At 39.2% G+C, this 144,179-nt stretch overlaps 5 protein-coding genes, 1 long non-coding RNA gene and 2 pseudogenes across 6 annotated transcripts; all 8 read left to right on the forward strand.

Annotated features, from left to right (window-relative positions):
• The first annotated feature begins 26,497 nt into the window (after positions 1-26,497).
• On the forward strand, positions 26,498-42,012 carry LOC130739881 (uncharacterized). The gene is made up of 2 exons (XM_057592341.1): positions 26,498-27,171; positions 38,817-42,012. Exons 1-2 carry the CDS (start codon positions 26,498-26,500, stop codon positions 42,010-42,012), a joined length of 3,870 nt encoding a protein of 1,289 aa, XP_057448324.1.
• Positions 42,013-54,470: 12,458 nt separating this feature from the next.
• Positions 54,471-58,878, forward strand: LOC130732495 (sugar transport protein 5-like). The gene is made up of 4 exons (XM_057584534.1): positions 54,471-54,706; positions 55,058-55,377; positions 57,356-57,985; positions 58,270-58,878. Exons 1-4 carry the CDS (start codon positions 54,574-54,576, stop codon positions 58,708-58,710), a joined length of 1,524 nt encoding a protein of 507 aa, XP_057440517.1. The 5' UTR covers positions 54,471-54,573; the 3' UTR covers positions 58,711-58,878.
• Positions 58,879-84,291: 25,413 nt separating this feature from the next.
• Positions 84,292-87,301, forward strand: LOC130732524 (uncharacterized). Its single transcript, XR_009017061.1, has 3 exons — positions 84,292-85,635; positions 85,757-85,933; positions 87,122-87,301. It is a non-coding gene; the product is annotated as an uncharacterized LOC130732524 (long non-coding RNA).
• A 16,566-nt stretch (positions 87,302-103,867) lies between these two features.
• Positions 103,868-109,006, forward strand: LOC130732543 (uncharacterized). Its single transcript, XM_057584571.1, has 4 exons — positions 103,868-104,060; positions 107,155-107,330; positions 107,897-108,388; positions 108,459-109,006. Exons 1-4 carry the CDS (start codon positions 103,928-103,930, stop codon positions 108,708-108,710), a joined length of 1,053 nt encoding a protein of 350 aa, XP_057440554.1. The 5' UTR covers positions 103,868-103,927; the 3' UTR covers positions 108,711-109,006.
• A 13,614-nt stretch (positions 109,007-122,620) lies between these two features.
• LOC130732554 (uncharacterized) lies at positions 122,621-127,001 on the forward strand (annotated as a pseudogene).
• Positions 127,002-127,853: 852 nt separating this feature from the next.
• LOC130732565 (uncharacterized) lies at positions 127,854-128,927 on the forward strand. The gene is made up of 3 exons (XM_057584586.1): positions 127,854-127,983; positions 128,067-128,567; positions 128,648-128,927. Exons 2-3 carry the CDS (start codon positions 128,211-128,213, stop codon positions 128,888-128,890), a joined length of 600 nt encoding a protein of 199 aa, XP_057440569.1. The 5' UTR covers positions 127,854-127,983; positions 128,067-128,210; the 3' UTR covers positions 128,891-128,927.
• A 1,074-nt stretch (positions 128,928-130,001) lies between these two features.
• LOC130739886 (ras-related protein RABA2a-like) lies at positions 130,002-132,391 on the forward strand. Its single transcript, XM_057592353.1, has 3 exons — positions 130,002-130,180; positions 130,380-130,860; positions 132,270-132,391. The coding sequence occupies exons 1-3, from the start codon at positions 130,025-130,027 to the stop codon at positions 132,389-132,391; spliced, it is 759 nt and encodes a 252-aa protein (XP_057448336.1). The 5' UTR covers positions 130,002-130,024.
• A 3,600-nt stretch (positions 132,392-135,991) lies between these two features.
• Positions 135,992-139,845, forward strand: LOC130739893 (uncharacterized; annotated as a pseudogene).
• The last annotated feature ends 4,334 nt before the right edge of the window (positions 139,846-144,179 follow it).

The following is a 144,179-nucleotide window of genomic DNA, read 5'->3' on the forward strand; positions in this document are numbered from 1 at the left end:
GCTTAAGTAAAACGTTGTAAAAAAAGTGCAAGAATACAAAAGTAATTATCTAAGAAAGAAACTTCATTGATTCGAGTAAAAAGTACAAAGCATCGAGTACAAAAGACGAAATCAAATTTGAAAACATGGCTGGTTCAAACAATCACGTACTCAATGGCAAACTCTAGTGACTCGTTGAGTCTCTTTGATTCAGACATGAGAGTGTTTTGAGTGTTTATGAGTGTGGAAATTGCGAACCCCTTCTGAAGGTATGAAAAATGATAGAAGGGGGGGGGGGGGGTTGAATAGCGTTTTTAACTAAAAACTTTTTCCCTCTTGAGATTTAGATAAATCCCTCGAATAAACAACACAAGGTGCAAAGATAAAAGATGAAGAGAAGCACATAAGTATTTTATACTAGTTCACTTGATAATCGCTCAAGCTAATCCAGTCCACCCGTTAAGGTGATTTCTTCCTTCTTAGAATGAAGGCAATCAACTATTCAATGTTTGTCACAACTGCACTAGCAACCTGCTTAGTGACTAACAATACAATGAACTAGCAAACACTAAGATTCACTCTCTTAGTCTTCTCAAGGAGCTGACCAACCTTGGTCCCTTAAGGAAATCAAACTAACTGTTTTAGGGTTTTGGGTTTACAATGAGTGCTTCTGAGAAAGCTAAGGTAAACACGGTAAGAACTATTGAAGAAAGATTGCTAAGAGAATATTGAATGGTTGCTTAAGCTTGTACATAGTTTCTTAGCCGCTTCTTCAATCTTCAGCCTCTATTTATACATCAAGGATTAGGGTTGTATTCGCTGTTTGAAATGCTACCGTTGGAGGGCAAATCCGGAACGTCCAAATTCTGCTGTGGCTGAACATCTTAGGTAAGGTCGTCAGGATAGTACAATTGCTTTTGTACTTGGACAGCAACGTGAACCTTATCCTAGTTGACTTCTGATCAGACGATGCTTCATGTTGGAACTTGTGAACTTGGCGATCAGAGTCAGAGGGAAGCTTGGATCCTCTTACCTTCGTATCTTCTGCTTTTGGACATCAGAGTTGGAAGTAATTGGTCTTCAGAGCCAGCTTACTCTTGGACTTCAGAATCTTCACTTCTTAGCTTCTGGACCTTCAGAGCCTCTGGACCTTCAGAGCTTCTGGTCTTCAGAACTTGAAGTGATTTGAATCCACATCAGAGCTAATCATCTTCAGAACTTCTAAAGCATATACTACTGTTCAATCAGAACATAGTGAGTGCGAAAGCGTTGCGTTGTGTAACACCCCGATTTTCAGGTGTCACTTTAGTAACTCAAAAATAAAATGAAGCGGAAAAGCAGGTATTTTTTTTTTCATTTTGTTTAAATAAAAGACTTGTCGAAATAAAGACTCAACCCAATCACGATTAACAATGATTAATATACAATATAAGCACAGCCCTCGCCGTAACTAAAAACATCGTCACGAGTGTCCTCGAGTGACGGAAAGTAACACCAAGTAACTAAAAGTGTTGCCCAACGGCAAACAAGTGCGACTCATAGGCAGAGTCATAAGTTTTATGAATACATTCCTCCGAGAAAGTAAAGTCAGCCCAAAACGGCCTCCAAAAGACTTCCTACATCCAACCAACTCTCTGTGATTTCCATAAAGAAAACCACACAAAAGCTAACGGTCAGGAAACTACCCTGTCCCAAAATAAGATATGAAAATCAGAGCTATGACACTAACACCCAACCTTAGTAGGCTCTAAACACCCATACCCAATACTTCCATCATCGTCCCTCATCTGGTCATGCATTCGGTCCGGGTCCACGTCGAAGGCTCAGTAGAGATCATTTCGCTCCGGGTCCTCCCCGAACGGCGAACCATCACGAATCAGCCGTTGGACGTCTTGCAGCAGGCCGACCGCCCAAACACAAACATGCAACCAAAGCCAAGACGCTAGGGTCAACTTACAGTATACAATAGATATACAACCAACATTCGAAGAATAAGGGGGTATATATATATATATATGTTGTATATACACGTATGACTTATGTATTGCCTACCCTAAGGTATATACATAGCATGTTATCAAAGCTCAAATAAACAATTCGATATCTGCTATCTCAACAGTTCAATAAACAATGGCTCAATAATTCAATAAGGGTCCATGTATGCATGCAATGTCAATTCAATAGGTGATCCCAACAATTAGGCATGTCAAGTCGATCCAACCCATCGGGTTGAACATACGGACTCGCACACGCAACTCCCACAATTAGGCATGTCAAGTTGATCCAACCCATCGGGTTGAACATACGGACTCACACACGCAACAAATGACAACGCCAAGTCGGTTCACTCAATAGAGTCGAACATACAGACGTTGTGCGCGTCCAATGACTATCGCCGAATCGATCCAATCCATCGATTGAACATACGGATCCGCGCGTGTCGAAAAGGTATCGCTGAATCGATCCAATCTATCGGATTGAACATACGGATTCACGCGAGTTAGAAGGTTACCGCTGAATCGATCCAATCCCTCGGATTGAACATACGGATTCACGCGAGTTAAAATGGCAATCGCTGAATCGATCCAATCCCTCGGATTGAACATACGGACTCACGCGTGCCTGAGTGACTACCGCCGAATCGATCCAATCCATTGATTGAATATACGGACTCGCGCGTGTCAAACAATTATTGCCGAATCGGTCCACCCATCGGGTTCGGACATACGGATTCGCGCCACAAAGTCGAAGATACACTCTCAGTGTTCTTCGTGAAGGCCCAGTCTTTCGACCGTCCTAACCCCGAGTATATGCATGATGCAATACGGTTAGCTAAACATCGAGTCACCCTCGCTCGTACGTGTTTAACTACAAATCTCAACTTAAAAGTACCCGAAGGTCAAAGTCGTCCTTGCGACTAGGCTGTGATAAGCCGGAGTACATATTGCACTCAGTGCCATTTCCCTGGTCACGATGGTTCATCCTCGTGGCGACCATCAAATCATCTAAGGTTCAAGGCTTTTCGACTATTTCCCGTTTTTCACAATCATTTCCAACTCTTAAGTATCCCTAAAGGTTTTGTTAATTAATCAAAGCATTTCAAGTTGAGTTAATCAAGTTATGAGGTTTATTATCAAAATCCAAGTTCCATATTCTAACTATTCAAAGTTCCCCAAATCTCCCAAATATAATCCCCGGGAAAAGTCTAAGTTTTTCAAAAGAAGGGCTAGGTCTCAGACCTCCGTCAGAGCCCGCCTAGGGTTATTCTTTCAACCCGAAAAATCAACAAAGTCAACTCAAATTTCCTACGCTCCGCAATCGCGTCAACACGCACAATTCAACATCAATTCAACAATATCATGCTCCAATAAGCGATGAAACAATAATACGGTGCGGGAATCATAAGACAGAAACCAGTAAACGGTCGAAGCCTCTCAGAAAACGGAGACACACGTCTCATATAAGTTTTACTCGGCCGAAGCCTCCAGAAAATAATTCACAGTTTCAAGCGATAAACAATATCCAAGCAATATTCAATATCACGCAATATTCAAGTCGAATTTATCGACGCCTACAGTATAATAGCTAGTAAGTAAGTTGCCCTAACCTCGAGTTGTTCCAATCTCGCGGTGTAGGTCTCCCTCACAAGCTTGTTCAGTCAACCCCAAAGTTTCCACAGTTGAACCTTTGAGCGAAAACCACAGAATTCAATCTCAAACAGTCAGAATTCAGCAAACAATAATTACTAAGGTTACACGGAGCATAATAAACTCCGAAGTACGATAATCTAACGCGATCGGGCAAGTTTTCGAAAAAGAGAATTTTCTTCCTCCCTCTAGGGTGCTCACGGCCACACACATTAATTGTGTGCGCCGACTTTTCTTCGATCAAACTTGGTTCCTGGGCTATCATTAGTCGTAACTAAGGCGAATCTAAACTCGGAAAAATTATCGGATCGGAAACTGTCGCAGGGGTATTTTGGTCAATATTTTTAGCTCAGAATTTCAAAATTGGACAATCGAAAAACAAATTGGATGGGGACGTCACCAACGACGTTTATGACGACTAATCCTACCTCGATACCTTCAAGTAGCAACTGTTGAATCAACGATCAAGCAAGAAATGGCAAAAATCTCTTCTCCTTCTCCTCTTGTGAAGCTCGCGGGTTCAAGGGAAGAAAATGGGTAAGTTTTGTGATTTTTCTCATTTTTCTTGCTATATATAGAGGATGGAAAAACGCGGGAAAATGAAAGTTTCGCGATTCCGATTTTTCTGGCTTCAATCTCCGTGAATTCTAGGATAGGTTTTGGTGAATTCCAAAACTCAACAGAGGTTTCCTTGTATTTTAGGTGACTAATGCAAAGTCGGTGTAAAACTATTTTACCCGATAAGTTACTTTTTGCAGTGGATGTCGGAATAGAAAACTTCCTTCTGAAGAAAGATTGAAAACATCAAGAGAAATGGGTGTACGCGTGTGGAATCTTCATTTGAAGCTTCGAATAGAAAAAGTCTTCCTCGACCGTTCGTTCTAGGTTTCTTGAACTATCAGGGTTTTAGTTTCGGCAACCTTCCGATGATTGGAATCGGACATTCGTACATCCTAGAGTTTCGTCTTGAAATACTTGTTATAGATGGATTAAGAGAAGTTCTAACATTTCTCTGAAGATTTTTGGAATTAGTTTCCATCGTGTCTTTAAGTGTAAATTAGCTATTTACTAGGGTTTTTGTCCTAGGTTCAAGCGTATATCGATCGTGCTATAACTTTTATCGACTTTGATACAATCCTTAGACTTTTCCTGAACTTTCTCCTTCATAAATTTATTTCATTTAGTAAACTCTAGTTCAGGTTTTCCTTCACGATACATCAAGCCTAATCGCGAATAAGAATTTTATTCACTTGACATAACTTAAAAACTTGGGTCTTACACGTTGGTTACTCTTTGGCTAAATGCTTCTGATAGTTGTGAGTATTGACCAGAGTCAGAGCCTGTCAGAGCCTCTGGACCTTCAGAGCTTCTGGTCTTCAAAACTTGAAGTGATTTGAATCCACATCAGAGCATCTTCAGAACTTCTAAAGCATATACTACTGTTCAATCAGAACATAGTGAGTGCGAAAGCGTTGCGTTGGTTACTCTTTGGCTAAATGCTTCTGATAGTTGTGAGTATTGACTAAAGTCATAGCCTGTCATTTAAACACTCAGAAAACAATGTTAGAGTACCATAATTGTTCATACACAATAGTTATCATGTAATCATCAAAACATAGAGTTGTACTACGTGACCAAATCTTGGTCTTATAATCTCCCCCTTTTTGATGATGACAAAACCAAGTATTTTGATGAACAATTCTTAAACAATAAACTGAATACACTCAGAGTTTAGGGTATCAGAGATAAACTTATCCTGAGATGTATGGTTTATTTTGCTCGTCCTGAATCCGAGTCCCAGCTTGATTCTGAGCTTAGCTCCCCCTGAATCTAAGACTTAATTAAACATTAGTAATATCTAGATTCTAAGCTAAAGTGAAATTGGTCATATTGATATATCAGCCAGATTCACATATATATGGAATTATCAGAGCGCATGAATAATCAGAGTCAAAACAAGGAAAAAGTATTAGAGTCATCTAACATGAGCATACTATCACTTCAGAGGAAGTGAAAATGTATTCCTTGCTAGTGCCTCACTGAAAATTCTCCAAAAGAAAAAAATAGTACGCTAACATAGCTTACACATCAAAAACTAGGTTGTACTCGCCCTTTTTGTCATAAGCAAAAAGAATGGGGTGTGAAAAACTAAGCGTGAAGTACAAGGTACTCCCCCTCAGAGAAGGACTAAGTTAAAAAAAAGTTGGGAGAAAAAGATAAATAGTTAATAAGATTAATTAAGAAAATAGTTAATTAATGCAGATGCAGAAAATTGAAGGAAGTTAATAACACCGGCCAGAGAGTTTAAGGTGTTCATAAGTTTCCAATGTAAACACCTCGAGAAACTGCATTAGCATTAACTTCTGGAGACTGAACTTGGTGTATATATAGCAGTTTAAGCCATAACAGTCTTCACAAAAAACATCTTCATCTTGTAACAGATACGACAATGGCTTCCGTTGAAAATTGCATCAATGAGCTTAGGAGGAAAACATTTGAAGAAGATTTGTTCTTCAATGTCAGGCACCTAAAGGAACCAAGCGTATACCAACTGACAAATCAGTTTCTAGGAATGGGTCTGAGTCCAGAAATGGACGCTATTCTCAGAGGATTCCTTGGGTTTGTGGAGGAACTTCTAGGCCTTTTCCAGCGGGAACTGCACAACTATGCTGAGATCCGTGCAGTGGAGACGGCACTGGAACCCATGGCAGAGGGTCCTGAGAAGCAGGAAGTTTGCCAGAGCTTGGTCCAACTGGAATTCCAACAGCATTGTCTGGAACTTGAGAAGGCGAAGAAGCGTAGACAATGTAGAATTTTGAGGAAAAATCCTCCATTTTAGATGTAATACTATAAGTTATTTAATAAATGAGAAGTTTTTATCAAATATTTTGTGATAATTTATTAATGCATATGCTAAATAGAATAAGAATTTAAGCATAGAAACAGAAAATCATCAAGTTTACTGGATTAAGAGCACGGTTAAAATAAGGAAAATTAATATTGTAATAAAAAGAAATTGGAGGGCGAAGAGAGTTTCTAAAACTAAGGTTTAGGTAGCCTGCTGAGGATTTCAGCACACATCTTTGTAAGATCTTAAATCAGTGTGGAGTGAGAATCAAGTCGCATCTCAATAGAGTCAAGTCTGGCCTGATTCGGAGCAGACGACACAGCTTGGTCAGAGGACGGTCTATCAGAGCCTGGTGTGGTATGAGGAGTTTGAGCAGAGGTTGAGGAATTATCAGTAACAGGAACAACCATAATCGCTTGAGCCTTTAGAGCAGCAGCCTCAGCTTCTAACTTAGCAGCCTATTCCAGAGCCTGTAAGCGAGCAGACTCACGTAGAGCAGCTTCGATTCTGGCAGCTTCTTCTCGCTTTTGCTTCCTTATGGCTTCTTCCATTTCATTCCAGAGCTTTTCCCTTAGACGCATCTCATGCAGAGCCTCTCTCCTTCTGTTTCTGGCTTCTAGCCTCTATCTGGCAGCATCAACTCTTTCTTCTCGTTCTGCAGTATAAAATTCCAACATCGTATCAATCTTGTCATGCAGCCAGTTGCATAGACATCCCCAATCCTCAGCAACTATATGTGGTTTCTCACTATGATAAGTGCGACCATATATGTTGCGTACTCGAGTTGCTGTTTGATCACTAAACACATTGATGCATTCCAGCAGTGTGTTTGGTTCAGCATAGGTGTAGGGAATGATAGGGAGGTTGACTTCAGGTGGAGGAGGAAGATTGCTGATTGTAGCTTCAGAGGTAGCTTGGGTTTCACTTGCTACTTGAGGAGAGGCAACTTCCAGAGCCATGAGATCAGAGGTGCCAGCTTCAGGGTCTGGAGTTGGATTAGAGGTGCCAGCTTCAGTGTTGGGGAACTCAAAGTCTTCAGAGTTGACCAATAAGTAATTGGAGAGGGACACCTTAGAATATTTTCTTCCCTTTGGAGGAGGGAAGGCCAAGTTCAGAGGGACCACATCCAGAGGTGCAGGAACAAGAGGTTATGGTCTTGGTCCTGGATACCGGTTTGGACTTGGAGCACTTAGGATATTTTCAGGAAGCTCTGAGATCCTATCCCTAGCCGCTTGAAAGAATTTGCGCTGTGATTCAGAGTTGTTGGATGGGGAAGAGTCAGCAGTATTGGTGACAAAAGGTATGGATGGAGTGCGAGATGGAGTTTCTTTTTCAGAATGGTCAGAAGGTTGTGGTTCAGAGTCTTATTTTTCAAGTGCTTGCTGGTCAGAGGCTTGTTGGGGTTCAGAGGCTTGTGAGGGATATGGAAGTAGAATGGTGGAAGTCTGTTCAGAGGGTTGAGGAGTTTGGATTCGTTGCCAAAGATGTTCATCTTCAATGGAGGGTTGAATTAATGAAGTCTTTGGTGGGTGTGAACAGGTAGTGCTGATTGTGGTGGTTGGTTGGATAACAGAGGTTTGTTGGGGAGGAGGAGAAGGTAGAGCTCGGGTAGCAGTGAGGTTAGATACAACCAAAAGAGCATCAGATTCATCATCATCAGTAAGAACTACAAACTTACTTGAGTTCCTTACAGAGGATCTTGTGACTCTAGTGACTCTTGGTGCTTGAGGGGTTTCCTGCTGGATAACACTGGTGGCTATTCTGACCTTCTTCTTCTTCTTTTGAGGTGGTTGCTCATCATCATCACCACCCTCAGAGTCATCCTTTGCCACCGCAATATCCTCTTTCATCCTCTTTGTCTTCTTCTTCTTAGGGGATTCATAGTCAGGAGCTTCTGGAAGAGCTCTGAAGAACTCATCTACATCAATCTCACACCCGAGACTCTTTAGATCCTCAAGATAGTACATGATAGCCTCTGGATCATCAGCCTTAGACAAGAGAGGATAATCATTGAGAGAGATTCTTCTTCCCTTGATTTCTTATGGTGTGATGACAGAGTCAACCTTGATCTTCTTTTCTATCAGGCACATCCTCTTCATCGTTGTAGAAGTGAAGGCATCGCCGGTCAGAGTGGTGAGGTCTTCAGTGCATCCTGCAGCAATCAAGTCCTTGACCAGGTTGCTCTCAACAAACATATCAGATAGTAACCTTCCAAAAGGAATGTACTTGATCGTGTTCTTGGTCACAACTGCAGTTGTTCTTGATCTTCTTATGCAGTCCTTCAGATAGCTGAATAAGAAGTAAGGAAGACATATCTTCTGCTCAGTCTTGATGAAGTAGAGCATCACCTTCTGATTGAAGTTGATGTAATCAGGAGAGCTTCCAATGGGTCTGGGATTGAAGCAGTTTAGCATAATCTTGTGCCAGATCCTCAAATCAGGATGAAGCTTTATAGTCTTGTAATCAGACTTTCCAGGTTTCCAATTTGCATACAGCACTGAGTTGATCGTGTCTTTAACTGCCTGCAACTTGGAATCATTTGCTTGAAATCTGTAACCCGTGATGGTGTCTGGACCCAGAAGCAGAGCAATTGATCTCTCGGTGATGATGATCTTCTTCCCCAACACATAGGAAACCACTTGAAGATCGTCACAATCAGCATGTTTCCAGAATTCCTTTACCAACTTGTCATAGAAGGGTCCAGTAAGCCTGTTGAAGTATCCTTCCCAGCCTTGAAGTTTAACTGCTGGACAAAGATCTAACCCAGTTTCTGCAATATTCTTGAAATTGACTCGCAACTCGCAGAGAACCTGAAGATCTTCTGGAGAGAAGTTGCAAGTAACTGCACAGCCTCTCTGAGCAATCTAAACGGCTTTCTCCGACTCTTGAGTCTCAGCCTGAGTTGATTCAGTTGACCGCGATCGAAGAATTGGACCTGATTGACCAGTTGTCAGGCCCACAAACAACTTAGGAAACACTCTGCCATCTGCAGAATCAGCTTTCTCTGATCTTTCCATGGCGGAGGAGGGTTTGATTAGAAGGACGATGAACAGGAGAGAGAAGAGAGGGTTTTTGTAAGGCCCTAAACTCATTTTATACTATTCAAGTGAGAGATTGAATAAAAATGAAGGTTTTGACAAGGTTTGAGTTTTGACAGATTCTGGCTGTCACCTTGTGCGAATTATTAGAGGTCGTAACGACCTCATTTGGGAAAACTTTCTTCATTAGAGCTGTAGCCCTTTAAGTTAAGAAAATTCTCCAAGTGGTTTCAGGTCATTCCGATATCGGTAGCCCGAGATATCAAAGTTTTAGTGACGATGGTTTTGGTTGTACAGTGCCAGCGGATTAATTGGTTAATTTTCCTTTTAAATCCGGTTTTAATCCGGTTTTTAATAAAAAGTGATTGAGTTTTCTTTTGATTCAGACCTGTTTAAGTGGGTAATCAGTTGGGTTTAGGGTTTGCTTGTTTTGGGCTTGAAAAGAAGAAAAATCAAAACCCTAGCCCATCTAGAGTGTAGCCGCAAGTGATAAGGGGTGAGGGGGGGAAAAGAAACCCTTAGTCTTCCTCCTCCTGCAGAATTAGAAGTGCTGCACTCACGTAAGAAAAACAGAAGAGAAGAAAAGAAAAGAAAGAAGAGAGAAAGAAGGGAGAGGCCGAGAGAGAGAATCGAGTAAGAGAGGGAGAAGAAGAGAGGGAGCAGCTGAGAGAGAGCGAAAGGAGAGGAGAGGAGACTTGAAGAGAAGGCAGCAGCAGCCCTAGTGATTAACCTAGAGGAGCCGCCACCTCCTTGCACCCTAGCATCGCCGGCCGCCGCACTCACGAAGAAGGGAAGCCGCGCGAGAGAGAGAGAGAGAGAGAGATCGAGGGAACGAGAGGGAGAGATCGAGCGGAGAAGAAAGAAAGGGATTGGACAGCAGCTGTTGGGTTCTTTTTATAGCAAAGAATTCTTCTTTCATCAAGGTTTTAGCAAGGTAAGGGCTTGTTCTTAGGAAAAGGGTAGAGTTAGGGCTTTATCATGAGTGTTTGTGATGTTGTGATTCTTGGCATACTTTTATGAGATCTAGCTTGTTGAGTGTTTGTTGGTTCTGGAAACTAAAGCATGTTATGAGACACATGTTAACTGGATTTTTGTTGTTGGAATATAGCCTTAAACCTTGTGCTTAATTGGTTTATAAATTAATTTAGAGGCGGAAGTTTCCCTGCCAGTTTTCTGTGCTGGTCAGCGGACTTCAGGGCCTATTGTCACCCGTTACTGGATCTCCGATAAAAACGTGTTTAACTAGAGAGTTGTAGATATTTAAAATAGCTTTCCAGAAAGGTATCATACGTGATTTTTGGTTGGAAGATGCGTTCTGTAAACCAGTTTCAATGAATGTTGTCCCTGCTGTCAAAAGCTAAGTTGCGAAAATGTTTGAAGTTTTTGTTTAGGAATATGTGATGAGGAGATGCTATGAATTTCTAGGATTTGGATCCTCTCCAGCAGGATCTCTCTCCATCTCTCACCAGCAAGCATCTCAGCCGTTAGATATATCCAAAGTTTCAGATTAATGAAGTTGAAAAGCATAAAACACACCGCATAGACACGTTTTCCTTCCCAACCTCTATTGCGTCGCGAAGACGGCCCCGCACTCGAGATCGTCGCCCCCATCTGGTCTCACGGCGTCGCACCACTCCCCATCTCATCTCACTCTGTCGTCTTCTTCCTGCCCAAACTCAGAATCGTCGTGCCCCATCTCGTCTCGCCATGCCTCACTCGCGCTCAGTACCTTCTTCCACTCTCTCCTTGTTCCTCATTTTGCCTCTGTTTCCATCTTTGTCTCTTAGAGCTGGATCTTTCTGTGGGGAATTATGGAATTGAATCATGATCTATAGATTGCGTTCTCAATTATGGAGATAAGGAGTTCATCAGAATAATTATGCCCCTGTTTCATTTTATCATCTTTAAGTGAGTGGTAATTTATGGAGACAACCAGAATCAAATAAAAACAAAAGAAAAGGGAATAAAAGCATGGGGAAAACATGCAATGTGAAAGAGGAGAAGAATTAGCCACTTATAAGTGTGTTTAGACTTCATGCATTTCAATGGAGGAGAAGGTGGTTGATGGGCAGCGTTGTGCATAGTCTCCTCACTTGTGAAGAAAGATGGAAATGAGGAATGGAGTTGAGACTGGAGGAGAGAAATTGGATTACATGTGACCACTTCTTAGACGTCCTTATGGCAGTGGTCGAAAACCAAGTGCGGCGTGGCGAGGCGACGAGAGTGCGGTTGGGAAGGAAAAGTTGTGTACTGATGCGGTGCATTTCAGCTTTATTAATCTGGACCGTTGGATATATCTAACGGCTAAGATGCTTGCTGGAGAGAGCTGGAGAGAGATCCTGCTGGAGAGGATCCAGATCCTTGACCGAATTTCTATGAGGAAAAGTGATGATCTTGAAGGTTTTCTCTTGATGTTTTGTGAATATAATTGTTGCTGGAAATTTGTGCAGTGGATGCATGCTTATTAATACACATTTGATATACTTGCCGTGGATCTATAATTTTATGTGAAATTCATATGACTACTTGCTAGATTGGCTTACTTTTCATTTGTTTCCAACATGACGTTTGATGATTGATCAGATCTGGAAATTTTGGGTAACTAAATTGATGTTGGAGGGCTGATCTAAGGCTAGTGCACTTGAAAAGGAAGAAGGAAATGTTTTTGAAAACCCTAGAGCCATGTACATGGTTCGGCCGAACCTAAAGGGTTCAGGCCATTCCTCTTCTTCATTTTCATGCACCGGTTGTTAGACATCTCGTTTGGTTAACTTGCCATGTTTATGTGTTTGAGGAGCATGCGAGTATGGTTAGGGATATTTATGTGTTATGAATATTGCCCGACTAAGAACCATAGGTCGCTCATCTAGCCGTAATTCCCATTGGTGTTGTGAATATCTATTGTCGTTATTATTATTATTTGTCGTTAAAGTTGATAAGACTCTAGGACTGACTTTAGAGCCTTAAAAACAAAGAGAATGAGACTTAACTTGCTTGCAAGTAAATGTGATTAATCGGACATAGGTCTAGTGAAGACTATGGGCCATGAGAAGGATGGTGTCGTTAGAGACAAACAGTAGCTTGCACGCGAGGGAGATTTTGTGGATCGGTGGATCCTCGTGATTTGGTTGACTGCGGTCACCGTGAGAATTGTGAATTGTGGATCATTGCGTATCCATGTGATTGTACATCTGCGGATGTATGTGATTGGCCAAGGAGTTTTGGTGGGTTGTGTGATGTGAGGAAACGTTAGTCTAACTGAGAAGTAGGTTACTAACTCAATTAGTGCTATTAATACAAGAGAATTTATGACAGGTGGTTATGTTCATATGAGAAAGTTTATATGAGATGTGATTATGTTTATGCGTGATTTGTTGTGGAACCTGACCCTTGCACGACTTGTTTATGTGTTTATTTGGGGGGGGGGGTAGATGGTCGTGAAGATAACGGCGACGACTCAAGAATTTTGTAAAATTGAATTTTGTCACTAATTGAAGATTAATTAATTAAACGACGAAAATTTACGACGTTTTTGTTACTGTGTGACACTCGAGAAATCGGGGCGTTACAGTTTTGAAAGAAAACTTAGAGCTTTTGAATTGAGAGAGAGAAATGAAGAAAGTATAGTGGAGAACGTGTGTGTATAAGTGGATTTAAAGGTAACCGTTGGCGGTTGTACAACCAAAAGTAAAAACAACGGCTAGAAATTAATGATATAAAGATAAATAGTAAATGCACATAACACACGGTGGAGAATAAGCAGATCAAAATCATTACAATAGATTATTCCAAGAGGCACAAGGAACGAGGCATCAGAATACACTGACACACAATTGCTGTCTTGTCTCAGAGTGGGTACCAATGGATACACAGCATCTGACAAGGTTACCTTCTGAACTAGACGTCTTCTGATAAGAAGCATCATAGTCAGAGGTTCTGATCCATCTTCATACTAGACAAAAGTCCATATTCAGATTTTTCAGTATAAAAATAAATCTATCCTCTGCTAAGGGCTTTGTAAAGATATCTGCCCATTGATGGTCAGTATCAACAAACTTCAGAAGAAGTACGCCCTTCTGAACATAATCTCTAATAAAATGATACTTTACCTCAATGTGTTTTGCCCTTGAATGTAAGATTGGATTCTTACTGAGTGAGATAGCAGCAGTATTGTCATAGTAAATTGGACAAATAGCAGATCCATTTCAAATTCAGCTTGCATCATCTCAGAAAATTCCTTGCAAATAGATGGATTAGCAGATCCAAATATAATATCATCAACATAAATTTGCACAATTAAGATATCATCTTTGTAAGTTTTGCAGAAGAGAGTTGTATCTACTTTACCCCTTACAAACTCATTTTCTAGAAGAAATGAGCTTAATCTCTCATACCATGCTCTAGGAGCTTGCTTTATACCATAGAGAGATTTCTTCAATTTGAAGACATGGTCAGGGTTTTTCTCATCTTCAAAACCAGGAGGTTGGTGCACATACACTTCTTCAGAGATGTATCCATTCAAGAAGGCACTCTTGACATCCATTTGATGAAGAACTATGTTGTGATTCACAGAGAATGAGATCAACAATCTGATAGCTTCTAATCTTGCTACTGGAGCAAACGTTTCAGTATAATCTATCCCTTCTTGCTGACTGTAGCCTTGAGCAACTAGCCTTACTTTGTTTCTGACTACTTCACCTTTCTTATTAAGTTTGTTTCTGTAGACCCATTTGGTTCCAATAATGTGAGCACCTTTGGGTTTCTGGACGAGATTCCAGACATCATTCATGGAGAATTAATTCAACTCTTCTTCCATGGCCAGAATCCAATCTTTGTCTTGAAAAGCCTCATCAACTGACTTTGGTTCAATTAAAGACACTAATCCCTTCAGACTTAGTAGAGTTTCTTCAGAGGGTCTGAATGCTGATCTGGTTCTGACTGGTTCATCTTTGTTTCCCAGAATCAGTTCTTTAGGGTGAGAGGCAATTATTCTGCTCTTCTTCTGAAGTAGCGGATCAGAGGGACCAGCTTCTTCTGGAGAATCTGCCTTTGACTCAACTTGTTATGGAGCTTTGCCTTTATAAGAAACAGTTATGCTCATATCTGCAAACTTATCAGCTAGCTTTGACTGGTCAGAGTCAAGCTTATCATCAAATCTAACATGTATAGATTCCTCAATAGTTTTAGCTTCAGTATTATAAAATCTAAAACCTTTAGAGCGATCAGAATAGCCAAGTAATAGACATTTAGAAGACTTAGAATCAAATTTATGCAATCTATCCTTAGTATTCAAAACATAGCAGACACAACCAAAAGGATGAAAATAAGAAATGTTGGGCTTTATATTCTTCCACAATTCATAAGGAGTCTTATTTAGAATTGGTCTGATAAAGATCCTGCTCTGAATGTAACATGCTGTGTTTACTGCCTCTGCCCAGAAGTGCTTTTCCATGTCAGTTTCTTGGAGCATGGTTCTAGCCATCTCTTGGAGAGTTCTATTTTTCGTCTCAACAACACCATTCTGTTGAGGAGTCCTAGGACAAGAGAAATCATGTGATATCCCGTAGGTATCAAACAGACTCTCAAACTTGTCATTTTCAAACTCTCCACCATGATCACTTTTGACACGCACAATCATGCAACCCTTCTCGTTTTGCACTTGGGCAATGAAGGTAGAGAACACAGAATGAGACTCATCCTTGCGGCTTAAGAATTTTACCCATGTCCAGCGGCTGAAGTCGTCAACAATGACCATCCCATATCTCTTGCCACCTATAGACTTAGTTGTCACTAGTCCAAATAGGTCGATATGCAGAAGTTCCAACAGCCTGGTGGTGGAAACAACATTCTTTGCCTTGAAAGGGACTTTTGTAAATTTACCTTTCTGACATGCTTCACAAAGAGCGTCTGAAGAGAACTTCAGAGTGGGTAAGCCCCTGACAAGGTAAAGCTTACTCAGCTGAGAAATGTTTCTCATACTGGCATGCCCTAACCGTCTATACCATACCAATTGCTCTTCATTAACAAAAAGAAGGCACTTTACTTTCTCAGATTCCAACTCAGATAATCTGATCTTATAAGTGTTGTTCCGCCTCTTGCTGTTAAACAGAGTAGAGCCATCGATCTGACTTACAGCCCTGCAAGACTTTTGATTGAAAATAACATCATAACCCTTGTCAGCTAATTGACTTATTGACAATAAGTTATGTGTTAGACCATCTACTAAGAGAACATTATCAATGCATGGACTATTATCAATACCAATAGTACCAGAACCAACAATTTTACCCTTCTCATTGCCTCCAAAACCAACTTCGCCTCCAGGCTTAAGTTTCAGGTCTTGGAACATACGCATTTCTCCTGTCATGTGTCGCGAGCATCCACTGTCCAGATACCATGTTTGGTGTTTCAGTGGAGCGATCAAGGATATCTGCAACATAGATGATCTTTTCCTTAGGTACCCATTTTCTGGGTCCTTTCTTGTTAGTTACTCCAGAGGTTCTGACGACCTTGGGTTTCTCAACATGCTAATGCAAACGAATCTGAGCATGATATTTAGACATAGATAAAGTTCCCTTTTTGAGAGGGGGGTTAGCAATTTTATCAGGCAATGGTTCAGGCAGTATAGTACCAGAGGGTACAAAATGTTCATATAAGGATTTTGCCTTAGGCATAGGAGGCTCATTTCTACTGGGTTTAAAATAGTCAATGTCATACATTCCATTTCTGCTTACGCCATAGATCATTGAAGCCATTAAGCTTCTATCTACGCTCTTAGCTAGGAGTCTTTGAAAAGACTTTTCATATTTTGATTCATTTTTAACATCAGAGGCATCACAAGCAACAACTTCTTCTAATTTAGCAATTTGATTTTTGAGCACAGAGTTAGAATTAACTAAAGCATGATTACTCACATTTAATTCAGAAATCCTTTTCTCATGTTCAACAGAAGTTTCAGAGGCAGTAGAGAAATTCTTTTTCAACTTTTTATGCTTTGTGAAAAGAGAGTTATATTTATCCATAATATCAGACAAGACAGTTTTAAGTTCAGAAGTTGAGAAAGAAGCAAATACCTCATGTTCATCGTTAGAGTCTGGCTCTTCCTCTGATGCAGATTTAGCATTAGGTGCATCCTTGGACTCTGCATCTTTGTTCTTGACAATTGTCATGAGTCCTTCAACGATCTCACCATCAGAGTCTACTTCTTCTGACTCTGAGTCATCAAAAGTCACCATGAGGCCTTTCTTTGCTTTGAAATGCTTCTTTGGCTTTTTGTCATTTTTCAGCTTTGGACAATCACTCTTGTAGTGTCCTGATTCTTTGCATTCAAAGCAAGTGACTTCTTTTGATGAGAACTTCTTCTGACCAGATGAAGATTCATGCTTTCCATTGTCCTTTGATGAGCCTTTGTATTTGCTCTGTCTGTGCTTCCAGATGCGGTTGAGCTTTCTGGAGATCAGGGTTAGCTCATCTTCATCAGAATCACCAGAGGTTCCTTCAGACTCTTCAGCTGCTTGGAGAGCTTTTGCCTTTTCAGATTTGGATTTCAAGGCTATGGACTTCTTCCTGTGAGTCTGATGCTCTCCACGATCTAACTCATGACTCTTCAGCATACTTATGAGTTCTTCCAAACTCAACTGGTCAAGATCTCTTGAGAACTTCAAGGAAGTTATCAAGGGTGGTAGTTTTCAGGAAGACCTCTAACAATCCTCTTGACATGATCAGCAGTGGTATAGCTTTTGTTGAGAGGTCTTATTCCAACAATAATCAACTGGAATCTGGAAAACATATCTTCAATGGATTCTCCAAGTTCCATCTGGAAAGCTTCGTACTTCCTGATCAAAGACAATGCCTTTGTCTCTTTCATTTCTTTGTTTCTTTCATGAGTCATCTTTAAGGAATCAAAGATAGACTTAGCATACTCACGATCTGCTATCTTTTGATATTCTTCAAAAGAAATAGCATTGAGAAGAATAGTTCTAACTTTGTGATGTTCAGAGAATTTCTTCTTCTCCTCAGCCGTCATATTTTCTCTTGAAAGCTTTTTGCCATCAGCATCAACTGGACGCGTATAGCCATCCACGATAATATCCCAAAGATCAGCATCGAAGCCAAGAAAGAAGCTTTCGATTCTATCTTTCCAGTACTCGAACTTGTGTCCATCAAAGATAGGAGGTTTTGCACTGTAAACATCCTTTTGCGCATCACTGGTGGTAGCCATCACAGTTTTTCACACCAGCCCGGATGACTGAACATTGTTAGGTGTGGTAATCTGAACTTGCGCTCTGATACCAATTGAAGGTATGAAAAACGATAGAAAGGGGGGGTTTGAATAGCGTTTTTAACTAAAAACCTTTTCCTTCTTGAGATTTAGATAAATCTCTCGAATAAACAACACAAGGTGCAAAGATAAGAGATGAAGAGAAGCACACAAGTATTTTATCCTGGTTCACTTGATAATCGCTCAAGCTAATCCAGTCCACCCGTTAAGGTGATTTCTTCCTTCTTAGAAGGAAGGCAATCCACTATTCAATGTTTGTTACAACTGCACTAACAATACAATGAACTAGGAAACACTAAGATTCACTCTCTTAGTCTTCTCAAGGAGCTGACCAACCTTGGTCCCTTAAGGAAATCAAACTAACTGTTTGAGGGTTTTGGGTTTACAATGAGTGCTTCTGAGAAAGCTAAGTTAAACACAGTAAGAACTATTGAAGAAAGATTGTTAAGAGAATATTGAATGGTTGCTTAAGCTTGTACAAAGTTTCTTAGCCGCTTCTTCAATCTTCAGCCTCTATTTATACTCCAAGGATTAGGGTTGTATTCGCTATTTGAAATGCTACCGTTGGAGGTCAAATCCGGAACGTCCAAATTCTGCTGTGGCTGAACATCTTAGGTAAGGTCGTCAGGATAGTACAATTGCTTTTGTACTTGGACAGCGACGTGAGCCTTTAGTTGACTTATGATCAGACGACGCTTCATGTTGGAACTTGTGAAGCTTGGTGATCAGAGTTAGAGGGAAGCTTGGATCCTCTAACCTTCGTATCTTCTTCTTCTTCTGGACATCAGAGTTGGAAGTACTTGGTCTTCAGAGCCAGCTTACTCTTGGACTTTAGAATCTTCACTTCTTAGCTTCTGGACCTTCAGAGCTTCTGGACCTTCAGAGCCTCTGGACCTTCAGAGCTTCTGGTCTTCAGAACTTGAAGTGATCTGAATCCACATCAGAGCTTATCATCTTCAGAACTTCTGAAGCATATACTACTGTTCAATCAGAACATAGTGAGTGCGAAAGCGTTGCGTTGGTTACTCTTTGGCTAAATGCTTCTGATAGTTGTGAGTATTGATCAGAGTCATAGCCTGTCATTTAAACACTCAGAAAACAATGTTAGAGTACCATAATTGTTCATACACAATAGTTATCATATAATCATCAAAACATAGAGTTGTACTACGTGACCAAATCTTGGTCTTACACCTTCTTTCATGTCCGATCTTCTATATATAGGCTATTTCCTTCAATAACTTGCCTTATAGAAGCCACCCACGATCTAGATTGAAATTCCCGCTCACTTTGCGAATGCCCACGTCCTCCATGATCCGACGTTCTTGGTCAGTGGTGCTGGTGATAACCGCTGGTTGAGTTTTCTCTTCTAGATGATCCTGTCGTAATAAGCTTCTTGAAGTGGTTGACATGTGCTTGTCGACAACTTTAGCATTTTACACTTAGTCATTTTCCTGGCTTTCTTTGGGCTATTGATGTAGCTATTTCTCGAAGCTCACCTCTCTTTTGGCTTTTCGTCCTTAATGAAATCCCAAGCCAACACCACCCCAGCAATTCAACACTCAAAATAATCCAAAGAATAAATTAAACAATAGACTTCAAAACAACATGCATAATTTTTATGGTTTCTAATGAATAGAAGTTTAATAATTAATAGTGACTAAAACTCAATATGTTAAAATGAGGACCAGTCTTAATTTCTATATCCATGAGAAAGGTGTTTTCATGTGTAACGCCCCGATTTCTCGAGGGTTACTTTAGTAACCTTTATCCAAACTAAATATGTTGACTAAACTTTCGGAGTCCAAAAATGCGAGTAGCTTTTTTTTTTTTCTAAAACTTGCTCTAGCGAATGCACAATAATTATCCAATAATATATAACTTTATATCCCAAAGTATAAGTACAGTTGAGTCTTAAAAAGAGATATCAAAAGACTTATGCCCGACACGCTCACTATGATCTCTACGCTGGATAGACCACCAAACAACACACATCGGGACCTACCCTCCCTCCGAACCCAATAGAATACAAATTCATATGATCATCCTACAAGCTTCAACCAACGACGGTAAGCTTTCTACCCAAAGGGCTCAAGCCCTACACAAAACTCTACTTCTCCTCCGAGCGAGTCTCCTCAATGGTCGAACAATCAATCTCTGATAAGATCTGCGACAGATTTCTGGCATCAACAGACATCTAGTTAATCCCACGAACGACTAACATCGCACTTCACCAAACTGATACATAAGCATGGCTCATAATCTCATTATCATTGATCATCGTCATTGGCAGCATCACTATGGCCCCTCCAAAGCATGGTACTTGATCACGTCGTCGTCCATCACCTGGCAGTCGCCGGCCGCCCAAACACAAGCAATACATACAATGGCGTGCGAGGGTCAACTTCCAGAATATAGGTATATATATAATAGTAGGTCACACCATATACACATAATCACATACTTGTACATTTCACGCTTACTCACGCAGATCTATCGATCACGCGGCTTACGTAAAATATGAGGGTTGTCCATGACAAACCTCTCCCACACACCTAACAATTAAATCACATTTAGCTTATCTCAAGCATATCAAAACTCATAGCACATATCACCTCATCATCAAGCTCAATCGACAACCCTAAGGTTAGTCTATATGCTCGTGCAAATGCAATGCCACATAGGCACATCAAATGATCCGAATATAAACGCTTTTTCCATGAGGTAGGCTGGACAACACTTAGTCGGTTTGATACCCACTCCAGTATCGACCTCTGACTAGTGAATGCCACTTAGTTGATATCCACTCCAGTATCAACATAGTTGATACCCACTCCAGTATCAACATCTGAAGGTACGACCACTCCATCGTCCTCAGAAGACAGGCATGACCACTCCACCATCCTGACAAAATGTATGCATGCATGATATGAATCAAGGTTTGCCAAACAAACGGTTTCACTCCACTCCAAGTGACCGAACTTTACACTACGACAGGTCACTCCACTCCAAGTAACCGTGTCGTCGAGTCTCGTCTTTCTTTCCTCAAAAAATCATTAAATAAAGTCCCCAATTGAAATTCTCTTTTCTAAAAAGGATCGAAGTCCCCTTTGAAATACTCTTTTCTAAAAAGGATTGATTGAAGTCCCTTTGAAAGTATCCTTCTCATTCTTTAAAAGTTTTGCAATGCAAATAAACTCTCTTTTAATTTATAAAATATGTGTACCCCTTGATTATTTATTTTAGATGAAATTTTATAAGTAAATCATGAATAGGTTAGTTCCTTTTCGAAAACTTTGGTAAATTAAATAAAAGATCCCACCCTGTATAAATATTTTTGAAAAAACCTCTTGACCAAAAACCACAGTAGATCTAAAGCATAGTTAGAGTCTCCTCTAACCGACACTCGGAAAAACCCTCCGGTTACACAAGCGATAGGTCGTTAATAGATAATCAAATATCATAATCAAAGTACAAACATCATTACAACAAGTCATTTTATCAAATAGCAAGCATCCAGGTGCTCACACAACAATCATATAGCATATATTCAATGGTATAAATAGCCTAAGAGAATAGTCCTCACAACAAGCATATAGCATATATTCAATATATAAATAGCCGAAGCGAAGTGCCATCACCTTAGCCACTTTCTTTCTTAAGTTGTAACTCCGATCCGATCACGTCATCATTCCTCGTATCGGCTCGCTTTCCTTCCATTCTTTAGCTCTGACACGAACGCTCTCTCGCACTTCGTATCCTTAGAAAATTAATTGCTCTAAAAAAATGCTAAGCTTTAAGATCCTAACTTCCGCTCCAAAACACAAAAGAATTTTCTCACTCTCAAGACAAACACTCAAAAATTTGTTTCACTAAAACTCCAGCACTTTGTTGCCGTGAAAGAAAAAGAAAAGTGACTTTGCATAGAGTGAGTAATGGAAATGAAGGGAGAGGAAGAAATGATACTCTTACTGAAAACAACTCGATGCACTCCCTACCTTTTATAGGCTCAAAAAATGCATAGCATAATATGAATTCATGGAGAAGAAATCAGAATTAATGGATAAACATGAGGGGGACAGAATGCGTGAGCTGTGTGCATCATCACATATAGGTGAAGGTGTCAAATGGTGGTATGTTATAGGCTTGTGTTGTCAAATTTTGTTTGAGTAAATGGCTGGCGCGTGGCAACTGTACGTCGACGTAATTTCTGGCAAGAACACTAACACAGGTGTTGCAACGAAAATAATAACTCTTAGAGGAAGTAAAAGTGTTAGTTCTAATTTTAATAGTGTAGGATTTAACTCATAGAGCTATAGAAAGAATATAAGGGAGATGAATCATTATCCTAAAAATTATTAGGGACTCAATGATATAATTTAAGATCACTTTGAGTAAAGTTTAAGTTATCAAGAAACTAAGTGTTAACTAGATATTATTATAAAGTTACACATATATATATATATATATATATATATATATATATATATATATATATATATCTATCTCAATTAGCCAAACACGTAAACTTTTTTTTTTCTTTACTTTGCAACTATCCTTTTATTTTTTTGGAAGAAAATAATAATAATATTAAAAATATAATCATTTATATAAACACAAGGTACAAAGAACACATCAACTCAAGCTTAGTAGTGCATATCGCCCTTAAGTCGATAAATAACTAGCTAATTAAATGTTTAATCTACCCGGGTCTTACATCATGACTTTTATTCTATTTCAATCTATCTTCGATCTTTGGCTTTAAAAAAAGTTAGAAGAACAAAAAGGATATTTAATCACTTTCAAAAAAAAAGATATTTAATCTAAAAATTAATATTTGTCTTATTTAATAACTAGAGCAATCTTAACTTAATCCTGTGTCTTTCAAAAAACAAAAAAAAACTTAATCCTGTGTAGAACAAGTCATGACCTGCCTGCTGATGATTACCTTAATTATATATTTCGACCTTTTAGGCTGACCCGTCAACAATATCTATAACTTAGATACTTTAATTTAATATAATGCCATTGTTTTTTGGTTCTAATATACTGCCATTGTTAATTATAAGCATGCACCCGTAAAATATTAAAATTTGTTTTGCATTTACAAAATAATCTCTCTTGACTGAAAGTTACGGTCAGTGTACGTAGAATATAATCTATTACTTTTTGGTATTTACTTCATATTTCTTTTTGTTGTGGCGGCTTTGCAAGTTGTTCTAGTTCCCACATCGAAACAAATGGTACTGCTAAAAAAGTCAAAAGAGTTAGAACTTATTAAATTATGGCCGGATTTCTCTTAAATTTCATGAAGATCTACGTTAAGGCTCAGTTTTAGCTTTTTGATTCATGTTAAGCTGATAAATGCATTCGTGAAGTCACACCTGTGTTACCACTACTAAAAACACGGAATTTTTGACAGACAAATTCTGTCACAAAGTGTTAAATTTCGTCACAAAATTGTGTTATTTTAGTAGTGTGCCTATAAGGCTATAACGTCAAAACATGTTCACTTATAAGGGAAACTTAACCTCTCAATTCAAATTAATCTCACTAGGAGCACAGTACGGGAAAGGGGGAGAACTGAACCCACTTCAAATGTAGTGTGAATTCAAATCCGAAATCTCAGGGTCAACTGCTTACAGTAGGACTAATTTTGTTTTTGTTATTTTTCTAACAATAATAATTTTATTTCATAGTCAATAATTAATATTATCATCATTAGGAGATTATGTACCATAAAAAATCATTAGGAGATTATGTTTTAACCAAATGGACAGAGACAACGTAAGAAGCGTATTCTGAATACAGAGAGAAGATTCTTCGTTCTTGTGAATCAATGATCGATGGAGTCAATTCCAAATTGGACGATAATAATAAAAAGAGAATAAATTTAAAATTTATTGATGCTACAATTTGGGACGATCTATGTGGATATGCTCCTAAGGTCGCTAGATAGATGGATGGTGGCTGATATCTATAATTAAATTGCTATCATGCTCAAGTCAACAAGTTAGGAAATGAGAACGAGCAACAAAGGCTGCTGCGGAGCTTGAGAAATGTGATGAATATTATAGGACTCTATTTAGATTTAGTTAGTTTTTGAGAATTATTATGATATTATATTATGGTATTAGCTCACATTGTCCATTAATCATAAGATCGGGAATTCGATTATTGCCCATGAAAATGGAGTACATTTCCTGATCAACTGTTTGCCGCTTAGTGTAAGTATCTACGGCAAGATGATTAGTAACTGTTATCGACGATGATACTCTTATTTCGAAAAAAAAACTTATGTTCATTAAAAAAAAACTTAGGCTTCATCTAAGCTTCTTTCATTAGCTACTTTTTGTTGTCTTGATTCTAATCCTAATTAAGTGACTAAATTATGTCAGTGTGATTTGCAATTCTTGAAGTCATTTTTTAAGCAAGCTTGATATATTAATTAAGAAGAAGAAGCTGAAAGTATTGCTATTACATCCATCAAGCTGCATAAAAGGGAGAAGCCCCGAGAGGCCGTCCTCAATCCAAATAGAAGGTGTGGTAGGGAAGGGGAGCTAGAGGAAAGGGCGATGAAAGGGGGAATGATGCAGGTTGTGTGGTGCTAGAAGTGGAGGTTGGTGGTAGCTAGGATTGATAGGGGAAGAAGAGGAAAAGGATGACAAAGAAGGGGAATAGGGAAAAAAATTGATTGAATAGAATTTTGAGGGACTAAAATTAAAAGTGATGCGTATAAATTACAAGTGAACACTTTCCGATATCTGAATAGGATTGCTACTTTGTTGATAAGGTGAAAAATATGTTAAATATTTTTTATGACGTTATAACTCAAACAAAATTTTTCATTTGAAAAAACGAGAATATTTTCTTTCAGAAATCATTTGAGATTTGGGTGTATACGTCAGAGAGAAAAACATATTTAATCCAAATAATAAATACATTATATATCAACATAAGTTGTTAGAATATAAATATATTAAAAAAAAAAGAGGCATGAGCGCTGCAAGTTCTGGAGGCGTGGCTTTCCGACAGCCACCGGTTGGTGGGGTTCCGGTATCCTTCCGTGACAAGCTTCTAGGTGGGAAGATGGCGGCTCCAGCAAAAGAGACGGTGAACTTGATAGACCAAGGGAAGATGAGGATTGAACTGGTGGATGGAAATCGTATGCTTCCACAGGTGATCACGGACGCTGAGGTTATCAAGGAAATGTGCTCACCTTGGCAGGAGGCTCTGGTGGTGTCGTTGCTGGGTAAGAGGCTTGGGTACAAGACTATGAAGGCTCGGTTGTCATCAACATGGAGGTTATCTGGCGATTTTGACCTTTTGGATGTGGATAATGGGTTTTATATGGTGAAATTTGATATTGCTGCGGATCGGGCCAAGGTGATGGAGGGGGGACCTTGGATGGTTTTCGACCATTACCTGGCGGTGGCTACCTGGAATAAGGACTTCCTCTCGCCACATGCAAAGGTCTCAAAGACACTGGCATGGATTAGGATTCCTGGACTTAATGTCGTGTTTTACGACGAGAGCTACTTGTTAGGGGTGGCATCGGCGATAGGAAAACCAGTTAGAGTGGACACAAACACTCTCAGAGCCGAACGGGGGAAGTTTGCCCGGATTTGCATTGAGCTAGATCTCACGCTGCCTGTGATTGGTAAAATTTGTATTGAAGGGCATTGGCACAAGATTGAGTATGAGGGGCTCCATATTATATGTTCCAATTGTGGTTGTTATGGACATTGGAAGAAGGAGTGCTCAACGGCTCCTCTGGTTTTCATGCCGGCCCAGGTGGCGGCGCCGTCACAACCTCAGGGGAACTTGCCGCAAACCCTACCTGCTCCAGGGTCAGGTACGTTGTCTGAGGAAAGAGAGGGAGGAATTGCTATGATTCCGGAAACTGACATAATCATGACGGCGGAAGTTGAGGGGAATATTCCAAGCTGCTTAATGGTGGATGACGCAATAAGTGTGCAAAAATCAGCACTCCCCAATGATGGGGGGGACGGAATTCTGGGAGAATGGATGGTAGTTACAAGGAAAAAACAGATCCCAAAGAATCAGGAGTGGCCAATTAATATGAAAGATGGGAAAGACAGAAAGAAAGAGAAACAAAACCAGAAGGTGCGGGCCCCATTTCTGAATACTAGACAAAGTGGCTTTGATAGTTCACAAGCTAGCAAGGGGCGAGAACACGTGCAACAAAAAGGAGACCATGTGGGGCCGGCTCATGTTAAGGTGGCCGTGCAACAATTGGAGGAAAAGTTTAATGATAAAGTGTGGATCAAAAAGAGAAAGGAGGGACCCACGTTGGAAAATAAAAGTAATTCTAAAGCCCTAGACTTGAAATTTGTGGGGCCTACTAGTGCTTTTCATGTGGGAACCAATGGGAATTCTGCGGACGATGGGAAAAACGTTGGTGCCAAGGTCCGTGAGTATTTGAAGACTACTGGATCTAACGTTCACATGACAGGGGAGTCTTCATCCTTCTTGGCTAGTGCTCCTCAGGTAGTCATCTTCCAGGCTGGGGTTCAGGGTATGGAGGAGAGTACAAGGCCTCCTGACTTGCACCGTCCAGAGGATCAAGCTATAGGAGACTCAAAGATGGCTCTAGACAGGGAGCAGGGTATCGTGACTGACTTGAGTGTGGCTTCAAGTTAGGATTCAGCTGTGGGATACCTCTCTCTTGAATTAGTTTTTAATGACTGTACAAACTGATTTTTCTGTTTTGAGTTGGAATGTTCGCGGTGCGGCGAATGCGGTAACTAAGCGTCACATGAGAGAGATGGTGATGAAGCATAAACCAGAGATTTGTTTTATTCTTGAGACCCATGTCCAGTTTAGTAGGCTGGAAAATTTTTGGTTAAAGCAAGGTTACAGTGTTGTGGGAGTGGAGGAAGCCCAGGGGCAAGCAGGAGGAATTTGGGCTCTTGCTCGTAATGATGTTAGAGGGAATGTTTCAGTGGTTGCGTCCCATCGTCAGATTATTACTCTTAACATTACCTCTGGTCCACTCCTTTGGAAGTGCTCTGGTGTGTATGCCAGCCCAATTCCAGGTAATAGGCGCTTTATGTGGGATCATATGCGAGCCTTGGCTGGGAGTTTCTCAGAACCTTGGGTTATCCTGGGAGATTTTAATGATATAGCTCTTTCCACTGAGCAACGAGGGGGATTGTTCTCTCCCTCGCGTGCCCGCACTTTTGTGGATAATATGAATAGCTGTGGTTTGCTGGATCTTGGTTCCACAGGGTTGCAGTTCACCTGGTTTAGAAATAGTGTTGGAAGACCCCCTGTTCAGAAGAGACTCGATCGAGCTCTTGCATCCCTCTCTTGGCGCACGAGTTTCCCGGAAGGTGGGGTCGAGGTCCTATCCAGGTTGCATTCTGATCAGAGCCCTTTACTTCTGCGGTGTGGCAAAAAAGTGGAGAACCGTGGCCAGAGACCTTTTCGTTTTGAAGCGGCTTGGACCATGTGTAAGACCCGGATTTTCGGAACAAGTTAATTTCCGACTCACGCGTGGAATCAGTGTAAGTGTGACAGGAGTTTGATATTTGAGAAAGATTAATGAAGAAGAAAGTTCAGGAATTGCTCGAGGAATGTGGCGTTGTTTCTTTCGGAGCTAGTGCGAGTCGTCTGCACACCTGCCTTATGGCGAGCATGTCCAGAATAGGCTAATTTCGCTTTTAAAGCAATGTTTAGGCGATATTTCGAATTCTTGGAAAATTTAAAGATTCTCTTTATTTTTCCTTCGACCAGCATTTCATTTCGGAACTCTGGACTGTACGCACGATAGTATTTACTTTTCGGATGTCCGCCGACGCTAATTTCTTTGCTTCGAAACCTTAGTTTTGAGCGAAGGATGAAGACTTTTTCTATTCGGGACTTCTAACGAAGATTCCGTCCGCGTTGCCAGACTTGTTTCGACATTTCCAATCTTTCTTCTGTTGGAAGTTTTGTCGTCTGAGCATCACAGCAAAACATAGTTTTTCGGGACAGACTAACTTACACCGCTTTTGGCGTTTTGGATATCGTTTTTCCTAAATCTTAGATATTTGTTTTGAGTTCTGGAATTCTGACGCCAGAATCTCTCTTAGAATTCCACGGTGATCGTGCTGCAAAAATCGGAATCGCGAAATTTTCATTTTCCAGCGATTTCGCCTGCCTATAAATAGCTCAAAAAGCAAAAATTCCTTCATTTTCTTCCTATTGTGGCTGAATTTCGTGGAGAGCAAGGGGGGAGGAGATTTTCGCGAAAACTTGACCAATCTTCGCGCAGTTCGTCCCTACTTCTAGGTATCGAGGTAACTAACACGATTCCTACCTCTGATTGTTGTTTCTGTTGCGTATCTAAAGTCGTTTCTGTGCTCACAGTTTTGAGCTTTTTCTAAAATGGTTCGATTTCTTCGATTTCTTGGTTGGGTTATGTTCCTTACGTTCCCCTGAGTCTAAAACCTCTGTCAGTAAACGCTGATTGTGATCCAGTTGTCCAGGATCTGAAAAACTGTTTCAAAACCCTTTTTGTCTCACATTTCGAAACTTTATTGTCGAAAAGACTTAATCTGACTTCGTGCCTTTAGGATTTGTTGTCACGGATGTCATGAGGATCATTGCTGTCAAATTTGTTTTCAGAACTGATAACTTTGAAGTTTTGAGCCTTTATTTTGGACCAAAATGCCCCTGGATAGATGTATTTCGGCCCGATTGTCCGAAAATTGTTCCGACAGTTTCTTTGCCTTAGTTTTACCCTAAAACTACCTTGTGAATTGATTTGATCGAAGAAAAAGAGCCGAAGCCCTTTTCTCCTTATGGCCGTGGGCTATTTCCTAAGGGGGGGGAGTTTTTCGTTTTCGAAAACTTGTCCTTTCGTACCCGATTGTCGTATTCTGAAGCTTTAATGCTTTGTCTATCGTTTATGTATTGTTTTGCGATCGAACTAATCGATTTTGTTTGGTTTCTGCTTTGTTTTCCTCCGAGGTTCAGTTGAAGGAACTTTGGAATACTCAGAGCAATTGTTTGAGGAGAACTTTGTTTGCGAAGCTGGAACAGCTCGAGGTTAGGGCAACTTGCTATATTTAGCTATGATTGCATGATAGGCGTCGATAAATTCGACTTATGCTTTATCTGATGTTGTTTATGATGATGATTTATTGTTATGATTGTTTTCATAACTTATGATATTGATGATGTGTTGAATTGAGCGTTTTGACGCAACTTCGGAGTGGAGGTTCATTGACCTGGTGATCTTTGACATTTCGGGTTGGATGAACAACCCTAGGCAAGTCCGAATGTGGGGTTTGAGACTTAGCCATTTGTTGGGATTCGTTGGAATTCCTAGACTTTCCCCGGGAAATGTATTTTGGGTGGTTGATTTTTGGAAACTTAGAATGATAGAGCTTTCGAAAAATAAAGACTTGGGAAACTTAGACTTTGAGAAATAAACTCATAATTTGACTAATTTGAATTGAAATCATTTTTATTAACGTTTAAGCATAGGAGAACTGAAGGGGAAAAATATTTACGAAAGGCGGGGAAAAGTCGACCTTTGTTGTGGGTTTGGAGAGTTATCGGAATTGGGAAAGCCACTAAGGTGAGCTATGGTGATGATTGAAAGTCACCGAGTACGTTAGTACTCTTGGGTAGTGTTGTGGAGCCGTGTTGTATTGACCGACACCTAGTGATCTTGTTGTTTGGGCTGTGTTGTATTGACCGACACTAGACCCTCGTGTAATCTTGTTGGTAGAGTTGTGTTGTATTGACCGACACTAACTCTTGGGTTGTTTTGAGTTTGTGTCGGAGCAGTTTTTGACCATCGAGATTTGATGAGTCAGATGACTCAAGAAGTCATCAAGGGTGATCGCACTCCTTTCATAATTAATTGTCTTTTGTCGCCGAATCGACATATACCTTCAGGTACAGTATATCTATATACCTTCGGGTACAGTATATACCTTCGGGTACAGTATATCTATATACCTTCGGGTACAGTATATACCTTCGGGTACAGTATATCTATATACCTTCGGGTACAGTATATCTATATACCTTCGGGTACAGTATATACCTTCGGGTACAGTATATCTATATACCTTCGGGTACAGTATATACCTTCGGGTACAGTATATCTATATACCTTCGGGTACAGTATATCTATATACCTTCGGGTACAGTATATACCTTCGGGTAAAGTATATCTATATACCTTCGGGTACAGTATATATCTTCGGGTACAGTATATCTATATACCTTCGGGTACAGTATATCTATATACCTTCGGGTACAGTATATACCTTCGGGTACAGTATATCTATATACCTTCGGGTACAGTATATCTATATACCTTCGGGTACAGTATATACCTTCGGGTACAATATATCTATATACCTTCGGGTACAGTATATACCTTCGGGTACAGTATATCTATATACCTTCGGGTACAGTATATACCTTCGGGTACAGTATATCTATATACCTTCGGGTATAGTATATCTATATACCTTCGGGTACAGTATATACCTTCGGGTACAGCATGCCTTCGGGTAACTCGGGCATTCGTTGGAGGGAAAAGTCGACCCGCAGGGTTAGGACTGATCCGACTATGTCAAGGTTGTAAGTGACACCCGAGGGTTATGGTCGGCACAATGCTAGTGCTAGGACCGACTCGATCGTGCCCAGCCTATTTCTTCCGGAACCTTCTTAATTGACGTTGCATTGACATATCATGCACTCTAACTATATCTGTTGAGATATTGATGATTTGATGTTGATAAACATCGTTATGTGTTTTGATGATTGAATTGTATTAGGGAGTTGATACAATACATAACTTATATGTATATATACAACATATATATATACCCCCTTTATCGCATGTTGATTGTATATCTATTGTATTCTGTAAGTTGACCCTAGCACCTTGGCTTTGTTTGTATGTTTGTGTTTGGGCGGTTGGCCTGCTGCCAGGCGTCTGTCAGCCGGTTCGTGATGATTCGTTGTGCGGGAAAGACCCGGAGCGAAATGTCTATTACTGAAGCTTTCGACGAGGACCCGGACTTCATGGCTGATCGAGGGAGAGTCGATAATAGTAGTGTGGGATATGATTGGTTAGAGTCTTTTGAGTTGGTTGTCACTGTCATAGCTCTGATTCGTCTTACTTTTGGGACCGGGTAGGTTCCTGATATATGGCTTTTTGTGTGGTTCTCTTGCTGAGGATCACAGAGAGTCTGTCGGACTATAGGGGTCTTGGGTTGAGGCCATTTTGAGGCCGACTTTCTCTTGGATAGTGGTATATTTGATGCTTTTGCGTACAGTTCTGGTTTGTATATATTCGCCTACGGGCACGCTACCTTGGAGTCACTGCGTGTGCGCGTGACGGGATAGTGCAGCAGAGGCTGTACCTTTGTATATGTTGTTTATCGGTTAGTTTAGTTGTTGGGCTTTGTCTTTATTTCTTTATTGCTTTTATTAAAAGGAAACAATCAAAAAAAAAATTACCTGTTTTCCGCGTAAAGTTTATTTTTGGTTATTAAAGTGACACCTGGAAATCGGGGTGTTACATTGTGGTATCAGAGCTTAGTCGAGTCTTTTGGGAGTCTTTGGGGAATAGGTCTTCTGTGCTAGGTTGTGTGACTCTGCAAAGAGTGAAAATTGATTGTCTGCAGAGCGATTTTCGCTCTAATTGCTTGCGTTACTACTCAATCGGATTGAGTGGTTTGTCTAGTGCTACCGTATGGTTAGTACTAATCGGACGTTCGATGGGATATAGGATGGTGGATCTTAACCGGATGGCGGAGGCTACACGTGAGCATCATCAACGACTGATGGCGACAGCAATGTATCAACAAAGAGGAATGAACCGAACTGGAGCTGGGGGACGAATGAGGTTAGGTTCCCAAGGCTACAACGGAAGGAAGAGCTACCATAAGTGGGGACCATATCAGCGTTCCGAGGGAAGAAATCTTATCTCAAGAGAGTACAAACCGACGACTGCTGATACTGGGGGGAAGCCAGTTGGTGACAAAGGAGTGACATGTTTTCGTTGCAGAAAGTTTGGGCATTTTGCTAACAAATGCTCAGTGATTGGACGGAGATGCTTCAACTGTAACCGAGAGGGGCATCTAGCTGTGAACTGCAAGACCAAAGAAAGTCTATGCTTCAATTGCAACCAACCGGGACATTTCTCCCAAGATTGCAAGGCACTCAGGGGCGAATCATCAGGGAATGTTGGGAAAGGAAAACAACTTGCTCCAGAGGAAAGGATTCATGCCAAGGAGGGCAAGAGCTGAGGAGTTGAACGAGGAAGAACGTGGGAACGATGTAGGACCTTATTCGAGGTTGCTCGTGATTTAACTATAGAAGTTACACGAGGTTGGGAATAGCACACTAAGTCTAGAAAGTAGTCTTCCACCGATGCGTTTATGAGGAAGCTAGTAGTTGAAGAACGAATCTTAGGGAGATTCCGTATGGGTAGTATACGTGTTATGTTGAGGGTGTGTAGTTCCGTAGCGGGATCCTTAAAGGATTTAGTATCAGGATATTTGTGACTACTGGAGGATAGGAGCTCATTGACTGTTCCAGTGGGTTTTTCTAAATTTCCACCTTCGATGTATTAGGCCTGATCAACCTAATATTGAGGGGGTGATATTCGGAATCACAGCTGGTTATGGACTTTGATAGAAGGATGTGTAAGATGAATTTGAATTGATTGAGGATTAGTCGGATTTGGGAGGAAAGTTCGTGTTAAGCACTTGATTGTGAAAGATTAAGATTTAAATCTTTGGAATTCGATGAGTGTCGTATAGACATTGATTGGTTAGTTCGTGTGATTACTCCAAGTAGAGGTAGACTAAGTCAAGAGGTTTAATGCCGGAAAAGTATTAAGTAGTTTCTCGGAAGTTATGAAGTCATAGGTTATGTGATTACTGAGTGGAATTGTTAGAGACTAAATAAGTTGAATGTAATCAGGTTTTAGATGATAGCTTGATGGTAGCGAGATTGAGAAGAATTAACTCTGAACTAGATTGTTATAGTCGAGTTCGAGGAATAAGTTTTGCTAAGCGTTGGATTAATATGTGGAGACATTATAGTCTTAAGAGATGAATTTTCGCTTGAAAAGTGTTGAATTAATGATTAAGTTGGAGAAAGAAAGTTTTAGCATAAGTTGAATACTTGAGGTTGTTGATATGGATTCCAAAGAAATATGCTAAGATTACTAAATGAGATTTACTAAGTTGGATTGAAATCTTAGGGTTAAGATTGAATCTTGAGAGTCGAGAATAGCGTACGAATAGGAGATCTTATGGTTGTAGGTGTGACAATAGGAGTTGAATCTTAGAAGATTGAAGACCTGAAGGTGAGCTTCGGGTTAAGACCATTGAGGTATAATATAAGAGAGATCTTGAAGTAAAGGAATTCTGGGTTGTGTGGAGTGTTAAGGTTGGTGATCGATTGATGTTGATTATGAGGTTGCGGACATAATGACCATGTGACAAGATTTGAATGATGTTAGCATAATAAGTTGTGAATGTGAAAGCATGACGCCACTGGTCAGGTCGTTTGGGTAAGTGAAGGAGTTATAGTTTTTAAGAAACGGATATTCATTTAAGAAGTATTGAAGGATTAAAGGTCACTAGAGGACCAAACTTGGTGAAGGTTTAGGTTTTAAATCTATGAATGTCTGTCTAAGGTGTGTAAGACTCGAAGGTTGTCAGAATTTGATTGAGAGATTAAGAAGTTGATTGACGAGATGGTGATTGAGTCACAAAAAGGAAGGTGTTAGTATTAAGATGAATACCTGAGGTTGTTATATTTTGACGAGTTTCGTAGAGTATAAGAGTCAATGGGACTTTGTTATGGATTTTGATGATGCATATTACGGGTAACAAGTGAATTTTACTAAAGTTGAATGAGAATCCTAGGGCTAAGGTTGACCTAGTGAGCTGAGATTCATGTACACATAAGAGATTTAGTGGTGTTAGCGGCTACGATAACAGTTAAATCTCAGAATGTTGAAGGATCGGATGATAAAATGGCTAGTTAAGTCCCTTGAGGTATAGTTATGATTTAATCTTCTAGAGGATAAGTCTCGATTTGTGCGAAGTGTTAGGGATTTCAGTAAGTGTAAATAGGTTTGAGTGAGGGAAGTTTTGAGGAAGAAGACGATAATAATGGATTGTTAGGTATTAAGAGGAGGATTATCTTATAAGTTGTTGATAAATTGATGTTGAAGGGGATAAGATTAGTGAAGGACAAAAATAAGGACATAAGTCGAGCTTTAATTCGAATAGTGACTAAGTAGAAGTGTGATTTCTTGGTGTGTGTAAAGATAGTTACGAAGTTAGAGGTGTTTTAATGGACTAGCGGTTTCCAAGGGGGAGGATTCGTCTAGGAGTTATCGAACGAACAAGTGGAGTTTTGGACTGTAGATGAAGATCACGAGGACAAGTTGAGTATCTACTTTGAGATGACAGAGAGGCACCGAGTTTAAGAAGGATTTCGGATGACCGACAGTAAAAAAAAAACAAGTGGCTAAGATTGAGCGACTACACGGAGTGCCAACCGGTATCATTTCAAGCAGAGATCCGACGCAAGTGATCGAGCCAGACGACATGAAGTTGAATGATGGTTTGTCTTTTGAGACACCGATAGTTAGCAGTGGGGATAGAAGAGTGAAACAGTTAAGGGGAAAACAGCTTGCTTAAGTAAAGGTTATGAGGAACAATGACACGGGCAATGCTACATGGGAATTGGAAGACCAAATCAAGGAACTGTATTTCGTAATTTTCTCAGAACTCTGAGTTTCGAGGACGAAACTTTCTTTTTGGAGGGGAGTATTGTAAGACCCGGATTTTCGGAACAAGTTAATTTCCGACTCACGCGTGGAATCAGTGTAAGTGTGACAGGAGTTTGATATTTGAGAAAGATTAATGAAGAAGAAAGTTCAGGAATTGCTCGAGGAATGTGGCGTTGTTTCTTTCGGAGCTAGTGCGAGTCGTCTGCACACCTGCCTTATGGCGAGCATGTCCAGAATAGGCTAATTTCGCTTTTAAAGCAATGTTTAGGCGATATTTCGAATTCTTGGAAAATTTAAAGATTCTCTTTATTTTTCCTTCGACCAGCATTTCATTTCGGAACTCTGGACTGTACGCACGATAGTATTTACTTTTCGGATGTCCGCCGACGCTAATTTCTTTGCTTCGAAACCTTAGTTTTGAGCGAAGGATGAAGACTTTTTCTATTCGGGACTTCTAACGAAGATTCCGTCCGCGTTGCCAGACTAGTTTCGACATTTCCAATCTTTCTTCTGTTGGAAGTTTTGTCGTCTGAGCATCACAGCAAAACGTAGTTTTTCGGGACAGACTAACTTACACCGCTTTTGGCGTTTTGGATATCGTTTTTCCTAAATCTTAGATATTTGTTTTGAGTTCTGGAATTCTGACGCCAGAATCTCTCTTAGAATTCCACGGTGATCGTGCTGCAAAAATCGGAATCGCGAAATTTTCATTTTCCAGCGATTTCGCCTGCCTATAAATAGCTCAAAAAGCAAAAATTCATTCATTTTCTTCCTATTGTGGCTGAATTTCGTGGAGAGCAAGGGGGGAGGAGATTTTCGCGAAAACTTGACCAATCTTCGCGCAGTTCGTCCCTACTTCTAGGTATCGAGGTAACTAACATGATTCCTACCTCTGATTGTTGTTTCTGTTGCGTTTCTAAAGTCGTTTCTGTGCTCACAGTTTTGAGCTTTTTCTAAAATGGTTCGATTTCTTCGATTTCTTGGTTGGGTTATGTTCCTTACGTTCCCCTGAGTCTAAAACCTCTGTCAGTAAACGCTGATTGTGATCCAGTTGTCCAGGATCTGAAAAACTGTTTCAAAACCCTTTTTGTCTCACATTTCGAAACTTTATTGTCGAAAAGACTTAATCTGACTTCGTGCCTTTAGGATTTGTTGTCACGGATGTCATGAGGATCATTGCTGTCAAATTTGTTTTCAGAACTGATAACTTTGAAGTTTTGAGCCTTTATTTTGGACCAAAATGCCCCTGGATAGATGTATTTCGGCCCGATTGTCCGAAAATTGTTCCGACAGTTTCTTTGCCTTAGTTTTACCCTAAAACTACCTTGTGAATTGATTTGATCGAAGAAAAAGAGCCGAAGCCCTTTTCTCCTTATGGCCGTGGGCTATTTCCTAAGGGGGGGGAGTTTTTCGTTTTCGAAAACTTGTCCTTTCGTACCCGATTGTCGTATTCTGAAGCTTTAATGCTTTGTCTATCGTTTATGTATTGTTTTGCGATCGAACTAATCGATTTTGTTTGGTTTCTGCTTTGTTTTCCTCCGAGGTTCAGTTGAAGGAACTTTGGAATACTCAGAGCAATTGTTTGAGGAGAACTTTGTTTGCGAAGCTGGAACAGCTCGAGGTTAGGGCAACTTGCTATATTTAGCTATGATTGCATGATAGGCGTCGATAAATTCGACTTATGCTTTATCTGATGTTGTTTATGATGATGATTTATTGTTATGATTGTTTTCATAACTTATGATATTGATGATGTGTTGAATTGAGCGTTTTGACGCAACTTCGGAGTGGAGGTTCATTGACCTGGTGATCTTTGACATTTCGGGTTGGATGAACAACCCTAGGCAAGTCCGAATGTGGGGTTTGAGACTTAGCCATTTGTTGGGATTCGTTGGAATTCCTAGACTTTCCCCGGGAAATGTATTTTGGGTGGTTGATTTTTGGAAACTTAGAATGATAGAGCTTTCGAAAAATAAAGACTTGGGAAACTTAGACTTTGAGAAATAAACTCATAATTTGACTAATTTGAATTGAAATCATTTTTATTAACGTTTAAGCATAGGAGAACTGAAGGGGAAAAATATTTACGAAAGGCGGGGAAAAGTCGACCTTTGTTGTGGGTTTGGAGAGTTATCGGAATTGGGAAAGCCACTAAGGTGAGCTATGGTGATGATTGAAAGTCACCGAGTACGTTAGTACTCTTGGGTAGTGTTGTGGAGCCGTGTTGTATTGACCGACACCTAGTGATCTTGTTGTTTGGGCTGTGTTGTATTGACCGACACTAGACCCTCGTGTAATCTTGTTGGTAGAGTTGTGTTGTATTGACCGACACTAACTCTTGGGTTGTTTTGAGTTTGTGTCGGAGCAGTTTTTGACCATCGAGATTTGATGAGTCAGATGACTCAAGAAGTCATCAAGGGTGATCGCACTCCTTTCATAATTAATTGTCTTTTGTCGCCGAATCGACATATACCTTCAGGTACAGTATATCTATATACCTTCGGGTACAGTATATACCTTCGGGTACAGTATATCTATATACCTTCGGGTACAGTATATACCTTCGGGTACAGTATATCTATATACCTTCGGGTACAGTATATCTATATACCTTCGGGTACAGTATATACCTTCGGGTACAGTATATCTATATACCTTCGGGTACAGTATATACCTTCGGGTACAGTATATCTATATACCTTCGGGTACAGTATATACCTTCGGGTACAGTATATCTATATACCTTCGGGTACAGTATATATCTTCGGGTACAGTATATCTATATACCTTCGGGTACAGTATATCTATATACCTTCGGGTACAGTATATACCTTCGGGTACAGTATATCTATATACCTTCGGGTACAGTATATCTATATACCTTCGGGTACAGTATATACCTTCGGGTACAGTATATCTATATACCTTCGGGTACAGTATATACCTTCGGGTACAGTATATCTATATACCTTCGGGTACAGTATATACCTTCGGGTACAGTATATCTATATACCTTCGGGTATAGTATATCTATATACCTTCGGGTACAGTATATACCTTCGGGTACAGCATGCCTTCGGGTAACTCGGGCATTCGTTGGAGGGAAAAGTCGACCCGTAGGGTTAGGACTGATCCGACTATGTCAAGGTTGTAAGTGACACCCGAGGGTTATGGTCGGCACAATGCTAGTGCTAGGACCGACTCGATCGTGCCCAGCCTATTTCTTCCGGAACCTTCTTAATTGACGTTGCATTGACATATCATGCACTCTAACTATATCTGTTGAGATATTGATGATTTGATGTTGATAAACATCGTTATGTGTTTTGATGATTGAATTGTATTAGGGAGTTGATACAATACATAACTTATATGTATATATACAACATATATATATACCCCCTTTATCGCATGTTGATTGTATATCTATTGTATTCTGTAAGTTGACCCTAGCACCTTGGCTTTGTTTGTATGTTTGTGTTTGGGCGGTTGGCCTGCTGCCAGGCGTCTGTCAGCCGGTTCGTGATGATTCGTTGTGCGGGAAAGACCCGGAGCGAAATGTCTATTACTGAAGCTTTCGACGAGGACCCGGACTTCATGGCTGATCGAGGGAGAGTCGATAATAGTAGTGTGGGATATGGGTGGTTAGAGTCTTTTGAGTTGGTTGTCACTGTCATAGCTCTGATTCGTCTTACTTTTGGGACCGGGTAGGTTCCCGATATATGGCTTTTTGTGTGGTTCTCTTGCTGAGGATCACAGAGAGTCTGTCGGACTATAGGGGTCTTGGGTTGAGGCCATTTTGAGGCCGACTTTCTCTTGGATAGTGGTATATTTGATGCTTTTGCGTACAGTTCTGGTTTGTATATATTCGCCTACGGGCACGCTACCTTGGAGTCACTGCGTGTGCGCGTGACGGGATAGTGCAGCAGAGGCTGTACCTTTGTATATGTTGTTTATCGGTTAGTTTAGTTGTTGGGCTTTGTCTTTATTTCTTTATTGCTTTTATTAAAAGGAAACAATCAAAAAAAAAATTACCTGTTTTCCGCGTAAAGTTTATTTTTGGTTATTAAAGTGACACCTGGAAATCGGGGTGTTACACCATGCATCCTCTCTACAAGTCTGTTGTCCATGATGCGTGGAACAAGGGCAGCCCGAACATACAGGAAGCTTTGTATGAGGTTAGAAGGGATTCCCTAGAATTTAATAGAAAAACTTTTGGGAACATTTTTAGGAGGAAAAGGCATATGGAAAACTGTATCGCCTCTATCCAGCAACGTCTTGAGCATGTAGATTCTGTGGCTCTCCACCTTCAGCATGAGAAGCTAAGGAAGGAGCTTAGTGATATCTTAGCGCAGGAAGAGATGCTTTGGTTCCAGAAATCCAGGGAGAAATGGGTAAAATTTGGTGACAGGAATACCAAATTTTTTCATGCTCAAACCGTCATTAGAAGGAAGCGGAATCGCATTACGAGGTTGGTGATGGCAGATGGGAATAGGTGTGAGGATGATGATACTCTCAAGGCAGGTGCTGTTGCATTTTTTAAAAATCTTTTTGCAGAAACCGTGGAGATTGATACCACTTGTCTGCCCACGCCTAATCTTCCGGTCCTCTCAGAGGGGCACTTCCCTTCTCTTATTTGTGAGGTAACTAGAGATGAGGTGTTGTCTGCTCTCCAACAGATGGGATCTTATAAAGCGCCAGGTCCAGATGGTTTTCCTGCCGCTTTTTACAAGAAGTATTGGGATGTTGTTGGGGAGGATGTATTTTTATACATTAAAAATGTTTTTGAAACTCAACAGGTGGATAGAGCTTTGGGGGAGACCATGGTAGTGCTGATCCCGAAGGTGGATTGTCCTATCTCTTATAAGGACTTCAGGCCTATCAGCTTGTGCAATGTCCTTTACAAATTAATTACCAAAATCCTTGTTAATCGCATAAGACCTGTATTGAGTGATATTGTGAGCCCCATGCAGAGTAGTTTCATTCCTAGGAGATGTACGAGTGATAATGCTATTGCTCTTCAAGAAATTGTCTATCACCAGAGAAAGGTGAGAAAGAAAGGAGGTAACTTGGTTTTCAAGCTTGATCTTGAGAAGGCCTATGATCGGGTTGATTGGCGTTTCTCGAGGGAAACATTGGTGGCCTTTGGGTTCCCTCTCTCTGTTGTTACTCTAATTATGAACTGTGTGACGGCATCCCACCTTTCGATTTTGTGGAATGGGGAAAGGATTTCCCCATTTGCAGCTAAGAGAGGGCTTAGGCAGGGTGATCCGCTGTCTCCCTATTTGTTTGTCCTGTGCATGGAGCGGTTGAGCTCGGCTATCTCCACAGCAGTGCTAGAGGGTAGATGGGACCCCGTTTGTACGGTGCGTAATGGTCCAGGGTTGTCCCACCTCTTCTTTGCCGACGACGTCCTCTTGTTTGTCAAAGCTAGGAATAATCAGGTGCGTTTGTTAAAAGAGCTTTTGGATTCTTTCTGTACAGCTTCGGGTCTAAAGGTGAGTGAGGCTAAGTCCAAAATTCTGGGTTGCAATGGGCTTACGAATCAGAAGAAAGCTAGGATTGCTGGGATTGCAGGCTTCCAATTCACGGCAGATATTGGTAAATACCTGGGGTTCCCTATTTTCCAACGTCGTGTGACTGCTAGGGATTTTGATTATATCTTCGATAGGATTAATTCCAGGTTGGCTGACTGGAAGTGCAAGCTGCTTAATAGGGCAGGGCGATTTACTCTTGCTCAATCTGTTATTTCCGCCATGCCGGCGTACTGCATGAGTCAGGTGTGGCTGCCGCAGGGTGTGTGTGATAGATTGGATTCGGTGATCAAGAATTTTATTTGGAAAGACAGGCATGGGCGTGGGCTGCACTTAGTTAGTTGGGACCGGGTTGCCAGACCGAAACGTATGGGAGGTTTGGGCTTGAGGAAGGCTAGAGATCATAATGTTGCATTATTGGGGAAGCATGTTTGGCAGATGGTCTCTCTTCAGGAGAAGCCGTGGGTGACTATTCTTCAAGCTAATTATTTTCCGAATGGTTCTTTTCTTGCTGCTCAGGACAGTGTTGGCTCTCCGGTTTGGAAAGCGTTTCTTAAGGCGCGGAATGTGTTGCTTCATGGGTTCGAGTTCAAGGTTGGGAATGGGGCGTCGTCGTTTTGGTATGAGCCTTGGTGTACAACGCTTCCTCTGTGCCAGGAAGTCCCATACGTCGATATTCATGATTCCGAGCTCCGTGTGCGAGATGTTTGGGAGAATGGGGCCTGGCGTTTGGAGCGGTTGTGGACCATGATCCCGGAGTCGATTGCTGATTGTATCAAGAATTTAACAGTGCGCCTTAATTCTCATGTTGGGGATGGGGTTCGTTGGAAGAGCCATATTTCAGGGATCTACTCTACTGCATCGGGGTACTACTGGATTATGCAACAGACTAGGGAAGAAGACGCTGGGATGGCTCTTGTTGAGGATTCTTGGAACTGGATTTGGCGGCTGAAAGCTCCTTTCAAGTGCATCATGTTTGTTTGGTTGGCTTCCCAGGAGGCTCTTCCAACTAATGATTGCAGGCACAGGAGAGGAATGGCTTTAAGTGTGGAGTGTGTGATTTGTAATGCCAGTGTGGAGTCCTCTCTCCATTGTCTTCGAGATTGCATTCAGGCGAAGGGAATTTGGAATGCCATGGGTTTTGACACTCAGGGTGCCATGTTTGGGAGTGGTGATGTGAAAGGGTGGCTCCGGCAGTTGTTGAAGGAGGATAATCCCGTTGTCATGGCGACTTTGTGGTGGGTTTGGAGGGCTCGGAATGTTAGGTGCTTTGAAGGGACGGTAATTCCGTCGCAGGTCTTGGGGACTAACGTGGCTGCTATGGTACACGACATTAAGCGTGCCTTTGATGCTCCTACGGATTCAACCAGGTCGTCGACGAGGATGGTTCAATGGACAGTAGAATTGCCAAATTGTGTGGTTTTGAACGTGGATGGCAGCGTTCGTGGGACTCCACAGCGTGGTGGTTTTGGAGGTTGCCTTCGCTGTAGTGACGGTATGTGGATTGGGGGTTTCTATGGGTTTTTTAATGACAGCTGCATTCTGCAGTTAGAGCTTCTTGGGTTATTCCATGGTCTTTCTCTAGCTTGGAATGGGGGATATCGTCGAGTGGAGTGTCAATCGGACTCCCAACTGGCTGTGAAGCTTATCAACTCGGTGCCTCCTTCGGGTCATCTCTATGCATCATTGGTATGGGATATTAAAGACCTCTTGAGTAGAGATTGGGTTGTCAACTTTCGGCATACGCTGCGAGAGGGTAATGCTTGTGCGGATCTATTGGCTAAGCATGGGGCGGAGCAAGATCAGGATCTAGTTCTGTGTGAGTTCCCGCTGGCGGGTTTAGGTGCTCTTTTACAAGCTGATGCGTGGGGTGTCTCCTATGTGAGACCGTAGTTTTTTCTTTCTTTTAGACAATGTACCAAAAAAAGAATATAAATATATTTTTCAGTAAATTATTAAACTTACTCCCCTTTTATATATTTATCTCATTGATTATAATCCCTAAACTAATGAATTATTGAATTTGGTCTTCAAGTTATTTTTATGGCATTTCACGGCAGTCGGCACTAATATATTTTATGGCAGTTTTTGTACATTAATGATTTTTTTTTGAAACAAACATTAGTGATTTTTAAACAAAAACACATTTAACCCCTTATGTATTATCGTTAACCCTGCTCGTAGCTCTTGCTAATGTGGAAGTCTGTAAGGTGAGTGACTAAGTAAACACAAATTTTCATTTCGTTAGCTGCTACCTGATAGGAACCAGCTGGTGTTGACCGACAATTTTGATCCATTCGTAGATCAAGATGGATTGTAGATATTATTTAAGCTTACATCAGACAATAGAAAGATTTTTCAAACAAAGTATATCCAATACAAGGTTTTTAGTTCTTATTTCTGAGTTAAGAATTAATTTTTTCTCTCTCATTCATTAAATACTAATTTAATTTAAGTAGTGAAATTAATATTTAAATTTAAATCAAAATTATATTGAAATAAAAAATAATAATATAATGGTATTGTGGGACTAAATAAATAGTGCTAAAAACTACTACTAAGAACACATGGTTGAAGTAAAATCAGCAAAGAGTAGCTTAAGCACATGTGACAGTATGAGTACACATGAATAGTGCTAAGAAACTACTCCCTCCGTTCCTATTTCACTGTCCACTTTGAATTTTTTTTTTCCTATTTAACTGTCCACTTAGCATTTCAAGAAAGCATTAAATGATGTTTTTACAACAAATGCCCTTATCAGTACAATAAATGAGGAGAGATAACGCATATTTTAAATGGTAAAATAGAAAAATAATCCTCACTTTTTTCTAAAAATCAACAAAATTAATCACACCTTTAATATGTGTGTCTGCACTCAAAATGAACAGTTAAATAGGAACAGAGGAAGTAAGAACTAGAACTTAACATTAGAGATGCTCTAAGGTTAATGTCCCAAAACATTTAATTCTGCTATTGTGATTAAATAGAACACATTTTTAAGTCAACTAATGGGTTCATTTCCTTTGGTTTCAGCACAAACTAGTGCATTGTATTTAATGCAATTATATTTGTTGAGAGTCGAACTCAAAACATTTATTTTCTCCAAAAATTGTTATTTAGGGTTGTAGCCTAAAGAGTTACTCGCCCGTTCTAAAATTATTTTTATTTTAGTTTCTTATGATTTATTTCAAAACCATTGTTGTTTTATAATTCCAAAGCATTTTATCTTATTTTCTTATATTCATACCCTCATTTAATATTATATCTCTCAACTATCATCTCGTATTTTCACTTATTACAATTCTCACCCAATAGTTTACTAATATTATCATTCTCTCTCTTTAATATAACTCAAACATTAAATAAGAGTGTTTTAGATAAATTATATTATCAATTAATGAACTCTTAAACTATGTGCATAACCTTGGATAGAAAATAATGTAGTTGATAGAGAAGAGTTGTGGTTGATTAATATGAAAGGTGATAAGTGAGTGATAAATTATTAAATGAGGGTATAAATAAAAAAAATTCGAAATCAGTTTCTGATTTGGACTACCTTTACCGCCGAGTACCGCCGACATACGACTGGACTTTCTGAGAAAACCGTCGAGCTTTTGGAGCAATGTATAGCGCCCCACCGAGTTCCTAGCCACGAAAGGATGAAGGACATCTCTTCTTTTCTTCTCTGGCGATAGCTCTGCCGCCAACCATCGTGAACCGCCAACTTCTCGAGTGACCATTCGCCGACAAGTTTATAGAACATGGATTTTGTGAGCTTTCAATCTTTGATTGCGTTTTTAGCCTTGGACAAATAATATTTTAAAGGAAAATAACTAACATGTTTCGCTTGTTGTTGTGAGCATTGAAGTTTAAAAGATGTTAGCGAAGAGGTTTTCCTTGTTTTTACAAATGTTTTCATTCTTAAAAGAGAGACAAAATGCTAGTTTTATGTATCCTTTTATTGCTGTATCTGTCTGGTCGAGGAAGAGTAGTTAATGACGTTAGTTAACTCTTTTTTGTGACATGAATAAGCCTATGAACTTATGTGTTTTCGGTGAACATAAGGGCAGTTTTTAAACTTTGTTTCTTTTAATATATGATTGGACACTTATCGAATTGGAGCTATGCTTTAGCTCGGGTTGATTAAGTCGTGTCGAAAGACTTGAGGTTGAAAAAAATCTTGATATTAGAGAAGTTTATAAGTTTTTTTAAAAAATACTTGAATGTAGAAGATTAAGATTTGAATCCTCGGAAGTTCGATGACTTTTTATAGTTAAGAGATGAATCAGGGACTAGCTTGAAGGTTGAATCTGGGAGGTGAAAATCTGAATGTCTTTCCTTGAGTTGAAGCCTTGGTGTAGAATCTTGGTTTGGGTGACTTAAGAGAAACTAGGAGTTGACGTTTATTGTTCAAAGTGTTTTCTTTGATCGTCCATGATAATAATACATGAGTATGAAAGTCGATATTTACATAATGCTATATAGAGTTGTGAAGTCCTTTATTGGTTGGTTCACACGGTAACTCCAAGTAGAGATAAACCAAGTCGAGATATTCAACGTTAGAGAATGTTATGTATTCTTCTCAACGTGTGGAACCATGGATCGATGTGTTTGCGTGCTATTTATACAATGGAACTAGACTTGATGGGTTACTATGTAGTTAGACTCTAGATAAATAAGTGATGATCAAACTATAGTTTTATCGATCTCGCGATAAGAGTTAGTGAATTTGATCTATGAGATGCAAGATTGTGAAATTAGAATTGTGTAGTTGTATTACTTGATAAAAGGATGCACAAGTGTTGAAGTATGCCATGAAAGTTTCTCTTATGATTGACGATAGGCGTGTAAGAATGGAATATAAGAATGAATGATTGGGTCGAGGATTAGCTTGTAAGAGTCGTATACAAGACTTCATGTTGTTGTAAGTGATTTGATGAGTAAGCGATGAAGATAAAGAGAACCGTGAAAGACATCTTAGAGAAGCTTGGTTTGTTACCTTTCAAGCATGGAATAAAGAGATGATTGTGTAAAAGAAAAGTAAAAACGTTGTTTTGAGATTATGTGTGAATTTCTTTAGTAAATTTTTTTGTGTGCGTGCTATTATGAAAATCCCTCAATGAGTTGTTTGTTTGCAATTTTTCAAACAGTTTTCAATTTTTAAAAACTGAAAATCTGTTTGATACGACCTGTTTTCAAAAACAGTTTTTAAAAACACTTCTAATTTTCAGTTTTTAAACTTTATCTTCACTTCAACCTCAACCCACCATGGAGACTGCATCTCAATCTCTGCAACTAGCTCAACGTCCTCAAACTCCCAACCAAGAAGAAAGAAGTGATCAAAATCCTCCTCATATCTTACTAGCAACTCTCGAAGAATCATTAAGTGTTGACAGGACCGATCCACTTGTAAAGTCCGAGCTCACCACTCCAACTACTGCTCCAAAGAACGTCTTCACTGCCACATCCTCAAGAAGCTCTACTGGCATAACACTAGCAGCCCACAATGGCAGGAAGAGACATCTGCAAACGGTCAACGTTCTTGCAACGTCTGGATGTCAGTGTTAAGAATTCAAACTTTGGCTATGTAATTCACTCCTGAACGATGGCATCTAAACTTGACTCAAGATACACTCTTGTTCTGTACTAGTAGCTTACTAGATCTAAAGGAATATTCTAGCAAGCCCTAACAGAGCACAAATAAGGAATGATGATGAAATAAATGTGTACTATTCATTAATGAGTCAAAAGCTGCTGAGTACAATCATGGACCCCCCTTTTATAGTGGGTGAATCTGTAACCCTAAGGAAACTAGGGAATTGCGCCTTATGTATTCAAGGCCCAATTCCCAAAACTTAAAAGTAAATAAGCCCAAGTACTCCAGTTCCTAGATGGGCAGCTCTCCTCGCCTGGCTTGGACCGTCCTTTGTAGGCGGTCGTGCCCTGGGTAGATAGCCAACCCGTGCTTGTTCTGGAACCTTTATCTCTGGCATTCGCGGTGTCTGAGGTGGGTCCTATGCTGAGGAGACGCTTTCCCAGCCCAACTCTGGTTGCCCTTTACATACCTCCAACACTTCCACCTGACTACTCTCAGTGGAAGCGAACTGCTTGGTGATGCTATGTGAGAGCTGCTCCCAACTATCATCTTCAACAACCTTGGGCATTCCTACGTCCTTGGGCACACTGGACGTTTTTTCGGTTTCCTACAGGTTTCCCTTGCCTAGATGTGAATCAGATGGAAACTATTCTTCCTAAGCATCCACTGCCAATCCAAGTGAGTCCGGAGACATTGCCTGAAGAGTTCTAAATGATGTTGCCTTCTGACCAGTCTGAAAGAAAAGTTGTAGCATCTGCTGAAGCAACTTCTTCTGGAGTGATAATTGAAGAAGTAACAGGGTATCTTCCATTGCAGAAACGCTGGAACTTATTTTCAAGAAACTTGGTTGAAGCCAACTCTCTCTCTCTCTCTCTCTCTCCCCTAAATTATCAGTAGTTTATTATGACTGCACTATTTTAAGCCATTTAATCTTTATCTGAACATCTTGTGGATTTGCCGTGTTTTGGCACCTATGCTCTTAAATGCTTCACTATTTTCCCTGTCATGATTTATCTTTTACTGCATCTTATCACTTGTGCTTTGCTTTTTGACAATGAAAAATGGGGAGAGTAAGAGAAAAGTGAGAAACGTTTTGAAAATGTTGAGTATTTTCCCTTATTATTAGCTCTATTTTGTCTAAGGTACTTGTGGTATTTTGGTATGTTTCATGTTGTGACAAACAACATTGTTTTTGTCTGATGTGCAACCGAATGTTCTAGGCATCCGGTAGAACGTTGTTATTCGGGTTGCTGCGTGTTCTTTGCGTATCTACGTGGAGCATTGATTGTGAAGATATGACTGTGATTCTACGCGTTTTATAAACTGAACATATCTTCTGTGATATGGAGAATTAATCTATTTGGAAAAATAGGATTAATTTGTGTGGACCAAGTAATTGGGATGAATTAGTCCTAGTGTGGTTATTTTTTAAGAAGATCTTTTTGAAGATTTGCTTTTGTTTTACTACATGGACTTATTGAAGCTTAGCCCATAGAAGACACCGTCTGAAGAGCGTCTATTTAAGTTGATTAAGAAACCCTAGCTGACATACGTGGAATATTAGTCGTGCTGCTTGTGCTATTAGGGTTTTTGTTGTGAGTCCATTGTGTGAGTTTTGTAATCAACTCGTGTGCTTCCATTGATTATAACAACACTGAGTTGTTGTGTTTCGTTGAGTGTTAATCTCCACATCCTTATTGTACTTTGTGATTCAATCACTGGGGCAGTGATTGTTGAGAGAAAGTGAGAGAGGCTCTCATACTTAGATGGAGTACTAAGTAGAAATACGCTGGGTAGCGTTTAGGCTGTAAGACTTTGAACAAGGAGTGTTCTAGTAAGACCGGGTGTTCCTAAACTACTAATAGTGGATTTCCTTTCTTGGGTGAAAACCCTCCAGACGTAGGTGACGTTGCACCGAACTAGGTTACCAATTCATTGTGTTATTTTACTTTGTTTTTTTTTAATTTCTTAAGCAGCACATTTAACATTGTGATTTGTTGTATGCATGTTCTACACAATGTCATGAACATTGTGTAACACATCCGTCCAAGGCGAACAAGAATTTCAGAAAAGTTAAAAGAAAAGTGGAAGAGTAGAAGTTTTTTCAAAAAACATTTATACGGAAGAAAATATTTTATGTAAAATGCCTTGAAATTCAAAAGAAAAGTTTTCAAAGGGCATATGAAAGGGAGAATAAAGGTTCATGAAATTTCTTAACCTCTCTTTTGAAAAAGACATTCTCTATGTGCAAACGATAGGGTGTGCATATTGGTAGAAAACTCAGGGGGAGTAGTCTACATCTTTTAAAAAATAATTATATCTTGTTTTCTCTTTAAAATTTTCATCATAATAAAGGGGGAGATTGTTAAGTTTAAACGCTAGTTATATCGTTTATCATATTTTGAATAATAAAAATTTCAAAAGATATAAGTGTAACGGTTAAAATTTCATGTGAATTATAGTGCAGGAAATATCACTTATGTTCCACACCTTCAATTGTCTGATGATAAATGCTGCAAAACAGTCTGCACAAGAGAAGAAAGGTCAAAGCTGCAAGATATAGTCTTCACAAGAGAACCACAACCAAATCTACTAGTCCGTCTGCCCAAGAGAAGAATACACTTACTGAATACATTCATCGTCTATGTCAAGCTGAAAGTGTTGTCCAGAGATTGTGCACCATCCATTCAAATTGGAAAATATCTCTGACATTCTTGAGGGAAAGTCAAGTGCTAAAGGATCACGTGATACTCTACAAAGCACACTGACCATGGAAACAAGTACAATGTTGTCACAATCGAGTTTCCTCTTTCTCTCTCTAAAGGAATGGAACAAAGCTTATCGTCTATTCCTACCTCGTCATATCCTAGTCAGGAAACACATTTACAAGATAGTTCAATCTCTGAGAAGAAGCTGTATATGATTGATCAACTCACATCGTGTGAATATTCTGATCAATAAAAAGAAAGCAGAAAGATCGTTTGAAGGAAGAAGACAATCATAAAAAGAAAACTGGAGTGTCTAAAGAATGTGCATTACCTTCAAATTCGAAGAGATCTCAGAATATCTTGGTGAAGAAGTCTTAAAGCAAGATCACATGATCTAACAAGGAACAACGCACAAAATAAAAGGACTCTAGTGTCACTATCAAATTACTACATCTTCACACCAACGGTGAGAAGCACAGACCTATGCTACCCACTTGCTAACAAACTACATCTTTTCGGCAAATGGTCCTCATCAAAAAATGCCATGCATTTCATTCACTGGACACATGTACACAAAAGCACCGTTTGATCCAAGGGCTTGTATCTATGTGAAGTAGAACCTCCAACAACTATTATCTAACTCACAGAATAACCCTGAAGTATAAAGAGCAAGATCTGAAGACATTGCGAGGAGGCTTTGAAGCTCACACAGAAAAGGCTTATCAACATTGTCTGCTTCAAGAAGAGAGAACTTATTCTTAAGAGGCAAATTGCTTACCTCAACCTGTCTAGAATCAAAACATAAAGTAGATCCTTACACTTTGTTTGGTGGCATAGAGATAGGGAAGAGATTGATAGAAGAGAGAGAAAGAGATAGGAGAGATGTGGAGTGACAATGAGTGTTTGGTTGTAAACTAATGTAGGTGAGAGAGAGATAGAGGGTGGGAAACCCCACTTTTTAACCTCTTCATGTTTTGCGAAGAAATTCAGCGTGTTGTTTTTTTTTTTTGATTTCGTGTGGTTAGTGGTGGTTCTAAACCAGCACTATTTTTTTTCCTTTTCTTGGAAGTTCGTGGCGGTTTAGAACCGCCACTATCTCCATTGTTGACTTTTTTGTTTAATAAATAATTTTTTAATCAAAAGTTAATTGGTTTCAATCTCTTCCACCTCATTAATTCCCATCTCTCTCTCCTTTATCTCTACCATACCAAACAACCTTTCAATCTACTCTATTTCTCACCTATTTCTCTCTACTCAACTTCTATCTTCTCTACTCTCTCTTCCCTATCTCTCACTTCTCTACCAAACAGAGTGTTAGAGTCAAAACTTATACCACATACTTTAGTTAAGTGTTGAGAAATTTTCTACTATCACTCTTGTAAGAAGAGATTCTTGTAGAAGAAAACTATCTTGGAAAAGATTGGTTAGGAGAAGTCCTTAAAATTCTTGTGGGAGAAGTCTCTGAGAATACTTTTGGGAGAAGTCCCTGAGAATATAGGGTTAAGATAAGTCTTGAGAATACTTGTAAAGGAGAAGTCTTGAGAATACTTAGGTTGGGACTGAGAATACGTAAAGGAGAAGTCCTTGATACCTTTTTAGTGAAATCTTGGTACAACCAAGGACTGGATGTAGCCCCATCGTTTAGGGGTGAACCATCGTTTAGGGGTGAACCACGATAAAAAGCCTGTGTGTCTTCTATTCATTACTATGCTTGACTATCCGCTGCACCAAATGATTTAAAAAAACTAGTTGAATCTGTTAATCTTTTGGTAAATAAAAATTTTCAATGACACAATTCAAACCCCTCTTTCTTATGCTATTCCTTTACATCTCATAAGTGTTCTTTATGTGCACTTTGTTTATTTTAGCAAAATAAGGATGTTTGGTTTTAATAGTGATTGACTAAGTGAAGAGCTCCTTGGAGCGTTGGATATTGTTGTTGTTTTTGTTGTTGTTTTTGTTCTTATTGTGATGAAATGTATTCATTGTGGAGATTGATGATATCATAATAATGGTTTGTAGCCATTAAGGAGATTCAGTTTTCACTTGTGTTTGCGTGGTTAATCGAGTCAGTTACGTGTACAACTCTTAGAGAATGCTTGAAGTTGTAGCTCTGGATTATGAGTTAGTAAGTTATCTCAGCTAGTGACTACATTAAGCGTACTTGTCAAGGGTATGAAGAACGGGAGCGCTTTGCGTCAGAGCTACAAGTGGAAGGAATCGAGCAGAAATGCACCTGAGGGGAGGGCAACTTTCTGTTTTTTATCTATATGATAAACAATTGAGTTGTTTGTGATTGATTTCTATTGAAGCATGTTGTTGAGATATTGATTGCTATTGAAGTATGTTGATTGAGATATCGACTGCTATTGAAGCATGTTGTTGAGATGTTTACTGATATTGATGCATGACTGAATGAATAGTATGCATGTGCAAGTGCCACCATAATTGTTTAATTGTGCTTGAGAATTATTATTCTACGGACTGTAAACACGGAGTGTTTATTGATGTTAGTGAGTAGGTTCCGATGAGAGGTCAGAACTACTGCTGCTGTTGTAGGATTGAGATCATCCTTAAGAAGATTGTCCTTAGGGGAAAAAAGAATCTTTAGAAAATGATATGTTTTGGAAAAGTAGGAAAATACTTCAAAGTTCTGAGAAAGAAACATCATAATGAAACTAATTCAAGTGCTAACACCTTTAAAACAAAAGATAAAAACTTTGAGAAGGAGAAACATAGGACCTTGGAAAGTGTTTTTAAAACGGGAAAAATCGATGATCCAGGTGTTGAGAAGATAAAGAGAAATTAAGTTTTGGTCATCAAGAGGATGAACCGTTCTGGTGCGAGAAGTCACTAGGGTGCGTAAGGCACAACACCGTTGTTTGGAAATATTGCAGAGAATTGAGTTTTGGTCATCAAGAGGATGGACCTTTGTGGCATACGAAGTCACTAGGGTGTGGGAGGCACTCCTTACTTTTTAAAGCATCTTGCCGGAAAGCCGACGTTTACCTATGGGTATTGTAAAGACAGTGATTGGTAGCTAGAGGCGCGTATCCTTGTGAGGAGGTTACATTGTTTGGCTAACTATGTTGCACCTATGCATGCATTCTTTTGACATATGTGACTCAGTATGGTCAGCATGAGAGAGTTGGATCGACTTGACGATGTAGTCATTGACACACTCATAATCATTCATCTAGATTTGATATTTTGATGTGCTGGTTATATGAACTGTGGAATGATAACATGTATTGACTGAGTATTGTGATATGATATTATACATTACATTTCCAGTGCCTAACAATGATGTCTATTGTTGCCTTTGTTGTATGCATTGTTGTATTACTATGTACTATTGTCGGGAAGTTGACCCCTCTCACGCCATTGTATTTGGGCGACCGACAACCGCCAGATGATGACAGGTGACAATATGAGAAAATGCTACACTACTGGAAGAATGTCATTGTGCTGACTAATGAGGAAAGTTCCTCAAGAGAAGAGGAGAGCAATTGTGAGAGTCCAACGAAGGACTAGTGGAAGACTCGTAAGAGTAGAGTCGGGTGTAAGTCAAGAGCCTTTTGGGTAGAGAGCACACCGTTGTTGGTGGAAGTGTAAATGATTATTTTATGAGTCTATACTTAAGAGTCAGAGTAGGTTATGGTGCATTGCTTTCCTGCATTTTTTCTCTGTGGGAAACATAGTAAGAATATCGGTTTATTGGAATCACTGCATATTGAATTCATTTGTCGAATCTAATTATACTTTACTTTGTTGTATATGTTATGTTCATCCCTTTTAAATCCAAGCACTTGTCTTGGTTGAGGTTGGATGTATATTTGTTTATGGTTGGGAGTATGCATGACATGTTTTGGAAATGCTTTGAAAAGAAAAAAATATATATATCTGCATTTGCTAAGTACTTATGAAAAAGCTATTGCATATTTAATTCGTGAAAGGTTATTATTGTGACCCGCGAAAGTTGGGACGTTACAACCACCACCATAACCTTCCAAATCGCCACCACCACAATCACCACTTTCGCAATCGTCACCAACATGCATCACCTACACCACCACCACGAATGTTGCCACCTCTAGAGCAATCATTGTCATCGAAACCATCATTGTCACAACCACCACAACCACAACCACTGCCTACCACTCAACGCTCCTAAAATCATCCTCGCCGCCGCCATCACCACCACATCCACCACCGCCGTCGCCGCAATCACAACGACCACTGTCATTACAAGTAATATCCACCAACACCTCCTACATCACCACTATAACCAACGCCACTGTCACCAAGTAATGTTCATAAAATATGTCTCCGAACAATGGTAATATATTATTGTGAATTTAAAAGTTAACAACAACTTTTTATAACTTAAATATATAAATTAAAAATCACACCAAACACAATCTAAATACATAAACAAAATAGTGAAAACAATTACTTCCTCTTTTGTAACCAATAAAAAAATCACTTCCTCTTTCATATTATTATCATCAATTTTTCTTCTTATTGCAGTTTTCTTCAGTCACTGACGAACACACTGTCGTGATGTGTGCCAAAGTATTCTGCTTTGAATGCAGTACAATGTGATGAACACCAGGATCGATCTCACAAGGACTTGATAAATTATTAATTGATATTAGAGTAAAACAAAAAAACCTAAAAGGGGGGTTGATTGATTGGATTGAAAAGTAACAAAGCAAAACTTAAAAGATATTTAATCAGATAAAAGAAAGTGTTAGTCATCGGATTATAACATTCAAGTGCAACAAACCTTCATTGGTTACAAAAGATTAATTCTTCCTTATTGTTTCCCTAATTCGTGAGAGTTTATTAACTAAGTGAAAATCTATTCACAGTTTCCTAAACTAAGCGATTAAGAAACAGTTACGAACTAACATGAACTAAGCGAACATACATCAACTCTTATTTCTAAAACTACGAAATTAAGCAAACCCTAGATCAGAAATAGAGATGAAAAGAATTAATAAAGAAAGAATTTGCATTAAGAACAGAACCTCAAGTTTGCAAACACAAGAATATTAAAAATCCTAAGACTAACTATGGAGTTTAGCAACTCATACTAGAAAAGATGGAGAGAGATATTTGGAGAAGGTGGAGGAGGTGATGGTGAGGTGGTGAGGTCTAACAAAAGCCTAAACTCACTTATTTATACTAATAAATAAACTTGTTCATAAAGTAACAATCTTTGTTATCTAAATCTTTTCTAAATCTTCACAAAATCGGGCCCACATAAAGGAGTAAGCAGCTGAACAATCAGGCATTCGCGGGTCCCACAAGAAATCTGAATCTTCAATTGAGGTTATCATGAGAGTTGTAGATCTTTAAGTCAGCTTCACGGGCCTTCAATCGGATCCTAATTCGGAGTTCTGTAGCCCAAGATATGATCATTTTAGTGCAGACTGTTCCAGACTCACGGGATTAGCGGCAGCAACTTTGTAAGGCTATTTTGACCAAGTTAGAGGCTGATTCTAGAATTGTGCTGAACATGAAAGTTGTAGGGCTTCGAGTTATCTTTCCAATGACATATTATTCGCCCTATTTCGATATTGTTAGCTCCATATTCAATCTGTTCTAGGAAAACAGTCATAGAAACTAAAAGTATAGAATTAAGCTCTTTTCCATGAATAATCCAAATAAGCACTAATGGTCAAAATATGGCTAAGTCATAACAATTAAGCATAAAAATGTATATAATGAAGCTTAGAAAGACACACGTAAAGTGTATCAATTATGCGCTTATCAGTCACATATCTTTTACTTTGTCTATTTCATTCCTCGTCACTTTCATTTGGATTTTGGTGGAATCAGTATAAACTGTGAATCATCTTTTTCTATAAATTTAATTAAAGTTGCCGTGGATATATGATTAACAAGGTATGGGATGATGATTTTTTTATAGAACAGAAAAATTCAATCGGCACCTTTTTTTAAAGAAAAAAAATTCCATATTGGACTATTTGCAAAAGACAACGTCCATGCATCCCTTGATCTATAAATTAGCCCCTACGTTCTTACTTACGAGCATCCAAGCACAGAGTTAAACTAGCAAACCTGCTGCTAATAATTAAGAACCATAGTTAGTTTGGAGCAGATCCAAAGACAGGGTTCGAAATGGCAGGTGGTGGATTCGTTGCGGATGCACCAACCACTAGCTTCGATAGCAAGATCACACTCGCAATTTTAATCACTTGCATCGTTGCTGCATCTGGTGGACTTATTTTTGGATATGATGTTGGAATTTCAGGTCATTCTTTTTAAAGATTATGTTTGTCTTACACTAAAAATACGTGCATCATATCATTAAATAGTGCAAACATTTTGAAACACATTTTTTCTCTCTTTTTCTTTGTTCTAGTCACATCACACCATATGTTATGTCTATCACTTATTTTTCATCATTTTCTAGCTTTTTAGTAGGTCTACACCCACTACACCGACAGAATGTCCGGGTGTACACCAATCTTTACTGTTTTAATGTTCTTCTAATTGCTTTCCTCCATTCGATTTTCTTCTTGTTTTAAAAACAAACCTTGGACTACAATAACTGAATCTGACGGCTAACATGTGTTTCAATGAAAATGTTAATGAACTTCAGGAGGTGTAACAACGATGTTGCCGTTTCTTGAAAAATTCTTCCCGGACATACTGAGAAAGGCTGCTGGTAGCGATGTAAACATGTACTGTGTGTATGATAGCCAAGTGCTGACACTATTCACATCTTCTCTGTACCTGGCTGGGTTAGTCACATCTCTTTTAGCGAGTCGTGTCACGGCATGGATCGGACGAAAAAACACCATCATCTTGGGTGGTGCCACCTTCCTTTGTGGTGGTGCACTTAATGGGGCTTCTCAAAATCTTGCTATGCTCATGATTGGGCGTGTCCTCCTCGGATTTGGGGCCGGCTTCACTAATCAAGTGAGTCAACATCTAAATTATTGTTAAGTAAATACTCCCTCCCTCACTTCTAATTTTTTACTCACAATTATTTAATTCTCTAGGATTAAAAAAAGTAATTACTAGTAATAAATTTGTAAGAAAAAGAAATCATTGACTTTCCTAGATTACTCATGAATTTCTCTTTCTAAGATTTTTTTAATTATAATAATCCAATAAAATATAGATATAAGAGATTTCATTATTCATTATAGAAAAATTAGTAATAACATTCGTAACTTTTGACATTGTCAACAGTAATAGTTGTCAATCCTTTAGTCAATTTGTTATTGACAATTAAAGATACTCAAGATAGATTGGCTTAGAAACTAAATTGTTAAATGCTTGCTTGAATGTTAGCTGCCAAATAGCTAGAATTTGCTAATCTCACCGCTAATTCGCAACCCGTGTTTATCGCCCCACCAGAACAAGTGGTATATACTAGATAAGCGCACATATAATCTTAAAGTTCCATAATCCTTATAGTCTTAGGCATCATTATATATGTAACATATTTAATGATGTAACTGGGAAATGTTTCATTTAAAACTCAATTATGATTATTTGAAAATTAGACAAGACAATTTTCTAAATAACATGAAATTTTTTTAGAAAAGAAAATAACATGAAGTTTTTACTATGACGTTTAATTAATAAATAAATTTATATATGAATAATAAATATTAAAAATAATTTATTAAGTAAATTAAAGCCCAAACTCTGACCTTTACATAATTGATAATATCAATTGGCACTGTGATGTAAGGCGATTTTATAGTAAACTATTATTGACTATATCCTAGTCCACTATAAAAAATCATATCATAGTCCACTAGGCAAAATCATCATCTATATATAATTAATTCGGGCAATTTTGAAACTGTCTGCTATATAACCATCAATATCATACACCCAATCATCAAAAATTAAAATACTAAAGGAGCTTCTATCACTCATTTTCATTATGGCACATATCTAAATTTAATTTATCAAAAAATCAAGAAAGTCAAAATAATTGGAATAACTATGAACTCAACCAAGTGTGTCCTAATGGATTTTTCCTAATAAAGTTTTAACGATGCTCATTCTTAAGTGTGACCTTTGGTTTTGCTATATCTTGACTTTCATGAGAGAGATGTTCTCATGTTACTCTCTTTCACTCAATAAAATCTTTTATGATCGAAAAAAAAAAAAACAATGAACTCAACCAAGTGTATTAAAAACCGGACCAACCAGACTGCTTTAACAAAAAAATTGAGTAAAAAAAATTGGTCTAATTGGCACTATGAACTATAGTTTTGCATCAGACTTGCCAAACTAAAACAACTCGGTTGAAAAACCCCACGAGACTAGGAGCTAGTGAAAAGAAAGCAAGACCACGATGCATACTTTTATCGTGATAGACAAATGTTAGTTGTTAATTGTTAGTAAATTAGTTTTTTCACTAGGTTTAAACCTTGACCATTTACGCTTCATCCCTTAGCTCCCCAAGAGTGCTATTTTTTTGCGTATAGGGCACACAATTATATATATATTAGGGTTAAACAACATATTGGTCCCTGTCTTTTTGTCACCGTCTGACCTAATTTCAGACGACGACACAAAGACAGGGACTAATATGATGCTTAACCCTATATATAATTATCTTATGATTATATTTTAATGAAATTCTTTTGATTTATTTGTAGTTATTGAAAATAGTACACTTAATATTATTGTTCCAATCATATTATAATATATATTATATTATATTTCAGTAATTCACACCAAAAGTATTATATTATGCTCATTTGTCCATTTAATATTTTTATCTTTAATACACTTTTCAAACATCATCTATATATTTCTAAAAACTTTATTTTTTTTTCTTATCTTAGTTGGTTATCCCAAACTTTGTAGTGTGTGAAATAAATTAACCTTGTATGATTAGTTGCCTGATGTCTTGGTACATTTGAAACAGGCAGCACCATTGTACCTTTCTGAAATCGCTCCAGCAAAATGGCGAGGCGCATTCAACACAGGCTTCCAATTCTTCCTGGGAGTAGGCGTAGTTGTGGCAGCCTGCATAAACTACGGCACCGCCAAGCACACGTGGGGCTGGCGCGTCTCTCTCGGCCTCGCAGTTGTCCCTGCCGCCATTATGGCGGGCGGCGCCTTCCTCATAACTGACACGCCCAGCAGCTTGGTCGAGCACGGCAAGGTCGACCAAGCCCGATACGCCTTGCGCAAAGTACGGGGTTCCACCGTGGACATCGAACCAGAATTGGAAGAACTTATTCGATGGAACGAGGTTGCGAAATCTATGAAGGAGGAACCGTTTAAGGTCATCTTTGAGAGGCAATATCGGCCTCACTTGGTGTTAGGAATTTTGATCCCGTTGTTTAACCAGCTTGCAGGGATCAACATTGTGGCATTCTACGCGCCTAACCTCTTCCAATCTGTGGGTTTGGGGCACAATGCTGCTTTGATGTCCTCCATTATACTTGGACTTGTCAACCTTGCTTCTATCCTTGTCTCCACTGGTGTTGTTGACCGCTTTGGTCGAAGGTTCTTGTTCATCACCGGAGGCATTGTTATGTTTGTGTGCCAAGTAAGTTAATTTGCTGTTAATTATTTTTCTTAGTCAATGTTATTGTTTTCCTTAATTGTATTTTTGGTCCCTTATAATTTAAATTGTGAATGATTTTGGCCCACCAATTTTTTGAATTGAGGAACCATTCAACTTCAAGAGTACTATTATGCATATATCTTTAGAAACTGTCATTTTTAAATGTTAGGAAAATGACATTATATGTGTTTAATTAATTTACTTCAATATATCATTCAAGTATATGTTAATGTGAAGTAACTTTCTTAATTGATGTTACTGTGAAGGTTGGAGTTGCTGTAGTTCTAGCAGTGGTGACTGGTGTTAAGGGTACAAAGGACATATCAAAGGGCAACGCAATTCTGGTATTGGTTCTATTGTCCATATACACAGCAGGTTTTGGTTGGTCATGGGGTCCTCTCAGTTGGCTAATTCCAAGTGAGATTTTCCCATTGAAGATCAGAACCACTGGACAGAGCATAGCTGTTGGTATTAACTTCATCACACTGTTTGCACTCTCGCAAACATTCTTGGCCATGCTATGCCACTTTAAATTCGGTGCGTTCTTGTTCTACGCGGGTTGGATTTTGATAATGACCATCTTCATTATATTTTTCTTACCTGAGACCAAAGGAGTTCCATTGGAGTCCATGTACACTATATGGGGAAAACACTGGTTTTGGCGTCGGTTTGTTAAAGGGGAAGCTAACCAAGAGAATCATCCATGAAGTGGATCTCACTTTAGCTAGGTGCTAGTGTTGTTTGTGAGCAAAAATGATGAAAATTGTTGGCTTTTTCTTTCCTATAGCTTCTAGATTTGTTTTTGTTTATATGTATAAATATATGTATATTGTTTTGTGGCATATCGAAAATAAAAAATAATTTGAATAAAAAAATATGTCATGTTGGGGTAAAAAATATTCTTCGATCGAAAAATTATTGGAGAATTTAGGGTATTGATTAGCCCAATATTTCTCTGTCGTAAAAGCTACTTTTAAGGTAAAGCTTAATATAAGAGTTTTAAGAAAAAAAGTAAGAGTTGCTTTACGGTTTTTATTTTTCACATCTCAAAAGCGACTTTTAATTTAAAAACTATTTGTCAGTTTATGAATTCATGAAAATCGCTGGTTGCGGTGACACGCTGGTGGAGGTGTCAAGTAGTAGTGGTAATGCAGATCAATATTATATATGGCAGCAGTGGTGGTGGCAATGATAGCGACGGTGGTGGTGGCGGAAATGGAGGTGGTGGATTGTGGTAGTGGTAGTGGTGGAGATGATACGGTGGAAGTGGGTGTTACCTAGTGGCGACGTGGTCGTGGAAACAACAGTGGCGATAAAGGTTAGAGTGGCGGTGGTGGAAGGTATTGGTGGAAGTGGGGTGATGGTGGAGGGCGAAGGCGGTGGTGGTGGAGGGCGATGGTAACAGTGATGGCAGATGTGGTGGTGGTGGAGGGTGGTGGTGACAATGGCGATGATGATAATGGTGGGTGGTCGTAATGGAGGTGCTCGTTTAAGGAGGAGGCTGTCATGGTGGGTGAGGTAGCGGTGCTGAAGGTAATCAATGGTGGCGTTTAATGGTTGTGTGGTGGTGGCGGAGGTGGCAGTGGTGGTGCTGGAGCTGGTGGTCGTTGTGGTGGTGGGTGTGACCTTGTGGCAACGGTGGTCATGGAGGTGGTAGCGCTAGTGGTGATGGTCAGTGGACACAGTGATGGTAGAGGTGGTGGTAGCGGCATGCAGTGATAGTGGTGATTGTGGAGGTGGTGGTGGAGGTGGCAATAGAGGCGACTGTGGCACGGAGACCGTGGTGGAGGGATGTGTTTGTAGTGGTCGTGGTGGTGTGTGGTGGGGTGGCGATAGAGGGTGGTGCTGACATTGGAATGTGGTTGTGGAAGTGGAAAGTGGAAATGGTGGTAGCAATGATGGCAGTATAGGTGATTAGAGGCAAGTAAATAAGAGCACAATACACTAGCCTCCATAAGAAAAAAAGTTACATTTTCTAAAATAACTCATCTTGATTCATTTTTTCTAAAAACTGTCTTATTATATTTTACTTCAATAAAACTAAGTTTCTGATTTTACAAAGAACTTTTCATATATTGTGTTTGGCCTAACTACTTCTTTTAAGGATAAGAGAATGAGGAAAAAGTTGGGTACTTGTCGGCACCTAGAAATCCGTAACGGCTAGTAAGGTAGGCGAAGCATCTCGCCAGCCATCGTAGCCAACCAACCGATAGGGCAACCATCCCAAGCAAGGCAAACAACCAAGCGTTCATAATAAAATGGATAAGGAATGAACGTGGACAAGATCTGAGTAAATTAGAATGGATCTCAGTGCATAATAAATATATTTATCAAGGTTCTAGAAGGCTCGCACATGCTTGAAAGAAGGAGCGATTCATCCCTTCAAAATATGGAGGCATTTACTGCTTAAGAACCACCTGATGCAAAGGAATTCGGCTCGAGTCAAAACTCCCATCTGATCAGAAGAAGCAACGGCCAACACCCACGATTGTAAATACTTGTAAAAACTGGGAAACATGGGTACTGGCAAGGGTTATTAACTGTTGTAAGCTAGTCGAAATTTCCTCTATAAATAGAGGAAGAGTCATTTGTTAAAAAACAAACAATCAATCAAAACTACAAATTTCCCACAATTATCTTTTCCTTTTTACTTTAATGCCTTTACTTTTCAACTTTTAAGCTTTCGTTACAGTGTTTGAGCCATTTATCATTTTATCCCTTTATTTATACAGTTTTTTCCATTTACATTTAGTTGTTTTGGCTTTTATCTATCCATTTTTCGCCTTACCTTATTTTAGTAACCTTTGTCACCGAAACAAACTTCTCAATAGCAGTAAATAAGAGCTTTATGGAATGTCTTAGGGACCTGTATTGTGGAATAAAGTATCCCTTCCTCGAGCAGTTGCTTGATTAGAGAATCGTGAAATTCTGGCAACCGTAGGACAGATGTTCTACCAGATGTCTAAGACATCTTGTACAACATAACATAGATAACAGTGTTCAAATAAGCAAGTTAATGAACAGAACTAACAAAATCAACAAAAGCGATTGGTAACCAAGCTCGGTGCAATATCTGAAGGTATGAAAAACGGTAGAAAGGGGGGGTTTGAATAACGTTTTCAGTATAAAACTTCCACCTTAAAGATTTTGACAAATCTTTCGAGAACTTAAGTGCCAAAGATAAGAGATAGAAAAGCACACAAGGATTTTATCCTGGTTCACTTGATAAATCACTCAAGCTACTCCAGTCCACCCGTTAAGGTGATTTCTTCCTTCTTAGAATGAAGGCAATCCACTAATCAGGTAAGAGTTACAACTGCACTTGAAACCTACAAGTGACTAACAATTACACTGACTTAGCTCACACTAAGATTCACTCTCTTAGTCTTCTCTAGGATCCGATCAACCTTGATCTCCTAAAGGAACTAAACAAACTGTTTATCAAAGAATTGTTTACAAGAGATTTGCTTCTAAAAAGCTAATAGTAAACTCAATGAATTTCAGATGAAAGAAAACTTAGAAGAATTTAATATTGTCTTGCGTATGTGAATGCTTCTAGCCGTTTCTTTCAGTCTTCAGCCTCTTTATATACTCCAAGGATTAGGGTTGAGCGATGCATGGGAAATGCTACCGTTGGAGGGCAGTTCTGGAAAATCCAGCTTCTGTTGTGGCTGAGAACGTTAGGTAGGTCGTCAGGAAGGTACAATAGCTTTTGTACTTGGATAGCGACGCGACCTTTAAACCTAGGAGACTTCTGATCAGGAGAATGCTTCATATTGGAACTTGTGAAGCCGGTTGATCAGAGTCAGAGGGAAAGCACAGATCCTCTGACCATTGTATCTTCTGATTCTGAACTCAGAGGGAAGAACATGGCCTTCAGAGTTTCTTGCTTCTGGACTTCAGAGTTTCCACTATTCAGCTTCTGGATCTTCAGAGTCTTCTACACCATCAGAACATCTGAGCCTTCAGTGTTTCTTGGTTATCAGACTTTCTGGATCTTCAGAACTTCTAGTGACTGAGTCCACATCAGAGTTTGTATAACTTCAGAACTTCTGAAGCTTTTCCACTGTTCATACTGAACATGGTGAATGCGAAAGCGTTGCTTGGGTCACTCTTTATACACAGTGCTTCTGATTTGTGTGAGATTGAGTTAAGGTCAGAGCCTGTAAATAGCACACTCAGAAAAACACGTTAGAGTACCACAATTGTTCATATCAAAAGGTTAACTTGTAATCATCAAAACATAGAGTTGTACTACTAGATCAAAACTTGATCTTACAATCTCCCCCTTTTTGATGATGACAAAACTAAGATTTTTGATGAACAATTCTTAAACATTAAACTGAATTCACTCAGAGTTTAGAGATATAGAATAAGACTTATCCTGATGTGAATAGTTTATCTTGCTCATTCTGAATTCAAGTCACTGCTTGATTCTGAGCTTAGCTCCCCCTGAATCTAATACTTGATGAAAACGTTAGTAAAGTCTAGATTCTGAGCTAAATGATATAAGAGTTCAGAGTGAAAAACTTATGACATAGATGAAAATCGAATAATCAGAGCGCATAAGTAATCAGAGTCATGGACAAGGTATCAGAGTCTTGGGTATCAGAGTCAACTTATAATCACTTCAGAAGAAGTGAAATGTATTCCTTGTATTTGCCCAGTGACACATCTATGGTCATGAAGGTGGAACTCTTAAAATCTCCAAAGGAAAAATAAATCACACTAACACATCTTACACATCAAAAACTGGGTTTACTCCCCCTTTTTGTCATAAGCAAAAAGCTTGGGGTGTGAAAAACTTAGCTTGAAGTACAAGGTACTCCCCCTTAGAGAAGGTCTAAGTTTAAAGAAAATGAAAATTATGCAAGAATCAGAGTTAGGCGAAATAAATAGAAGAGTTAATGCAAGAGAAGAACGTTTACCACCGGTCAAGTGAGTAAAGAGAAGGGTCAGTTACCAAGAACTTAACCTCGAGAAACAGTAGGAGCATTAACTTTCAGAGAGAAAGTGAAGCCTATATAAAGCGTTGGAGAGAAAGGTAAGCTTCACACCTCGAACAATTATCAGTAAAGAAAATGGCATCATACATCGTAGCACTAGAAGAGCTGAGGAAGAAGGCCTTTGAGGAGGACTTGTTCCTGAACATCAGGCATCCAGAGGGTTCAACGACCATCGCGGAGCTGACACGGACACTGCTGGAAGAGGACCTGCGTCCAGAGGTGAAGAGAGACCTGAGGGAATTTCTTGCCTTCGTGGAGGAGGTGCAAGAACTCAGCCGGCTTGAACTCAAGCTGCTGGAAGAAAAAGAAAGTTTGGAAGAGAAGCTCAAGACTGCAGAAGAGATTCTGGAGAGGGATGAGCTAAAGGACAGGCTCAGCAACATCCAGCATGTACTGGAGCGTCTGGAGAAGGATAGGTCAGAGCAGCGCCAGGAGTGCAGAAGAATGAGGAGGGATCCTCCATTCTAGATTTTAGGGAAAGAATGTATGATGTAAACATGAAAGAAATGATGAATAAACAGATTTTTGCAAACATATGTGACACAAATATATATATATATATGCATATATAATCACAAACGAACAAAGAGAATAAATAGGTAAAAAGAAACAGAGTTTAACAAGAATAAAACAAAGTTAAAGAAAAAGAAAAACGAAGAGATCCTAAAACTAAGGTTTATCCGTTCGACGCAGAAGTTCCATCATCATGTGCTTCATCTCAATCAGCATGGATTCATGAATGTCAAGACGCTGTTCCATGATGTCGAGTCTGGATGAGCTGGACTGAGCAGAACTGGAAGGAACATTCTGAGCAGCTTGAGAATCTGGAATGGAAGCAGAAGCATCAGGAGTAAACACTACTGGTGCAAGTGCTTGGCATCTAAGAGCTTCAGCCTCAGCTTCAAGTCGCTCTGCCTCTAGTCTGGCTTGTTCAGCTTGAGCTGCTGCTTGACGTGCAGCTTCTTCTGCTTGAGCTTTCTTTCTCTTGGCTTCTTCAATAGCTTCAAGAAGCTTATTTCTCTGTTCTTGTTCATGAAGAGCCACCCTTCGAGCAAACCTTTGCTTTGCAGCCTCAATGCTCTGACTTCCCTCTGCATGCAGGAGCTGCATCATAATTGGAACTTGAGCCACTAACCAAGTGCCCAGATTGTTCCACTCATCAGCCACACGTTCAGCATTCTCACTGAGGTCAGTCTGACCGTGCACATTGCGTAGCCTCAAAGAGGCTTCATGATAGAAAATATTGATGCACTCAGAGAGAGATGTGGGTTGGAGGGGAGTATAAGGAATGATGGAGAGGTTGGTTTCAGGAGAGGCTAGGTGGTTGCTGCTATGGGCTTCAGAGGCACCTTGTGGAGAACCAATGTTAAACATTTGAGCATTGGGTTCAGAGGTTCCAAGGTGAGGGTCTGAAGTTTCAACCAGAGGATGGGGTGATCTAACCGAGGATTGGTTAGACACTGATTGTTCGGGTTCAGGTTCTGGTTGAATAGGCTCTTGTTGGTCAGGGGCAGGGTGAGCTTGTTGAGCCAAAGGGTCTGCCTCTTGTAAAGGATTGGCCAAGATAGGTTCATCTGGGTCAACTAGACGTTCAGGTCTAGGGCCAGGATATCTCCTAGGGCTTGGACAAGTGAGATAATATTCCTCTAAGGTAGACACCTTTTCTTTTCTAACCTCCATGAATTTTCTAATGGATTCAGAGTTATTGGAGGGAGAAGAATCAGCAACATTGGTTGGGAAGGATACGGGTGTATAGGCTGTCGAAGAGTCTGTATCCGTGGTTCTGGCAGCAGGACGTGCTGATGCTCTGGGAACAGAGTGATCAGACGTTCTGGGTTGTGGTTCTGTTTGGTTGGGCTCTGGTTGTTCATGGATGATGGGTTCAGAAGATAATGGGTCGTACGGGATGGTAATGAGAGAGGTTGGTTCTTCTGACCTAGTGGGTTGGTTCTGAAGCAAATTCCAGAGAGGTGCTTCAGTAGGGGAAGGTTGAAAGAAGGAAGATCTTGGGGAATGTGGTGGAGTGGTGGTTTGTGCGGCTGGTTGGGATTCAGGGATAGGAGTGAGGGGATTTGAGGAGTGTTTGAGCATAGCAGAAATAGGGAGTGCATCAAATAAATTCAAATCATCATCAGAAGCAAGTGCAGGCTTACTTGAATGTGCTGATGATCTAGTCACCCTAGCAGGAGGTTCAGTCCTTCTGACCACTTCAGCAGCTGGTTCCACCCGAGTAGGCTTCACCACAATTCTGACCTGCTTCTTCTTCTTCTTAGGAGGACCATCCCCATTATCACTATCATCACCATCATCAGGCTTTCTCTTCTTCTTTGTGACCAGAGGAACATCTGATTCCTCAGAAGATTCGTCGAGGAGCATCTTCCTCTGAGCTTTCTTCTTGGGAGGAGAAGGAAACTCTGGAGCTGGCGGCATTCTGCTGACGAAATCATCAAGATCAATTTCGAATCCTTGAGCCCTGAGGTCTTCAACATAGCACCTGATGGCGTCAGGATTGTCTGCCTGTGTCCACAGAGGGTAGTCAGTCAGAGGCATCCTTCTACTTCTGATCTCAGAAGATGTGTCTTCATGAGCAGGAGCAATCTTCTTCTGGACCAAACCCATCTTCTTCAGAGAGTTTGCAGTGAAGACATCACTGACAATGGTGCTCAGATCCTCTACACATCCAGCATTGACCAGATCTTGCACCAAGTTGCTTTCAATGAGAAAGTCTGAGAGCAGTCTCCCAAAGGGGATATATTTGATTGCTGACTTGATGGAGGCAGTGGTGCGAGACTTCCGGATGCATTCCTTCAAGTAGGAGAACAGGAAGTAGGGAAGGCAGATCTTCTTCTGGTCTTGGATGAAGAACAACATCACCTTCTGGTTGAAGTTGATGTAGTCTGGAGAACTGCCCTTTGGTCTCTGGTTTATGCAGTGTAGCAAAATTTTGTGCCAGATCCTGAGCTTGGGATGAAGGTCCATCACCTTGTAACTCGTCTTGCCCGGTTTGTAAGTGGTGTACAGGGCCTGGTTGATTGTATCCTTGGTGCTGGGTTTCAGCTTCGATTCCGTGAGTTGGAACCGATACCCATAAGCAGTGTCTGCACCCAGCAAGTTCACGAAGGACTTCTCCGTGATGATGATCTTTCTTCCGAGAATGTAAGATACCACCTGAGTATCATCGCAGTCGGCGTGCTTCTAGAATTCCTTGACCAATCTATCATACACCGGTCCTCGAAGTCTGTTGAAGTAATTTCCCCAACCTTGAGCTTGGACTTCAGGACGAAGATCATACCCATTTGTAGCCAAGTTGTCGAGGTTGAATCTCCATTCTGCCAGGACTTGGAGTTCCTCAGGAGCATATACACAGTGAACGGCACAGCCCCGTTCTGCAATTGGAACACTCTGGTCTTGAGCTTGACCTTGATCTGGTGTCGGATTCTCAGGGCCCCTTTGACCCGTTGCTAGACCAACTACCATGTGAGGGAACTGAGGTGCATCTGCAGTAGATCTTCTGGTTTGTCTCACCATTTTTGAAGCGGTTGAAGGTTTGAGGTAGAAGATGAAGGTTGGAAGATGAAGAGAGATCGAGAGAGAAATCGAGAAAAACGGTTTTTGAAAAGCAGAGAGAGCGAGAGTAAAAACCGGAAGTGAAAGAGATCGTGTGTGTATAGTGGGTTTTAACAAATAACCGTTGTTGATTCAAAAAGCACTTTAAGATCAACGGTTGAAAATTAAAGATAGATAGTAACAGTAAAATACACAAATCACACACAGGAGAGAAGCATATCTACACGCAATCATAACAGACTGTCACACGGGCACAAGGAACTATGCATCAGAAATACTGACACACGTGTTGTTGTCTCAGCTTCAGAGTCAGTACCAGTGGGTACACACACTCTGATTGAGTTACCTTCTGGACTAGACATCTTCTGATCAAGAAGTATCATAGTCAGAGGTTCTAATCCATCTTCACTCTGGACAAAAGTCCATGTTCAGATTTTTCAGAATAAAATTAAATCTATCCTCTGCTAAGGGCTTTGTAAAGATATCTGCCCATTGATGGTCAGTATCAACAAACTTCAGAAGAAGTACGCCCTTCTGTACATAATCTCTAATAAAGTGATACTTTACCTCAATGTGCTTTGCCCTTGAATGCAGGATAGGATTCTTACTCAATGAGATTGCAGCAGTGTTATCACAATAGATTGGGATATTGCTCTCAAGGATCTGATAATCCTCCAGCTGATGTTTCATCTAGAGCATCTGAGTGCTGCATATTGCTGCTGAGACATATTCTGCCTCTGCAGTTGATAGTGCAATGGTTGATTGCCTCTTGCTTGCCCATGAGACTAGATTGCTTCCCAGAAATTGACAATTTCCGGAAGTACTTTTTCTCTCTGTTCTATCTCCAGCATAATCAGCATCACAGTAACCTGAAAGCTTATACTCTGATGTTTTCTTATACATCAAGCCAAGGTTAGTGGTGCCTTTCAGATACCTTAGGATCCTCTTAACAGTAGTTAAGTGGGTTTCCCTTGGATCTGATTGGAATCGAGCACATAAATGAACACTAAATAGTATGTCTGGCCTAGATGCAGTTAAGTATAGAAGTGAACCTATCATGCCACGATAGAGCTTCTGACATACTTTACCACTTTTATCTTCTTTCTCCAGAATGCATGTAGGATGCATTGGAGTCTTGGCCACTGTAGATTCCAGCATATTGAACTTCTTCAGAAGTTCTTTAGTGTACTTGCTCTGATGGATATATGTTCCTTCTGGTGTTTGATCAACTTGTATTCCCAGAAAGTACTTTAATTCTCCCATCATACTCATCTCAAATTCAGCCTGCATCATCTCAGAAAATTCTTTGCATAGACACTGATTAGCAGAACCAAATATAATATCATCAACATAAATTTGCACAATTAAGATATCATCTTTATAAGTCTTGCAAAAAAGAGTTGTATCTACTTTACCCCTTACAAACTCATTCTCCAGAAGGAATGAGCTAAGTCTCTCATACCATGCTCTGGGAGCTTGCTTCAGACCGTAGAGTGATTTCTTCAATTTGAACACATGGTCTGGTTTCTTCTCATCTTCAAAACCTGGGGGTTGATGAACATAGACTTCCTCTGAGATATAACCATTTAGGAAGGCACTCTTTACGTCCATCTGATGTAGAACTATGTTGTGATTTACTGAGAAAGAGATCAACAGTCTGATTGCCTCCAGTCTTGCTACTGGAGCAAATGTTTCAGTGTAGTCTATTCCTTCCTGCTGGCTGTAGCCTTGAGCAACTAGCCTTGCCTTGTTTCTGACTACATCTCCTTTCTCATTCAGCTTGTTTCTGAATACCCATTTCGTTCCAATAACATGGACACTCTCAGGCTTCTTCACTAAGCTCCAAACATCGTTCTTGGAGAATTGATTCAATTCTTCTTCCATGGCCAGAATCCAATCCTTGTCCTGAAGAGCTTCATCTATGGACTTGGGTTCAATTAAGGACACCAATCCTTTCAGACTGAGCAAGGTCTCTTCAGAAGGTCTGAAGGCAGATCTGGTTCTGACTGGTTCGTCTTTGTTGCCCAGAATCAATTCTTTAGGGTGAGCTGCAGTGATTCTGCTCTTCTTCAGAGTTTGTGAGTTAGAGGGACCAGCTTCTTCCTCTGGTTCATCGTCCTCTGGCTCATCTTCCTCTGGAGCTTTGCCTTTGTCAGAAACATTAATGCTTAAATCTGCAAACTTTTCAACTAGCTTTGACTGGTCAGAGTCAAGCTTATCATCAAATCTAACATGAATAGATTCTTCAATAGTCTTAGCATCAGTATTATAAAATCTAAAACCTTTAGATCTCTCAGAGTAACCGAGTAATAGACACTTAGAAGACTTAGCATCAAATTTATGCAATCTATCCTTAGTATTGAGAACATAACAAACACAGCCAAAAGGATGAAAATAAGAAATGTTGGGTTTTATGTTCTTCCACAATTCATAAGGAGTCTTATTCAGAATTGGTCTCACAGAGATTCTGTTCTGAATGTAACATGCTGTATTTACTGCCTCTGCCCAAAAGTGCTTAGCCATGCCAGTTTCTTGGAGCATGGTTCTAGCCATCTCCTGAAGAGTTATGTTCTTCCTCTCAACAACACCATTTTGTTGAGGAGTTCTGGGACAAGAGAAATCATGTGCAATTCCATAGGAATCAAACAGACTCTCAAACTTGTCATTCTCAAACTCTCCACCATGGTCACTTCTGACACGCACAATCCTACAAGCCTTCTCGTTTTGCACTTGAGCAATGAAGGTAGAGAACACAGCATGAGACTCATCCTTGCGGGTTAGAAACTTTACCCATGTCCAGCGGCTATAGTCATCAACGATAACCATCCCATATCTCTTGCCACCTATAGACTCAGTTTTCACTGGTGCAAAAAGGTCGATATGCAGAAGTTCTAACGGCCTTGAGGTTGAGACAACATTCTTTGCCTTGAAAGGGACTTTTGTGAATTTGCCTTTCTGACATGCTTCACAAAGAGCGTCTGAAGCGAACTTCAGATTGGGTAAGCCCCTGACAAGGTTTAGCTTGCTCAGCTGAGAAATCTTTCTCATACTGGCATGCCCTAACCGTCTATGCCATACCCACTGCTCTTCATTAACAGACAGAAGGCACTTCACATTCTGAGCCTCCAACTCAGATAATCTGATCTTATAGATGTTGTTCTTCCTCTTGCTGTTAAACAGAACAGAGCCATCGATCTGACTTACAGCCCGGCAGGACTTTTGATTGAATATAACATCATAACCCTTGTCAGCTAATTGACTTATAGACAATAAGTTATGTGTTAAGCCGTCTACCAATAACACATTATCAATGCATGGACTACTATCTACACAAATAGTACCAGTACCAACAATTTTACCCTTTTCATTTCCTCCAAAGCCAACTTCGCCTCCAGGCTTAAGTTTCAGCTCTCGGAACATACGCCTTTCTCCCGTCATGTGACGCGAGCATCCACTGTCCAGATACCATGATTGGTGTTTCAGTGGAGCTATCAAGGATATCTGCAACATAGATAATCTTGTCCTTAGGTACCCACTTTCTGGGTCCTCTCTTGTTAGTTACCCCAGAGGTTCTGATCACCTTGGGTGTCTCAACATGATATTTTAAAGGAATATTTGCATGATATTTAGTCATAGAGAAGGATCCCTTTTTAAGAGAATGTTTAGCAACTTTAGCAGGTACAGGATCAGGCAATATGGTACCAGAGGGAACAAAGCATTCATACAAGGATTTAGCTTTAGACACAGAGGGCTCATTTCTAATTGGTTTAGAATAGCCAATGCCATGCATTCCATTTCTGCTTACGCCATAGATCATTGAAGCCATTAAGCTTCTATCCACGCTTTTAGCTAGGAATCTTTGAAAATACTTTTCATACTTAGATTCATTTCTACAATCAGAGGCATCACAGGCAACAATTTCTTCTAACTTAGCAATCTGGTTCTTAAGCACAGAGTTAGAATTTATCAAGGCATGATTATCATTTTTCAAATCAGAAATAATTTTCTCATGTTCAGAAGGAGTCTTGGAAACAGCAGATAAGTTCTTTTTAAGCTTCTTATGCTTAGACAATAAGGAGTTATACTTATCCATAATATCAGACAGTGCATGTTTCAGTTCAGAGGTAGAGAAAGAAGCGAATACCTCATTTTCATCGTCTGAGTTAGGATCTCCTTCTGATTCTGAGTCAGAGTCAACAGCTTCCTTTGACTCTGCTCCTTTGTCTTTGACAATAGCCATGAGTCCTTGGACTTCACCATCAGAGTCAACATCCTCTGACTCTGATTCATCAAATGTCACCATCAGACTCTTCTTCGTCTTGAAGTGCTTCTTTGGCTTCTTGTCCTTCTTCAACTTTGGACAGTCACTTTTGTAGTGCCCTGATTCTTTGCACTCGAAGCATGTGACTTCCTTAATTGAGGACTTCTCCTGGCCTGAGGATTCAGACTTTCCTTTTGCCTTTCCAGAGCCTTTGTACTTGCTCTGCCTGTGCTTCCAGATTCGGTTGAGTCTCTTGGAGATCAGAGTCAGCTCATCTTCATCAGAATCTTCTGATGCGTCTTCAGATTCCTCTTCTTCAGCTTGAAGAGCTTTTGACTTCTCAACCTTAGCCTTTTCAGATTTGGATTTCAAGGCTATGGACTTTTTCCTCAGATCTTGCATCTCTGAGCGCTTCAGCTCATGGCATTTCAAAATGCTGATGAGTTCTTCTAAACTCATATTCTCAACGTCTCTCGTGAGCTCTATTGAAGTCACCAAAGGCATCCAACTTTCAGGAAGACACCTGATGACCCTTATGACATGATCTTTTGTTGTGTAGCTCTTGTTGAGAGGTCGTATGCCAGCTACAAGCAACTGAAATCTGGAGAACATTTCTTCAATGGACTCATTTGGCTCCATGATGAAGGATTCATACTTTTGGATCAAAGACAATGCCTTTGATTCTTTGACTTTCTTGTTTCCTTCATGAGACATCTTCAGACATTCGAAAATGCCTTTGGCAAACTCACGATCTGTAATCTTCTGGTACTCTTCATAGGAAATAGCACTTAGAAGAATTGCTCTTGCTTTGTGATGTTGTGAGTACAGCTTCTTTTGATCTGCAGTCATCTCTGACCTTGGGATCTTCTTGCCATCTGCATCAACTGGACGCTCGTAGCCATCCACAATAATATCCCAGAGATCTGCATCGAAACCCAGAAAGAAACTTTCCAGTCTATCTTTCCAATATTCGAACCTTTGACCGTCGAACATAGGAGGCTTTGCATTGTAACCATCTCTTTGAGTTTCACTGGTGGTGGCAGCCATTGTTTTTCACACCGGCCCGGATCACTGAACACTGTTAGGTGTGGTAATCAGAACTTGCGCTCTGATACCAATTGAAGGTATGAAAAACGGTAGAAAGGGGGGGTTTGAATAACGTTTTCAGTATAAAACTTCCACCTTAAAGATTTTGACAAATCTTTCGAGAACTTAAGTGCCAAAGATAAGAGATAGAAAAGCACACAAGGATTTTATCCTGGTTCACTTGATAAATCACTCAAGCTACTCCAGTCCACCCGTTAAGGTGATTTCTTCCTTCTTAGAATGAAGGCAATCCACTAATCAGGTAAGAGTTACAACTGCACTTGAAACCTACAAGTGACTAACAATTACACTGACTTAGCTCACACTAAGATTCACTCTCTTAGTCTTCTCTAGGATCCGATCAACCTTGATCTCCTAAAGGAACTAAACAAACTGTTTATCAAAGAATTGTTTACAAGAGATTTGCTTCTAAAAAGCTAATAGTAAACTCAATGAATTTCAGATGAAAGAAAACTTAGAAGAATTTAAGATTGTCTTGCGTATGTGAATGCTTCTAGCCGTTTCTTTCAGTCTTCAGCCTCTTTATATACTCCAAGGATTAGGGTTGAGCGATGCATGGGAAATGCTACCGTTGGAGGGCAGTTCTGGAAAATCCAGCTTCTGTTGTGGCTGAGAACGTTAGGTAGGTCGTCAGGAAGGTACAGTAGCTTTTGTACTTGGATAGCGACGCGACCTTTAAACCTAGGAGACTTCTGATCAGGGGAATGCTTCATATTGGAACTTGTGAAGCCGGTTGATCAGAGTCAGAGGGAAAGCACAAATCCTCTGACCATTGTATCTTCTGATTCTGAACTCAGAGGGAAGAACATGGCCTTCAGAGTTTCTTGCTTCTGGACTTCAGAGTTTCCACTATTCAGCTTCTGGATCTTCAGAGTCTTCTACACCATCAGAACATCTGAGCCTTCAGTGTTTCTTGGTTATCAGACTTTCTGGATCTTCAGAACTTCTAGTGACTGAGTCCACATCAGAGTTTGTATAACTTCAGAACTTCTGAAGCTTTTCCACTGTTCATACTGAACATGGTGAATGCGAAAGCGTTGCTTGGGTCACTCTTTATACACAGTGCTTCTGATTTGTGTGAGATTGAGTTAAGGTCAGAGCCTGTAAATAGCACACTCAGAAAAACACGTTAGAGTACCACAATTGTTCATATCAAAAGGTTAACTTGTAATCATCAAAACATAGAGTTGTACTACTAGATCAAAACTTGATCTTACAATATCACCTACGTCTAGAGGATTTTCACCTGAGAAAGAAAATCCACTATTATGGAGAAACAAGTACACAAAAGGTCTTAACTAAACAACCCTTGTTCACTGTCTTTTCTACCTAACTCTACCCGTGGTTTATTACTTCGACCTCTGCCTAAGTATGAGAGCCCTTCTCACTTCCTCACACACAATCACTGCCACAATGATTGATCTCTTACACAAGAGTAAAGACAGATCTCAAGATCACACAACTAAATCAACTCTCAGCTTAACACATAGGCATAAAGCTACTAAGAGAACAAAATAATATGAACTCAGAATAAACCCTAATCACACACACGAAGCACACCTAGCAACTATGTCTTGGGTCTTCATAAGTAGCAGTCTTTCAGGCCTTGTCTTCGATGGGCTTGAAAGAGTCCACAAAACAGGAATTATTCCTCAGACAAATATGCACTATATCTACTTAAAACACGTTTTAAGTTGTAGAAAAAAACTTCCACAAATAACTTCAAATCAAATCCTCTGAACACGATTTGATTACACTTGATATATTTCTTGACGGCGCACAAAAGCTTCCATACAAACCCTAACTTAATCACCACGTAATCAATCCAAAGCTTCACAATTAAATCACCCAAGCACACATTACGTTTCCCAGGGACAAATGTCACAGCAAGATGTTACAACATCTTGTCCCACATCTTGGCACACATAATACATTAGCTAAAATGTAGACAACCATAACAAAGGAACAACAAATCATTACATTGTTTTTCTGATAGGACTCACACAGCTACATTGTCCCTTATTTGTAAACCAACAAATTAGCACGCTTAGTGGAACTTTCCTCTCTATTGCAAAGTTTCCATCGCCTTCACACAACCAAAATTGGCGTATGAAATTAAGGTATAAATGCAAAATGAATCCTAAAAACAGTCGCAAAGCAAGTAACAGTCATACCCACCCACAGGTACCGCTTCAACCACTGCATCGCCAATACATGTTGGACCAACTACGGAATCGAAAAGCTATGTCGCTTTCACGACACTTGTGGTTACAATCCCCCATACATCGAGGCCACATATATGGGGGATTGCAACTATAATATTGCCTAGGTTTCCAAAAACATGGCTGAAATTGTGAAACCCATGGTGCATAATGAGATACACTTTTCTAGAGAGGAGTCACAATGGAGAAGGCTATAATCACCCCTCACGTTGTCCAAAACATGACCCCACTTGGGGGGAAAGCCGTTTAGGGTTTTCCAACAACGACTCCCCTTTAGCATAGTCAGGTTTCTATCGCTAGACGTAGAGAGGGTTGCAAACTTGGAAGTCCCCAAGAGCCGAACTTGTCCCCGCAACACACGTTGCTGACTGGGGGAAATTCATTGATCCAGCCCCCACAAACTACAACTAAGGCCATCTGGGCCAACGCCCATCCGTGCCACTCTTTGAGACTTCCAAAAGGAAACTGTTGTTCCTTTGTCTTGGATTGTCTAAATTTTAGCTAAGTGTTTCTGTGGCAAGATGTGGGACACAATGTTGTAACATCATGGATGACACAAATGTCCTTGTGGGCCTGCTGTGTGAGATTAAGTGTTGTATCTCTGAAGCATTGGATTGATCAATGTTTTAACATGCTAGGGTTTGTTATAAGGCTTCTGCGCGCTGCTTAATGTTTTTATTAAGTGTGATCAAATCAACTCCATCAGATTTGATCTAATGGTTGTTTGTGGAGGGTTTATCTTTTGGTCAAATCTTAATAATAAGAGATTTGTTGCTGGTTTAAAAAGATAGACTTCCTGTTTGTGTTATGAACTCTTTGTTGCTCAAGCCCATTGGAGACAAGGCCTGAGGAACTACTATATGTAAAGACCAAAACCTAACTGATAGGTTACCAGTTTCAGCAGAGAAGATATTAGGGTTTTCTTGTGAGTTCATATTGTGTTCTTGTGTAACTCTCTTAGCAGCTTTCATTGAATCTTGTTAGGCTGAGAGTAGTTTGTGTGATTGTTTGATCGTGTGATCTGTCTTTACCCTGTTTGTAAGGGATCAATCACTGGGGCAGTGGTTGTGTGAGAAAGTGAGAGGTGCTCTCATACTTAGGGGGAGGACTAAGTAATAAGACATTATAGAAATAGGGAAAAAGGCTATGGATAGGGGCTATTCATCTAAGTCCTTGTGTACTTGATTATCTGATATAGTGGATTATCTTTCTCGGGCTGAAGCCCTCCAGACGTAGGTGATTTTGCACCGAACTCGGTTAACAATCCTGTGTGTTTTGTTGCTGTTATTTTTACATTCTGTCAAAGTTGTTTTCTGATTGTAATATGTTATACAAGATGTCTTAGACATCGTGTAAAACATATGTCCTTACGTGTGCCAGAATTTCAAAAACGAGATGGATACCCGAGAAGAATATGTCTTCAACCTATCCCGGGCATAGGAACTCTTTGATTCTCTCTTGAAGGACCAGCAGGTCAAACTGCCGAATGGAAATCCCTTCGGCTGAAGTGCTTAAAAGAAAGAAATATTGCAAGTGGCATAATTCCTATAAGCCACTCGACCACAATCTGTGTGGTTTTTAGGAATGTGGTTTAAAGCGCCACCAGCGACGGAGGACTAAAGTTGGTTGACAAGCCACAAGCATATTTGAAGATTTATACAGGTCATTTCCCGACTGCAGCTGCCAATATTGTAGTTTTTTAGGGAAAGTCTTCCACAACTAAGAAGTGGGAAAGGAAATATTAAATTCAAACCTACGGTTCTCTAGTTCCTAGATGAATGATGAAGCTTGAGGCATGGGTCTAAAGGGAGAAGTAGGATCTTAATGAAAAACATAAGGATCAATCCTCTGAACCTAAGGTGTTTTCCCGTTCTCATAAGAGGCATAAATAGAAGACTCGAGCTATGGAAAAGATAAAACAAGCCTATACTAATGCTCAACTCTGGCCAAATTGGTGAGGTAAAGGAAGAAACTTCTCGTAGAGAAACATGGGGAAGCACCAAGAAAAATCACTATAGCTCAACAGGGACTTAGTAAACCAGAGCTCCCAGAGCTTAGTGTTGGGCCGGTCATATCTAGGGTATGGAGAAGGTCGGGCCTTAGCCTTGATTTCCCAATATTTGATGAGCAACTGGAAGCCCTACTTATGGATAATGGTCTTTTAGACGTCGCAGTTGCCAGCGTAATCCCTTGGGAGTGTAAGACACTGCAAGGGTTTGTTTCAGTCCTTAAACGACACATAATTGTCGATGAATCCGAATGAGCATCATTGGTTTCGACTACTGAGGTGGCCATCCCCTTTGAAAATCCTACAAGGGAGATGGATAAACACCTTAAGCCATTGATCATCGCTGCTCACATTAATGGCAAACCCATTGACGAACGCATTGTCGTGGGTGCGTGTCAAAGTAATCCTTCAACAAAATAAATTAATGTAGTACAAGGTAAAATCACCAGGATCGTTCTCACCAGGACTCAAATGAGTATTAATAGAATTTAGAGGTAAAAGCAATTAAAAGGGGGTTTGGTTGTTGGTTTGTAAAATAGTAATAAGAGAGCAAGAAGAAGAAAGCGTCAATCCTAAGGGAATAACCATTCAAACTGCACCAGACAATCATTGATCATAATATATTTTAGATATTAATTACTTAACGATTTCTTGGGTTGAACTTCAACTCACAATCGTGAGTTGATATTCCAGATTCTCTACTAGACAATCGTCTAGAATTCGATTGATTCAAGTTAAAAAGTGGCGATCGCCCCTTTAAAGTACAAAAACAATCTCCGGTCACAGAATCCCCAAAACTAACACCAATCGGTATTAGAGGTTAGATTTCTTAAACAAACTGTAATTACAATGGCCTCTTACACAAGGTTTCTCTCTATTGAATAAACGTTTGAAACAGAACATCAACACACAAGGTTCAACCAATCGGCCAATACTTGTAGAAAATATTCAGATCATTGAGAGAAGAAAACTAAACCAAATTCAAAGCAAGAAATAATACTTATTAAGAAAAGGATCTCAAGTCTGCATACATGAAGGAGAGGAGAAGAAGGGCACAAGTGTTCAGATATCCTATTTATACAAGTGAAAACCGAGTTTCCAAGGTCAAAAGTGATTCCTAGGTGTTCACAACTTCTGACCCAATAGGGAGTGATTCTTCTGAAACTTCAGGCTCTGTTTGGCCCTTAAGTTGGCCGAATTCTGGATTAACACAAACATGAGAGTTGTATCCCATTAAGTCAGCTTTGTGGCCTCTCTGTGTTTTCTCAATTCGGAGTTCTGTAGCCTAAGTTATGCTAACGTTAGTCCAGAATGCTCCAGACTCACAGTTTCAGAGACAGAAGCTTTGAACGGCCATTATGACTACGTTGGAGTACGATCTGGGTCTTTGGCCGAACATGAAAGTTGTAGGACTTCGAGTTAGCTTTCCAACGCTATATCATAAACTTCATTTGGATCTCCGTAACTCCAGATATGCCTGTTATAGGGAAAAGAGTTCAAAATAGCTAAAATGAAAACATTAGACCCTTTTGCAATATAAACAAAAATAAGTGTGATCATGGAGAACTAGGCTAAAATATCATAATAATGCATAAGATTACTCTATGAAGCTCAGAATATCATAAATACAATGCATCAAATATGCCTTCATCACCCATGTCAAGGGTCTTTGTAGACCCATGAGCTGTACTCAATGTTATACCACTTTGCTCATTGAGAAAGCTTGGAAAATCCACCAAGGGTCTACTTAAAACCAACATGAAGATGTCTGATTTCACCAGAGGATCGAAAAAAGGCAGTTGAGGTCTTGATTGCTGACACTATGGTAAGGCCCAATGCCAGCCGATCTGCTTTCTTCGTAGTGGTAGGAAAATCTCACTATAATATGTTGTTGGGGAGAGATTGGATACCCCCAAGCTAGTGCTTACCATCTACATGACACCAAGTATTAATATTCTAGGTGGGTGACAGGATTGAAGTAGAATCCTTTTCCTCCATAATGCATAGCCGAAGCAGTTATGTGATAAGTGCCAAGTTTACCTGATTTTCTGTATTGATTTGGGTACTTATCTGTTCTAAATGTGTAAATTATCTTTCAATTATCCCTCAATAGGTTAATTTAGTAAGTAGATAGTTTTTATATAGATACTATGTAAGATATGTTAGTTTTATCATTTAAACTATTTAGTTTTTGTTGTAGGAGAAAAGTCAAGGAAATCCATACAGTTGAGGATCCAAAGGGCTAAATTCATTGAAGTTCGCTTAAGCCAAATGTTGGCTTGCTTAAGCGAAATGTTGGCTCGCTTAAGCCATATTACATGGCAGTAGCAGTAGCAAATATCTTGAAGTTCGCTTAAGTAAAATGTTGGTTCGCTTAAGCCAAATTACATGGCAGTGACATATGGTTCTTGAAGACAATCCGGCTTAAGCGAGAAACGGTCTCGCTTATGCTAAAGACCTTAACTGAACGTGAAGAAACCTGCTCGCTTAAGTGACACCTTTATCAGCTTAAGCGAAACTGCTGCCCTATTTTTTGAAAGGCTCAACCAGATCAGAATTGGGGGGTTTTTAACATATTTTGGACCTTTGAGAGAGGAAACTGCAGTGAGAAGGAAGAGAGGAACTTTTGGAGCTTTGATTCACCATCCATCAAGCTGGAGACACACTAAGGACAACACGGCTCGACCATATGAGATTTTTGTAAAAAGGTCTGTTTAATTTGATTTCTTCTCTCAAATAACTTTTATACCTTCTATACACTCCATAATCACGGTCCATGCGCTTAGATTTTCGCCGTGGCACCGTAGATCTAAAATCTAAGCTAAATACCCATTTTTACTCCACCGTTGCTTTTTGATGTCAAAAGTCTCGATCTAGCTTAGCACCCTTAGGATAACTTGCTAGTATATGCATTGTTTATAACTCTACCAATTCGTTTTTGGAAAATTTCAACTTTGAGTTTTTGAGCTGTTAAAGTGGACCAAAAAGCCCATATTCTAGTTTTGGGTCCTGTAATTGATCCGAGTGTTTTTATACCCTAGATATCACCGAAGAATACCTAGGAATTAAATTAGATCGAAGAAAAAATTCGGGAAGCCCTGTTTTGGGGAGTGGCCGAGACTTGTTGGAGTTAGTATGGGGAAAAAAATAAAATATAGGCAAGTTTGGCCTTTTGGTTATTGTAGCCTTTTAAGTCATCAAAATTTTGGCTCTGGTTTCGTGTCATTCCGAGTTTTGTAGCTCGAGTTATGCACATTTTAGTGAGGAAAGGTCCTGCTGCCCATGTGTGTGTGATCTTCAGTCCTTGTATGATTTGTTCTGAACTCTTTACTTGGACTTTGGACTTGAAATTTCACTGGGGTTTAAGAGGCTTGTTTTTTATCATGCAATAAAAATGTTAGAATCTTCTCGGTTGGTTTCATGTGTGTAAAGATTCGCTCAAGAGGCTACACAGTTTGAAGTTCGTTGAACAAAGTGTTTTTGTACAAAACTCGAATAGAGTCAAAGCTCACCCATTTTTGGGTAAATATTCCATTCGGGCAATGTAGTTGTATTTCGAAAGCTTAGGGAGCTTTTCCAATTGCGATTAGTGTTGTTCCTTTGTTTGATTGTCTGCATTTTAGCTAAGTATGTTTGTGTTCCAAGATGTCGGACAAGTTGTTGCAACATCGTGCTATGACATGTGTCCCTGAGAACGTTCTGTAACTTGGCTGATTTGTTGTGAAGCTTCAAGTTAATTACTTGGCAATCAAGTTAGGTTTTTATTGGGAGCTATTTGGAGCTATTTAAGGAAGTTGGAGCTTCAAGTCAAAGAATATTCTTGTGTTATCAAACCCGGTTCAAGGGGGTTTGATTTGGAGCTATTTATGGAAGTTGGACTCTGCTTCTTTATTGATTACCCGAAGATCATGTGCAGATTCATTACCTGGTTGTTTCTAATAACAACTTCCTGATTTTGTGTGTGGACCGTGTGATCTTTCAAGCCCAATAAAGACAAGGCCTGGAAGACTATTTATGAAGACCCAAGACCAAGGTTCTAGGTACTGAACGTATTATTGTATTAGGGTTTCATCGAGTTCATACTGTTCTTGTTCTCTTAGCAGCTTTATCCAATTGTTTTGAGCTAAGAGTTGAGTGTTTTACTGTGTGATCTTGAGATCTGTCTTTGTAACCGTATTTGAGTTCAATCACTGTGGCAGTGATTGTGTGAGAGAGTGAGAGGGAGTTCTCATACTTAGGGGGAGACCTAAGTAATATTCCACGGGTAGAGTTAGGTAGAAAAGGTAGTTGAACTGGGGCAGTTCGTGTGAAACCTTGTGTACAATTTCTCTATAATAGTGGATTATCTCTCTTGGGTGAAAACCCTCCAGACGTAGGTGATTTTGAACAGAACTGGGTTAACAATCTCTTGTGTGATTTTATCTTTTATGTCGTTTTTCTTGCTGTCATATTTGCTGTGTTTTGAGTAATGTTGTACGAGATGTCTTAGACATCTGGTATAACATTCGTCCTATAGTTGCCAAAATTTCAATTAGTTTCTAAGTTGAGTTGTTGCTTAATATGTAAGTAAGTGCTTTTGCTTAAGGTTCAGAACTAGCAGAATCCGAGAACTTATTTTGGATCGAGCTGTGGATTCAAACTTGGAAAGGAAGAATTACCCAAGGTAATGGCAACTCTCCTAACTACTAGCTATTATGTTAAGGTGTCGAAGAATCGACGTTGTTAATGATTTGGATATATTGAGGCTTAGACCATTTACTGAACTGTTGAGGCTTCGACCGTTTAATGTTGTTTCAGTCTTATTGCTTTCTAGTGGATAGGATAGGGTTATGTTTTACAGCACATATAAGTTGTTTATCATTTTGTAGTGATAGGATAGAGTTATGTTTTACAACATTGTATTACGTTTATCGCTAGTGTGAGTATGTTGATATCGGTGCATGGATAATAAATGTGTTATTGCTTGGGCATCTTAAGGATGTGGCGTTGTGGCGGGAAGGCCACTTGTGTAATGGGAAGGTCACTTTAGTGCGGGAAGGCACTCTTTACTGGTAAAGCAAGTTTTGGCTAAAGGACTGGAATTTACCTTAGGCAAACGATAGAGACAATGAACCATAGCTAGACACGTATCCAGGTAGGGACGATTCGTGGTTTGCTAGCTTTTGCATGTGTGCATATCTTGACGTTGAGACAGTCGAAAGGTCGGGCTTCGTATCTGTTGAGGGAATGAACCTCAATCCCGTCAACTATTGTCTGTTGGACCTTAGTCGTTTATTGATGGATCAGTTAGGAAATAATTCCAAATTGTGTTGGTTTAATTGGTTGACCTTCGGGTCTTGCAGGTATGTTAGTGGCACGCAGTGCTACCCTTGATGTTGGAAGATGCTTATGTGTAGGCGACAAGCTTACAGACTTAGGATATGACCTATGGTCACCAGTTATGCTTACGTATTGTGTTGATAAATACTTACATACTGTAGATATATATATATATATATATATATATATATATATTGAGTTATGCTATGATATATTACATTATCCAAGGAAGTTGACCCTTGCTTGCCTTGTTTCTTTTATTTGTGTTTGGGCGATCGACAAACTGCTAGAGCATAACAGGTGGTGCTGCGAGTAGCTGCTGGTAGCTAAGAAAAGGTGGTTGAGCTGTTCGACGAGGAGACTCTCTCGGATTGGGTAGTTCAACCGAAGACTAGTAATAGCGGTGGTTAGATTTGAGGCTAGAGCCTTGGGTAGAAAGCTTACCGTCATTGATTAAAGCTTGCAGGGTTAATTGTATAACTTTATTGTTGGTTTTGGGTAGATTTCGATGCTTTGCTTTTCTACGATTCCCGGTGCAGAAGTCGTAGGGAGTATATTGGACTTAGGGAATTATTGTATATGTCTTATGTCATAAACATATGTCGTCACCTTCGGGTGCTTGCCTTATTTAGGCTAGATGTATGGGTTTGGGCTTTGTATGCATAACAGGTTTTGGAAATGTTTTTGGTAAAGAAAAGGAAAAAATATATATATATCCGCATTTGTAGGCTGCTATTTGTGACCCCTGAAGTTGGGGTGTTACATTGTGATATCAGAGCTTTGGTTGAGAAACCAGAGCTTGTTGGGGAATAGGTCTTCTGTGTTAGGTTGTTTGAACTCTGTAGTTAATCGGCTTGGTGTTGATTGATTGACTAAGTGTTACTTTATAGATTGTTTGATTGTTTGTCTTGCTTATTGACTGAAATAGAATGGTTTTTACTTCTGTTTCTTGCTTTGACTTGGTGGTTGCTACCTCCACCAAGACCTTAATTGTAATTTTTGTTTACCGGCATTGCCATGTTGTGTTTCATTCAGAGATTTCTATGTTGTTATTGTGAAAGGAGTATGCACGAGACATACTCACTTGATGATTGCTTATGTCTTTTAACTATAGCAGTTATACAGGGTTTAGGGAAGTTGCTAAGCCCAGAATTTTGGTTTGTACAGTATGCTAGAAAGGAAAGATAGAAGCTAAGAATGAATCCTAGTGGAATATTTTATGAGTTCTACGAGTTAGATGTTAAGGTTGTGTAAAATCTAAGGTGGAATTGTTAGAGATTGAATAGACTAGAGATAAGATCTCAGTTTATATGTGGCTACTTGATGATAGTAAGTTGAGAAGAATAGACTTTGATTTGATTGACGTTAGTCAAGCTTAGGAGATAAGTTCATGTTTAGTATTTGATTCATTGGTGAAGAAGTAGTAGTGCTAGGAAATGGATTTTTCACTCGAAAGGTGTTGAAGAGTGAAAGAACAATAGAGGTTTATATTTAGTGAACGCTTAGACTTTAAGCCTATGAATCCTTGTTTTAAGTGTCTAAGACTTGCAATATGTTAGATTTTGATCGAGAAACTAAGAATTGAATTGATTTGAAAGTGATCAAGTTATAGAAAGATAGTTTTAGTATTAAGTTTAATACTTGAGGTATAGTATATGAATTGATTTGGAAGGAACTAGTCTCGAGTTGTGTAGAGTGTTAAGACTTGATATAAGTTGTGATTTGATTTGATTTGTGACTAAGTGAAAGGTTGAAATTATGGTTTGAATGATGATAGTTTTGGGAAGGAGATTATGTTGATGGGTTGTTAGATTCTAAGATGACGATTTGCTTATGAGCTGTTGGTCGATGGATGTTGGATGTGAGATTGTTGGCAGAAGAAGCTATGTGACGAGATTTGAATGGTATTAGCATGATATTTTATGGTTGTGAATATTATGGTAGAGCTATTAGTGTGAGAGCATGACGATACTTGTTGGGTCCTTCATGTAGCGTTTGAGTTAGGTTTTGGATCATGGTACTTAGTACACTAGCATGAACATGTTATCTAGGTCTATTCGAGGATGATTGATAGATATCTAGGTGTTGCTTTTGTCTTGTATGTCACCTTTAACGTTTCCCAGATTTGGGATGCGTTTTGACACTACTTGTGAGTTGGAAGGAAATGTGAGGGAATGGTATTCCCGAGCTTTCTCTAACACCAAGTTTCGAGGACGAAACTTTCTATTTGGGGGGAGTATTATAAAACCCCAAATTAAATAATTAGCTTATTTATTTAATTTCGCTATATTAATTAGTTGAGTGTTTATCTTCTATTATTTTTAAGTTATTTTCCTGACTTGAATTTAATTACGAATCAAGGAAATTATTTAAATGATAATTAATTTCGAAATATTTTATTTTATAGAGTTTATTTGAAAATAGAAGTAATAATATAGTTTTCTTATTCTTTATAAGTCATAGAACTCTTTGTTTAATTTGATAAGTTTTATTCAACGCTTCGTGAGCTATCTAACGTTTTTCATTTTCCCTCAAATGTTAACAAATTATTAGTGTCACTTTCCTTATAATTTATTTTAGCTTAGATACATAAAATGACGACGTCATTTTTGCCCTAACTGTCTCACAATTATTCTTTCGCTCAGTTTTTATTGATTTCTTGGTTTATGGATCATTTTAATTTGTTTAAAGTGATTCTAATTTATATTTTATCATTTCATAAAGTTCCTCATAATTTTTGGTACAATAATATATCATCTCTCTATTTTTCTTCTAACTCTAGAAGCTAAATCCTTCTGTGTTTAAATCAATTCGTACCCAATTTTTAAAATATCTTCTCTTTCTCACCATCCAAATGGTGACATGTGTCCCTCCAACCCCTATCCACCAATCCTTATCTCTCCCTCTCTCATTCTTCACGTTCACTCTCCCTCACTCTTTTCTTCTTTTTTTTGTTTCTCAACTTGCTGCAGCTCATCGTCACCATTTCTTCTTCATTCACGTGCATCCACCGCCCATGTTTCTCACCACACCGCCACCTTCCTCTTCTTCTCATAATTTTTGGTACAATAATATATCATCTCTCTATTTTTCTCCTAACTCTAGAAGCTAAATCCTTCTGTGTTTAAATCAATTCGTACCCAATTTTTAAAATATCTTCTCTTTCTCACAATCCAAATGGTGACATGTGTCCCTCCAACCCCTATCCGCCAATCCTTATCTCTCCCTCTCTCATTCTTCACGTTCACTCTCCCTCACTATTTTCTTCTTTTTTTTTTGTTTCTCAACTTGCTGCAGCTCATCCTCACCATTTCTTCTTCATTCACGTGCATCCACCGCCCATGTTTCTCACCCCACCGCCACCTTCCTCTTCTACTCTCCTTCCGTGGACAAGCATCACCTCCATGGCCACCTCTCTTGGGTCAACCGTTCCTCTTTCTCCCTCTGTCCAGCGAACAAGCCACCACCGCCCCACTCTTCTCCTTAAGCAAAACGCACCAACCATGGACAGCCACCACCTCCTCTTCGAGCTTCTCCTTTTCCATGGACGACCAACACCAAGAGCGTCACAAGCACCTCGACAAGCTTCTTTCCATGGCTGGAACCACCAGCCACCAACAAGAAGAGACGACGCGAAGATACGAGGAAGAGACAACGTGAAAATAGAGGAGTACGACGTTGATGATGTCGCCGTCGTCGCCTTTCATTTAGGGTGTCATCGTGCCTGCGTTCACAGCGAGGTTAGTACCATTGGAACCCTTGCGACGTCAACAACAAAACCCATGTTCCGAATCGACGTTCTGTTGCCGCCGCCGCTTTCAAAGGTGTTTTCCGGTCAACTCTGGCGACCATTGGAAAAAGAGAGTACACCACGACGATCCTTGCCGCGAGGAGAGCAGTATCCCTCAATCAATTTCAGTTTTTGGTAACTTTTGTTGGCGAGCTCTGCCGACCTACAATTGGACTTTCTGGGCAAACTTTCGACTTTTTAGAGAAACGGATAGCGCCATTGAGTTCCTGGCCGCGAAAGATGAAATACCAATACCCCTTTTGTGTCTCCGGCGACAGTTCCTCAGTCAACCACGTGGACCACGACTTTATCCGGCGACCCTTCGCCGACAAGCTTTCATCACTTGAGTCTTGTAAGCCTTTAATCCTTGTTTATGTTTTAGCATCGGGAAGGCAATATTTTAAAAGAGTAACGAATTTCTTATTATTGAATTGTTAGTGGATGGTTAATCGAGTGAATTGTTTGAAGTGCAGCTTTAGTCCTTGAGTAAGCGAGTTAACTTAGTTAGTGATTGCGTTAAGTGTACTTGTGAAGGGTATGAAGAACGTAAGCACCTTGCGTTCAAGCTACACAATGGAGGAAGCAAGCTAACACGGGAAATAAAGATGTGATTGGATCGAAGTTGCAGCTTAGAAACAAAAGCGCTTAAGGTAAGGGTAACTCAGTATAAAAGTGTCATTGATTCTTGCATGCTTTAATTGAACTGCTTGCGTTTGAGATGAAGGTATTTAGTTTGATTGTCATTGGATTGAAATATTAGCATGATTCTCTATGTTGTATGCTTGCTGGATGTTTGAGGAATATTGTTGGTTTAATTTATTACTCCGTTGTGTATATAACTTGAACTACTCAATAACTTGCTGATGTGAATTATATGAGAATATATTTGTTGTTAATATTGATTTGATGAATTCTTAAGCATATTTGATTTGACTTATGCTTGTTGAAATTGGAATAACATGTGGTAATCCTGACTTGATTACTTGATTTGAAATTGTTGACGTGTTGACTAAGCTGGCATGTAGGGCTGAAACTTAAGTGGCCGTTCAGTGGTTTTCGTTCCATATGATTGCCCCGTATTTCGAGGCGTTATAAAGTGGCAGTTCAATGATTTTCGTTCCATGTGACTGTCCCGTCTTTCGAGACTCCAAAGTGGCAGTTCAGTGGTTTTCATTCCACATGATAGTCCCGTATTTCGAGACGCCAAAGTGGCAGTTCAGTGGTTTTTGTTCCACATTAGTGTCCCGTCTTTCGAGGCGTTATAAAGTGGCAGATTAATGGTTTTCGTTCCATGTGATTGACCCATCTTTCGAGACGCCAAAGTGCCGGTTTAGTGATTTTCGTTCCACGTGACTATCCCGTCTTTCGAGACGCCAAAGTGGCAGTTCAGTGGTTTTTGTTCCACGTGACTGTCTCGTCTTTCGAGACGCCAAAGTGGCAGTTCATTGGTAGTAATTCCACGGGACTGTCGCGTCCTTTGAGACGCCAAAGTGGTAGATCTCTGGTTTTCGTTCCACATGACTGTCCCGTCCTTCGAGAGGCCAAACTGGAAGTTCTGTGGTTTTTGTTCCACGTGACAGTCCTGTCTTTATCTGATTTAATTCTATGTTGTTGATTCTGTTGATATCTGATTTAATTCTATGTTGTTGATTTTGTTGATATATGATTTGATTCTTTGTTATTGGATGTATTGTCATCTATTTTGAATTAAGTTATTAGCTTATTCAACAAGTCGTGTTTCTAAATTGAATGATATACTTTTCCTTTATGTGAAGTAATTGTATGGGGTTAACCCTTTATGTTTTGCTACTTGTTGTTTGGGCGCTTGACGCTATTAGGCGATGAAGAACCTTCGATGTAGATTATCCTGTACAAGTCAGAGATGAGGACTTGAAGAACAACGGAAGACTCGAAGGGTAGAGTTGGGTGTATGGCTATAGCCTTGGGATAGAGACCTTACCATTATTGGTTAAAGCTTGTATAAAGATTTTGTGAATTTATATTTGAGGTTTCGGGTACGTTTCGTTACATTGCTTTCCTGCGGTTCCCCGATTTGGAAATCATAGGGAGTATATCAGATTTATGGTATCATTGCATGATAGATTCTTTGTTGAATATGACTTCTATTTGTTAGGTTTTGAATGTTGTATTCTTTCGTCCTTACCTTCAGGTGCTTGCATTGTTTAAGGCTGGACTTAAATCTATCTGTAGTTGGGAGTATGCATGACATGTTTTGGAAATACTTTGAAAAGGAAAAAAATATACTCCCTTTTATGAATACTTTTGGAAATCATTGCATATTTACTTTAGCAGGTTACTATGGTGACCCCTGAAAGTCGGGGTGTTACAATCACTTTCGTCTTAGTTCCTCTTGAAAGCATAGCATCCATGACTATGGATAGCTAAACATTTCTTTGTTGGGATTGGCACACTTAAATGTATCCATCTTAGTTCTCTTTCATATGAATCTATTTTATCTCTTGATTTCAATAATATGATCTTGATTTTAATGCTTGTTTTAGCTTGATCAAATAGAACATGATTTGAGATTTGGTATGTGAGTGAAAGCTACATATTTAAATTAGATTTAGGTTGTATCATCTAATTTACCTGATTGCTAGACATAGGGTTAGGTTTATTAGTCGATTAACATCCGCGCTCATTACGTTTTGCTTCGTTAGTTATGCGAGACATTGATAATTAGAGAAGTGATATCTCCTCATGTAAGAAATTAATGAGATAGATAAAAACTAATGTGATGAAATCAAGAATAGAATAGGTTGTATGTGTTGAATTATATGATATATAAGAGTTGATGTGTGAACCTGAATACCAACAGTTTTCTCAATCTGTTTTAAACCCGTTTTTATTACTGTTTTATGTCCACAACATTTATCAAAACGATCAACCAAAACCCTTGTTAAACTCATTGCTTAAGTTATTTAGCTGGAAAACGACATTGTATTTCCAATTCCTTGTGGATACGATATAACCCTTTGTTGTACTACAATTGAATCTTGAAAGGGATTCAAGAGTATGTGTGGTAAAAACCTTTCAACAAAATGGCGATGTTGCTGGGGAATTGCTTCAATACAAAAGCATTGCTTTAGTTTCTTATCTTGAGAAATTGTTAATATAGTAGATAGTTTTTTTTTCTCTTATCTTTAATTATCTTGCTTACTGACTTTGTTGGCTAGGTTGTATTTTCACTTTGTGTATGCGAGGTAAAACTTCAGTTGATCAACTATTGTTCGATCCCGAGATCGAAGCTACAGCTAGAAGGAACAATAGCAAGACAAAGAGGAGAAAACAATTAGCTAGGAAAAGAAAGGAAGAAGAAGCATCATATTCTTTAATCTCTTCAAGCAATCAAGAACAAAACATCATGGCAGCTGCTGAAGTTCGTGACAATGTAGATGATAATGCAGGTTTTGTGAACTTCACACCGAGGAACATGACAAGAATCGAAAGACCTGCAGGGAATAAGAGGCCACCTGAGATGAAGTCCGGATTTGTGCAGCTGATGTATGCCAATCCATTTGCTGGGTTGGACCATGAGAATCCGTACACGCATTTGACAAAGTTTTATGAACTTTGTGGCACTACTGGTCTTACACAAGCTGAGGAGGAAGCTATGTTCCTGAGGCTCCTTCCATTGACTCTTATTGGACAAACCAAAGACTGGTTCTTGGATCAGCCGCAAACTATCTTATCTGATTGGAATGAACTTGAAAGGAAATTCATGGCAAGTTACTTCTCTGAATCAAAATACATGGATTGTAAAACTGCTATTTCTACTTTTTCCCAGTTTACAGGTGGAATGATTGAGCTAGGGACAAATGATGTTGTTTTGGTTCAAAACAAGCAGCTTTAGCAATAACTAGATGAAGTGAAACAAAAGCTCACAGATCTTCCAAAGAAACTAAAGGAGATGCATGATTCCTCTACTAGAAAACAGGTATACATATGTGATGTTTGTGCAGGTGATCATCATACTAGTAGCTGTGATTAGAATCAGGAAGAAGTGAACTATGTGGTAAATCAGCAGAGGCAAGGTCCGTTGTAAGACCCTAACCTTACTTAAGTATTACTTAAGCGATTTATTGAATAAAAGTGAAGTTTCTAGTGAAGTTTGATTTTATTGCTAATCTACCTGTGACCTTATGTGAATTTTTGTGAGGTATTAACGACCTTATCTGGAAACGCTTCCTTCATGATAGTTGTAGCTCTCTGAGTTAGCTAAATTCTCTCATTGGTTTCAGGTCATTACGACCTTTGTAGCCCGAGATATGTATGTTTTAGTGGAAAAAGGTCTTGTTGTACAGTACCTACGGATTTTACACAAAAATCAGAAATTGCATTTTTGTGTTAAGCCTGTTAATTTCTGATTATTTGAGGGGTCATGAGCCTTAGGGTTGTGAGAATTATGTGTTGCCTGGAGGCCAAGCATGGGGTGGCCGAATTTCCCAAGTAGGAGATATAGAGAAGATATTGTTTGATTGGATGCATCTATTTTGGAGGAAAATCAGTTTTCTTTTATTGTAGATTGAGATTTAAATAAGGAAGGGAGGTTATATTCCTTATTATTTATTTATATTCAGTTTTCTTTTAAATTAAAAGGCTGAATACTATTTGATTTTCAAATAATTAAAGAGATAGGGATAGAAAATTGAAGCAAAACCCTAGTGGGCTTGGGTGTGCCGCCGGGTTTGGGTGTTAAGGGGGGAGGGTGAGTTGTTTCAAAACTGAAAAATACAACCCCTTTTCCTCAGCATACTTCAAGTAAAAACAGAAAGAAAAAGAGAGAAAGAAGAGAAGAACAAAATCACGTGAGAGGGGGAGAGGAAGAAGAAGAAGCCGCCGCCCTTGCACCCCTGTAGCCGCCGCCTACCACCACTTGCGAGAGAGAGAGGGACGTGCGATTGGTAGAGGGAGAGGAGAGACTTGGACAGCAAGAAGCAACCTTCTTTATACTTCATCTTACACTCTTTTTCATCACCAAACTAGGAAGTTGTACGATCTGAAATTAACTTTCTAGACATGTGTAGAACGAAAATTTTGGTTGAGAAATGAGTTCTGGAGATCGTTTTTAGTGATCGCTGTATATGCTGTTTTTTTTTCAGAAAACGAATGTGACACTCGATTTCAGAAAACTTGTGCCCATCTGTTATTTAGTTGGTTGTTCTTCTGAATTTTGAATATCTAGCTTACTGGTACTGTTTTGATGTGATTTGTTACTGGTTGGAATGTTTCTGAGAAGGTCGCTCATCCAGCTGTAATTCCTTCGACTGTTGATTATATATCTTGTCGTTTATGTTTTATCCGACGTTGAACTGTTAAGACTCTAGGTTGACTTTAGAGCCTTTAACAAAGAGAATGAGATTAATCGCTTGCCAGTGAAGTGAGAATTAATGGAACATAGGTCTAGGTGAGACTATGTACCATGAGAACGATGGTGTCGTTAGAGACAAACAGTAACTTGCACGTGATTTGGTTGACTGCGGTCACCGAGAGATTTTTGTGGATTATTGCGGCTCCACGTGATAAGGTTGACTGCGGTCTCCTTGAGATTTTGTGGATCATTGCGCCTCCACGTGATTAATACATATGCGGATGTATGAGGATGCGTTAGTTTAACTGACTAACTGTTATAAAAATTAATCCCATAAGCGAATGATTAATGTGTATTATGATATGTTTGTGATTATGTTGTTTTTGCGACCTGACCCTTGCGCTACTTGTTTATTTGTTATTTGTGAGGGGGGGGGGTAGATGGTCGTGAAGATAACGGCAACGACCCATTCTTGGGAGCTGATACTCCGTGACGAGCCACGACCGGATGACGACTACACTCCTGATGAAGAGGAAGAAGATAAAGAGGAAAAGGCCAAGGAATAGGTTTGGGTTAAGAGACATCCATTTTCTCTTTGGGTTGAGAGTATCGAGTTCGGGAAGCATTGAACAATTATTTTGCTTTCATTTGGATAAATAAAATTGATGTAATTTACTTTGGTTTTAGATGTATATTTCATACTTATTTTATTTAATTCAAAAGTTTTGGGATGATGTTTACTTCCGCGAGTTGCGAAAAGGTTAAGCTTCAAGAGTTTTCATAGTTAATGGACCTTTGTCATTAATCAAAGATTAAGAATTGAATCGACGAAAATACTTTACGAAAATTTGATTAATTGGTTACTGTGTGACACTCGAGAAATCGGGGCGTTACATTGTGGTATCAAAGCTCCGGTTGAGAAACCAGAGCACTAAGGGTTTTGGGCTTACGAGTTTCCGATTGAATCGACGAAAATTCTTTACGAAAATTGGATTAATTGGTTACTGTGTGACACTCGAGAAATCGGGGCGTTACATTGTGGTATCAGAGCTCTGGTTGAGAAACCAGAGCACTAAAGGTTTTGGGCTTACGAGTTTCCGAACTCGTTGGTGTTTTTTTTTTTTGATAAAGGTGTTTTCAAAGTTTCCGCGGTGAGATTGGGTAGACTTGTTAGCTAAGATGTTTGCTTGGCTGTGGGAATGTCTGTGATTAGTATCATTGTCGTGATACTTGAGATTAAGTGTTTGACTCTATGTCAAGATATTTTGAGGAAGTTGATCTTGGATGAGGGTCATAAGAGTAGATTGAGTATTCATCCGGGAATGATGAAGATGTATCAAGACTTAAAACTTCATTTCTGGTGGCCTGGGATGAAGAAACGAGTAGTTGAGTATGTATCAACGTGTTTGACGTGTCAAAAGGCGAAGGTAGAAGCTAAGGATGAATCTTTGTGGAATGACATATGAATTCCAGAGATGAGATGTCAAGGGTACATAATTTTTGAGGTTGAAGTATTAGAAATTGAATCGATTGGATAAGACCTCAATTTATGTGACTACTGGATGATAGGGACTCATTGACCTTTCCAGTGGTTTTTTATAAATTTCCATTTTCGACATATTAATCCTAATCGACTTAATATTGAGGGGGGTGATATTCATAATTATAGCTGGTGATGGACCATGATAGAAAGGTTGATAGGAATTGATAGATGTTGGTCAAATCTGAGAGATGAGTTTCGTTAGGTATTTGATCCCTTTGTGAAGAAGTCGTAGTGCTAAGAAATGAATATTCATCTAAAAAGTGTTGAAGAGTTGGAGGACATTACTGGTGCGAACACGGTGAAGGTTTAGATTTTAAGTCCATAAATTCTTGTCCTAATTGTGTAGGACTTAAAGTTTGTTAGAATTGGATTGAGAGAATAAGAAGTTGATTGGTGTGATTGTGATCAAGTTAGAGAGAGAAAGTTTTAGCATAAGTTGAATACATGAGAGTGTTGATATGGATTTCAGAGAAATGTGCTAGGATTACTAAGTGAGATTTAGTAAGCTGGATTAAAACCTTAGGGGTTAAGATTGTCCTTGAGAGTTGAGAGACAGGTATGAATAAGAGATTTAATGGTTTTAGTTGTGACGATAGCAGTTGAACCTTTGAAGATTAAAATCTAGGGAGCGAAAGTTGGGCTAAGTCCCTTGAGGCACAGTATATGGTTTGATCTTGAAGGGAATGAATTCTGAGTTATGCAGAGATTTCAGACTTAAAAATAAGCTATAATTTGACTTGTGGATAAGTGAAAGATTGATTTAAGGTTTGAATGAGGATAGTTCCGAAACAAGAGATGACGTATGGATTGTTAGGTATTAATATGATGATTAACTTATAAACGGTTGATCAATTGGACTTGGATTTGGCGCCTAGTGCCCTAGTACGAGCGTGATATCTAGGTCTATCTGAAGATGATTGCTAGATATCTAAGGGTTGTCGCATACCAAAGATTGGGGTTGGAATCGACGCTCCAAGTGGGACACGCCTGACCACATCGAGACTTTGTGTCAGATTTGGTAAAATAAATAATATTTGGTATTATTTCATTTTGTGAATGGTTTGTGATTTATGTGTGTGATGTGATTTGGTGTGCTAAAGGCTCATTATTGAGTCATAAAGGCGAGGGAGAACACTGACCGAGTCAATGTCTTCCTTGCGTTTTTGTGGTGTTTTGTGTGATTGTGTTACACTCTCGATTATCCTCACTTAGCAAAGATGGTGGATGGAACCATCGGCTAAGAAAGGATGGCGGATGGAGCTAGTGAACAGATTGCGTCGATCGAGATGGTGGATGGCACCATCACGGTTGATGAGACGGTGGATGGAACCATCAGTGAATCAGGAATGGTGGATGGAACCATTGGTCAGACCGAGATGGTGGATGGAACCATCAGGAAAGACGGGATTGGTGGATGGAACCAACGATCGTATATGGTGGATGGAACCATAGATCGGACAAACCAAATGGTGGATGGAACCGTCGAATGGACTAGGTGGTGAATGGAACTACTGAACGAGTGAATTGGTGGATGGAACCTTTGAGCTCGGTGTCCGGAAAGTTTGTTTTCCCGTGTCTGAGCTGTTGATGTTGCATCTGGATCACATGGACGGGACGCCGACCAGCGTGTATGAGCATAACACCTATTGACTTCAAACTTTTTGTTGTTTTGTGTGACTGCACTGAGGCAGTTTGGGTCGTGTTCTAACGGAAGAGTTTCGTAGGGTTCTACGACGAATGTCTAGGTTATAGACAGTGAAATGAGAGTGACTCGAACATCCTTACCAGTTATTTTTCTAGTTGCCATCTATTAAATATTGAGCCTGATCAACTTGATATTGGAAAATGGTGATCGGAATGATAGTTGGTGTTGGACTATGACAGGAACGTTCAGGAGAGACAATTTCCCTTTGTGAAAATGATGTGATGTGGAACCAGACCACTAGAGATGTCACGTGAAGACCAGAAAGATGAGACTAAGGACAATAATCTATGCGTCGAGACGACTGAGAAATTTGTGGAGAGTATCAGAGTGCGCAATGGAAGCGTGGTGTGTCTTCCTATAGTAGTTTCGAGGACGAAACTATTTTAAGGAGGGTGGTATTGTAAGACCCTAACCTTACTTCAGTATTACTTAAGTGATTTATTGAATAAAAGTGAAGTTTCTAGTGAAGTTTGATTTTATTGCTAATCTACCTGTGACCTTATGTGAATTTTTGAGAGGTCTTAACGACCTTATCTGGAAAAGCTTCCTTCAAGAGAGTTGTAGCTCTCTGAGTTAGCTAAATTCTCTCGTTGGTTTCAAGTCATTACAACCTTTGTAGCCCGAGATATGTATGTTTTAGTGGCAAAAGGTCCTGCTGTACAGTACCTACGGATTTTACACAAAAATCAGAAATTGTATTTTTGTGTTAAACCTGTTAATTTCTGATTATTTGTGGGGTCATGAGCCTTAGGGTTGTGAGAATCATGTGTTGCTTGGAGGCCAAGCATGGGGTGGCCATATTTCCCAAGTAAGTGATATGGAGAAGATATTGTTTGATTGGATGCATCTATTTTTGGAGGAAAATCAGTTTTCTTTTAATGTATATTGAGATTTAAATAAGGAAGGGAGGTTATATTCCTTATTATTTATTTATATTCAGTTTTCTTTTAAATTAAAAGGCTGAATACTATTTGATTTTCAAATAATTAAAGAGATAGGGATAGAAAATTGAAGCAAAACCCTAGTGGGCTTGGGTGTGCCGCCGGGTTTGGGTGTTAAGGGGGGAGGGAGAGTTGTTTCAAAACTGAAAAATAGAAACCCTTTTCCTCAGCATACTTCACGTAAAAACAGAAATAGAAAGAGAGAAAGAAGAGAAGAACAAAATCACGTGAGAAGAAAGAGAGGAAGAAGAAGAAGCCGCCACCCTTGCACCCTTGTAGCCGCCGCCTACCACCACTTGCGAGAGAGAGAGAGGGACGTGCGATTGGTAGAGGGAGAGGAGAGACTTGGACAGCAAGAAGCAACCTTCTTTATACTTCTTCTTCCACTCTTTTTCATCACCAAACTAGCAAGGTAAGGGTTGGTCTAGGTTGGGTAGTTGCCTAGGGTAATTGTCTTGATTTTTCATGAAAAGAAACATGATCTTGATGGTGTTGGCATGAGCTTTGTGTGCATGATGCTTGCTGGAGTTTTTGTAAGGCCCAAGTTTTTAAACTTATGCCAACTAAATAGAATCCTATTCACGATTAGGGTTGATGTATCGTGAAGGGAAACCTGAACTAGAGTTTACCAAATTAAATAAATATATGAAGGAGAAAGTTCAGGAAAAGTCTGAGGATCGTACCGAAGTCGATAAAAGTTATAGCACGATCGTTATACGCTTAAACCTAGGTCAGAAACCCTAGTATATAGCTAGTTTTCACTTTTAGGCACGATGGAAGTTAATTCCAAAAATCTTCAGAGAAATGTTAGAACTTCTCTTTTTCCATATATCACAATCGTTTCGAGGCGAAACTCTAGGATCTACGAACGTCCGATTCCAATCATCGGAGGTTTGCCGAAACTGAAACTCTGGTATTTCAAAACCCTAGAATCACCCGACAATGAAGACTTTTTTCTATTCGGAACATCAAATGAAGATTCCACACGCGTACACCCATTTCTCTTGATGATTTCAATCTTTCTTCAGAAGGAAGTTTTCTATTCCGACAATCGATGCAAAAAGCAACTTATCGGGTAAAATAGTTTTACACTGACTTTGCATTACTTACCAAAAATACAAGGAGACCTCATTTTAGTTTTGGAATTCTTTCGCCAAAACCTATCTTAGAATTCACGGAGAATGACGCCGGAAAAATCAGATTCGCGAAACTTTCATTTTACCGCGTTTTGCCAACCTCTATATATAGCCAAGAAATGAGAAAAAATCACAAAACTCACCCAAAAACCCATTCAAGGCCGCGAGTTTGCATAGGAGAGGAGGAGGAGAGATTTTCTTCATTCCTTGCTTGATCGTCGATCAATCAGTTGCTACTTCAAGGTTTCGAGGTATAGTCGCTAATCCTTACCTCTGATCGCTTTTTCCATAGCTTTTCTATAGACTTTTCTGAGCTGATAGTTTTGAGGTTTTTGCAAAACTATCCTGAATATTTCATTTTTGATTCTAAACATCTTCCTTACATGCCCAAGATCACTTCTGCCAGATTAGATTTTCCGTTATGTCGCCGGATTTCCGCCGGAATCAATTTATGCCTTAAATACCCATTTTTGGAGTAAAGCTTCAACCTTTAGGCTGAAAACTATCGCCTTAGCTTAGTGCTAGTAGGATTAGTTGTCATAAACGTCGTTGGTGACGTCCCTGTCAAATTTGCTTTTTGGGATTTCAGTTTTGAAATTCTAAGTTAAAAATCATGACCAAAATACCCCTGCGACAGTTTTTGATCCGATAATTTTTCCGAGTTCAGAATACCCTTAGTTACGGCTAATGATAGCATAGGAACCAAGTTTGATCGAAGAAAAATCGAATCCTACAATTACCAAAAGTGGCCGAACCTATAGGGGGGGAGGAGGAAAATTTCCTTTTCCGAAAACTTGTCCTTTCGCGCTAGATTATCGTACCTCGGAGTATGTATTACTTCGGGTAACCTTAGTGAGCATTGATAGCTTAGTTTCCGATAGATTCTGATAGTATTCTGTGGTTTTACTTTAAAGGTGCTTTTGAGGATTTCCCTGAGGAACAACACTTTGATTGTGAGGAAGCGTTAGAAGATCACTCTGGAGAACCTACAGGTGAGGGCATCTCACTGAATCTCTAGTTAATGCTTAGGGTCGATGCTTTCGACATTGTTTACTGTTTATGCACTTGTTTGTGTTTGATTGGAAAAATGTTTTTTGGGGCTTCGGCTGACAATGTAGATGATTCATCTACTGAATGTTTTTGAGATTGACTTACATGCTATGTGCTATGTGGGTAATCTAGGATGTGTGGTGCATGCTTTATATGCTAAGTGCCATGTGTTTATTCTGAGATGTGTTGATATATGACATGTTGTTGACTGTGATGAGTCAATTATGCTTCTGCAATGAAATCTGAGATTCTGAATAGTGAGAATAGCGGGCAGGTCATGCCGATTTTTATTTTGAGAGTTTTGAGAAAGCTTGATAGGACGAATGAGATTCGGACCTTGTTATGGTGTTTCATGGATCGAGACATTCTCTGGTATCATTTGGGGATTAGGTGATCCCGAGAACTTATAAGATTTTGCGATAAGACTAAAAGGATATTATTTTGAAAAGAAAACTCATAAGACATTAAACAACCTCTAAATCTTCAATTAATGATAATAAACTCGGAAGGAAGCTTCGGATGCAAATCTTAGTTTTTGGAAAACGAGAAGTGTCGTCGGATCCAATCGTTGAGGAAGTTGAGAAGTGTTGAGTATGTCGATGTACTTGTGATGTTGGAGCAGCTGTGTAGAGTATGTTGATGCTCTTGTGCTGTTGGAGCAGCTATGTGTGTTGTTGGGCTATCCTGGGGATAAGTCCGGGAAACCGTTAGTTTCCGAGAGTGTGATACTCTGTGCTCGTTGAGCAGTTGTGACCATCGGATTGAGATGAGTCGGATGATTTGGAGATCATCGTGGGTTATGTGTTGTTGTGAAGAAGTGTCTTTTGTCGCAGAATCGACTTTACCTTAGGGTAAGCTTTTAGAGACTTTAATTTACCTAGAACACGTGGCGATGTGTCGAGTGAGATTCGGAGACGTTGTTTGACTAATCATCCTGCATTCATGCAACATTAATGAGGTATTAACACAGGACGTACTCTGGACCTCGTCGGTTTCCAAAATGGTCATAAGACCCGAAATGCCGTGTAAGAGCGTTTGTAGACGTCTCTTGTAGCAGACCGAAATGGCAGACCTACGGGTTTACTGCTGATCTGACTACGTGTGGTGGTTGGAGTAAGAGGCACGCGGGCCGAAATGGTCCCACCGTGGCTGGTGTTAGGGCTGATCCGTTTGATGTCCATCCCTTTCCGGAATGCATGTGGTTAACTGGGTTAACCGTCATTTGCATATCATGCAACATGCATACTAATTTAGTTGTTGTGTGTGATTGGTAATTGTTAATCCTATTTGGAAACATGCTATCTGCTATTATTGCGTTTATGTTATTGTGGAACATGCAACCCTAGGAATGATATATCTAGCTATAAGCCTAAATGGCTATCTATTATTTGTACCTATTGGGTTTATTATCTACATAGTTCTTTAGAGTTGACCCTCGCGTCTTCTGTGTGTGTTTTGGCGGACAACGCCTTTTGTCAGATGTCCATTGCGGACTGGTTCACAATGGTCCACCCTTCGGGGGGGATCAGATATGAGATGATTGACCAGGATGACCCCGGTTCGTGGGTGGTAGACCCCGCTAGCCACCGCGCGACGTACTCCGGGAGGATCATGGAGGACCATGTAGATAGTGGAGGACTCTTGAGGTCAGGAGTACTGCGGAGATGCTCTGTCAGCTTCAACTTGCCACCGGGCGTTCACTGTGGACCAGGATTTGGAAGAGCACCGCCGCCACCGTCATCTTCAGAGGACGAGGATCCCTCAGAGGAGGAGCCAGTGGGAGTGCCTTCGGTAGAGTCCAGTTCACCCACCGTTGCGATCATTGATGATCAGGGTTCGGGCCCTAAGCCCGTGAGTCCAGCATCGGAGCGCATCGCGGTTGCGAGGGGAGGACGGATAGGGTTGGTAGACTTAGTCGTTCTGGATTTTGATTCAGACGACGATCATGCTAGCACGTAGGTTTAGTGCTGGTGTGAGCTCCTCGAGTTAGGATTAGTGTAGGAGTAGAGTTTTAGCTCTGACAGTCTTGCTTCATTTGTTTCTTTGGGGACAGGGTAGTTCCGCCTATAGCTTTTTGTGTGGTTTCTTAGGAGGTCTTATTTTCAGACCATTGGGTCAGCTTATTCTCAGTTTTGAGGGATGGTGTTGCGGACACTTCGCCTTTTCATTTGGTTTGTACATATTGCCTACGGGCGCTACTCTTATATTACCCGTCACTGGAGGTTTACTCGTGACGAGGTTGCTACTTACAGCGGGGGCTGTTATATATATTGTATATTAGTTTTATTGCTTTTCGCATTTGGGTTTTATCTATTTTAGTCTTGTCTTAGTTATTATCGGAAAAAAAAAATATTCACGTTTTTCCGCATTAAGTTTATTTTGTTACTAAAGTGACGCCACCGAAATCGGGGTGTTACAGTTTTGATATGAGATACCCTGCCCTACTAGGCACTAATTGCTATACTTGCCATAGATCTTGATGATATGTGAATTACTTGCCATAACATGATGGTTGAGATGTGATGAGTTCTGGAAAGCGAACTTCGTGGCCCTTTATCACCTAGTTCTGATCTTCCAATGAAAAAGTGGTAACCTAGGAAGTTGTAGGATTTTAAATTAACTTTTCATACATGTGTAGAACGAAATTTTGGTTGAGAAATGAGTTCTGGAGATCGTTTTTAGTGATCGCTGTATCTGCTATTTTTTTTCCAGAAAACGAATGTGACACTCGATTTCAAAAAACTTGTGCCTATCTGTTATTTAGTTGGTTGTTCTTCTGAATTTTGAATATCTAGCTTATTGGTACTGTTTTAATGTGATTTGTTACTGGTTGGAATATTTCTGAGAAGGTCGTTCATCCAGCTGTAATTCCTTCGACTGTTGATTATATTTCTTGTCGTTTATGTTTTATCCGACGTTGAACTGTTAAGACTCTAGGTTGACTTTAGAGCCTTTAACAAAGAGAATGAGATTAATCGCTTGCAAGTGAAATGAGAATTAATGGAACATAGGTCTAGGTGAGACTGTGTACCATGAGAACGATGGTGCCGTTAGAGACAAACGGTAACTTGCACGTGATTTGGTTGACTGCGGTCACCGAGAAATTTTTGTGGATCACTGCGGCTCCACGTGATAAGGTTGACTGCGGTCTCCTTGAGATTTTGTTGATCATTGCGGCTCCACGTGATTTATACATCTGCGGATGTATGTGATTGGTCAAGGGGTTTTGGTGGGTTGTGTGATGTGAGGATCCGTTAGTTTAACTGACAAACTGTTATCAAAATTAATTCCATAAGCGAATGATTAATGTGTATTATGATATGTTTGTGATTATGTTGTTTTTGCGACCTGATCCTTGCGCTACTTGTTTATTTGTTATTTGTGGGGGCGGGGGGGAGGGGGTAGATGGTCGTGAAGATAACGGCGAAGACCCATTCTTGGGAGCTGATACTCCGTGACGAGCCACTACCGGATGACGACTACACTCCTGATGAAGAGGAAGAAGATAAAGAGGAAGTGGCCAAGGAATAGGTTTTGGTTGAGAGACATCCATTTTCTCTTTGGGTTGAGAGTACCGAGTTCGGGAAGCATTGAACAATTATTTTGCTTTCATTTTAATAAATAAAGTTGATGTAATGTACTTTGGTTTTAGATGTATATTTCATACTTATTTTATTTAATTCAAAAGTTTTGGGATGATGTTTACTCCGCAAGTTGCGAAAAGGTTAAGTTTCAAGAGTTTTCATAATTAATGGACCTTTGTCTTTAATCAAAGATTAATAATTAAATCGACGAAAATTCTTTACGAAAATTGGATTGATTGGTTACTGTGTGACACTCGAGAAATCGGGGCGTTACATCAATATCAAGGCAACTACCCCAGGGGAGAAAATCAACAATATAATCAACCTTGGAGGCAAGATGCAGGTCCCTCATCTAGTAGAGCGCTGTACCAGAATCAACATTACCAACAATTTGCACCATACCGCACTACAAAGTTGGAAGACACATTGAATCGATTTATGCAGATGACCATGGAAAACCAGAAAAATACAGATGCTTCTATCAAAAACCTGGAGATTCAGATGGGCCAAATGGCGGAGAATCAGAAAGAAAAACTCACTGCAAATACTGAGCCTAATCAAAATCAGAAGTGTAATGCAATCTTCACAAGGAGCGGAAAAGAGGTTGGTAGTGGAATTGGTGAGGTAGTAGGTGAAAAAGAGGATAATGATGAGGAATAAGATAGCATAAGAACTGGCAAGTTCGCTTAAGCCAGAAAATTCTCGCTTAAGCGAGATACCTATTAAATAAAAAATCACTCTCTCTTTAAAACACAACCCCCATTCTCACACAATCACGTACCATCACAGACAAAATTCACGAACCCCACCTCACAAACAAAATCACGTATCACTTCCTCTCACACACAAGAGCACGTAACTTGGTTCCATTGCACACACAAGAGCAGGATTTTCAACTCCCTGGTTTCGTTTTCTCCATTCTCTCCATCACAATTTTACTTGTGATTTGGGGATTTTGGTTTTCAACTTCTCAGGTAAAGTTTTCTTCTTTCTCCCTCAATTTGATTTCACATTCAAGAGCTCTAAATCTAGGGATTTTGATTGTGCAAGCACTGAAGAGCATTAAGGAATTTGTGGTTTTGATGGGAAAAGAATTGCATGGACTGTTTGGGGCTCTTAATATTTTTATCTTTAAATGATGACTCATATAGTGAATCTTGGTTCATGCAGGAAAGGAATTTAGTTGGTTACGGGATTGTCAACTCAAATTGTTATATGCTTCATATGTTAAAGGTTGTGCATGCTAAGTGTTTGACAAAATGCATGAATGAAAATATTACAATGTCTTCCACCTAATGCTTGAGATCTAGGCTGTTTTGAGAATCATTTTGGTAGCATGTATAAGAATAAGGATTGTTCTTAGATTATTGGGGCACCATGTTAAAATTCTTGTTGATTTAAAAATGACTTCTTTCTTGTTGATTAATAAGTCATGTAAGTATTCTTTCTTGATATCAATTCTCTATGTGATGAACTTGTTCTTACTCAAACTTTTCTTTTTTATTAAGGTGTCGTTAAATTCAACATGAAAAAAAATGAGCATAAATTTGTGAGAAAGAATAGTATGGAAACATGCTCATGTATTGATGTGAGTAGAATGTCTATGGCTGTTGTTGGTTGTAATGGAAAGTAGTGAATTTACTTTTTCAATTTTTATTTCATTCATATTTGTAAATTATGTATTGACTATATATTCTTTCTTGAATTGGTTTTGCAGAATGGCAAAAACAAAAAATTTGAACAAAGCAAGTAGCCCCACTGCAAGAAAAAGACAAAGGGGTGAACCTTCTCGTGCAAGAAAAAGACAAAGAGAGTATACAACCTCAGAGGAGGACTCCCTTGAACAATTCAGAAGAGGTTCAAATCTGATGAAAAATTTGAGACATACAAGGCTCTCTCGAAAAAGAACTTTATTCTAGAGAGTAGCGTAGAACTCCACCCTGGACAATATGATGATTTCCAACATGGGTTGTAGAGGAGAAATTGGTTAAAGCTTGTTCACCACCAAAGCACTTCAACCCAAAGGTCGTCAAGTACTTTTATGCTAATGCTTACACATTAAATGAGCAAGGGCCAAGAGTGTCATTTGTCTTGGGAAGGAGAGTTCTTTATGAAAAAGAAACAATCAGTGCATATCTAGAGGATCATTTGGATTTGGGAGGAGCAAATCAATGTGACTACCAAAACTTGGCAGGACCACCACCTGGATTCAATTACAGAGAGGTACTAGAAACCATATGCATACCACGTACCCTTATGGAGGAGGGCAGAAATGTTGTTAAGAAGGCTGAAATGAAAGTGCTGACTGAGATTTGAATGACTTTTGTTACATCCAACATCAAGCCCACTTTACACACATCTAACATTAATCTTTCCAATGCGGGTTTGCTCTACCGTATAATCCAACATAAAACAGTTGATGTCGCAACTGAATTTCATATGGTATTCATAGAATTGCAACATCGAAGGAGCTTATGCCTTTGTGCTTTCCATCGCTCATCACAGAGTTGTGCAGATTACATTAATTACTATTGACATGGCAAATCATCACTCCACATAAAATTAAGTGCATAAAAGAACAAGCAATTAGAAATATAACATCTATAATAAACGAGTTCAAATCATATCTTACAACGCAACCTCCAGAGAGGGGATATACTCATATTACAAAATAGAAGCAAATAAATCCTAGTAGCTGCAATCATCTTACAAAAACTAGGAATTGTCTTCACAGCTTTTGCCTACTTCTCGACACACACTCTCTTCCCTTTCCAGATACAACCATATTTCTTCGTTAGCACGTCAAACTACACTTGAAGCGTCATTTTTGCCATTTTTTCACCATGTTTTCCTTTTCTCACTTTACCTGCATCATGCAAATACCCCAAAAGCATGTGAGTTCTGTATAAAAATTGCATCAAACATGTTTGAAATGAAAGTAAAAGTAAGACAAAACATGTTATTTTGACTCGCATTACTGCCGTATAACTGATTCTGCAAAGGTACTGATTGTACAAGTATTATGTCATTGCATTGCGTGCGTGTGCTTTATAGTCGTCTATATTTTAGTTAATTAAGTGTAGTTTAATTAATGATCAAGTAGTGGAATAAATTTAACTCAAGTTGCCGTGGATGATTAACAAAATAATCAGCTTATAGAATGATGACTTTTTAAAGAGAAGACAAATTCAATCGCACATGTACGTTTGTTTATTTCCCATACGCTATTCGCAAAAGACAATGTACATGCAAGTGACGCTACCTAAACCTTGGCCTATAAAATAGCTACCACACTCTTATTTATGAGCACCCAAGAACAGAGTTAACTGAGCTCTACAAAGACAGGGTTCGAAATGGCAGGTGGTGGATTCGCTGTGGATGCACCAACCACTAGCTTCGATAGCAAGATAACACTCGCAATTTTGATCACTTGCATCGTTGCTGCATCTGGTGGACTTATTTTTGGCTATGACATTGGAATTTCAGGTCAGTCATTTTTAAAAGATTTGTTGAAATAAAAATAGTACCACATAGGTTAGGTTGGTTCATTAACTAAGTGATCAGTGATAGTATATATGATTCGGTGTCCTTAATTAATCCAATTAGGATTAGGTTTTTAGAATATACACTAAACCCTAGGTAGTTTATTGTGAAGAAGCAAGTTGATTTGCATAACAAGTGTGTTGTTGTTGTTATATGGTTACTGTATTAAGTTGAACTGTATTCCAAGTTGTGTGGTTTGCAATTTGCAAGCTATCTTGGATTTTATGCCCTAATATTTCTTTTAATTAGGACACTTTTAAGATGCAACAGATCGTTGCTTAATGTCTGTACTTCATGTTTGTTCCTTCCATGAAGAATATTAATATTATGAGTGTACTTTGCAGCCAGATCATTTTCTTTCTCTTTATATGTGTTTCTAATGGTGTGCAATTTTACTCATGTCCCTATAATTTTAGGGACGAATGTTCCTAAGGTTAATTACAATAAAGACCGAATATTAGCCATTCAAAGTGTTTAACAAACATGAGTTAGGTTCATCCATTTTCTTTGTTTCTACTTAATTCTTTTACTGTATTAAATTGCCTACTAGGAACCCTTACTCCTTTTAGTTAAAGTGGGAACGATGGTAAGGAAATACTTAGATTAATTTTGAAGGTTCATGAAATAGTTGATTTAATGTAATCTTTCCAGAAACACTATTTATTGTTGCCCATACTATTTTATTTCTTATGCATCATATTAACTTCACCTTCATGACTTTGAGTTTATAAGTTGTCCTCATATTAAATATCTCCTCCTTTATTTTTTTTTTATTCTACTTTTATCACATAACTTATTTCAATACGGTCAAACTACATTAGTTTGTTAGGTTTATAATATTCTTATTAGCCACATAACTTCTTTGAATACAGTCTAAATTCAGCATTACTTAATGATGGGTTTCAAATATTATTTTATTTTCTTAAATTTCTGACCTACATGGTTTATTTCATCTCTGAGATTTCATTTGGTCTCATATTATGGATTCAAATTGGGTCCACACTAAAGTAGGCACTTTTTACTTAGCCCAATGTGTATCCAGAAAATGTATTTTAACAAGTTGAATTCATATAAATCATAGACTCCATTAGAATTTTGGGGAAAAATTAGAAGTTACAAAGTAAATGGAAAAGTAATTGTTTCCTAATTCTTACCTAATTCAGGTTTAAACAATTTCTTAATTACTTTAGACTATTTGTTACCTAAGTCTAAGTACCATTTTAATTTTTTTTTGGAAGTCAATTGTGGAAAAAAAATGTATGAACATAACTTCATTTACCTCAGAACTATTGTTACCTGAGTATAAGTACCCCAATAATATATAATATTGACACAATTACACTACTGGAGCATATCAAGTGGTGGATGTTTAGTTGGAATACAAATTTACTTTCCCTGTTCACGTCTCAAGGTCACCATAAAAATGGATTTCCCTTACTTTTACCATTAAACACCCGGGAGAACCTAATATGCACCACTTTTAGGTGGTGTAATTTTACACCACCTACTTTGATTGGGTATAGCTAGCATGTTGACACATTATTTTTTTTTAAGAAAAAATATCATTTAAGATTTGTTATATATTAAATTTCCTTAAAAAAACATGTGTTGACCTGTTATAGAAGGTTAAAAAAAGTGCTCTAAAATTAGACCGCTTTAAAAGCGGTCCATATTAGGGATTACCTAAACACCAATTCAAGTTAAATCTAATGGTAGGATAAATTACCCCAGATGCATTATATGATAAATATCCATTACCCATGTAGCTTGGAAGAAGATTTTCAATTAATTGGATTAATGTACTTCCAACCGTCTAGAAATAATTTGGTAGGTTTGTATCACATCAAAAAAATTCTTAATCAGCATGGGAAGTCATCATTTCCAGGGCTATTTTTCGGCTGCTTTTACTAAAAGGTACTTGAGTACAATAGTAACTTATTATGCTCACGAAAACCCGTTTCTTAATTGTGTTACTAGGCCAAAGGTTGATATGATTTGATTTTCACCAGAGTATGTTATTAATAGAAGTCAGGACATACCCTTCTCTGCTCCTTTACTGTATATGGAAGTTGCATTTGATTAGCTTCTTTTCCAATATTTTAACATTGAGATCTTCAGTATCTAGCCTACTATATTTTGGAGCCCCCAAACCATAATTATTCATATGACTGATAACAGCAGGATAGTCTGCGTTTGGTCTTTGTATGGAACAACCTTTTGAGTAAAATATGCTTCAGGTTAAGATTTTCCAGATTTGGTATATCACCCATCAGCTCAGTAATAAAGATCGATAGAGGGGGGGTGCAAATCCGTAATAAATTTTTACTTGTGTGTGTTCGACAATTATGTGGCGTAATTGTTATTATTCAGGCATGATTCAAGATGATTTATTTGTGGATTCAAACTGTTACACTATTCAAACATGCTTTCCTGTACAAGGATACCGTCTAGGTCTTTTTATTGTAATTCCAAATAAAGTGTTAAATCAGTTTAAATTTTAATTATTGTTTTAGTCTGGATACATATGAGTCTGAAACATTTAGTTATTCCCTCAACAGGAGTGTGATCCATTAAGTTAAATAAATTATGTAGGCATTATTTAAGCATGTTTTAATGCCTAATAATTTGAAAAATTCAGTTTGTCTAATTTATTCTTATTTTCATACATATGAAATTTTTCACTTTTAGTACTTCACTTAACAACCCATTTGAATGTTGGTGTTAAATTTGTAAACTTGGCAGCAATGTGTGTTTTAATCCTTTAGGATTTTTTATTTTAGATGTTATACCACATTATTGTTTACTGGAATACAAGATCTAAATATTTTTAGTTAATGGGAATATATAAATGGAATGCATTTATTGGTTTTCAAATATCAAGTCTAAATTGGAGTATTTGTCCATTACGGGAGAACTGTTCCTATTCAAAAGATTTTATAAGAGTAATTTTTTGTTTTGTATACAGGGATTTTAGTGTATTAAAATTAACCCAATAAATCTTAGTAATACACAATGCATTAATTGTATTATGTTACAGGTATTGTCAACAATTGCTATAAATTGGGCTCTTCAACTAAGTTCTTAGCATCCAACTTCCTTATCAAAAACCAGAAGCTTACTTGTTTAGGAAGAAACCCTCCCCAGAAAATGGTTCATAATGTTCCTGTGGATGGATATCTTCACACTGTCGGTTTGTTCATTTACCCAACCGAAGTATGCATTTCACCCTTAACTGTATAAGTCCTTTGTTTTCTTCATATTCAGTTCTGCATGGTATATAGGTAGATTGAATCAAGTGTCATATACATACTAGACAAATACAATCTGCCCTTTATATTTTTCTTTCTCTAAAGTACCATGCAACTTCTTCAACTTTTTTCGTGGACTTATATGTACACTAAATTCATGCTCTTAACAGTACCAAGAAAAGAAGTACTTACACTCTATGATTTTTTTTTCTACTATCTCTTTAACAACTTAATGTTATCGGTTTATGAATGAAACATAAACTACTTACAGGTTGAAAATTGTGTTATACGTTCACTATCTTAAAAAATTACAGATCATGCACTTTTACCACATTATTTGAATTATTTTAGTTCTCACAAAACACTTACCTGCCAGATGTTGATCATATTTTAGTTTGTTTTTGGGTTCTTTTCATAATCATGACAAAACGAATAAGGGAATGATTCAGATTTCGATTAATATGAGTTGTTATAAACTTTGAAATTCGTCTTAAACACTAATAATTTTCTTCTAACTTTTATGATATATAGGATGAGGCTCGGAATGACAAGTTGTTTGCTGTTGTTTGGGATAACTTCCTGGCTGATAAGTGGTCTATTGAAGACCCTCAGCACAAATGCCATGAGGTCTCCTACAACCAAAATGTTGATCTACCCACTCTAACAGAAGGTTGGAAAGATTTCATGGAGTTTTATGGTTTGGAGGGAACTCATTGGGGTCTGCTGCAAATGGTTGCCCCCTCTCACTTCCATATCAGTATTTTTGATGAGGATAAGAGAGAGATTTCATATTATCCCAAACTCCAAGCTAATCCACAACCTGAGTCAGATTCTCCAGTAGAGGAGTTCTTCACATTGGCACTCGAAGGAACTACTTCCACACCTTTGGCTGAGACTGATGTGGATACGGAAAATGAAGAACTGATTCTAGCAACCACTGATGTTGCCCAAGTTGTTCCGCCTGAATATGACATTACCTTCAGTACTATTCTAACTCCATACCGTGCGTATGGGAGTCAATATGTAAGGTTTTATTTGTTTTTAAGTATTACAAGATTTTTTATGTGTCTGATCAACTTTTGTTTTTTTAAAGACACTCCCCCGGAGGGTTGCATTGTACCTTGGAGAGCGTGGTACTGAGCCCTGGATCTTGAGAGGACCCTCAGGGGTATGTATCACGACCACTATACTGTTTCCCTCCTTGCGCACTGCTGGGAAATACACCAAGATAGGGAGAGGATGGTGTCAGTTCTGTGTCTTGCATGACATCCACCATGGACATAGAATAACATTCAACTTCACCAATGCTGAGAAGAGGTTCATTGACGTGGTGATTGAAAACTAATAGCCGCATCAGTCATGTGGAGATGGTGGGAAAGTTGTTTTGGGTTGTCTGGAATGTGAAGGCTGCAAGTTGTGTTAGTGAAGAATTAGGAACTTATAAGTTCTTTAATATTATGTGTGTCATTACTGTTATTCCAAATGTTATGGCTGGAAGAATGTCGTTGAATGTGTGTTTTGAAGCATGAATCCATGTATAAGGATTCCTATTATGTGTTTTTCGTTTTCATGTTAGTGTATGTTGAACAATTGAAGTGCCTCATGGTTATATACTTATTGTACTTGATCTTTTTATGATAATCTGTCTTCGCATATTATTTTTTCCTTCAGTATATGGAATTACTGGTTTAAGTAGATAAAATTACATGACTAATTGGATGATTATGATAAAAGAATAATTTTAGCTGGCCATCAATGTGTATCTAAGTGTTTACACACAATTTTACACCCATTAACCTTAGAACATGTACTTTAAGACTTCCAGGTATTTAATTAATTCACAAAAATTGTCAGTATTAATAGAAGAGGCACCTGAAGCAAATTGAATTGGGTTTTAACAAGTAGGATTCCAATAAATATGAGAAAGAAAAAGTCAAATTATAGTGTGCTATATTTACTTTTGGCTGTGACATGTAGTAGGAATTAATTTACTATAATCTTTTTGAGGCATCCATAATTAAGTTTTGGAATCTACGTGGAAGAAATTTGCTGTGGAGAACTTATTTTTCAAACACACTACACCTATCTCATTATTCACGCACGGTGTGCCTAATTCTTATGTGCATTGGGGAAAATGATATAATATGATCATTAATCTTCAAACAACATTGGTCGTGGTGCTGCATTTCCTATTAGGTGATCTCATAATGAACAAAGCATTCGAACAAGGACCTTGATAGAATGGAATTTCAAAGGAGCTAACTGATGCTTCAACAGTTGCTTTCAGGTTGACATTGTTTCATTCTGAAATTTGGATTTTCACTAATTGGACTTCATGGAATCTGGATCTGGGGAGGAACATTGTGAAGGTAAATTCTTTTAACCGCACAATACACTTGCTTATAAATTACCTCAACCTACCTAAATATTTTATCATCTTGCTGTTGGTGTTATCCATACTGATGTAGCCTTTGTGTTCCAAAAATCATTAGGGCGGTCCAAGGCTGCTAGGACTAACAGGAAGGACATAATTGTGAGGAAGAGGAGTTCTGAGAAGTCATTCACAGGACATGGAACCAATGACTCACGCAACATTATTCATCTACTGGCTTCTTTATATCAACAATTAAAATATATAGTTTATGTTAATTCCAATTGTGGCATACCCAATCTCACAGTACGATGTAGTTCATGTTTTCTTTGGTTAACATTTTAGTATGTCATCTATTCATAGGTTCAGGTTTAAAGAATACCAAGAAGAGCAGAGGTTCTCCTTTCTCGGATTTAACTAATAACTTCACGCCTAGAACTTCTGCAAGTCTGATTTTTACAGATTTGGAAAACAGTACCAATGGTCAATATGCCACGCCTATGCAAGACACTAACAAGAGCATACTAAGTAATCCAACCTCTGTTAACATATTTCAAACCTATCTCAATCAGTCACAAGGGAACAACTTAACTTACTACTACTAATTTTTAACTGCAGCTTGGGAGAACTCAATTGTATCATCAAGCCATTCTGTGTTATCAAATGTGTCTGGTAAGGATGGTTTCATTGTCATTTCATTACGAGTATTTTGTTTTTACTTTCAAATTATGTCAAGACATGCAACTTGTGTCTATAAATTTTGCAACAAATTCCAACACTAAAACATTTCTGGCTGCCCAAGCAAGGTTAAGGCGATATAATCATTTAAAAAGTAAATGGTGGAAAACTAATGTTGACAAGGAGAATCTTATAGAAGACTCAACTCATAAAGGTAGTTTTTGGTACCTTATAATCGATGCAATGGTAGAAATTTTGTGAAAACAAATTTAATAAGTATCATGTATATACTTTCATATATAGGTAACTTTGGCAAAAAGTGTGGAAAAAAAAGACTTCCTGTAACACCCCGATTTCCAGGTGCCACTTTAGTAACTAAAAATAAACTTTACGCAAAAAACATGTAATTTTTTTTTCTTTTTAATAAAGCGATAGGAAAATAAAGACATAACCCAACAACTAAACTAACCGATATACAAATATATACACATGTACAGCCTCAGCTGCACTCCCACATCACGCGCACTCGCAGTGACTCCAAAGTAGTGTGCCCGTAGGCAAATATATACAGATCCAGAAGTGTGAGTGAGAAAGTTATAATTACAATCCACTAGGAGAAAGTCGGCCTCAAAATGGCCTAAGCAAAGACCCCTATGGTCCGACTGACTCTCTGTGATTCTCCATAAAGAAAACCACACAAAAAGCCATGCGTCGGGAACCTACCCTGTCCCTAAAGCAAAACGAATCAGAGCTCTACACAAAATATGACGCCTGCCTAAACCTACCCTCCCAGTACCGCTCGAAGCTCCTCCTCCTACTCCCCGCTCGGCGAGTAGTTGTCAACGTCTGTGTCGGAGTCAGAGTCCGAGTCCACAGCGAACTGAAGTCGGCAACTTGAAGCTCAGCTCCATGCGTCGTAAAACTTCATTCGTCAGACGTCCACGCTCGTCAGTCCGGTCCTCCATGACCCTTCCCCGGTACGTCGCCCGATGTCCCACAAGATAGATCACCCAAGCGGTGGGGGCATGTCAGTCAATCCGCTCAAACCTGATCCCCCCCGAGGGAGAGACCATCGAAACCCAATCCACCGTCGACATCTGGCAGCAGGCAGACCGCCCAAACATAAACATGAAACCAAAGCCAAGGCGCTAGGGTCAACTCACGGAATAAAGTAGATATACAAACAACATGTGATTGGGGATATATATATATATGTCATTATATATATATAAAAATATATTCCTAGCATGTTATCGGCTCTAACAATAATTCAGTAATGCAAACAGCACACAATTCCAATCAGGATGAATGTCTGCCTGAAATGCAATTCAATATGATCCGGATAGTGAAGCATTCCCGTTCTTCACTAGTGAAGCATTCCCGTTCTTCACTATTGATGAAGCATTCCCGTTCTTCATCCTTGACGAAGCATTCCCGTTTATCGTCGAATGATGCATTGGTGAAGCATTCCCGTTCTTCACCATCGATGAAGCATTCCCGTTCCTCATCGAATTATGCATTGGTGAAGCATTCCCGTTCTTCACCAAATGATGCATGATGCAATATGGCTAGTCAAACATCGAATCGTCCTCACAACACAAGCATTTAGCTAAAAACCCAAACCCAAAACCCAAGAGTTTAGTGTTGGTCAATACAACACAACTCCAATAACAAAACCCAATGTCAAAACCCAGAGTTAGTGTCGGTCAATACAACACAACTCCAACAACAAAAGTACTAAAGTACTCGGTGACTTTCAATCATCACCGTAGCTCACCTCAGTGGCTTTCCCCAATTCCCAGTAACTTCAAGACTTGACGACTTTTCCCCGTCTTTCGCAATCATTTTCCCCTTTAGGTTCCCTATAGTTCATTCGTTAATGAAAACGTTTCGAATGTAATTAGTCAAGTTATGAGTTTATTTCTCGAAGTCTAAGTTTCCCAAAGTCTCTAGTTTTCAAAATCCTATTTTCTTTCTAAGTTTCCAAAAACCCACCAAAAGAAATTCCCGGGGAAAGTCTAAGTATATAAACGATAGCTAAGTCTCAAACCTTGAGTTTGGACTTGCCTAGGGTTGATCAGTCAACCCGAAAGATCAAAAGGAATCAGTTCAGTGATTCTTCGCTCCGAAGTCGCGTCAAAACGCACAATTCAATACAACATCAATATCATAAATTATGAAGACAATCATAACAATAAATCATCATCATAAACAATATCAAAATCATACATAAGTCGAATTTATCGACGCCTAGCATGCAATCTTATCTAATATGTAAGTTGCCCTAACCTCGAGTTGCTCCAGCCTCGTGGTCTAAGTTCTCCACACACAGTTGCTCTGCGAAACCCAAAGTTCCTTCAACTGAACCTCGGAGAAAACAAAGCAGAAATCCAAACAAAATCGATTAGCTCGATCACAATACAGCCAATTAACGATAGACAAAGCATTAAAGCTTTAGAATACCACAATCGGGTACGAAAAGACAAGTTTTCGAAAACGAAAAACTCCCCCCCCCCCTTCTTGAAATAGCTCTCGGCCATAAAGAGAAAAGAGCTCCGGCTCTTTCCGGCTCTTTTTCTTCGATCTAATCTGTTTACAAGGTAGTTTTAGGGTAAAACTAAGGCAAAGAAACGGTCGGAAAAATTTTCGGACGATCGGATCGAAATACGGCTGTTCAGGGGCGTTTTGGTCCAAAATAAAAGCTCAAAACCTCAAAGTTATCACTTCGGAAAACAAATTTGACAGCGATGTTCCTAATGACATTCGTAACGACTAATCCTAAAGGCACGAAGTCAGATTACGACTTTTCGACATTAAAGTTTCGAAATGTGAGCCAAAAAGAGTTTTGAATCAGTTTTTCAGATCCTTGAAAACTCGATCCAAATCGGCGAATACCGACGAAGGTTCTAGGCTCTTGGGCACGTATAGAAGATAACCCAACAGAAAAATCAGGAAAAACAGACATTTTACAAAAAGCTCGAAACTTTGAGCACATAAACAGCTAAAGAAACGCAGTAGAAACAGTGATCAGAGGTAAGAATCAAGCTAGTTACCTCGATACCTTGAAGTAGGAACGAACTGCGCGAAGATCGGTTAAGTTTCGGCGAAAATCTCCTCTCCCTTTCCTCTCCTCAATCCGCGGCCCCAAAAGGAAGAAAATGAAGATATTTTGATTTTTTAACTATTTATAGGAAGGTGAAATCGCGGGAAAATGAAAATTTCGCGATTCCGATTTTTGCAGCACATTCACCGGTGAATTCTAAGAGAGATTCTGGCGACCGAATTCCAGAACTCAAAACAAATCTCCAACATTTGGGAAAAACGATATCTAAAATCCCAAAAGCGGTGTAAGTTATTCTGTCCCGAAAAACTACTTTTTGCTGTGATGGTCAGACGACAAAACTTCGTTCTGAAGAAAGATTGGAAACATCAAAACAAATCTGGCAACGTGGGAGGAAACTTTGTTAGAAGTCCCGAATAGAAAAAGTCTTCATCCAGTGATTGAATTTAGGGTTTCGAAGCAAAGAAATTAGCGTCGTCGGACTTCCGAGAAGTGAATACTATCGTGCGTACAGTCCAGGGTTCCGAAATGAAACGCTGGTCGAAGGAAAAATAAAGAGAACCTATTAATTTTCCAAGGATTTGAAATCTCGCTTAAACGTTGCTCTAAAATCGAAATTAGCCTATTCTGGACACTCTCGCCATAAGGCAGGTGTGCAGACGACTCGCACTAATTCCTAAAACAACTACGCAACATTCCTCAAGCAATTCCTGAACTTTCGTCTTCATTAATCTTTCCCAAACATCAAACTCCTGTCACGCTTACACTGATTCTACGCGTGAGTCGGAAATTAACTTGCTCTGTAAATCCAGGTCTTACAATACTCCCCTCCAAAAAGAAAGTTTCGTCCTCGAAACTCAGAGTTCTGCGAAAAGTCCGGGATACAGTTCCTTGATCTTGTCTTCCAATTCCCATGTAGCGTCTCCCGTATCATTGTTCCATATCACCTTTACTAATGCAATCTGCTTCCCTCTCAGCTGTTTCACTCTTCTATCCCCAATACTCACTGGCGGTGCCTCAAATGTCAAATCATCCTTCAGTTCAACGTTGTATGGCTCGATTACATGAGTCGGGTCTGGAATGTACTTCCTCAACTGCGACACATGGAATACATCGTGAATGTTGGAAAGAAACGGTGGTAGTGCAATCTAATACGCAACTGGTCCAACACGTCGAGTGATTTGGTAAGGTCCAATAAACTTTGGCGTGAGCTTCCTTGACTTAATAGCTCGTCCAACTCCCGTAGTCTGAGTTACTCGGAGAAACGCATGGTCACCTTCTTCAAACTCTAGGGTTCTGCGTCTCTAATCAGCATAACTCTTCTGTCTGCTCTGTGAAGCTCTCATCTTTTCTCTGATCTGCTTAACCTTCTCAGTCGTCTGTTGCAGCAATTCCGGCCCAATCAACAAACTCTCCCCATCTTGATACCAACACAACGGTATCCTACACTTTCGACCATACAAAGCTTCATACGGTGCCATCCCAATGCTCGCATGAAAACTATTGTTGTATGTAAATTCGATCAATGGCAGAAGATCATCCCAGCTTCTGTTATCTAACACACAAGCACGTAGTAGATCCTCTAGCGACTGAATAGTTCTCTCTGTTTGCCCATCAGTTTGTGGATGATACGCCGAACTCAATCTCAGCCTTGGTTCCTAACGCATCATGAAAAGCTCCCCAAAAGTGCGAAGTAAACTTTGGTTCCCGATCAGACACAATACTCGTCGGAACTCCGTGTAGTCTCACAATCTCCGCCACATAAATCTCAGCCAACTTTTCCACGTTGTAGGTAGTTCTCACCGGTAGAAAATGCGCTGACTTAGTCAAACGATCCACAATCACCCAAATCGAATCGTGCCTCTTCTGGGTTCTTGGCAAAGCTACCACGAAATCCATGGATATGCTATCCCATTTCCATTCTGGCACGTCTAAACTCTGTAGCATACCAGCAGGTCTTTGATGCTTTACCTTAGCCTTCTGACAAGTCAAACATGCAGCTACATACTCGGCCACTTGTTTCTTCATTCCCGGCCACCAAAAATTCAGTTTCAAATCTTGATACATCTTTGTCATTCCCGGATGAGTGCTCCATTTGCTCTTGTATCCTTCATCCATGATCAGCCTTCTCAATTCTGGATTGTTGGGTACACAAACTCTGTCCTTGCATCGTAGGATATTGTTAGTTCCTATCTTGAATTCCGGGTCTTTCCCTTGAATTACTAAGTTCCTCTTCTCTAGCAGAAACGCATCTTGCAGTTGTTGCTCTCTAATCTCCTCCATCAGTCCACTGGCGATTCTGATCATTCCGAATTTCAACTTTCCCTCAGACGGTGTCACACCTAAACTCATATCTCGAAATTGTTCCCGTAACTCCAGCTCTTTAACCATCATTGACGAGACATGCATCTTCCTACTCAAATCATCAGCAACTACATTTGCCTTCCCAGGGTGATATTGCAACGTAAACTTATAGTCTTTGATAAACTCCATCCATCTTCGTTGCCTCATGTTCAGCTCCTTCTGATCAAACAAGTATTTAAGACTCTTGTGATCGCTAAATATCGTGAAAGTACAACCATAGAGATAATGCCTCCATATTTTAAGCGAAAACACAATGGCAGCTAACTCCAAATCGTGAGTCGGGTAGTTCTTCTCATGAGTCTTCAACTGTCTCGAAGCATAAGCCACCACTTTCCGATGTTGCATCAGTACACATCCCAAGCCTTGATACGAAGCATCACAGTAGACCTCATAAGGTTCCTCCGGTTGTGGCAAAATAAGCACAGGTGACGTCGTTAAACGTTCCTTCAGTGTCTGAAAACTTGATTCACACGCCTCAGTCCATGCAAAAGGTTGATCCTTCCTCGTCAGTTGAGTCAAAGGTCCAACAATCTTAGCAAATCCCTCAATGAAGCGTCTATAATATCCGGCTAAACCCACAAAACTTCTGATTTTTTTCACTGTCTTCGGTTGCTCCCAAGCCAAAACAATCTCCACTTTCGCTGGATCCACAGCTATGCTTTCCCTTGAGATAACATGGCCTAAGAAGTTGACTTCCTCCAGCCAGAATTCACACTTGGAAGGGTCCGCATACAGCTTTTTCTCTCTCATCACTTGTAAAACTTGGCGCAAATGTCCTTCATGTTCCTTTGTGTCCTTCGAATATATCAGTAAGTCATCAATAAACACCACCACAAACCGATCTAAGAACTCATGAAAGATGCGGTTCATGTACTCCATGAAAACAGCAGGTGCATTTGTCACTCCAAACAGCATCACTAGGTACTCGTAGTGTCCGTAACGTGTTCTGAAAGCAGTCTTCGGTATATCCTCAGTCTTCACTCTGATCTGATGGTAGCCTGACTTCAAGTCTATCTTGGAAAATACGGAAGCCCCTCGTAATTGATCCATCAAATCATCTATCCTCGGTAACGGGTATCGGTTCTTGATCGTCGCCTTGTTCAGTTGTCGATAATCCACACACAATCTCGACTTCCCGTCTTGCTTCTTGACTAAAAGCACCGGCGCTCCCCACGGTGAAACACTTGGTCGAATGAATCCTTTTGCCGAAAGATCCTCTAACGAATCCGCTTCAAAACTAAACGCCCTAAAATCCTACGTATCGTACCCATAAGGAATTCCCTGAGATCCTAGCTTCCTTATCAACGCATCGGTAAAACAACTTCCTAGCTCAGCGTGCTATTCTAGACCTCGTGTAACTTCTATAGTTAAGTCACGAGCAACTTCGAATAAGGTCCTACTAGGAATAATAATCATAAGATCATAGTCTAAGTAGTAAATACAAGTTAGGCGCGTCACCCTCGTTTCGAAGATAAAAGAGTAAGTTATTCTAGAATAAGAGAACAGTTAAAATATTACCGTCGTCCCCACGTTCTTCCTCGTTCAACTCCTCAGCTCTTGCTCCCTCCTTGGTATGAATCCTTTCCTCTGTAGCAAGTTGTTTTCCTTTCCCAGCATTCCCTGATGATTCGCCCTTGGGTGCCTTGCAATCTATGGAGAAATGTCCCGGTTGGTTGCAATTGAAACATAGTCTTCCCTTGATCTTGCACTTACTGGCATAGTGCCCTACTTTCCTGCACCTGTAACACGTCACTGTTTTTCCCGAAGTCTTGTCTCCTGCCCCTCCGGTAGCATCATTCCCTTTCATCTTACTGTCAGACGTTCCCCCCTGGAGTGTCTTGCAGTTCACAGCTAGATGCCCCTCTCGGTTACACTTGAAGCATCTCCGTCCAATCACTGAGCACTTGTTAGCAAAATGCCCAAACTTTCCGCAATGAAAACATGTCACACCTTTGTCACCAACTGGCTTCCCTCCAGTAGCAGCAGTCGTTGGTTTATACGCTCTTGAGATAAGATCTCTTCCCTCGGGACGTTGATACGGTCCCCACTGATGGTAGCTCTCCTTTCCGTTGTAGCCTTGGAAACCTGACCTCATTGGTCCCCCAGCTCCTGTTCGGTTCATTCCTCTTTGTTGATACATTTCCGTCGCCATCAGTCGTTGGTGATGCTCACGTGCAGCCTCTTCAGCGCGTATGTAAGCGTCTTCCGCAGCCTGGTTCATCATTGCCTCGATCATTGTAGCTATTGCCTCCGCCATCCGGTTAGGGTCCACCATCCTATGTCTCATCAAACGTCCAATTAGTACTAACCATAAGGTAGTTTTAGGCAAACCGTTTAATATGGTTAAGTAGTAACGCAAACAATGAGAGCGAAAATCGCTTTGCCGACAATCAATTTTCACTCTTTGCAGAGTCACACAACCTAGCACAGAAGACCTAATCCCCAAAGACTCCCAAAAGACTCGACTAAGCTCTGATACCACAATGTAACACCCCGATTTCCAAGTGCCACTTTAGTAACTAAAAATAAACTTTACGCGGAAAACAGGTAATTTTTTTCTTTTTAATAAAGCGATAGGAAAATAAAGACATAACCCAACAACTAAACTAACCGATATACAAATATATACACATGTACAGCCTCAGCTGCACTCCCACGTCACGCGCACTCGCAGTGACTCCAAAGTAGTGTGCCCGTAGGCAAATATATACAGATCCAGAAGTGTGAGTGAGAAAGTTATAATTACAATCCACTAGGAGAAAGTCGGCCTCAAAATGGCCTAAGCAAAGACCCCTATGGTCCGACAGACTCTCTGTGATTCTCCATAAAGAAAACCACACAAAAAGCCATGCGTCGGGAACCTACCCTGTCCCTAAAGTAAAACGAATCAGAGCTCTACACAAAATATGACGCCTGCCTAAACCTACCCTCCCAGTACCGCTAGAAGCTCCTCCTCCTCCTCCTCGCTCGGCGAGTAGTTGTCAACGTCGGTGTCGGAGTCAGAGTCCGAGTCCACAGCGAACTGAAGTCGGCAAGTTGAAGCTCAGCTCCATGCGTCGTAAAACTCCATTCGTCAAACGTCCACGCTCGTCAGTCCGGTCCTCCATGACCCTTCCCCGGTACGTCGCCCGATGACCCACAAGATAGATCACCCAAGCGGTGGGGGCATGTCAGTCAATCCGCTCAAACCTGACCCCCCCCCCCCCGAGGGAGAGATCATCGAAACCCAATCCACCGTCGACATCTAGCAGTAGGCCGACCGCCCAAACACAAACATGAAACCAAAGCCAAGGCGCTAGGGTCAACTCACGGAATAAAGTAGATATACAAACAACATGTGATTGGGGATATATATATATGTCATTATATATATAAAAATATATTCCTAGCATGTTATCGGCTCTAACAATAATTCAGTAATGCAAACAGCACACAATTCCAGTCAGGATGAATGTATGCGTGAAATGCAATTCAATATGATCCGGATAGTGAAGCATTCCCGTTCTTCACTATTGATGAAGCATTCCCGTTCTTCACTAGTGAAGCATTCCCGTTCTTCACTATTGATGAAGCATTCCCGTTCTTCACCATCGATGAAGCATTCCCGTTCCTCATCGAATTATGCATTGGTGAAGCATTCCCGTTCTTCACCAAATGATGCATGATGCAATATGGTTTGCCAAACATCGAATTGTCCTCACAACACAAGCATTTAGCTAAAAACCCAAACCCAAAACCCAAGAGTTTAGTGTCGGTCAATACAACACAACTCCAATAACAAAACCCAATGTCAAAACCCAGAGTTAGTGTCGGTGAATACAACACAACTCCAACAACAAGAGTACTAAAGTACTCGGTGACTTTCAATCATCACCGTAGCTCACCTCAGTGGCTTTCCCCAATTCCCAGTAACTTCAAGACTTGACGACTTTTCCCCGTCTTTTGCAATCATTTTCCCCTTTAGGTTCCCTATAGTTCATTCGTTAATGAAAACGTTTCGAATGTAATTAGTCAAGTTATGAGTTTATTTCTCGAAGTCTAAGTTTCCCAAAGTCTCTAGTTTTCAAAATCCTATTTTCTTTCTAAGTTTCCAAAAACCCACCAAAAGAAATTCCCGGGGAAAGTCTAAGTATATAAACGCTAGCTAAGTCTCAAACCTTGAGTTTGGACTTGCCTAGAGTTGATCAGTCAACCCGAAAGATCAAAAGGAATCAGTTCAGTGATTCTTCGCTCCGAAGTTGCGTCAAAACGCACAATTCAATACAACATCAATATCATAAATTATGAAGACAATCATAACAATAAATCATCATCATAAACAATATCAAAATCATACATAAGTCGAATTTATCGACGCCTATCATGCAATCTTATCTAATATGTAAGTTGCCCTAACCTCGAGTTGCTCCAGCCTCGTGGTCTAAGTTCTCCACACACAGTTGCTCTGCGAAACCCAAAGTTCCTTCAACTGAACCTCGGAGAAAACAAAGCAGAAATCCAAACAAAATCGATTAGCTCGATCACAATACAGCCAATTAACGATAGACAAAGCATTAAAGCTTCAGAATACAACAATCGGGTACGAAAAGACAAGTTTTCGAAAACGAAAAACTCCCCCCCCCCCCTTGAAATAGCTCTCGACCATAAAGAGAAAAGAGCTCCGGCTCTTTTTCTTCGATCTAATCTGTTTACAAGGTAGTTTTAGGGTAAAACTAAGGCAAAGAAACGGTCGGAAAAATTTTCGGATGATCGGATCGAAATACGGCTGTTTAGGGGCGTTTTGGTCCAAAATAAAAGCTCAAAACCTCAAAGTTATCACTTCGGAAAACAAATTTGACAGCGATGTTCCTAACGACATTCGTAACGACTAATCTTAAAGGCACGAAGTCAGATTACGACTTTTCGACATTAAAGTTTTGAAATGTGCGCCAAAAAGAGTTTTGAATCAGTTTTTCAGATCCTTGACAACTCGATCCAAATCGGCAAATACCGACGAAGGTTCTAGGCTCTTGGGCACGTACAGAAGATAACCCAACAGAAAAATCAGGAAAAACGGATAGTTTTACAAAAAGCTCGAAACTTTGAGCACAAAAACAGCTAAAGAAACGCAGTAGAAACAGTGATCAGAGGTAAGAATCAAGCTAGTTACCTCGATACCTTGAAGTAGGAACGAACTGCGCGAAGATCGGTCAAGTTTCGGCGAAAATCTCCTCTCCCTTTCCTCTCCTCAATCCGCGGCCCCAAATGGAAGAAAATGAAGATATTTTGATTTTTTAACTATTTATATGAAGGTGAAATCGCGGGAAAATGAAAATTTCGCGATTTCGATTTTTGCAGCACATTCACCGATGAATTCTAAGAGAGATTCTGGCAACCGAATTCCAGAACTCAAAACAAATCTCTAACATTTGGGAAAAACGATATCTAAAATCCCAAAAGCGGTGTAAGCTAATCTGTCCCGAAAAACTACTTTTTGCGGTGATGGTCAGACGACAAAACTTCGTTCTGAAGAAAGATTGGAAACATCGAAACAAATCTGGCAACGCGGGCGGAAACTTCGTTAGAAGTCCCGAATAGAAAAAGTCTTCATCCAGTGATTGAATTTAGGGTTTCGAAGCAAAGAAATTAGCGTCGTCGGACTTCCGAGAAGTGAATACTATCGAAGGAAAAATAAAGAGAACCTTTAAATTTTCCAAGGATTTGAAATCTCGCTTAAACGTTGCTCTAAAAGCGAAATTAGCCTATTCTGGACACTCTCGCCATAAGGCAGGTGTGCAGACGACTCGCACTAATTCCTAAAACAACTACGCAACATTCCTCAAGCAATTCCTGAACTTTCGTCTTCATTAATCTTTCCTAAACATCAAACTCCTGTCACACTTACACTGATTCTACGCGTGAGTCGGAAATTAACTTGCTCTGTAAATCCAGGTCTTACACTTTCCACCTTGTGGTCCAAAAGGATACAGTCATGCGTGATAGGACTAATCAAATTAATCTGAGAGCAAGTACTTCGAAATCTAAAAAGGTTCATAACAAAGTTTTCGGAGTTAACTCTTTATGTCGGCAATTGTTGGAGGACTTCAATGAAACATGTTCTTCTACCAATGCTTTACCAAGCTTATACGATGATGCAGAATCTATTGGTAAAAAATCATTATTTCTATAAGTCTTTTATGTGAATTTTCAATATAGTTCTTAACTTAATAGTAGGCTTTTCATTTTTACAGATGAAGTAGACCTTGGGGATCCTTCATTTACGTGTTCTTTGTGCCATGCACAAATGTGGTATGAGGAGTGAATTTGCAAAGCTTACCGTTCTAGAAATCCTCAATTCACTCTTTGTTGTATGAAGGGAAAGGTTGTGCTACCTTATCTATTAAAGCCTCCTGTGTTATTATATAATTTGTTGCATGGAATAGATGCTAGAGCTAAACACTTCAAGGATAATATTCGTGCATATAATAGTATGTTTGCATTCACTTCCATTGGTGGGAAGGTTGATTCAAGTCTTAATAATGGAGGTGGGCCTCCACAGTTTGTGCTTAGCGGTCAAAATTATCACCGAATTGGTACCTTATGCCCTCAAATGGGATAATCGCCAAAATTTGCCCAGCTATATATATATGATACCCATAATGAAACTTCTAACAGAATGAAGCCATTCAAGTAAGTTATTCAATTTTGTTTATCAACATTCATTCAATTTTGTTTTTTCGATCATGTAGATTTATTTGTGTTTTCATGTTATTTAATTTGCTTTGTGTTCATCTTGCAGTGCTGTAAACAAAGGTGATATGTTAGATATTTCCTTAGTTGATGATTTGACAAACATGATTGATCAAAACAATGTATTGGCAAAATCAATTCGCAAAGTACGTGACTATATAACATCTAATGAGTCTTCACCATTTGCGTTGAGACTTTTCCGGAAAAGAGGTAAGGATCCCCGAACATATAATATGCCTACATCTGATGAGATTGCAGCGCTTATTGTGGGTGATTTTGACACGCTTGAAGTTGGTAGAGATATAATTGTAAAAAAGGATGGTCTTCTTACTCGGATTCATGAAACTCATACTTCTTTCATGCCTTTGCAATATCCATTGATTTTTCCTTATGGGGAAGATGGTTGGCAGGAGGAGATCCCTTTAAGTGGTAAGTCTGCTATGTGTAGCAAGCGCTTAAAACCACGTGTCACTTTGAGAGAGTTTATAACCTTCCGCTTACAAGAGAGAAGCATTGAGCATGGGAATGTTGTTTTTTGTAGAAGGCTTTTCCAACAGTTTATCGTTGATTGTTATACCATGATTGAATCTCAAAGACTCTCATTTATCCGAAATAACCAAAAGATGATTAGAGCTTATTTTCTTAATGGCGTGGAAGAAGCAATGAGTAAAGGAGAGACAGATTCTGGTTCGTTAGGGATGCGCATTGTACTCCCCTCATCCTTTACTGGAGGGAAGCGTTATATGTTTGATTGTTGTCAGGATGCAATGGCTATTTGTAAGCGTTATGGCTATCCTGATCGTTTCATTACAGTTACATGCAATTCTGCTTGGAAAGAGATTGATAGATTTGTTCGGTCAAGAAATTTACGAGCTGATGAAAGGCCAGATGTGTGTTGTCGTGTATTCAAAATGAAGCTTGACCATTTGGTTGCAACTTTGAAGTTTGGAATTATTTTTGGCCCTCTAGATGCAGGTGAGTTGTTTAAAGCTGTTTTGGTTTACATTTTTCAAGATAATATTGTTCATCATTTAACATGAATTTTATATGTCATTATAGGTATGTACACTATTGAGTTTCAGAAAAGAGGATTGCCTCATGCACATATTCTCTTATGGCTTGCTAAGGAAAACAAGTTAGTAACAACAACTGATATTGATAAATGCATTTCTTCTGAGCTTCCTGATCCTAATTTATATCCGAAGCTAAACAAAGTGGTATCTAACTACATGTTGCATGGTCCCTGTGGTTCTGGTTATTCAAAATCTCCTTGCATGTCTAATGGTAAATGCAGTAAGTTTTTCCCCAAAAAATTCCAAGACAGCACAGTAATTGACGAAGATGGTTATCATGTGTATAGAAGGAGGGACACTGGTGTGTATGTTGAGAAGAAAGGTCTTCGAATGGACAATAGTTATGTTGTTCCTTATAATCCTCAACTACTCATGTTATATAATGGCCATATAAATGTAGAATATTGCAACAAGTCTAATGCAATTAAATATCTCTTCAAATATGTCAGTAAAGGGCCTGATAGAGTAAATGTTGAGATATCCAATGAAAAGAATGATGTGGCTGATTCAGAGATGAAAGATGAAATTAAGCAATATTATGATTGTAGATATCTTACTCCATGTGAAGCAATTTGGAGAACCTTCTCATATTATCTACATGTGAAGTGGCCAGCTGTCTTGAAAGTCACTTTTCATCTTCAAAACATGCAAAGTGTTTGTCTTACAGATCATGAAAACTTGCAGTCAATTGTTACGTAGGCAGCTGAGAAAGACACCATGTTTTTGGCTTGGATGAAAGCAAATGAAAACTATGAACAGGGGAAGGCATTAACCTATGCGGAGTTTCCATCATATTTTGTCTATGATCAGGAGGACCATTCTTGGCATCCTAGGAAAAGAGGGTTTTCTATAGGAAGGCTGCAATACATTCCTCATGGAGTTGGAGAGCTTTATTACTTGAGAATTCTACTCACTATTCAAAAGGGGTGCACAACTTGGGAGAGCATTCGCACTGTTGAAGGTGTTGTCTATCCTTCGTTTCACGACGCGTGTTACGCATTAGGGCTATTAGCCGATGATAGAGAATACGTAGATGCAATTGTTGAAGCTAATGATTTAGCAACAGGTTAGTAGAATCATTAATACATTTAGTTTTTCTTTAATTATTTTCTATAAATATATTTATAAATATGTTACTATATAGATGTGCCTAGATTAATTGGATGAGTATTACTGTATAGGCATGAAAATTAAATACTGTTGTATTTAATTTTTTAAATGAATTATGGTTACAGGTAACCAGTTGCGCAAATTCTTTGTCACTTTACTCACAACAAACACAATGAGTAAACCTGATTTGGTGTGGGCTAAAACATGGCCAATATTGGCGGATGGAATTCTATATGAAAGAAGAAAAAAGTTACACATTCCAGGTTAGTTAGCATTACACAAGAGAATATTGTTTGAATTAACTTTTTATATTATAATTTTTTTATTTGTTATGCAGATCTGACTATAAATGACAATGATTTGCAAAATCTTTGCTTGATAGAGTTGGAGAAAATGCTTCAATTGAATGGAAGGTCTTTAAAGGATTATCCTTGCTTACCATTTCCACAATATTTTGATGATTGTCCGTTTGAAAACAATTTAGTAGCAGATGAGTTGAATTACGATAAAGCTGAAATGAAAGGGTTGCAGGAATCATTAATCAAATCTTTGACTGAAGAACAACATGATATATACCAAAGCATAATGAATGCAGTGATAAGTAAAGCTGGAGGTCTATTTTTTATATATGGGTTTGGAGGTACAGGCAAAACTTTTTTGTGGAACACATTGTCTGCTGCTGTTCGGTCTGAAGGGCTGATAGTTTTAAATGTTGCTTCAAGTGGTATTGCTTCTCTACTTTTACCTGGTGGAAGGACTGCTCATTCTAGGTTTTCTATTCCAATATCTATAAATGAGTGCTCTACTTGCAATATTTCACAAGGTTCTTTAAAAGCTGAATTGTTACAGAAGACAAGTTTGATCATATGGGATGAGGCACCCATGCTGAATAGGTTCTGTTTTGAAGCATTGGACCGGACTTTACAAGATTTAATGAAGTCCCATTCTAGGCCTGATAATGACATGCCATTTGGAGGAAAAGTGGTTGTTTTGGGTGGTGATTTTAGGCAAATTCTACCTGTTATTCAAAAGGGAAGTCGTTGTGATATAGTTGGGGCCACAATCAATTCTTCTTATCTTTGGAAGCAGTGTCGTGTACTTACACTTACTAAAAACATGCGACTAATGGGTTCAGAAGTTTCCACTGAGAAAGTGGAGATTAAAAGGTTTGCTGACTGGCTTTTGGATATTGGAGATGGTAAGTTGAATAGTACTAATGACGGGGATGCTACCATTGAGATTCCTGAAGATCTTCTTATACTTGATTCAGACAATCCATTACAACACTTGATTGATTTTGCTTATCCAAATATAAAGCAAAACTTGGAGAAAAAAAATTACAAGTTCTTTGAAGATAGAGCTATTCTGGCACCAACTTTAGAAAGTGTAGAATTTATAAACAATGAAATGCTTGGCAAAATTGATGGACAGACAAAAGAATATTTAAGTTGTGATAGTACTTGCAGGTCAGATGAAGATTCTGAGATTGAAGCTGAATGGTTTACAAGTGAGTTTCTTAACAACATTAAATGTTCTGGTATACCTAATCACAAATTGGCATTGAAAGAAGGGGTTCCTATTATGTTGTTGCGTAACATTGATCAGGCTGGTGGTCTTTGCAATGGGAAACGAATGATTGTAAAAGAATTGGGAAAAAATGTTATTGTTGCCAATGTTGTGTCCGGGAAGCAGTTAGGTCACAAGGTACTTATTCCTAGAATGGATTTGGTACCTACTGATTCTGGTTTACCATTTAAGTTTGTCCGAAGACAATTTCCAATTGCTCTATGCTTTGCAATGACAATTAACAAGAGCCAAGGCCAAACACTTTCTCATGTGGGTTTGTATTTGCCCAAACCGGTGTTTACTCACGGACAATTATATGTTGCTCTATCAAGGGTAAAGTCAAGGAATGGATTAAAAATCCTTATACTAGACGAAGATGGTTCCATCTCAAGGGTTTCAAGAAATGTTGTCTACAACGAGGTGTTTGCTAACATATAAAGTAAGGTTTTGTTTATATGTATAACGTTTTAGAAATGGTTTTCCTCAAATGTCTGACATTATATATTTGAATGTTTTCATACAAATTTAGTAACATCAAATTTCTTGTCTGTTAATGTCATTGCAGGAAAATATCCAAGGTAGACAAACTCTGTTGGGTAGTTTTGCTAACAATAGATCTTCGAATTGGGAATTTAATTCTCAATCTCCTTAGATTCTAAGACTCCTTCGAATATTTATGTTGCAAATGTGTATGTAAATGTTTCAAATCCATACCATTCCTACTCTTTTTATACTCTGAACTCTGTGTACAATATACACAGGCATCTCATATTGTTCTGTTTTTTCTTACCACAAAAAAAGGTTTATAAGGAACTGATGTTTAGTGGAACCGAAATGGCCATAACATGTCAACAAGATTACTAAGTCATAATATTTTCAATGGCTGGCTTCAAATTATATATGTATAAAACATTACTATCATATGTACATCTTATGCATCTGGAAATGACCACATCTATACATATGGATAATTTCGTTGATTATGAAACAGATATTTTCAATTAAGGAGGTTTCAGTAAACATTTCAAGATTCCATCAAACAGATTGAAGTCATAAATTTGTTAAAGAATTGTAATTCAAAATTATTATCAATACAATGACTTCAGCTAATAAAATTTGGGTATCTATTCCTTTGTTCATCGTCAAATAAAGGCATAGTTATCTTACTTTCACATTTTATGTTCCATTTGCACTACCTTTCAACATGTAAATAAATACCAATTTTTTTTCCTTGACATATCAGCTACTTGGGTAAGAGTAGTATAGTGTTATGTAAGTATCAGATCATTTTTCAGTTTGACCACGAAAAAAATTTAATGCCTCTATCGGTACATACATGTCAATATCCCTTTGTTCACCTGACAACACGTTTTCAGCCATTTCCATCAAGGTTAAGTTAGCAAAGCCTAGGTCTACTCCATATCAATAGGACGGCCAGCATCTCATCATAGATTTATTCGTGGGTGTGGGATAGTATTACTCTCTCAATGCTCATATTCATTATCGACAATGTAACCCATATACTTTATAATCCTTCCCAAGGGCATTCGAGTAAGTTGAAGTACAAAGTTGGGAGAAGAAACCTGCCTCTGCGATGGAGTTTGATTTTGGAGATGATATTCTAGGTTCCACAGATGCCATTGCTATTGTTTCAACACCAGAATAGGTTAAATCCCTTCACCCAAAAAATTATTCCTAATCTCATTATCCATAAATTGTTTTAACAATTTCTTTTCATTTAATGCCCAGGACACAGCGTTTGTATCACGCAAATTTGCAGCTGAATTTTATCATGATCTAAGCTCCCAATGGAAATGGTTTGATCCTTTGGGGAAGGTTCATATCGTTTCATACGAGAGACATCCGGAGCAACCATTACTGTGTAAAGGTTTGATGGAGATTCGGAACTACTACTCTTTGGAGGGGTTAAATTGGTGCTTGCTTAAATACCAAGGTCTTTCCAACTTTGATTTGTTCATCTACAATGAAAAAATTGAGGAAATATGTTACCTTCCTCCACCTCCACCTCCTATAATTACGCCGCCACCTCCTCCTCTTATATCTGAAATTGTGAGCCCACCTCCTCCTCTTATACCTGATATTGTGAGCGCACCTCTTACTCTTATATCTGATATTGTGAGCCAACATCATTGTCCACAAGAAGAAATAATTCAGGAAACCAATTGGATCTGCTATCCATGCTTTTTTACGTGCAAACTTTCAACAAACCAAGCAACAACAAGTCAGCTGGTATAGTATATCAAATTTTCTTAAGAATACTTACTTCGTAAATCTGGTTAAATTTAAGTATGTTATTTTCTGATTTGCAGAACTTGCCGGTACATGTGTATGAATATCTTAGAAACGGTAAAGTTTATGAATGGCTGTTGAGAGGACCAACAAATTTGCAGGTGGGATGTCATATTCTTGGTGTGCCTTTTCGGAAATATGCTAAGTTGGGTAAGGGTTGGAGAGCTTTCTGCACTTCCCATGGATTGAAGGCAGGGGATATTCTCTCTTTTTATTTTACGACTGAAAATTTTGCTGTCATTGATGTTTTAATACATGATTAGTATAACTACAATGGACGAATGTATTTCATTTGTAATCTGGTTGGTATCTATTAATCTCTCACCTGAATTAGAATTTGTTGGTATTCTATTTTAGTTGCAATGCTATCTGTTGGACAAAGTTTGTCATGATATCAGTTATATCGCATACTGTCTACAAATTCTATACATAGGTTGCATTTAATACCATATAAGCCTATTTACACGCTAAACATTCTTCACAAAAAACTGCACTTATTTCCAACAATTTTAGCACTGTGTGAAGGATATTTTTTCACCTTGCAAGCAAGCCATCTAAATTAAACCCCACGAATAAATTCAATTTACCATGGGATTATTTTAATTGCATTAATTTAACATGGAATGATTTTCAAATGTCCATTTAGTTTTCTCTGAACTCTGTACTTTACGTTCATCTGAAAGTCAAATTCCAATCATCCCTTGGTTTCTATTGACTAATATGATAAACTTAGATATGGTTTATATTTTAACAATAACAAACTCAACATTCAAAAACCAAAGACGGAGTCGTTTTTTTATTGTTTCAAAATATGATGGTTCAAAAATATATATCGGTGCTGTTAATTCTGTTGGAAAAAATCGTAAATCAAAAACTTCTGCGAAAAGTTTATCCGTGCAACGCACGGGCATAGATACTAGTTATAATACAAAAGCACAATGCAAACAATACACAATTGCAGCATGGGTCAAGTCCTTGTGGAGCCGGAAGCCATGACGTATGAAATTCAAAGATTTCACCCTCAATCCATAGATCACATGAGCCATCAACCACCACATACTCTTGGCTGATGACTTCAACCCATGATGCACCATTCTCCACCACCAAATCACTGCATTTTCACAATTAATCAATTACTGGATCAGAAGAGCTGTCGGTACGGCACATATGACATAAACACAATCAACCTACATCAACCTACAAAATCAATATCGCAAACACACACAAGTATTGCTATTGGGATATCAGCAGTAAGATTTAAAATCAACTGGACGGTGCAGATGAAGTCAAAGGTCTAAGAAAGTGCAATAGTGGGCAGTGAGTTTTAGAGGATGCGTGGTTTGAATAGTAGATCAGGACAGAAGGAGAAGAATAGAGAAGTGCTTCGTGGTGGAGGCATGGATGAAAAAGAGTACGATTATCTGTTCAAGCTTGTGTTGGGCGGCGATTCTGAGGTCAGAAAATCCAATCTTGTATCCCGATTCTTTGACAACACATTCTGCTTCGAGTCCAAGCGCACCGTCGGCGTCGAATTCTTTACTCGTACCCTTGAGGTTTTTTATTTTAATTTTACTTGTTGTATGTCATTTGTTCTAATTCATATTTAGGCATAGGATTGTGAATTTCCACAAGAAATTATCGAAAACCTAAAGTCTAGACACGAATTGACTATTATGATATATTGAATTGCATCAAATTAGTAAAGCAAGAGCAGTTATCAGAATGGAGGGCATAATATTATAATATATGCAGGTTGAGGGAAGAATGGTGAAAGCTCAATTATGGGATCCCGCTGGTCTGAAGCAGTACAGGGCAATAACCAGTGCGTACTACCGCGAAGCCGTGGGAGCTCTTCTTGTCTACGATGTCACCAAACCAACCTCTTTTGAAAATGTAACCAGGTGGCTCAAGGAGCTCAGGGATCACGCTGATGCTAACATCGTCATCATGTTGATAGGCAACAAAACGGATCTCAAGCATCTCCGTGGTGTTGCCACAGAGGATGCTCAGAGTTATGCTGAGAAAGAAGGCCTCTCTTTCATCGAGACATCTGCTCTCGAAGCAACCAATGTTGACGAGGCATTCAAAACCATCATTTCACAAATTTTGACAAGGCATTATGCAACTCCACCTCTAGAGTTCATCCCAACTTTGTCTGCAAACTCCTTGTCTTCCAACTCTACCGAGGTCGAAAGTAAAAAATCTCTAGTCATTCCAGCTTTGTCTGGTGTATGTAAACAAATCATGTCTCTATTTGTACAGCCCTCTAACTCCATCCAATCTTCAACTGTCAATTCCACCCAATCTCTAACAAAAGCCTAAACTTCGCTTATTTATACTAATAAATAAATTTGTTCATCAAGTAACAATCCTTGTTATCTAAATCTTCACAAAATCGGACCCACATAAATGAGTAAGCTGCTTAACAATCAGGCATTCGCGGGTCTCACAAGAAGTCTAAATCTTCAATTATGGTAAACATGAGAATCGTAGCTCTTTAAGTCAGCTTCGCGGGCCTTCAATCGGATCATAATTCGGAGTTTTGTAGCCCAGAATATAATCATTTTAGTGCAGACTGTTCCAGACTCGCATGATTAGCGACAACAACTTTGTAAGGCAATTCTGACCACGTTCAAGGTTGGTTCTCGTATTGTGCTGAACATGAAAGTTGTAGGGCTTCAAGTTAGCTTTCCAACGACATATTATGCGCCCTATTTGAATATTTGTAGATCCAGATTTAACCTGTTCTAGAAAAAGAGTCACAGAAACTAAAAGTGTAGAATTCACTTTTCTATGAATAATCCAATTAAGCACTAATGGTCAGAACATGTCTAAGTGATAACAATTAAGCACAAAAATGTATATAATGAAGCTTATAAAGACACACATAAAATTCATCAATTATGCGCTTATCACCTGAAACTGATTCTATTTGTAATTTCATGGGCCATTTGATCCTTTAAGCCTTTTATTTGTTTAATTTTTGGATTCTCGATATATTTTGTAATTTTAGATAGAAATTTTTTATTAGTCTCTCTTTTTTATTCTTTTACTATTGATTATCAAATAGCCAAAAAACAAATTATGTGGAATATGACTAAAATAAAGGAGTCAAGTGGGGATCGAACCCATTACCTCCCACTCACATCAGAAACTCAGGCCGCTGGGACGAAGTTTGTGCTACGTATTGTATGCATTGTATATTAAATATACTCTTTCCCGAAGCAAAACTTTTGCAAGACCATACATTATACAAGATTTTTCTAAAATTTTGGAGGAGTCATGGCTCCTCTATGTCACCACTAAGTTCCGCCCCTGCATACGGATCACCTGCTGACAATCTCGATGAGTATATAATAATTGGTGAAAGTACTGCAACTAAGCGCTTAAAGAGATTTTTGTAACGGGCGTGAACGCCATATTTGGTGCTCAGTACTTGAGGAGGCCGAACAACGAGGACATTGCACGTCTACTACAAATGAGGGAGTCTCGTGGATTTTCAAGTATGTTAGGTTCCATTGGCTGCATGCATTGGGAATGGAAAAATTGTCCAGTTGCATGAAAATGTCAGTATTGTCGAGGTGATCATGGAACATCCACAATCATGCTTGAAGTAGTGACATGATTTTTTTGGCATTGCAGGTTCTAACCTTGACATCAATGTGCTAAACCAATCTGATGTATTTACCGACGTTTTGAACGTAGAACCTATGTACTACACTGTGAAGAACATAGTATCATATGGGATACTACCTAGCGGATGATATCTATCCCGAGTGGCTACATTTGTAAAGACCATCCCAATGCCACAACGAGAAAAAATACATGCAAATGTTTGCCAAAGCACAAGAAGGAGCAAGAAAGGATATTGAGCGCGCATTTGGTGTGCTCCAATCTCAAATTGTGATTATTCATGGCCCATCACACTAGTGGCATGTTAATACCATGAAGCAAAATATGTATGCATGCATTATATTGCAAAACATGATCGTTGAAGATGAGCGCGGGGATATACTGCTAATTCTGATTATGACCAGGTAGACAATGACATCATAACCCTTGAAGTATCTAATGGTCTTATCCCTTCGTTTTCAACATTCTTGGAAAGAAGAGGCCACATGAGTCCAAGACAAATTCGTCGCCAACTTCAAACAGACTTGGTGGAGCATATTTTGGAGCTCTTCGGAAATGAGAATAATAAAAATTAATCTTCGAATGATTTTCATTTAAAATGTATTGTTATTTATTTTGCATTGAAATGTATTCTATTTCATCTTAAATTATATAATATAATGTAATGTATTGAAATATATTTGGGTTGCTTAAACACTATTCTGATGGGCCCAAACTGCTACGTAAAATTTAAGCCACTCATAACTAACCCATGCAGATTTCGCTCAAATCATGGTTGCTTATTTTACTTTTAATGACATTATATTGTTATAAATATTAATTAATATTTAAAATTAAATCATGCTTAGGTGAGAATAAAAAATATAAATATATGAGGCATAGTGGGGGGTGCTACAACTGGCCCTTAGTCGATATCTCACGGCATCGAAACATTTTACGGCAAGGGCCTGCTTGTTTGTGCGTGTTCTGTAACTTGGAGGAAGAAAACACAAATCATCTTATGTTCTCATGTAAATTTGCGTGGTCAATTTGGTCTAGTTGCTATCACTAGCTAGGGATTGATTCAGGTCTGCATAAAGAGGCTCATATGCACTTTCTGCAACATGGCCAATGTTTGGCAGTCCTCGATAAATCAGGTTGGTGGTAAGTTTGGTTCGCGGCGGTGTGGTCAATCTGGGAGGATAGGAACGAAATTGTGTTTAGAGAAGGGGTTGCTTGTGCTGACAGAGTCTTAGCCTTGATCAGATTTCGATCTTGGAAATGGCTCAAATGTAAGAACCGTGACTTTCATTGGTCTTTTGTGGATTGGGAATCAATTCCAAGCATGTGCTTGGGGGTTGCTGCAATTGGCTCATAGTCGATATCTTCTCATTTGGCTCTTTGTGAGGATTTGTTTCTAATTGATGTTCTCTCCCTTGTCATTTGTCGAAAGTGTAGTTTTATCAGATAGAGGTAGAAGATAGGCTTTAGAGGTGGTTTTGTTTTTTCGGGGACAGGGGTTTCGCTTGATCGCCTGTTATTGTTTTTCTTTTTCCTGGTTCTGCTAGGGCTTTTTTTTTCTTTCTCTTTGTAATGGGCTTAACATCCCTAATATCGTTTTTCTGTCTTATATATAATTATACACTTTATTTTCATTTGAAAACAAAATATGAGGCATAGTGGGGCACCGCGCAACTAAAAGTAAAATAAGCAACCATAATTAAAGCAAAATCGGCATGAGTTGCTTAAATCTTATGTGGCAGTTTGAGCCACCAAAATCGTATTTAAGCAACCCAACTAGGAACTCATAATTAGAGATGCTCATGTCTAGTCACACTTATGGGAGACTTGTATAGACCATGACATGACATGACACTTGAAATAATTGTCAAAGTCTAATTTTTTTCTATGCCATAATTGTCATTCCAACTCTCAAGTTTTAGTCAAAAGGCATCACAGAAGTGCTAGAAATTTCACCCAAGCATGAAAATACTGATAGTTTTACTTAGCAAAATCCCTTTGACTTTGGAGTCATGTCTCATATTTAGATTAAGGAAAGATTATAATACAAAAGTACAATGGAGACAATACACAATTGCAGCATGGGTCAAGTACCTTGTGGTGCAGGCTTTGTCTTTTTGTCTTGGTTCAGTGAAGGTTCAGTGGATTTTTACCATTTGATTTCCTTTCCCCTCTGCTGCCTTGGCTCTTTGCTTGCTTTCACTTACTCCTTTCTTCTTCTTCTTTCAACGTATCTGCTCTTTTTCTATGATGTTGCTCTCTTATATACTCCTATGTGTCTCTTTGTTGTCTTTGGGTCTAGCACCCTCGTGCTATATTTGAATATGAATGATTGGTTTATCGAAAAAGAAAAAGAAAAACTTGTGGAGCCGGAAGTCATGAGGTATGAAATTCAAAGATTTCACCCTCAATCCATATATCACATCAGCCATCAACCACCACATACTCTTGGCGGATAACTTCAACCCATGATGCGCCATTCTCCACCATCAGGGACAGATTTATGTTGGTGGAGTTGGCGGCATTTGACCCCACGTCATTTCTGCTTTTTTCACATACTATGTATGTAAAATAACATAAAATAATACATTGCCCTCATGTTCTTTACCAATGCCCCCATAGCTTTGATAATATTACCTATGATGCCACTACACAATCAACTTTTACTCTAATAATATTACCTATGATGTCACTACACAATCAGCTTTAATCATTTACCCCACATTTTTTCTTTCTCTTTCCATTGAACTGTATAGATGTCCACTAAATAACAAGTTTATTGCTCTATCCTAGAGTCCAAACTGTCAGCTTATTTTATGGTTTTACCAAAATTTACTTACATTTGAAAACATTGAAATGAGAGCTTCATTATTATTTTAGTTTTGCTTTTTATGTGTATAAGAGAACTTCAATTTTACCGTTAAAATATTTGTTAAAAGTACTTCCTCCGTTCCTATTTAACTGTCCAGGAAGAGAAGAAACACACATATTAATGAGTGCAATTAATTTTGTTACTTTTGATAAAAGTATTATTTGATTTCCTATTTCACCCTTTAATATGTATATTATCTTTCCTCATTTATTATTCCTGCAAGGACATTTCTTGGAAAAACATAATTTAATACTCTCTTGAAACTCTAAGTTGAAAGACATATAGGAACAAAAACTTTTCTTTAAAATGGACAGTTAATAAAGAACGGAGGGAATAAGTTTTGTGGAAATGAAAGGTGCTATTATGTTTTTGTTTTAAAAACATGAACTTAAGTGGAAAATATTGTTTTATCCATATCATCTTTCATTTATAATTTTTAAGCAATTGATAAATAGTTGAATGATTAGTTAGTTCAATTGTTGATATCGTGAATGAGACACCTAATAATAGCGTTGAGAATGAAAAATTGTTCGATATTTTCAAAATATAAACAGTCTTAGGAAATAATTACAATGTGTATTTAAACTATTAATAATAATATACTATATTTTTTTATAGTTGAAATTTGTATATGCATATTGCCCCCACAGTATAAAATGTCTAGATCCGTCACTGTCCACCACCAAACCAAACCACTGCAATTTCACAATCAACCATTTTCTAGATCAGAAGAGCTGTCGGTACGGCACATATGACATAAACACAATCAACCTACATAATCAATATCGCAAACACACACAAGTATTGCTATAGATCTGGACAGAAGGAGAAGAATAGAGAAGTGCTTCGTGGTGGAGGCATGGATGAAAAAGAGTACGATTATCTGTTCAAGCTTGTGTTGGGCGGCGATTCTGAGGTCGGAAAATCCAATCTTGTATCCCGATTCTCTGACAACACATTCTGCCTCGAGTCCAAGCGCACCGTCGGCGTCGAATTCTTTACTCGTACCCTTGAGGTTTTTTATTTTAATTTTACTTGTTCTATGTCATTTGTTCTAATTCATATTTAGGCATAGGATTGTGAATTTCCACAAGAAATTATCGAAAACCTAAAGTCTAGACACGAATTGACTATTATGATATATTGAATTGCATCAAATGAGTAAAGCAAGAGCAGTTATCAGAATGGAGGGCATAATATTATAATATATGCAAGTTGAGGGAAGAATGGTGAAAGCTCAATTATAGGATCCCGCTGGTCTGAAGCAGTACAGCGCAAGAACCAGTCCGTACTACCGCGATGCCGTGGGAGCTCTTCTTGTCTACGATGTCACCAATCCAACCTCTTTTGAAAATGTAACCAGCTGGCTCAAGGAGCTCAGGGATCACGTTGATGCTGACATCGTCATCATGTTGATAGGCAACAAAACGGATCTCATGTTTCTCCGTGGTGTTGCCACATAGGATGCTCAGAGTTATGCTGAGAAAGAAGGCCTCTCTTTCATCGAGACATCTGCTCTCGAAGCAACCAATGTTGACGAGGCATTCAAAACCATCATTTCACAAATTTTGACAAGGCATCATGCAACTCCACCTCTAGAGTCCATCCCAACTTTGTCTGCAAACTCCTTGTCTTCCAACTCTACCGAGGTCGAAAGTAAAAAATCTCTAGTCATTCCAGCTTTGTCTGGTGTATGTAAACAAATCATGTCTCTATTTGTACAGCCCTCTAATTCCATCCAATCTTCAACTATCAATTCCACCCAATCTCGTTCAGAGTCCATGCTTGTTGAGTTCAACTTTTTAGCTGGGAAGTCTAAAAAAGAAGCTCCACGTCAAGAGTTGGAGGCCGATACTTTCCAAGGTTTACAGTCATCTTCAGGAAACTTTAGGTATTTAGCCTCTACAAATCAGGCTAAAGATGATCTATTGAAGGCACTACAAGATGATAAATACCATATAGTTGGATTGTTTGGAGAGAGGGGCTCTGGTAAAACAGCTCTAGTGAAGGCTGAGATACCCGAGTATGAAAATATTTTTCATCCGGTTGTATTTGTCACTGTGTCAGAAAAAGCAGATATTGTGAACCTTCAAAACCAAATTGCTCCGCAGTTGAATCTGAATTTTCAGGCAGTTAGAAGTCAATATAGAAGAACATCAGCAATAGAGTCGACATTATTAAAAAGTTAGGATAAAGTCCTTGTCATCTTTGATGATGTTTCCACAAACTTCGGTCCTCAAAATATTGAAGATATTGGCATTCCTGATCCTAGTAAACAGTGCAAGATCCTTTTGATCACACATGAAAAAAAGTACTGCAAAATGATCAGATGTCACCCTTGGATCCACCTAGGTCCCTTATCTGATGAGGATGCTTGGAAGCTGCTCCAACAATATTCCGGCATAGATCGTGACTCCCCACCCGACCTATTCAAGTTGGGCCGTGAAGTTGCTTTTCAATGTAAGGGGTTACCTCGTGTAATCGAAGATGTGGTGTCTTCCTTACAAAATAAGAACACTGAACACTGGAGAGAAACATTAGACTGTCTAAGGCATACAACAGCTTGCCACCAGATTTTTATCAGCTTTAGAGGAAGAGATACTCGCGACCATTTTACCGCTTCTCTCTTTGATGATTTGGCCCGAGGAGGATTCAAGGTCTTCAAAGATGATGAACAGCTACGGAGTGGGGACCAAGTTTCTGAAGCTCTTATTAAAGCAATTGAACAATCAAGGTGTTCAATCATTGTCTTGTCTGAAAACTATGCAGAATCTTCTTGGTGTCTTGACGAACTTGTTAAGATTCTTAAGTGCAGGGAAGAGATGAAACAATTGGTTTTGCCAATCTTCTACCAAGTGGATCCCTCACACGTGAGATATCTGAAAGGAAGTTTTGGCGAAGCCATAACGAAGAAAAAAGAAAGCATTGAAGAGGATAAGATACAAGCATGGACTTCAGCTTTGTTCAAAGTTGCCGGCTTGTCTGGAAGAGACTACAAAACCGGGTACGTCATAGTATGCTTTCATTTATTTTCATTCAAATTTCATAATTAATATAGTCTCATAGTACACGATATTAATGATGTGATTAATTGAAATGCCTTGTCTATACTTTTGCAGGTCCCAAATAGTTTTTATCAGAGAGATTGTACAATATGTCCGAGATAATAAACATCGCTTGCATATTGGATAGAGCAGGCTTATGAAATACAAGGGAGATTTTTGTTTCTATTATTACATTATGAGGAAAGCTTGAACCATCTTCTTTTCTCTTGTAAGTTTGCGTGGAATGTTTGGATGAGGGGTTACAGTTGGATAGGGCCTAGGGGTATACTCAGTTGGCTCGGTGGGGTTTCATACGAGGGTCCTGCTCTGCCATCGTCCAACCAGTACAGTACGGCCATTTCAAATCGCCCCGCGAAGCTTTCGAGAAGAGGGGTAGTCTTGCGTTCAGAAAGAAAGGTTATCGAGATTATCAATCGCTCTTTTTAGTGGGGAGGAACAGTGCAGGAAGGGAGTGAGACCAAGCCGTATACTCAGTTTTACAGGATGACACAAGGTCTCATTTTGCTCAACATGGTCACAATCTGTTCTTTGGGTCAAAACTAGGTTGGTGGTCAGTGTGGGTGGCAGCCGTGTGGTCTATTTGGCTTCAAGGGAATGAGGTGTTGTTTAATTCAGGAGTGGCTAATGCTGAACAAGTTGTGGATCTAATCAAATTCAGATCTTGGAAGTGGCTCAAGTGCATAAAGAAGGATTTTAAAAGCACATTCTATGAATGGACCTGGAATCCTAGTATCTGCTTGGGGGAGGGGCGCTCTTGGCAGTGGTAATCTCAGGGGCAGCATCCCCTTTGTAAGATACCTGAAGGAGCTGGTTTGCCATGTACTGTTGTTGATCTTGTAGAAAGGCTGTGGTCTAGAGGGGTCAAAATTCTGGTTCTGTTAGTCTGATTTATGCAGGGTCCAAGTTTTTATTTGAGCTTGGTTTTCTATCTTGGCTTGCTATCTCTAAGGAGGGGTGCTTGGTGGGTGTTAAAAGACAGAATACAGAATTCACTGGCTTTGTATAGTTTGGGCAGCTTGGATTGGTAACACTTTTCTATTAGCTGTCTTGGTCCAAGGTGTTGTACCCTGTGTAGTGCGCTGTGGGAACTTTTTCAGCTGTGTCTTGGGGCTGGACAATCTTGTATTGCTGCTGTGATGCATCTGGATAGTGTTTAAGCTCATTGTTAGATGGTTTGGGCATGGCAGGTGTTTGGCCTTGCATTGGTGGAGACTTGTATGGATCATGTGCTACCCTTGTGTTTGCATTTTCTCTATCTGGTGTGGCTTTGTGTGTTGTGTTCCTTCTATCAGGTTACGGCTTTCTGTTGCTTTGTGATGGTTTTCTGGTGATTCTTGGCTGTCTTAGCTTCTTTTGGGCCTTAGCATTGAGTAGCTTATTTTCCAAATTGTGCCACATTTTGTTATGTTGCTGCCCAGTTCATTTGGATTGCTATCGAGGAAGCCATGATGCCCGTTACCTTTATTTCCTTGTCTTGGGACCATGGCTGTTTTGTTAGAGGGCTGTTGTATTCTTATTATAATACTTTAAGCTAATTATTGGGTACAATTGCTGTTCTTTTTAAGGGTGAATTGTGCTCTCCCCTTGTTTTGTAAGTTTGTTGTTGATCTATCTATGTACTGTTTTCTTTGTACGGGCCCAAGTTCCTTTACTTCATATCTATAAATTTGGTTTTTCCAAAAAAATGATTTTAAAACATCAAAAGGGCTAAACATAAATCATTTCCTTTTCCTTTTATCCTTCCTTCCCTTCCGTGATTAATCGCTTTTCTTTTGTTTTGATGAGCAAAGAAATATGTAACACTGATATAAACACAAAATCAAAATCAAGTAGTAGATTTATCCCTTGCTATTATAGGTTTAAGTCTTGTTTGTGGCACAGCAAAAATCAAGAACTGCTAAAAATGTTGTGAATCAGTTGCAGGGATCTTGCTTGTGTTTTCTTGATGTAACGAACTGATTATTGTTTGGTATATCAGAGGATTCATGGCTTTCCTCCCACACTTTGGATGAAGGGTCGAATTTTGAACTGGATAGAAAAGTCTACTGTTTCACTAATAATCAACATTTTGTCTAGTGTGGTTTCAAGCTGGGGGTGTGGGAACATATCCTCGTCTTATATTGAGGATATATATCCTCTTTCTGAAGAAAAAGAGAATGGAGGTAGTAATTCTAATCCTCCTTTTGTTCCTAATTAATTTTTCAGAAACAGAAGAAATACACATATTAATCAGTACAATTAATTTTCTTAATTTTTTAAAATACGTATTATTTATTTTCCTATTTTACCCCTTTAGAATGTATTTTATCTTATCTCATTTATTGTTCTCACAAGGTTTTATTTGAAAAAACATTAATTTATGTTCTTTTAGAATTAAAAGTGGCCAGGAACACAAAATTTCCTTCTAAGTAAACAGTTAAGAAGTAACTGAGGTGTACTACTTCTTTAAAAACCAATGCTCCATTTTTAAGTGCTTCTTTAGTGCTATAAGTTGTGGTTGTCTGGTAGATATAGGAAGACTATAAATAAGTGCAGATTTGAGTTATGGGAGATCAATAGATTCTGACAGTTTCTAGTACGTGGGATAATTATATTGAATCTGGAAGGAAGAGGGGAACATAAATGAAGGGAAGCCAAGGTGGGTTGGGGGCATTTAAAAGGAGAAACCTGTCGTTGAGAATGAAGGAGAAAGATAGCCAAGAAAGCGGAGTTGTTTTAATTTTGCTCACTGTTGAATTCTGAATTTAAGTGAATTCAAGGTAGTTTAATGAAGACAGGTAGAGACGTAGAGTTACTTGAAATTGAATCCCATCTTTTCTTACCACCAATTGTATAAGTAGGAATGAATAAAAAGAAATACTACAAGGATATCAAGAATTTATGTAGTTTTTTTAAAAAGGACCAACATATATGCAATTTTTATAGGAGATAATCAATTGAAAATCATTAAAATGCTTTTTGTTCCGGCAGTCGGAAAAACTACCTCCAAACAGATAATCAATTTCCAACTATGCATGACCTCATCTCCAAACCATCGATCGCCATTCGAGTGACATCAGTTCGGGTACAATTGGCCCTACACGGGGGGAAGAGCTGCAACAGGAGAATTCGACCTATACAGGGCAACCCACACTCAGCACCCCACTCCAAAATATATAATTAATAAAATCCCCCTTATCTGATCGTGCCCCACTACATCCTACCACGTTCCCTCAATCCGACTACACACATCATAAACCAACTGCATCCTCATAATTGTCAAACTAGACTGAGGGCATAAGTGTGATGCATCCCTATCACCCATGTCTAATCCAAGGTTGTGGGCCCCTAATCAAGGATTAAGAGTGGCGTTCAAAGTCTTAACTACGGTATGAAAACGCACCCCTACCTAGATGACATGGCGTGTCAGAATCGAATGACTCCCCTTGCAAACTGTACATAGTACTTATCATGATTCCTCGAACCTCGGAGTCTTCAGCACCCAACCCTTTAAAAGGTTGGTCTTAAAAACTTAAGGTACACACTTTTTGTTCCATCTCTCCCTTCCTTAGCACTTCTCGTTCGAACTATAGTGTTGGAATCTCTTTGCAAGTATTCACAACGGTGTGGCTCGGCAATAGAGTGCCTCAGAGAAGCACCAAACACTTGGAAGCTCGTCAATCTCCCCCTTCAATTAACAGTCTCCCAGTGACTAGACTCGTCTGATCACTTTCTTAATGAAATATTTAATTTTTCTGTTTCTAGCTAATGGTAATGGTTATAGAAATGTCATTTTATTTTATTATCATATACTTTTGTTGGATATGGTATATTTTTTTTCATTGGAGATAATCATATTTTTCCTAAATGAAAATTAAAAAGGAATGAAGAGAGTGCGAGATTTATTCTTACAGGGTTACAATGCACAATGAAAGACTTACATATGAGAAACCATTAATCCCAATTGACATGACTCTATGAAATTTCTAAGTGAACATAGTTTACTAAATCCTCTTGACCCCTTTTATCACTACCAGAAGTGCATTTTGCAGGAGACAATATGTTGTGGTTCTACTGGAACCTCTACAATGAGTCACTTTGAGGCGGTTGCATTGGTAATGCCAACCGCTGGAGATTATTAGAACATAGCGGCGGTTTAGTATCCTTTAGACTTTAGAGGTAGTTTTCATTAGTTGGGGTTAATCTCTTAGCGGGGCTTAACTGAACCGCCACTAAATGAATAAAATTTTAAATATGAAAGTTCTCGTGGATTTCATTTTCTATTTGGCTTAAATACTCTAGGGGTCCCTGAAATTGTACCCCGTATCAAAATAAGTCCTTGAAAATTTTTTTTCCGATTCCGGATCCCTGGAATTGTTTTTTTAATCAGAATAAGTCCCTACGCCGGAGAAGACGGTGGTTGACGACGGCGGTCATGGCGGCGCTACGACCAGGGTGTTGGGCCGGCTTCGTCTCGTCCTCAGGAACTCAGTGGTGGTGGTCTCGTGGGCTGGGTCGTCACAGTTGAAGAGAAAAGGCCAGTCGCAAGTTGATTTCTTCTCGCCGGAATTTATGGAGCTTCTCGGTTTCTTCGTTTTAGCTTTGTTTCTTGCGATTCCTTCGCCCAGATCAGATATATGAAGGTCTAGGAGTGTTTTAAACATGTTATTTCATGGTTTGTGGAAACAATGAGGAGGCAACCACTGTCTTCTCCGGCGTAGGGACTTATTTTGATCAAACAAGTTTTTCTAGGGACCCGGAATCGGAAAAAAAAATTTCAGGGACTTATTTTGATACGGGGTACAATTTCAGGGACCTACAGAGTATTTAAGCCTTTCTATTTTGACGAAGTCCTAAAACCTGTCGCGTGAAACCTCAAGTTTTTCTCATTCTCTTCTCTTTTGGTTCTATGTCTTGCTTTCTTCTCTACTACAATTCATTCTTTATTGCAATTTTGTGCCATTCATTCTCCTCCCATTTGGTATTTGGCTATATATTTCGATTTTTTTATTTTACCTTGATTTTATGTCTAATTGTTGCATGTTTTATGCATAACTCATTTACTTTTAGGTGTATTTGCAAAATGCAGGGGTAAAAAGAGGAGAAAGTAACATACAATGGAAAAAAAAGGCCAAATGAAGCATAAAGTGGAGCTTCACGTGCTGACGAAGAAGCACTGCCGTTTTGGCTAGAGGCCACGACCGTGCTCATCAAATAAAGCTTCACGACCATGTTACCATAAGCTTGCAATGGCTGAAGATTAAAAGGGCCATGATGCACGTCAAAATAACATGATTAGCCCTTACTTTTACTGTCATTTCATGCCTATTTATTGCATTTCTTATGCATAACTCAAGCGCTTTCAAATGTATTTGCATAACACAAGTAAAAATTGGAAAAGATAAAATACAACGAAAAAGGAGGATAAATTATGTTTAAAGTGGAGTTTCATATGTTGACGAAGAAATACGATCTTGCTTGCCAGAGGCCACGATCGTGCCAATTAAAAAAAGGTCAACGACGATACGTCTCCCAACTTCACCATGCTAATGTGTGCTAATAAATTTTAAAGCCAACACGATCGTGCTTACTAAGTCATGAATGTGTCAACCTCGCCAACTAACCTGATATTTTGTACTTAAAGAGAGAGTAGTGTATTTGCTAAAAAGAGAGAGTGTGCGCAGAGCAGAGAGCTGTGCTGAGTGCAAAAGAGTGCTAGAGAGAGAGAGAGAGAGAGAGAGAGGGAGAGAGAGAGAGAGAGAGAATGGGGTAATTAACCATATTCTATCCTTGGTAGGGATACTAATATAAAATCATTAAAAGGGCAAGAGTATAGGGAAATAGTTTTGGTGCGCTCCTAGTGGAGGTATTAGGATTATTTCTTGTTTTCTTCCAACTTCCTGTGATTAGATAGAGAAATGTCTCTAGGACACCTCTATATTCTTTATGCTTGTTTTCACTTGTAATTCAGGTTCCCTCTGATACGATTGTCCTGCACGATGC

This window comes from Lotus japonicus, chromosome 1 (genome assembly GCF_012489685.1).
Source record: "Lotus japonicus ecotype B-129 chromosome 1, LjGifu_v1.2".
NCBI classification, from domain to species: Eukaryota; Viridiplantae; Streptophyta; class Magnoliopsida; order Fabales; family Fabaceae; genus Lotus; species Lotus japonicus.

Bases quoted from the DNA above. Each gene is read 5' to 3' on its own strand.
- LOC130739881 (XM_057592341.1), top strand. From the start codon at position 26,498: ATGACTGTACAAACTGATTTTTCTGTTTTGAGTTGGAATGTTCGCGGT. The intron at 27,172-38,816 runs GTTGCATTCTGA...GAACATTTTTAG, and splicing joins GGGGTCGAGGTCCTATCCAG to GAGGAAAAGGCATATGGAAA.
- LOC130732495 (XM_057584534.1), top strand. From the start codon at position 54,574: ATGGCAGGTGGTGGATTCGTTGCGGATGCACCAACCACTAGCTTCGAT. The intron at 54,707-55,057 runs GTCATTCTTTTT...AATGAACTTCAG, and splicing joins ATATGATGTTGGAATTTCAG to GAGGTGTAACAACGATGTTG. The intron at 57,986-58,269 runs GTAAGTTAATTT...GTTACTGTGAAG, and splicing joins TTGTTATGTTTGTGTGCCAA to GTTGGAGTTGCTGTAGTTCT.
- LOC130732543 (XM_057584571.1), top strand. From the start codon at position 103,928: ATGGCAGGTGGTGGATTCGCTGTGGATGCACCAACCACTAGCTTCGAT. The intron at 104,061-107,154 runs GTCAGTCATTTT...ATTATGTTACAG, and splicing joins CTATGACATTGGAATTTCAG to GTATTGTCAACAATTGCTAT. The intron at 108,389-108,458 runs GTAAGGTTTTAT...GTTTTTTTAAAG, and splicing joins GTGCGTATGGGAGTCAATAT to ACACTCCCCCGGAGGGTTGC.
- LOC130732565 (XM_057584586.1), top strand. From the start codon at position 128,211: ATGGAGATTCGGAACTACTACTCTTTGGAGGGGTTAAATTGGTGCTTG. The intron at 128,568-128,647 runs GTATAGTATATC...TCTGATTTGCAG, and splicing joins AAGCAACAACAAGTCAGCTG to AACTTGCCGGTACATGTGTA.
- LOC130739886 (XM_057592353.1), top strand. From the start codon at position 130,025: ATGGATGAAAAAGAGTACGATTATCTGTTCAAGCTTGTGTTGGGCGGC. The intron at 130,181-130,379 runs GTTTTTTATTTT...TAATATATGCAG, and splicing joins TCTTTACTCGTACCCTTGAG to GTTGAGGGAAGAATGGTGAA. The intron at 130,861-132,269 runs GTAAACAAATCA...TTGGCATTGCAG, and splicing joins TCCAGCTTTGTCTGGTGTAT to GTTCTAACCTTGACATCAAT.